At 54.6% G+C, this 138,894-nt stretch overlaps 3 protein-coding genes and 1 long non-coding RNA gene across 14 annotated transcripts in view; 3 read left to right on the forward strand and 1 right to left on the reverse strand.

Moving 5' to 3' along the window:
* The first annotated feature begins 239 nt into the window (after positions 1-239).
* Positions 240-61,880, forward strand: ARHGEF10 (Rho guanine nucleotide exchange factor 10). Of its 4 annotated transcripts, none has more exons than XM_027530218.1 (29): positions 249-336; positions 12,100-12,249; positions 15,918-16,163; positions 16,735-17,001; positions 18,559-18,622; positions 20,062-20,138; positions 21,891-21,947; positions 24,212-24,375; positions 26,637-26,753; positions 29,247-29,361; positions 30,274-30,380; positions 33,212-33,289; positions 33,503-33,682; positions 34,349-34,465; positions 35,301-35,393; positions 36,091-36,261; positions 37,960-38,105; positions 38,289-38,482; positions 43,282-43,397; positions 43,761-43,888; positions 44,047-44,147; positions 44,319-44,440; positions 45,090-45,176; positions 45,822-46,024; positions 46,580-46,737; positions 48,783-48,925; positions 54,672-54,846; positions 57,953-58,075; positions 60,247-61,880. In XM_027530218.1, exons 2-29 carry the CDS (start codon positions 12,213-12,215, stop codon positions 60,756-60,758), a joined length of 4,098 nt encoding a protein of 1,365 aa, XP_027386019.1. In that variant the 5' UTR covers positions 249-336; positions 12,100-12,212; the 3' UTR covers positions 60,759-61,880. The 4 variants fall into 4 exon arrangements, with proteins under 4 accessions (XP_027386021.1, XP_027386019.1, XP_027386020.1 ...); XM_027530219.1 differs by having other exon boundaries at positions 35,304-35,393; XM_027530220.1 differs by lacking the exon at positions 26,637-26,753 and having other exon boundaries at positions 240-336.
* On the reverse strand, positions 33,375-37,953 carry LOC113885071. 3 transcript variants are annotated; one of them, XR_003509126.1, is made up of 3 exons: positions 36,253-37,953; positions 33,863-34,175; positions 33,375-33,764 (listed from the first exon to the last, which is right to left on the reverse strand). It is a non-coding gene; the product is annotated as an uncharacterized LOC113885071 (long non-coding RNA). The 3 variants fall into 3 exon arrangements; XR_003509127.1 differs by adding an exon at positions 35,695-35,816 and having other exon boundaries at positions 33,375-34,175; XR_003509125.1 differs by having other exon boundaries at positions 33,375-34,175.
* Positions 61,881-67,089: 5,209 nt separating the features above from the next.
* On the forward strand, positions 67,090-88,352 carry KBTBD11 (kelch repeat and BTB domain containing 11). Of its 6 annotated transcripts, XM_027529792.1 has the most exons (5): positions 67,090-67,215; positions 73,982-74,181; positions 75,446-75,904; positions 76,390-77,715; positions 81,403-88,352. In XM_027529792.1, exon 5 carries the CDS (start codon positions 82,148-82,150, stop codon positions 84,071-84,073), a length of 1,926 nt encoding a protein of 641 aa, XP_027385593.1. In that variant the 5' UTR covers positions 67,090-67,215; positions 73,982-74,181; positions 75,446-75,904; positions 76,390-77,715; positions 81,403-82,147; the 3' UTR covers positions 84,074-88,352. The 6 variants fall into 6 exon arrangements, with proteins under 6 accessions (XP_027385593.1, XP_027385598.1, XP_027385595.1 ...); XM_027529797.1 differs by lacking the exons at positions 73,982-74,181; positions 75,446-75,904 and having other exon boundaries at positions 67,093-67,215; positions 77,393-77,715; XM_027529794.1 differs by lacking the exons at positions 75,446-75,904; positions 76,390-77,715 and having other exon boundaries at positions 67,094-67,215.
* A 16,691-nt stretch (positions 88,353-105,043) lies between these two features.
* Positions 105,044-138,894, forward strand: part of MYOM2 (myomesin 2) — a 64,299-nt gene continuing 30,448 nt past the window's right edge. The window contains 15 exon segments of the mRNA XM_027529939.1: positions 105,044-105,286; positions 111,199-111,319; positions 112,284-112,502; positions 115,424-115,586; positions 115,680-115,837; positions 117,097-117,189; positions 122,834-122,922; positions 123,009-123,059; positions 123,749-123,913; positions 126,163-126,288; positions 126,291-126,323; positions 129,301-129,442; positions 133,033-133,232; positions 133,821-133,874; positions 138,785-138,894. The exon segment at positions 138,785-138,894 is cut by the window's right edge and continues 18 nt beyond it. Of these exon segments, the coding sequence (XP_027385740.1) occupies positions 105,247-105,286; positions 111,199-111,319; positions 112,284-112,502; positions 115,424-115,586; positions 115,680-115,837; positions 117,097-117,189; positions 122,834-122,922; positions 123,009-123,059; positions 123,749-123,913; positions 126,163-126,288; positions 126,291-126,323; positions 129,301-129,442; positions 133,033-133,232; positions 133,821-133,874; positions 138,785-138,894 (1,764 nt within the window). The 5' untranslated portion in view covers positions 105,044-105,246.

Raw genomic sequence — 138,894 nt, forward strand, 5'->3', positions numbered from 1 at the left:
CGGGGGTCCGGGGGTTCCGGGGGGTCCGGGAAGCCTGCCCGCCCGGCGCCGCGATCCCACGCGTGCGCAGCCGAACCGGGCGTTGGGCAGAAGGAGGGGGCGCGCGGCCACGTGGCTCCGCAGGAATGCGCGGACGCGGGGGCGGGGCACGGCCGAGGAACGGGCAGGCGCGGCAGCCAATGGAGTCCCGGAGCTTCGAAATTAGGCCAATCACGGCGCGCGGGCGGGCCTACCTCCCTGTGGGCGGGGCCGGGGCGCATCCAGGGGCGGCTGACTCGGGGCTAGGAGAGGGGTCGGCGGAGGGACGGCGGGCGGGGGTCCCGTCCCGGCTGCAGGGTGAGTGCGGGTCAGGGAGGACGGGGTCCCGTGGCTTGAGTGCGGGCGGGGCGGGGGGCCGCTGGGGTCCTGCAGGATGAGAGCGGGCAGGGGTGTGGTTGGGGTCCTTGAAGGGCGCCGCCCGCGAGCCGACCTATCGCGGAGCTTCGGAGTTTCCTTTTTTCCTTGGGAAGCTTCCCTTCTGCCCAGGTCCGTCGAACTGGCCGATCCCACCGCACCTTGCAGTCCGGGCTGCCCGCCCACCCCAGATTTTGGGGGACGGTGCGAGGGCCGCTCGGGGCACACGCAGCCCCGGGCGTGGACAGTGCAGGTGGCGGAGCTGAGGCCCTGGAAGCGCCCCACTTATCGCGAGTCCTGGGATAACGGCAACGGATCGAGACCCACCGGCCGTCAGGAGGTGCAGGAGGCATCCGGGCCCGGCCTGGGGTCTGGATGAACCAGGGCCCAGTGAAGTACCCTGAGGAGTGGCCAGTTGGGGTGTTTAGGTCGGAAATAGTCGTTTGTATTTTCCTATAAAGGCAAAAGCCCTTGGCCCACTTTGGTGCTGCTGCTGCTGAGTCGCTTCAGTCGTGTCTGACTCTGTGCGACCCTATAGACGGCAGCCCACCAGGCTCCTCTGTCCCTGGGATTCTCCAGGCAAGAATACTGGAATGGGTTGCCATTTCCTTCTCCAATGCATGCATGCATGCTAAGTTGCTTCAGTTGTGTCCGACTCTGTGCAACCCTATGGACAGCAGCCCACCAGGCTTCTCTGTCCCTGGGATTCTCCAGGCAAGAATACTGGAGTGGGTTGCCATTTCCTTCTCCTTGGCCCACTTTAGGGTGAAGGTAATTGCTACTTTAGAAACCCTCCCTCCCGTCTTCCATGGCTGGGAGATAAACAGGTGCGTTGCCAGCCGGGACAGGTGACTTCTTATCCCTACCTGGCAACACTTCCCCTCTGGAAGAGCCTCAGTTTGAAGGTAGAAATCTGAGTAAATGTTTCAGCCCTTAACAGGACGTGAACATTCTGAGAAAGCAGCAGACATACTTGGTGCAATGTAATATTTACATTTCAATTACTGGAGGTGAAAATTCTCATGAACTCAAAGTGCAGTGGATTTTTAGCTTTTCTTTGGTTGAGCCACAAAGTCAAAATAAAGTAGCTGCCAATGTCCTGGATCTTATGCAAGAGTTACTTAATATCCCTCCAGGTAGAACATTGCAAGGAATAACATTTTTACTGTTCATCGCTTAAAATATATATTTTGAACATGTTTTCAAGGAAATAACTTTTATAATAAAGGAAAGATGAGATATACTCTGTGTAATATTAATATATTGTTATAATGTATCCCATAAGCTCTCACCGTATTTACTTGACTGGCCCTGGGGTATGGTTTGGTTAAGTGACTCCATCTGCAGTCAATATTTCAGTTATTGAAATATCAATCTCAAATATGCAGATAGCACCATCCTTATGGCAGAAAGCAAGAGGAACTAAAGAGCCTCTTGATGAGAGTTGAAAGAGGAGAGTGAAAAAGCTGACTTAAAACTCAACAATCAGAAAAGTAAGATCATGGCATCTGGTCCCATCACTTCATGGCAAATAGATGGGGAAACAATGGAAACAGTGACAGACTTTATTTTTGGGGGGCTCCAAAATCACTGCAGATGGCAGCTGCAGCCATGAAATTAAGACACTTGCTCCTTGGTAGAAAAGCTATGACCAACCTAGACAGCATATTAAAAAGTAGAGACATTACTTTGCCGACAAAGCTCTGTATAGTCAAAACTGTAGTTTTCCAGCAGTTATGTATGGATGTAACAGTCAGACCATAAAGAAGGCTGAGCGTTGAAGAATTGATGCTTTTGAACTGTGGTATTGGAGAAGACTCTTGAGAGTCCCTTGGACAGCAAGGAGAACAAACCAGTCAATCCTAAAGGAAATCAGTCCTAAATATTCATTGGAAGGGCTGATGCTGAAGCTGAAGGTCCAATCCTTTGGCCACTTGATGTGAAGAACTGACTCACTGGAAAAGACCCTGATGCTGGGAAAGATTGAAGGCAGGAGGAGAAGGGGATGACAGAGGATGAGATGGTTGGATGGCATCACCAACTCAATGGACATGAATTTGAGCCAACTCCAGGAGATGGTGAAGGACAGGGAAGTCTGGCGTGCTACAATCCATGGGGTTGCAAAGAGTTGGGCATGACTTAGTGACTGTTGTTATTGTTACAACAACAACATCATCTGCAGTTAGGTGGCTGCATGACTGTTCATAGTCAGGTGTAGACTCCCATGGTTTCCTGAAATAATTAGTCTCTCTCTCTCTCTCTCAGGCCAGGTGTTATCAAAGCAGCTATAGACAGGGATGAGGTAAAATCCAGAGTTATTAAAAATAGTTTTTTTTAATTTGTTACGTTCAAGCTTGACTTTGTTTTATTGAATTTGTTTTCTTGAAATTTTGATGTTCTCTGAAGTTTTTCTGGTGTGGTTAGAAGGTTAGAAACTTCTCTTTGGAGATTCTTGGAGATTGAGGTGTTCTGGTGGCATTCAGACCCTGGGCTGAGTTCTGGAACTGCTCACCCGACCCTGGAAGAGTCACGTCCCCTGTAGAACCTCAGTTTACTGACTTAGGAAATTGCTGGAAGGCAAGTTGTGAAAATGCATTTTAAACCAAGAATGTTCTGCATGAGAGCAAAATGAAAATGCCGTGAGTATGGCTGTGTCACTATAAATTAAAGACCCACATTGAATAATACGGTATTCTTATTGCACGAGGCGTGATAGAAAGGCTGCAATGAAAATCCAGATCTTGAGATACTCATAGCATGTTGGTGTTTATTTCACACATTACTCATAGTTTGCCCGGGTAGAAAGGGAGTGGAGTGAAACGAGACAGAAGCGGATCACAGGCATTAAACATTTATGGAGCAGGATTACTGCTCCCCAGTTAAGCCTTCTGGAAGTGTAGTTTGGGAAGTTCTGGGGCTTAGCAGTACAGAGGGGCACCGGGTCTGGGGGTGTGGGCTGGGGCCAGCAGTGGGGGCTCGGGCCCTCTCTGACCATGATGGCTGTGGGAGTGAGGCCCAGGGGAGCTGGCACGGGACCCCTGACCCACCACCAGCTCCACCCAGCACACACCCCTCACTGGGACTCCTTCCGAACTCAGACTTCAGAGAAGCAGGCCTTGAGGTCGGCTTTTGCTTCTTTACATCTTTGTTTCTGTGTGTGCCTTTTCAAAACTTTGATTATAAAAATGACCAGTCACGGGCACTGCTGTTGTTCTTTCATTTCCTGTTCTTCTTCATGTCGGGAAAGTAATGGGTACCTGCTAGTACAGAGTGCTTTCTGTGGGTTGTTGATGTTTTATGGTTCCCTTAAGCAATGTTCAAAAGATTTTTAAAAAGATTTTTTGGAGTTTTTTGTTTTAGGTTTAAAGTGTTTCTCTTCCAGGAGCCACTTTCTGATACTATAAATTGCTTTTTAAAGTAAATGTGACATCAGAGGTTGCTGCAGCCTCCCTGTGCCCTTGTGAAAGGGAGTGGGGACAAGGCCTGTGGGGGCGGGGGGAGGCCTCAGTGCTCCCAGGAGGACGGCTGAGCCAGCCTTTCCCAGGGGGCCGCTGGCCTGGTGGCCCAAGTGAGGCTCCCAGACCTGACTCAGTAGTTGCCTGGGTTCCCGAACTGGGCATTTTATGAAGAAACGAAAGGAATAGGTAAGGGTGCCCAAACAGTCCACACAATGATAACTACGCGAAGACAAGGACTTCTCCATGCTCGAGGAGGTCCGGGTCCTGAGGGTGGGGGCTTTGCTTCCTGGACTGAGGCTTTGCTCTTAATTCTTGGCCTGGAAGCTGGCAGTTTGCGGGGAACCAGAGCCTGGCAAGTGGACGTCATTTTTTTTTTTTAAAAGAAGGCACTGTGGACATTCAGCCTTCAAAGTCAAACAGATGTGAACTTTGAACTTGAGTCATTTCTCGTCGGTGTGGAGAACAGGATCTGACCATACAGGATAGGCTGAAGAGTTTTAATAGAAGTGTGCCATGCACACTTGGAGAAGGCAATGGCATCCCACTCCAGTACTCTTGCCTGGAAAATCCCATGGATGGAGGAGCCTGGTAGGCTGCAGTCCGTGGGGTCGCTAAGAGTCGCACACGACCGGGACTTCACTTTGACTTTTCACTGTCATGCATCGGAGGAGGAAATGGCAACCCACTCCAATGTTCTTGCCTGGAGAATCCCATGGACAAAGGAGCCTGGTGGGCTGTCGTCTATGGGGTCGCATAGAGTCGGACACTACTGAAGCGACTTAGCAGCAGCAGCAGCAGCCATGCACACTCAATGTTTTATTCTGTTATTCACGTTCTTTCTCTGAAGAGAAGATGGAGTGGTGACTGACTTGAAGGAGCTTGAGAGTGTTGAGCTGAAAGGGTCTCCGCAGAGGCCTGGAAGGCCTTGGTGGGTGTTATTGTTCAGTTGCAAGGTTGTGTCCAGCTGTTTGTGACCCCGTGGACTGTAGCCCACCAGGCTCCTCTGTCCATGGGATTCTTCAGGCAAGAATACTGGAGTGGTTGCCATGCTCTCCTCCAGAGGATCTTCCTGATCAAGAGATTGAACCTGTGTCTCCTGCATTGCAGATGGGTTGTTTACCCACTGAGCCACCGGGGAAGCCCAGGAGGCCTTGGACCCAGGAGGATGTCGGGGTCTCTGGCGCAGGGAGTTGTGCGGGTGCTCTGCCTTGCTTCAGCAGTGGCATGCAAGGGCTTGGAAGTGCAGGGATTTGCCTAGCGGTGGGGATGGGACGCCTGTGTGGGCCAGTGTAGAAACAACCCAGGATTTCCAGAGTTAGATGTGATTCCAAGTCAGGAGCCAGAGTCCGCTTCTGGGCAAGGAGCGCTGAGCTCTGATGGAAGGAATTCGGCGTGTCTTTTCACTCCCTGCGTGTGCAGGTCTGAGCCTGGCTGGGAGATGCCGGGAGGCCAAGTGTGGGGCTGGAGCTTGGGCTGGTGCAACCGTCAGCTCCCCCTGGGGGACGTGGCCTTGGCCCCGGCAGCCCGCTCGCTGTGAAACTGATAAGACATCAATGCACGCTTTGTTCTCAAGCCCTGGACTGGGCAGTGGCCAGTGGGCAGCCCTGATTCCGTCCGTCAGAGAAGCTGAGTCGGATGTTGCTTGCATGGCTGGGGACTCAGCCTGCGGGCCCTTCTGCCAGACAGTGCGGGGGCCAGGCCTGGTGTCAGAGTTCTTGTCCCGGGGGACATGGCCTTGGTCGCTCTTCTGTTGGAACTAAAATCAGACCCAGGCCGATTTTAGACCTCCCAGGGGTCTGCGGAGGACAGAGTCCCGCTTCGGGTCCAGAACTGATTGGGGCCTGGAGGGAACCTGCTGGGCCTGCCGCTGGCCTCTGTTCTGGAAAAGCGTTTAGACACGCGCTGCTCGCAGTGACTTAATAGGAAGGAATGAAAGGTGCAGCGTTTGCCAGACGGCAGGAGTGTTTAGGACGTGAATCGCAGGTAGTCGAGGGGGAGAGAATTGTTTCCAGGGTGTGCGTCCCTGCAGCCCGTCTGGGCCAACAGGAGGGCAGGGGACCCTGGCGCCCATCTCCCCCGTGTGTGGGTTGGGGTGGGGACCCCGGGGAGGCCAGGCGGTCGAGGGCGTCCTGGGCTTCACAGCAAGGTGCTCCCCCCAGTGCCCCCTCGGTCTGCAGGGTGGTCCGAGCCGTTGTCGGGTGGGTGGGCGTCCGTAGGGAGGGACCAGGTGGGGCCAGGCTGCCCTACACTGGGCGGGCCGCTGCGCCGACACGTGATGGAAGGCTCCAGTCTGGGGGGACAGCGGCTTCGCCTGCATCTGCCTGATGTAATCACACGTGCACGCGGCGCCCTTCCTGCTCTGCGGGAGGAGTTACTTGCATTTCCCGTAAATAAGGGGGCACTCCTGCTGCAGCGTGACCCCTCAGATGGGTCCACCAGGCGGGCAGCAGGTGCCCGTGCAAAGAAGGCAGGGGCTTGGATGTCAGCCCAGGGTTTCCCCAAATTCCTTCCGTCCCAAGGCGGGATGCCGTGTCTGTCAGGGTGATTTTTGAGAGCTGGAATTTACTTTATGCAAGAAACTGCTGGGCGTGTGGGTCCCAGGAGGAGGGGCGGGTGGGGGTGCGTCTCTGGCCTCCTCCCCTCCTCCCTGCTCCCCTCCTCCCTGCTCCCCTCCTCCTGGTCCGCGGGGCTCTTGGTCCTTGCACAAGTGCTGAACTGCCCCTGGCGGGTGTGCTTGGGGCCTGTCCTCGGTTGGGCCGTGTGCCGGGGGAGGTGACAGGGAGGCCTGGACAGATGGACGGCCAGCTCCAGCCAGTGACAGGGCCCGGGGTGTCGCCCCCTGTCGGCGCTGCCCCCTTCGCAGGGGTGACTTTCTCCTGTTTGATGACTGTAACACTGGCTTTGTGAAAAGATTTCTCAGACGTGGCCAAGTAAAGGCAGAATTAACTTTGTCCTTGGTGAGTTCTGAAAGGAAGGGGTCGTGTGTCTAGATGGTTCTGAGAGGAGGCTCTCGGGCTGGATTGCGTGACCGTGGACACCCATGTTTGTGTCTGGAGGCAGGAGGGCTTCAGGAGCCCATAGAGGGGGCATTTGGGCTGCAAGTCTGGGCCCCTGGCCCTCGGTGGGGGCGGCAGGGTGGTGGTCCTCCTGACTCTCGACTCTGGCTCAGCACCAGTGTGGGGCAGGGCCCGCTGGGTCTGGGGGGCACCCCGTGTCCAGTCTCGTGCAGGTTGCTGGTTTAGAGGTTTGAGGGGAGGAGAGCTGGACCAGGAGGGGCGAGGAGCATCGCCCAGGGCTGCCCCGCCCTCGGTGTGTCTGAAAGCAGTCTACGCGTCAGCTATGGCTCTGGGCTCCGATCCTTGTTCGGAGGCCCTGATGAGTAGTCAATGCGTTTCCACGCCTGTAAGCCTGCGGATGATGGCGTGGGCGGCAGCCAGAGCTCCACAGGTTGGTTCCTGTGGTCCCGCGTGTCACGGCATGGGGCCTATAGGGACCGCGTCTGGGGAGGTCCAGGTGACTCCCCGGGGAGGGGGCACACCGTGGGTAGAGCTGTCACCGCCCCCCCTCCAGGTCAACAGGAGTGGCAGAGCTCTGTCCTGGAGCCTGCACCCTGAGGGGCTGGGCAGACATGGGGATGGGGTCAGCGCTGCTGTGGAGGCCAGGGCGGCAGTGGGGCTCTATTTCCTGACTTTTGGCCACACCTGTGTCCCCCCAGCCATCTGTCCCCTGCTCCTCCAGCTGTGTCCCCAGCCCCACAGTGTCCACCTCTCCTGTCCCTGCCTCCCCGTCTGGTTCCCTGGGATTGAATCCTGTCACCAGACCCGCCCAGGATGGGCTTCCCAAGGAAGGGGTGTGTCCCTTCCTGCTGGCAGATCAGAGAGCAGGCAGGAAGCGGGAGGGGGAGACACAGAGACATAGAGAGATGGGGCCAAAGACCGAGAGGTACAAGACAGACACAGAGAGGGAGAGATATGGAGAGATACAGAGACACAGGGAGATACAGAGACACAGGGAGACACAGAGATGGGGCCAGAGACACCGAGATACAAGGACAGAGAGGGAGAGACATGGAGAGACACAGGGAGACACAGAGACGTAGAGACAGGGCCAGAGACACAGAGACAAGGCCAGAGATACCGAGATACAGGACAGACACAGAGAGGGAGAGACATGGAGGGACACAGAGACACCACAGCAGGGAGGGAGGATGGGAGCTCAGTCTGCAAGGTGAGGGGATTCGCACCTGGAAGTGTGCACGAGGAAGTTGGTTTGTAAGGATTTGAGGCCAAGGCAGCAGAGCCAGGAGGCTCGGGTGTGGCCAGCAGGGTGTGGGCTATGGTTCCCCGTGAGCGCTCCTCCCAGGAGTTCTCAGGGGTTGATCCCCAGGGCGAAGCACCATTTGGAAAAGACAGTGAACATTTGCCGATTAGCTGCTGTCTCACAGTCTCTGCTGCATGGAATAAATTGCTTCTATTCACTCTTTTTTCTTTTTTTTGGTGGGGAGCGGACTCAGGCCTCATGGAAGTGGCCTCAGTCTGATGTGAGCAGAGAAACAGGCGACCCAAGACACACCACAGCGGGGCCCTGAGGGTGCTCGGCACCCCGTGCCCTCTGTGGTCAGGTTCAATGGTCACCAAGTAGACATCCCCCGGCAGCTGCGTTCCTGGCCTGGCTTATTGGGAGAGCTGCTTTTTCTTCTTTCCCCTTCCTCTCTCCACTCTCCTTCCTTCCTTCATTCTTGTTTCTGTGAGCATCACATTTACTTAAAAATCTACGAAAACATTCAGTGAAAAGGCTTGTTGTGTTTTTGACTTAACTTAGAGTTAAGTTCATGGAGCCTTCCCAACAAGATATGTGAGCTTTTCACTCCCCTCCTGGATCTCCGTGTGGAGGTAGATAGAGCCTTTCTCCCGTGAGCTCGCTCGGAAGTTTGTGGTTTTAGACAGAGACGGGCCTGGCGGCAGTGAGCCCATCAGGATTCCGCATCCAAGCATCCCCAGGCCCTGTCCCCGGGTTTGAGGTGTGTTGGCTCCAACTCATGGCATATGTCCAGTCCTTGTGGGGCACCCTGGGTCCCCCGACAGTCTTCAGCACAGTCTGTGGTGGCTGGACTCTGGGAGCCCGAGCTGGGTGGGTTGGGCACAGGCTCGGCCTATAATCTGTGCCCCACCTCGTGTGACTGGGCGGCACCAACAACCAGGGGGTGAGTGCCGTCGGCCCCCAGCCCCGCAGCCGCTGATGGGCGTCCCTTTATCTTGGTTCACAGTGACGATGCCGGGGCCCTGGGCCAGAGGGGAGCCCTGAACAGGGTCTCCCCAGATATGCTCCCGCATCCCAGGTACTCATGCTGTTTCTCCGCAGGGATGACGTTGGTGGCGACTGCACCCCCTTCCTCACTCTCTGGACCCCGAGCCCCCGGGGGAAATACCCGCTGGAAAGGCAGCAGGTCCCAGACCCTTGGGGCATCCATGGCGCTCTCCCTGCAGATCTGCAGAGATGGCTCAGCTGCTGGAAACCTCACCGGAGCAAAGACTCAGGCTATTTCCATGAAACTCTGACAAAAAAAAAGCTAGTGACGGTGGCACTTCTGTAGCTGCCCAGGCTCTGAGGCGGAGTCCTGGCCGAACTGTGGGCCCACCCCGTGCTCTGCCTGGCTTTCCAGGCAGCCGCTTCCATCACACGTGCTGGCTTTTGTTGGAAACCACAGCCCTAAACTGGAGAAGGACAGTGATAATTCCCAGGGCCTGGCAGCCCAGACCGGTGTTACCTCCTGCTGCTCGTCCGCCGGGGGTGGGGGGGCTTGTGAGAAGGCCAGGCTTGTCCGCTGTCCCTGGGTCAGTCGTGGGCCAAGCGGGCTCCACGCTGTCCCCGAAAGCACTGTCTGCAAACCCAGTGGGCAGCCAGGAGGCAGCAGGCGCCGGCCCGAGGCTGCGGGGAGGCCAGAGAAGGTGGGAGGAGACCCGGCTCTCGTCCGCCCAGCGTCGGGGAGTGAGCTTCCCAGGGTGATGCCTGCACGGAGCACAGCATGGACACGGGCACCCAGGCCCCCAAACCCAGAGGCAGGTCCTGTGTGCGTGAGCTTCCTGAACAGTCTCCTTCTCAGGAAGGTGGTTTCCCGCCAATGCTGGTTTTGGAGTGTCGTGATCTTCTGAATTCCATACACGTCACACACACAGACCAGGGTGCCGGGGCTGGTCCCAGTGCCAGCTGTGCCCCGGGGACAAGCCCCGGGTGTCCTCTCGTCCACAGTTGGAAGACTAGGATGGCTGCGTGGTGCATCTCAGTGTCCTGGGAGCTCAGCAGGTGAACGGTGGTTGTTCTGTAGGATCAGGCTCCAGAGCAAGACAGACACTGGCGTGTTCTTTTGTCTTGTCCCGTGTTAGCAGTGGAAAAGGGGAAATCACTTAGACTATGTATTATGCATTTTAAGTAGGACAAATAGCATTAATGAGATTTGTACAGTGTGGTTTAAGATGAGTAAACGACGCAATAGAGAAACCCAAGGAATCTGTAACACTTGGAAAACCCTGAGATCTGGTGCGCCTGTGCGTCTGGCTTCTCTGAATTAGCCCGGCTGTGGGCCAGTGGTGTCTGCTCGATGGACGACGGGGCTAGGGTCCCACAGAGTGGTGCGCGGGCGCTGCTCTGCCCTGATGCCAGCCCCAGGGCCTGCGCGGGTCCTCAGATTGCTCTGGACTCGGCTGCTTTGCACTGGGAGAGGGAGGCAGTGTCTCCACCCCTGACTGTGGTGAGGGTGTGAAGACAGCAGCGCCTATCGCCCCAGGAGCCCTGAGAACGTCAGGTTCTTCTTTCCTCGATTCCTCCCAGGCATTTTTGAATTTCCTCTTGGGAAATGATATATCAGCTGATGTCACCCCCTTCTGTGTTCTCCTGACTGCAAGTCCTCCTGGCCTTCCTCCTGTTTCCTCCTTGTAGCTTCCTGGGCCTCCATGTGCATGTGTGTGTATGCACACACCTCTGTGTGCACACATGCGAGCACACGTGTATGTGATGTGTGCACACACCTCTGTGTGCATGCATGTAAACACAAGTATATGTATGTGTGTACATCTGTGTGTGCCCATGTGCGAGCACACATGTATGTAATGCTTCCACACACCTCTGCGCACGTGTGTGAGCACACATATATGTATGTGCACACACCTCTGTGCCCGTATGTGAGCACGTCTATGTACGTAGGCACACATCTGTGTGTGCATGCATGCAAACACTCCTGTATGTATGTTTGCACATACCTCTGCGTACGTGTGCGATCACACGAATATGTATGTGCACACCTTTGCATGTGTGAGCACATGTGTATGTATGTGTGCACACACCTCTGTGATGTGTGCTTCCCTGCTGTGACTTTGCAGAGCAGGACATGGCAGGTGTGGGCTGAGGATCTGCTGACTTTATATGGAAGCAGTGGTGTTGCATTCACTGTCGGAAGCCGGTGTCTGCTGGTGAGGGTGAAAGGCTCAGGTTGTCCGCTACTGTCCCAGCTCCCCCAGGCTTCGAGCCCCCTGACCCTTGTGGTCTGCGCATGTTGTCATGATGGTTTGGAGACTGTACTCGGTCCCTCTTCCAGAGGGTGTCTCTAAGTGTTGTGTGGCGTCTGTGGGGGCCTTCCCTGGCACTCATCTGGGACCCTGAGAACCAGGAAGTCACGTCTGTTAAGTTTATCTTCCCATAATGGTTCTGGTGGAGCCCAGGCAGGTGTCTGGGGGTATCAACGCCGTAAACAGTGTCCTTGGTTCACAGGATGCCTCCTTGGGAGCGTGGGACCAGACCTCCCGTGGCCTGCCTGGTGTGGCACGCATCTCAGACCACTTGTGAGGAAATAGGAAGGCAGGAAATAGAAAGGATGAAGCAGGACCTGGGATCCAGCCCAGGCCTGCGGGTTCACCGACGCGCTCGCTCCAAAGGGCTTGAGAAAACAGCTAGCCTCCTCCTCAGTCCTCAGAAACTAACTCTTCACCCCAAACTGGTAAAGATTTAGTTGAAGGAAGAAGAAAAATGCTTGGGCTTTCGCGTCCATTTCCCCCTCAGCACACGTGTGAGGTTCAGCAGGGACTTGGCATCCCGAGCAGGGAGGGGTCCAGCCAGTGCCTCCTGCGTGTGGTTCCAGGTGCCGTCAAGACACCGGGAGTCTCTTCTCCGCCTCGCTTTGCCCTGAGTGTTATTCCCGGGAGGTTACGGTCCTCACTGCAGCCACCAATGAACACCCACTTTTTCCTCCCCTCAGGCTGTCCGTGGGCACCCAGTGGCACCAGGGCCACCACCGCCCGGCCCTGACAGCCGAGCCTCCTCCTGCGGCCCTGCACGCCCCAAAGCCCAGAGCACGGTGGCCGTGGCAGCATGGATCAGCCGGGCCTGCCAGCTCCCGCCCGAGAAGGTAACGGGCTGCGCGTGGGCGGCGGGCAGGTGGGTGGGCACATGTGGGCTCTCTTCCAGGTATGGTCCACCTGGGGGGGTTCCCTGGGGAGCCTGGAAGGTCGTGCAGACATAGGGCGCCAGGTGTGCAGGCTGCTAACCCACACCATCTCCCGCAGCTGGTGGCTGTTTCCTGGCTGGACACTAGGGCTAAGACCAGGGTTGAAGCATGTTGGTGCCACATTTAACATGATAGTACTCTAATCCTTACATGACTTTCTGGGTAATTAACATCTGTAACAGTTAGCAATGGGGTTAATAGACTGGCTGTGCCGCATGGCATGCAGGGTCTAGTTCCCTGACCAGGGATCAGACCTCCACCTCCTGCATGGGCAGCGTGGAGTCTGAGCCACTGGGCCACCAGGGAAGTCCCCTTCTTAATGATTCAGCGATACTTTAGGTATGATTTGCCCCATTATAAAAGTGAAATTGTCCTCCTAAAAATTCCCTTGAATGTGAAGAGGGAGCTAAAAAATCATCGAGGTCATGCTTCCCTCACCGCTACGACACCTGTATTTTGATCAGGTTTCTGTCTTTTCATTCGTATTTCTTTTCTACATGATAGTAACTGTTGAATATCCATTGTTAAAACTGTTGACTGTACGTTTTTACATTATTCTTAAGACTTTATTATTTCCCATGTCAGTCCGAGGCTCTCACAGCTGTCGTTTCCAGTGGCGGCATGGCGTTCTGTACATAGTGTCCTTCTGTGTTCAGGTGGGAAAGCTCCATCCATGTCCAGCCTGCCATCAGGGACCTGGGCCTTTTCTAGAAGCTTCCTAGGCACCAAGTCAAATCGCCTGGATGCAGCAGGATTTGGGAAGAAGTGGTGCGGCAGAGAAGTGTGTGGCTTTGAGGGTTTCCCAAACAGCTGCTCGGGTTTGAACGTCATCCTCAGGACACACGAGCTGATGACTGAGAACATGTGTGCATCTCTCCTGGCATCAGTTTGCCTCCTCCTTGGGATGACAGAACTGGAGTAGCCCTGACCTCAGGAGGTAACATTCCTAAAACTCTTAGAGGTGGGGCCCCTAGAGGCGCTCAGAGAATCAAATTAGAAGATGCAAGTCCCAGATGCAAACACCATTACAAGGTGGTCCAGGGGTCTCAGGATGCAGATCTCAACATTTAATGATTGTAAATGCTTCTGAACTGTGGTGCTGCAGAAGACTTTGAGAGTCCCTTGGACAGCAAGATCAAACCAGTCCATCCTAACAGAGATCAACCCTGAATACGCATTGGAAGGACTGATGCTGAACCTGAAGCTCCAGTACTCTGGCCAGCTGATGCGAAGAGCTGACTTAATAGAAAAAACCCTGATGCTGGGAAAGATAGAAGGCAGGAGAAGAAGGGGCCAACAGAGGATGAGATGGTTGGATGGCATCACTGACTCAGGGGACATGAATTTGAGCAAACCCCAGGAGATAGTAAAGGATAGGGAAGCCTGGCATGCTGCAGTCCATGGGGTCACACAGAGTTGGACACAACTTAGGGACTGAACAGCAACAATAAGCCACCAGAAACTAAAACCTTTCTGTAATTAGTAACAAAAAAAAGTGAGTCCTGGCAGGGAAAGGAAGTCATCAGTGGCACCATATCCATGCTGATTCAGGACAGTCCTCGTCCACTGCCTGGTGATGTGCAATGAGCTCACGCAGAGGCAAGGACAGCGGGCAGCGTCCAGCGGGGGAGGGGCCTGGCCTTCAGAGGGGGGGCTTTGTTCTGCAGACCCTGCTGCCCCCAGGGACCTGCTCCCAGCTGTGACACGCAGAGCCTGGAGGTGGCGGGGGGGCCCGCTATGAATAGCCCCTTGTTGGTTGGTCTGTTTGCAGCCTGGTCCTTCTTAAAGCTCTTCTTCTTCATAACAGTAAAAGGAATTAAAAACAAATAGCCTTCATCTGAAACAGGAGAAACATCATATGTTGGGTTAAGCTTGCAGATTTAATCAGCTGTGGTCTGAGAACCCAGGAACAATATATATAGCTTTGATCTCTGGCCTTAAAAATGAGTATTCTTTTAGTCTTTTCTCTTAATGTGTTAATTTGTAACAAGTCTTTAAAAACCATTAATGGGTCAGCGGTGCTGGGGTTATCTCCTCAGAGGATGGACAGCCTACCTGGCTTCCTCCCTGCCAGCCAGCACTCCCGACTCCAGGCCTCCGTCACTGTGTGGGCTGACTGCGGCATTCATTCGGTCCTCGTCTGCCAGGAGCTGTGGGCAGCTGGGATAGGCTGGGCCTGACAGAGTTCTCCTTCCCATCTCTCTCTGCAGCTGCCTGCCTGCCTCCTTGCCTTTTTTTTTTTGCTAAATCATTAAGTATTCAGTTTATTCACTGAAATAAACTGGTGAACACATCTTAGAGCAAGAAGTCTCTTCAAGAGAAAAATAAAATTTTCCAGAACATTTTCCAAGTATAGTTGTCATCATTTCCTTAAATCCACACTTGCCAAATGAATGTGACAGGGACATAATGCCAATTAAATACCCTGACAAAAGCGATGTTTCAACTTAGCGATGTCACGGGTCATGCTGGACAGTGTGGAGGTTCATGACGGTGCGAGTCAGAACCACGGGCTGGCCTTTCGTCACCCTTCTCCTTTGGGGTTACACCATGCAGCCCCTGGACTTCGAGAATTAGGTGAAGCACACCTAAAATCAAATTGATGAAAACTGTTACAAAGAGAAGAGTTTTATAATTTATTGAACTACATGGGCGCTAAGATAACCTGGGAGGGGTCAGAACAAAACATGATCTGTGGGACCTGAGACACAGGGTCTCCCGGGACCACCGTCACTCATTTCTTTTTAGAACAACGTATTTTTAAGTACAATTTATTTAGTATTTTTATACTTAATGTATAGAAAACTCAGGTAGACACAGATGGTTTTAATGCCATTTCACATTTTAATTCCAGCATATACTATTTTTTCTTTTTTCTTAAAAATTTTTAGAGGTCTTCTAGTGATCTGAGATTACAGCAGATACAGTGAGTGTTCTGGTCCTTTAGATTCAGCTGATTTTTTTTTTCCTTTTAAAAGTCTGCGTGAGGGATCTTATTGTTTGTAAGAGTCATGTAAGAGTCATGTGAAAACTCTTGTATCAGCAAATCTTTGCATCTCCTCTCTTTCCCTCCAAAAGAGCGTAACCCAGCTGACACAGGTAACTCACAGCTTTACCCTGAAGATGGTATGCGCAGCTGCCAGAATGCACAGAACAGGTGAAGTCATTGCACTGATTGCATAGGAACCGCTGAAGTGAACTTGATCCTTGCCTGGTGGCTTATTTAGTGTTACTCCAAGTTGATTTTTACTCGTGCGGTTCTAAGACCAGAGTGTAAAACGTAGCAAGGGCTTTTTCTCTTCCTTTCTGTCTCGCCTGCTTTTTCTTCCCAGCCTGTGAGTTGAGGTTCCTTCCAAGAGGAAACACAGATGTATGCCCCAAGCCTGGTGGCACCGACTTTTCCCAGTAGAAAGGTGGGGGCCTGGAGGGGGCGGGGAGCGCTATCACACCTCTGGTGCCCACCTGGGTGCCCACTGCTGGCTGACTGCCTGTCGTGTGTTCAGGAGAGAGGAAGTCGTTCTCCTGGTAATAAACACTAACAGTGTGATTTGCGTGACCTTCAACTTCAGAGAATGAAGTCAAGTATGACACTAATAACAACGAGGAGGAGGAGGAGGGGGAACAGCTCGATCTGGACAGCGGAGACGAAGCTCCAGAGGCCGACAGGCAGGCTCCGGGCTCTGCCGAGGCAGGGGACGCTGGGGCAGATGCTCCTGCCACCGCTGCCACTGCCGCCACCGCGGGACCCTGTGCATCCTCCGGCCACCACCCAGGGACCAGCCAGCCCACCTGCGGGTTAGACCGTCCAGGGGAAGGTAGGGTCCAGGAGCCCAAAATCTATCATATGTCTGTGATGTGCTGTGGACAGAAATGACTTGATTCAAGTTTGGCCAAGATTTCTCTTCTTTGTTCTGTTTTCTGTGGTTTTCAATCTTGTCCATGTTTTTTTCTGTTTATGTTCTGGAAGAAACAGGTATGTTTTTTCCTAATAAAAATGGCCTCATCATAGTTTGTCACTATCTTACATGAAACGTTATTTCAAAATAATTCTATTTGATATGAAATGTACAAGTTTAATTTGTGTTTTAAAGTCTGGAGGTGGAGTTGGTCACTTTTATTCGGTCCAATGGTCTGGTTGGTACCTTCACCAGCTCTCCATGTGGTTAATGATGCCCCACTTCTGGCAGCTTCTAACCTACTCGTCTCAGTGGAGGAGCTGCCCTGGGCTCAGCCAGGCTGTGTGCCCCTGGTTCCCAAGGTCACGCTCACCCCTCGGATGCCCCAAAGCACCGTGCTCCCAGGCCTGGGGTCTCCCGGGCCAGCAGGGCGTGTCAGCCAAGTCTTGCACAGCTGGGCGTGTCTTCCACAGTCTCCTTTCATCCTCAGGATGTGAAAAAGGACCTGGAGTGGAACCACTGAAACCCGGGGTCCCGTCAAGAGTCAACCCCTACTCCGTCATTGACATCACGCCCCTCCAGGAAGACCAGCCGCCACCCCCAGACCCGGATGCCGAGGGGGAGGGTGGGGGCCTGCACGTGCCCAGTGGGTACTTGGTGCCAGTGCCCTGCGGTTATGCCGTGCCCTCCAGCCTGCCACTGCTGCTGCCAGCCTACACCAGCCCCGTGCTGCCTGCCCCACCCGCTGACCCCGCAGGTAGGGGGCCCTGAGACTGTGCCCCGGCTGCTCAGTGGGGACTGGTCAAGGAGAGGCTTGGAGTGTTGTCTGCAGTGTCGTGGAGCAGCCTGGGCTCTGTCCCCACCCCTGGCCTCCTTCCCCCAGACGCCCCCACACCTTGTGCCTGTGGGCGGCACTGTCCACGTCGTGTGTCTCTGTGCCCTCGTGTCATCCCTTCATGGGTGACAGGCTCTCTGCCATCAGACTGTCCAGCTGGAGCCCCAGTTCATGGCTGGGGGGAGGGATCCGGGAGTGCAGGTTGGTGTCCAGGAGAATCAAGAGGCTCCTTGAGAAGCGGCGGCATGGTGGGCAGGTGCAGGGAGACTGAGCCCGCGCCTGTGACAGGGCCGTCGGGGGCCCGGGTCCCAACGGGTCCCAGGTCTGTGAGGCTGTCAGAGGCACAGCGGCACCTCTGCTTAGCGGGAAGGAGCTGGCAAGTAGCTTCGAGGACGTGGCTCATGAAGCCGGTGTCAGTCATCTCTACAGACCCGCCCTGGCTGTGTTGCTTCAGCCTCAGCTGGTTGTGCAGAGCTTGGGTTTTCAGGTTTAAAAGGAGACTGTGTGTCTGCCTCAGAGTTGCATGTTGAGACCTGGCCCCCAAGGTGATGGTGTCAGGAGGTGACGAGGTTCTGAGGGTGCAGCCCTGCGCGTAGGTTTAGCGCCCGATGACACAGCCCACTGAGCCCCCAGCTCTCCTCATGGGAGGACATGGTGGGAAGGCGGTCTGTGAGACGGAAGGGGCCCGAGCAGATGCTGGCGCCTTGACCTTGGATGTCCAGGCTTCAGGCCGTTGTCCGTGAACCTTCAGGCTACGGGGTTCTATGGGGGCAGCACCCCGCTGTCCCAGCCGAGGCCCTCGGGCAGCGGCTGCATCTCCCCCGGCGCCCGCCCGGTCACACGTCCGGGTTCGAGCGCAGCGGGTTCTGTCCAGGATGGGCCGGTGTCGGCGTCTCTGCTGAGCTGTCCCGCTCTCACCGGGTCTGTTTCCCTGTTCCGTGTCAGGACATGCGTGAGGACCGCCCCGGGCTAGACGTCCTGACGGCAGGAGCACGCCTGGGGGACGGTGGCCTCTCAGACGTGCTGTCAGGACAGACGTGTGAAGTCTGAGGAAAGTGGTTTTTTCCTGCCAAGTTAAGACAGCTGAGGGGAACATGCAGTTTGGTTATCAACTTTCACCAACTTCAGAATCTTTCACGCTTGAGAATCTTTAGAGCTTGTCCTGTGGACACATTTTCAAGTGGATCATAATTGCAGATTCCCATGGTGTTAGTTTTCGATTCTGGCTTGATTCGTTTGGGCACCACTTTGTTGCAGCCTGGCTCATGAGGCCTTTGGGTGTCACTCTTTATCGGCGTCCTGTTGGAGTACATTTTATCTAAAAGTTGAAGAGTTTAAATCTGCCAGTAGATCCTCTTTACGATAAGATAAGCCTCTCATTGATGAGAAAGGAAAGTACGAAACCATTTAAAGGGTAAAAAGCAAGTCCCTAGACGTGTCTTTCAAGCGTGAACAGTGTGAACTTTCCTCTCCTGGCAGAGACACAGGAAGCGGCAGAAGACAGCCAGCTGAATTCCTTGAGTTCTGAGGATCCAGCGAACAGGTATCTTGCTCGTGTTCCAGGTGTTCTGAGGCCTGGACCTTCCCTGACGTGCCGAGTGCTGTGAATCCGAGCTCACTGCCAAGGCCCCTCCCCACCCCTTGGTCCCTCTGTCCTGTGTTCCCTCTGCCTTCTCACCCGGGGACCCCGAGATCAGGTCTTCCTGAACCCCAGGATTCTTTCAGACGTTAATATGACACTTTGTGGATAAAGAGAAACTGGGTTCACGACCAGATAGAGCTGGACAACATGCTTGACCTTGTTAAGTTTCTCAAGAGTCCCAACGGGGAGAAAGGATTTTTAATTTTGTCTGACCCAGCTTTCATCTGAAATCCTTGAAACTGATTTGATTACGGGTGTTTCTTCCATGCTGCTTGCCTTCACAAATGCTGCTTCATCTGCTTGAAATTCCCAGGAGAATCCCCGCCTCCAGGCAAACTCCTACTCACCCTCCAAAACTCTAGCTTAAGTGTCTCGTTTCATGAAACCGTCCCCCTCTGTGCTTCCAGAGCCGTGTGCACACACCTGCATTGTGATTGACTGCTTTGTGCTCTCACGTTATCTCCTGTGTCCCTTTCTTCTACCAGACTGAATACTTCAAATACAAAGACCAGGTTTTACCACGTTCTAGAGCACCTACCGCCTAGCATGGCAGCGTGCTCGCTGCATGGTAGGTGTGTTTGCTTTTAAGCGACTCTATCGAGTTATAATTCATATACCATACTACATTTCACCTATTTAAAGTGGACCATCCTGTAGTTTTCAGTATATGGCATTATTCATTTTAAAAGTGCAATAAAAATACATACCATAAAGTTTGCCATTTTTAACCATTTTTAAGTGTAAAATCCAGTGGCATTAAATTCATTCACAGAGTCGTACAGCCATCACCACTCTCTGCCTTTGAAACATTTTCATCGTCCTGATCAGAAGCCTCGCCCTTCATACCATAACCCAGGTGCCCCCCTCCCAGCTCCCAAGGCCTCTGTTCTACGTTCTGTGAACTTGCCTGTCCTAGGTGCTCATATGATCTGAATCGTGCCGTGCTTGTCCTTCCGTGTCTGGCTCATTGGCTTGGCATCATGTGTCGAGGGTGATCCATACTGCAGTGTGTGTTGGAATCTCCTTCCTGTTGAAGGCCTGGTACCGTTCCATTGTGCACACACACCACATTTTGTTTATCTCCTCCTCTCCTGACGGCCACCTCCCAGCGGCCGTGCTGACACTGCTGTGGACGTTGCGGCCAGGTGCCTGGCAGGCCCCTGCCCTCACGTCCTCTGGCTGCACACCTAGGAGCGGAGGCGCCGGGTCACACGGTGATCCTGTGTCTAACTTTCTGAGGAAGAGCCAAACTGTTTTCCACCACAGCTGCACCATTCTTCATCCCACCAGACACGTGTGAGGGGTTCTCAACATCCCGATGTTCTTGTGTGTTCTTTAAGTGAGGATCCAGATCAGAAGGAGGACAGCGCCCTGGCCCGCTGGGTCGCGGATCCGGCCAACACAGCCTGGATGGAGAGTGAGTACCACGCCAGGGCCCCAGGGGCCGTGCGTGTTTGTCCGGCTCTGCTGCTGTTCTCCTGTCCTATGTCCGTTCATCTGAAGCCCCGACCACCGCTGACTGCAGTTGCTTCCCCGGGCCCCACGAAGCCATGGCTTTGTCTCCCATCAGATCATCTGCTCTCTGCGTCTCAGCACCCCCCTCGTCCTGGCTGATGGATTTATTCCAGTACTGATCTTATCTTTTGTCATAACAGCCAGAGATTTGGGGACAGAGGCACTAACAAGGCATTCTTTCTCGTGAGCCCCAGTCAGATGCTTTCTTACGGTACCATTTTGAAGAGGGGTGGTGGGTGTTTAAGCCAGCCCACAGACCAGATGGCGTGGCCTGGCAGACCTTTTATTCCACGTGTGGTGCAGAAAGCAGAACTAATTTTAGCTAGGCTTGTTTTTTAATATTTTTAAAGTAACCTTGCTTTTCTAATTAGCCCTTTTACCATCCACTGGCTCACTAATGTCTGTGTAATTGTCTTATACGATTGACTCACAAGGTACGACCATCTAAACATTATCCTAATTATTAAATTCTCCCCTGGAATGTTTCATTTCTGTTTTAATTATGACACTGTCAAAACAAAGAACTCTGCAAACGTAGATTCTTCTGCGAGCGGCTATTAAATATGGATCATTACAGGATTAAATTATCATCTCGCTGTCCTCAAGCAATTTTATTTACAAAGTAGAATCTGTCTGACTTTTTCTCCCATGACTCATTTTCATTAGTGGAATAACTGTATTCGAACGTGAGGTCTGTACACCAGTAGCCGCTCACGTGCTCTAATAGGGGTGGAAATACTGTGGCCGCAGTTGAAACATATTATTTCGGGACAGCAAGCGTCTCTGACTTGGGCTTTGACAGCAACCCAAGAATACGCCGGGCCGTGGCCGTGCGTTCACCCCGGGAACGTGGGAAGGGACAGTGGCTGCATGTCAGAGGAGAGGGAGGCTGTATTTACCTGGTTTTGTCTCCTGTTGCTTAGTAACCATCACTTTTGTGGGTTCCTGGATGGAGCGCACTGTAATTTCGTTGGGCTACCTGCAGAGCATGGAGCTCTCACAAATACGTACATGAGTTTCAAACTCTGTTCTCCTGTGGGACCCCTGAGTCAGGCACATGGAACGTCAACCGTGGAGGATCCCTACTTTTTTAAAAAAAGAAACACCTTAAACAATTTCCTAGGCTACTAGTGGTTCATGTAGTACAGCTTTAGAGGTTTTTGTCCTAAAAGTTGCACATCTTCATACGTGCACGTGGCTGCCTTTCATCTGCAGTCGCGGGAAACGAGATGACGCTGTCAGCCGAGTCCTACTCAGAGCAGCAGTGAATCTATCCCTCTGTTTCTGAGACCACACGCCACCTTTGTGTGTTTTGCCCGTCAGAAAACATTAATTGCAGTAACTTAAAAATGCTTATAAAGATGTGTAATTGAACGCAAAACAAACGAAAAAAAGGAATACTTTGACCAGGAGGCCATAAACCTCTTCCTGGAGATGTTTCACAGCCGCTCCATGTAGAGCCGTCGTTCCTTCCCCAGGAAGTGTTCCGCCCTAAGAACAATGCCTGCGCTCCGGTGGGGCCCCGTCAGTTACCATCCCCGTAAAACAAGCTTCCGAGTGGCTGAAGCCTCGCTGGAGGCCGTGGGCCCCGCGAGTGCAGACTGCTCTCTCTGCGTCTGGGTCAGTTTTAAAGTCTCCTTTCCTTTCCTTCCAGATCCGGAAGAAGCCATTTATGACGACGTGCCAAGAGAAAATTCAGACTCTGAGCCAGGTTTGGTTTCGTCTGGAACTGAGTTTAACGGGTTGCAGTTTAGATGGAAGCGGGCAGGCGAAGCCCCTAGGCGCACAGCCCCTGCGCGTCTGTGGTCACGTTTTGTAAGGTTTCAGTGTCTTGTTGATGCCGTGGGGTAGAACGCTGTGTGTGCACACCTGTGCGCGTGTTCACACCCGACCCTGGAGGTTGGATGACTATCTCGATTACCTAAAAGAAGCAGGAGGAGTTAAAGATGTGAAAATACAAATGGAAAGATAAGGCGTGGAGGCCGGGAGGTAGCAGGTGACACACAGGAGGTCATGGAAGAAGGGATTACTAAGAATTTTCCGGGATTACAGACGTAAGCTCCCAGATTATACAAATACAGAGCCAAAGCAGGCTCACGTGTGAATGCACACAGAGGCACCTACAGCTGAGCCGCTGAGCACAGCCCCACCATGACCAACCTAACAGCAGCGGGAGAGGAGCCGCCGCCACCCGGGAGGAGCCACAGTTCGGGAAGAACAGCATACTTCCTGACAGGCAGATAATGTTCCCAAACTGCTAAAGAAAATGCAGTGTTCTGACCCAGATTTCCACATCCGGCCAGAGTATTGTCCTTTTAGAGAGACACAGGCAGCATCAGACACAGGTTGGGGAGCTGGACCGCCTGTAGAGCCCGGAGGAATGGTCCGTGTTGCATTTCATGGGAAAGGGGTGCTGAACCCACAGAAGGCACCAGAGAGCTGTGACAGGTGAGTGGACCGCCTCTGACCCTCGGAGGTTGTTAGCTCAGACTTAGAGCCCCTGCACTCAGAAAGCCTGATGCCGAACGACCCAGATGAAAGGTCAGGCCTTCACGCCCAGCAAGCAAGCTGAAGCCCATCCTAGCCTTGGAGGTGTGTCTCCAGAGTTCAGGTGTCTTCCAACATTGGCTGGTTCAGTGTCATTTCCCAGGGGACCAGGTGAATGACAGAAATCATATGCTTAGAAGGCAGTTGGTGCCATGCAGTGGCCTTCTGGTGTTAAAACTCCTGACAGAACCTTCCCAGCCTCATGGAGGACATATTCTTAAAATTGACAGCAAACTTCATATTTAAAAGCATGGACTCATTTATTCATCCCAAAAGTGTTCTGGAGGCGACCAGGTCCCCGGAGCTGCTACAGCCTCAGCTAACGGAGGCTGCCTCCCAAGACCCAGCAGGACGGGAGACCCTCTAGCCTCTTTATAAACCAACCTACTGGATCTTTAGAGTAAGTGTGCTCCTGGGTAGTATTTAAGTACCTGCTACAAGCAACATGGGGACTAAAGGCTAGTTTCTGTAAAGCCAGGTTTGAACTGCATTTTGGGATAATTGATCCTCCCTGGTAGGGCTCTCCCGGCACAAACAGGATGATCTGGGGTCTCAAAAACCAAACGCCAGTGGCAGGTGGGCCAGTAGTGCCCCTGCTGGAGATGTCGGCCGTTCTGTTAGGCCAGGTGCCCCTGTGCGGGCAGCGCCTTTGTCGTGATCTGGAGGCGTGAACAGACATGCTCATCACTAATTTTGAAATGACTGATATGATAAAGACATTTAAATGCAGTAACAGTTTATGGGCTTCCCCAGTTGTTCAGCGGTAAAGAATCTGCCTGCAAAGCAGGAGACCCAGGTTCGATCCCTGGTTCAGAAAGAGTCCCTTAGAGGAGGGCATGGCTACCAACTCCATTATTCTTGCCTGGAGAATCCCATGGATAGAGGATCCTGGTGGGCTACAGTCGATGGGATTGCAGAATCAGACACGACTGAAGTGACTGAGCATGCATGCATGCATGCAACAGGTTATAGGTTTTATGGGCTAATTTTAGCACAAAAGAATTTACAGTTGTTTGTAATATGCTTTACTTTCGTTCATATTTGATTATCTTTATCATCTATCGGTGATCTGTCAGTCTGTGTAATCTCTTTATATTCCACGTATCTATCTAAAGAATATCTTTCCTTCATCAAAAGTTCTCTACGGGCAAGAAATCATTTGGTATAATTGTGGTGGCTTCTCATAGACCAGTGGTCCTCTGGATGTGGATGGGGCTGGGGGTTTGTCAGAGTTTTGTTGCCCCCACCCATCACTGCCAGGGGTCTCCCCCCGAGGCCCCTCCACTGCTCCTCCAAGCTCTTCCCAGGTGTCTCCTCCCCAGCTCTCAGTGACGCTCTCACACGACAGACATGCACAGAGTAGCCAGGAGTTTTGCATTTTAATTGAGCTCTGCAGTTTATTTCTTCATTTGGTGTTTTTGCACTCAGATGAAATGATTTATGACGACGTGGAGAATGGAGATGAAGGCGGCCACAGCTCTTTGGAGTACGGGTGGAGCTCCAGCGAGTTCGAGAGCTACGAGGAGCAGAGCGACTCGGAGAGCAGGAGCGGGGTCCCCCGCTCCTTCCTGCGCGGCGACCACAGGAAGCAGGCAGGTGTCCCGGCTATGTGCTGGGGGACAGCGTGCTCACACGGGCGTGTGGCCAGGACCAGAAGGGGTTGCCTCGTTCACATAGTCTTTACATGATTGTTTTCTAAGATGTTGATGTGTAGTTTGAAGAAAGCATCTGATGTTAGCAAAAGAGAAGAGGCCCTTTATCTCATACAGTACAGTCCTGGCAGGATGAGAAAATGAAATTTACATAAATGGAATCCCTCAACAGGCCCCGAACGAGCTCCCTGTCCTGAGCATTCAGGAAGTAAGGAGGCATTCCCTGGCTATCTGTGCTGTGTACACACAGCGCTGCTAGTGCGAAGCCGGCTGCATGGAGAGCCTGGCCAGTGGACACGGCGCAGCCCACTGTCCTTTACAGAATGTCGTGGTCCTCGGCGTTCTGAGCACAAACAGGAAGAGGTAAAAATAGAAGGTGTTACAGAGGATGTTACAGGACAAAGGCCCCACCCCGCTGGGCACTCTCCTCCCTCAGCGGGACAGTCCTGAGACCAGGGTCCGGGTTGAAGGAGTGGATTCCGGGCTGACGCCAGGGCCAGCGGGTGTAAGTGGGGACCGGAGCGCTGCTCACTGAGGGGCCTGGTGGCTGGTGGTGACTGGCCGCCCCCACTGCTCGTGTTGGCGTTTGGGCTGTTGGTGAAAGAGGGATTTGTACAGCCGTCCACGGTCACGTCCAAGGGGGCTCTGTGTTCTGTGTGAGGTTGACATGCAGGCCTCACGTGGACAGAGGCTGCAGCCAGTGCCTCACAACGCAATCAATAAATCACCATGAGTCACGGCAGCCTGAGCCCCTGTAACCAATCTGGTGGGCTCCTTGCATGGCCTCCATGTATGTGTGGCTTATAGGTCATTCTGGGCACTGGGGTTCACGTGTTCTGTAATCTCATCCTGAAACTTAAGAAGGCTCTACCAACTGCTGGTGGTCAACCCAACTACCCGATACTTATGTATGTATGTATTTTTTGGCCACATGGCTTGCAGGATCTTTAGTTCCCCCGACCAGGGATCAAGCCCATGCCCCCTGCATTAGAAGTATGCTGTCTTAACCGCTGGACTGCCAGGGAAGTCCCCCAACTATTCAGCATTACTAACAAGCTTTTCCAGGAACCTGGCTCTCGTCTGTCACCAGAGTCATTACAGCGGAGACTTAGCCAGGAAGTGAAGTTACAGCTATAGTTTCAATCGCAGCTGGTGACTAAGGTGACACTTGGCTTGTTATAGCTGAGCCCAGCGTTCCAGATTTAAATGGAGGTTTTCAGTATGGTGCTGGGACCTGATTTCAGCAGGATGGCACACCCAGTGGGGGCCTTGGAGAGGGGTTAAGAAACTCCTAACTAAATTTCATCTTCAGTGGGCCGGGGGGTTAGTGCAAACCGGCTTGGTCCAGCGATGGCCCGTGAGCTGTGAGCACGATTTCTGGGCAGAGACTCTGCCCTCCTGGCTGTCCGGGCGAACCCGTGCTCCCAGATGCACCACAGTAACATGCCGGAGGGGGTCGGGCGGCCGCGAGCGCAGAGCCCTCACGGGGGCCAGCAGGCAGCGTCCTGGGACAGGACAGGCGATGCTGTAACAAGTCCCTAGTTCCCTGGTTTAAAGAGTCATGTTTCAAAAACTGCCAAAGAAGACTGATCTCCCACACAGTCTTAGATTGGATCAGAAATTGCCCAGATGTCCTTGTCTGGGGAACATGGGCCACACTCTCTAAGGCGCAGGCCTTGGGTTGCACGTTGGAGACGTCTGTCATGATGCGAGGACAGAGTTTTGAGACCTCACCCCGCCCCAGGAGCTGCAGAGGAAGTCACGTCAGTCTGGAGACTTAAAAGTTGACATGGCTGTTACCAAACCATGCCCCTCTCAGTGCTGAACTCAAGTTTCTTCTGCTTTGGTGCTGACATACAGGAATAATTTTATATGTATTTCTACATTTTGGGTCACTTTAAATCCACTAAAATGTAGACGCATGCTGGTGCCCAGATTTTTCTGTGCGTTTACTTGCTCTGGTTCAGCACAGAGGAGTCTCCATCCTGGCTCACCTGGAGTCTGCCCTCTGCTGACATGTTTTACTCACTCGTGTGTTTATTTCCCGAAAGCCGGAGGGCTAGGACGGGGGGCCTGGGGCAGGAGGACGTTGGTGCGTGAATGTCACCCACCAGATGCGGCTCAAGTCCTCTCAATGTAAGACTGCCTGAAAGCGCCGGGAAGAGCGTGTTGTGAAAAGCTTGTGTCTCTTTGTGCTGTAGCTCTCCCATGACCTAACCCGCTTAAAGGAGCACTATGAGAGAAAGATGAGAGAGTTGATGGCAAACACGGTGGGCGCGGTAGAGATTCAGCAGCTAAAGCACAAACATGAACTGAAGGTGTGTGGTTCCCGCTGGAAATGCTTCTGCAGAAGCAGACTGTTGTTTAATGAGCAAGCTCACATCTGAGCTGCGGCGGTTCTCAGGGTGCGGTCCAGGGAACCCCAGGGCCATCCAGGCAGTGGATGGTTCCTGTCATTTCCGGGACCTCCTTTGCCTCTGTCCTGCCTGGCTTGTGCCACACCTGCTGGGACGCGGGATCCTCTGACTCCACGCCAGACTCGAGGCAGGTTCCCCCATGTGCAAACCAATGCACTTTTTTTGTTGTTTTGGAAAACATAGTAATTTATCATCAAATGTTACTAGCTAAGATAAAGTTAAATAGTTTTGTTGTTTATAAAATTAATATTTAAAAAATATTCAACATTTTTTCTCAATTTCAACTCCTTAGACAATAAATACAGACAAATGCACCAGGTGAGCCGAAGCCCTTGGGGCTGCTTGGTGACTTTGTAAGCGTGAAGGGCTCCTGAGACCGCAGAGCTGAGAACTGCCGGCTTGAATGTCGTGGCGTCTGCTGTCTGAGATGGTTTTTAAAAGAGCACTGTCAAGTAACTTCACTTCAGCTGGATTTGCCATCCTTCTGATGTCTGTCGTTTGTTCAGGTGTTGAAGGGCACTTGCCTGAGGCAGGTGTTCATTCAGAAACATCCCTGTAAATGCCACCGCTGTGCTCCACAACTTTCAACTCAGGAGCAAAGCCCCCAGAATCATAGCATCTCCTTCGGCTCGGCATCAGGCTGGTCCCTGGGCAGGAAACAGGTGGCAGCCCCGGGGATAGTCGGAGGCCGTTGGGGGTTTCTGGGCAGCACAGGGCAGTGTGTGAGGGAGACTGGCTCAGCAAAGAGATGGACACACTCAGGAAAGGACAGTGGGAAGTGCCGTGAGCGGCAGAGTGGGGCGACTTGTCCTATGCAGGGGAGCGGGGCCCGGCGTGTGGCTGGTGGCCATGGGGCCCCAGTCAGCTGTTCCCTCCCCACGGACCCCGGCATCTGTGTGGCTTCACTCGGAGGGAGTGTGGATGGAGCCGGGCTGTAGGCCGCGTCTGGCAGGAGGAGGGAGGATCCAGGGAGACTGTGGGGAAGGAGCTAAGGGGAGGCGCCTGGCAGCTGAGCAGTCGGGTGCACCTGCAGGGTGTGGGCACTGTGGAGAAGGGGGTGGCCGGATGCTGTCCACGGTGGTCTCCGGACGCGGCCAAGTTTGGTTAAAGGGGTGCAGGAGCGGAGGCAGAAGTGGCTTGGCCGTGTTTGACCTGGCGAAGGTGGGTGGTGGTGGGGTACAGGACATTGGGGTTGGGGTTGGCCAGACAGCGTGACCTGGGCTTGGTTTCCGTCGAGTTGGCTGGGAGGCCAGGTGCGCATCAGGGAGGCCGGCTAAGGCGCAGGGACAGAGGGGAACTGTAGAGTCACTTTGGGCTGCAGTTACGCGTGTCCAGCGCCAGACTGGCGGCCCCACGAGTGGGTAACCTGCAGGGGCATGGCTCTTGCATCTGGGATGCACACTTGGGCTGAACTGCTGGGTCAGCCGAGCCTCAGCCCCCAAGAGCCCCTTGGCCGGCGGCACTTTGGACAAATGCACAACCAGGCGGTGGCCCTGGAGGCCTGGCACTGGGAGGCCCTGGCCACAGCCACAGGGGGTGAGCTGGCAGGTGTTGAACAGCTGCCGCCCCCCGGGGAGGATCACAGGAGGACGGGTAGGGAGGCACCGTAGACGGACTAAAGGGGTTTGTGTCGTAAGAGGCCATCTGGATTTTCTCTAAACAATCAATCACTTGGTGCCGGATGGCCAGTACCATCAAGGTTAGCTTCTAAAGGGCAAGAAAAGTGGATAAAACGCAAGGCACATGGCTGGGCGCTTTGGACACTGGTGGCCAGTCTAAGTACTGTGCCGGGACCTGCCCCCGGGAACCAGAGTGAGCATGCTCCCCTGTGGTGGGAGGTGGGCTCTGCCGGTCCTTCCTGTGGGCTGGCCGTCTCTCTGTCCACATCCTGGCAGGTATTCCCGCAGGCATAGTGGGTCCTGGGAGTGGTCAGTATAAAGAGCCTGTGAGCCACTGGGCCGGCCGGGGGTGGTCTCCAGCTGGCGGCTCCCCTGTATCCTGCGATCTGCCCTTTAACCTCGGGCAAACCCCCTGACGTCCGTGCCCTCTGTTTCTCCACACCCAGGCTTCTCCAAGGCTCTTGGCAAGTGTTTGTAATAAAAACGAAGGTCAACTTTTAAACACAGAAGGACACATTTTAAAAACTATGCTAAGAAAGGGCTCTTTTTTAAAGTCTCTTTTTCCTTTTTTTTTTTTTAACCAGTGAAACCAAAACAGCCCCAAACTACCTCCCCATCCCCCCCACACAACAGCCAAGAAAGCTCTCCCAGATCAAAAAGCCAATTTCAGATGTTTCAAGACCAGACTACTTGACAGTATTCTTTTAAAATGGATTAAGAGCAACAAGGAGTTTTTACCGAGCTGCTCCCCTCACCCAGACCCCCTTCCCTGCAGATGCAGAAACTGGTGCGGGCCGCGAGAGAGGGCACCAAGGATGGGCTGGAGAAGACAAAGGCCGCCGTGAAGCGGGGACGCTCCTTCATCAGGACCAAATCCTTCATCTCTGCGGGTGCGTTTCCTTACTGGGTCCCCTCCGGGTGGGCAAGGGGTGGGGGAACTCTCTCCCCGCAGCAGAAAGTGGGGGCATTCTCCCAGGTGGTAGATTTCGCCACCTCCCAACCGGCTCCTCCCAGCAGTCGGGTGATGGGGGTCCCTCACTCTCACTCCCGGAGCCCCTGGGTTCTCAGCATGGTCATTCATCACAGAACATGATCACAGGGATTCCTTCACTGTGCTGGGACCCCTGGGCGTGTTTCCTGCCCCTTCCGGACTGCGGCGGAGCAGAGAGGCTCGGATCAGGATCCTGTGTGCTGTTTTTTTTAAAGCTCCTCACAGTTTTCTGAATTAGATAATCTCAATATTACCTGAAAATTCCCATGCTTTTCTGGTTTCTAGCCATTCTGTGGATTCTTTAGCTTACTTAGCTGCATCTAAGTTCTTAGAAATTAGTTTTGGTCTAAAATTTTTGATCTGGGGGGAGTTGTGCTTTTTCAGAGTTCTAATGAGAAAGGCAGAAAGTCAGGAGGTTACTGAGTCTCCCTTCGTTTTTGTCTGTGGAGTGTTGGTTCTGAGTAACTCAGAACTGCCTTTATTTGCTTCTGATTTTGGTTATGTTATAGATTCAGAAACTGAAATATGTGTTTCTACTCTGCCTTCTAGGTGTTCAAATGACACCTCTGCCTTTTTGAAGTTAGATTTCAAGTACCAAAAACTTCAAATATCAACAAACTCTGTGTTCCCCTTGTAGGAGGGGCTATTTTCTGGGTTTGTTAAAGCTTCACTTGACTCATCGCTGGGTGGGAAGGCCGCTTGGGGCTGAGGTGTCTGCCAAGGGCACCCCTCTGACGGCAGCTTTACTGCCCTGCAGTGTTATAAACGCCCCATTTCAACATCAGACTAGCACGCTCTGTCTTCCTTTAAGACCACAGATCCTGTCTTGAAGAGGAGCAGAACGTGTTCATCGACGTGGACTGCAAGCACCCCGAAGCCATCCTCACCCCGATGCCGGAAGGCTTGTCTCAGCAGCAGGTAGGGCGTGGGGCGGGGCTGGCACGGCAGGGCTGCGCTGACCTCTCCGTCCGCCTGGCCTCTGGCCTCGCTGTCCTTAAATACGTTAGGTATCCCCGCTGTGTGATTGTGAGCACGCGTGGAAGATCTGCTTCTTTGTGAGAGTCACTTATGCTCGTTCATGTTGACGGCCAAGAGACCAGGTGTGAGTGTGTGAAGCGTCTATGCAATGGTGGTTAGAATACAGATTTCCAGTAACTCATGAACTTAGCCAAATGTAAACGAATTCTTAATCTCTGAATATCGGTAGCAGAGGGGGAAAAACTCAGTGGTTTCCATTTGACTATGTTTGGGTGAAAGGGGAGGAAGGCATGGAGGGCGAGGGCATACCCGAGAGCCAGGGGCCTTCGGGAGAAGGGTTGCTGGTCCTGGGGGGATGTAATTTGAGTCTTCCCACGTGGGCTGCATGTTGCAGTTCATGGACGCTGAGAGAGATGACCGACAACGTAGGTAGATGACAAAGCTGGACAGACGTAAGTGGGCAGGTAGGTGATGGTCGATATAGATGCACGCATCGTACACATGACACGCACGCATGCGTGTGGCATGCAGACCATGAAAACCCTCTGCGGTCAGTTCAGAGTCCGACAGGAAAGATGGCGAGCTGCCGCGAGGAGACCGTCAGCGACCGTCAGGGTGAGGGCGGGGCCGAGGCGAACGGGCTTGCGCTCGGGAGGCCGTGTGTGAGTGCGTGGGGAGGCCGTGCGTGAGTGCGTGAGGAGGCCGTGCGTGAGTGCATGAGGAGGCCGTGCGTGAGGAGGCTGTGTGCAGGAAGGCGCGTAGGGAAGGCATTCGTGAGGAGGGCTTGCGTGAAAAGGGGAGGGCTAGGAGGCCGTGCGTGAGGAAGGCAGCCCCGGGACAACGCCCCGTCAGCCGTGCATGGATCTTGGGAAGCCTGAAGTCTGGGGACAGGCCCCGGGCGTGCTGTCCACATGCCAGGGTTGACTGAGGGGTGTCCTAACCTGCGGGGGCCCTGCAATCGGGGCAGATTTGGGGTTTTATCTTTATTTTCCAGTTGTTTTGATACCAATTCCAGGCCCTTTGACCTGATACATCAGAGTCATCTCAGCACTTAAGCAGAGTATTTAACACCTGGGTTCAGTTCAGTTCAGTCACTCAGTCATGTCTGACTCTGTGACCCTATGAACCACAGCACGCCAGGCTTCCCTGTCCACCAACTCCCGGACCACCCAAACCCATGTCCATTGAGTCGGTGATGCCATCCAACCATCTCATCCTCTGTCGTCCCCTTCCCCTCCTGCCCTCAATCTTTCCCAGCATCAGGGTCTTTTCAAATGAGTCAGCTCTTCACATCAGGTGGCCAAAGTATTGGAGTTTCAGCTTCAACATCAGTCCTTCCAATGAACACCCAGGACTGATCTCCTTTAGGATGGCCTGGTTGGATCTCCTTGCAGTCCAAGGGACTCTCAAGAGTCTTCTCCAGCACCACAGTTCAAAAGCATCAATTCTTCGGCACTCAGCTTTCTTTATAGTCCAACTCGCACATCCATACATGACCACTGGAAAAACCATAGCCTTGACTAGACGGACCTTTGTTGACAAAATAACGTCTCTGCTTTTGAATATGCTGTCTAGGTTGGTTATAACTTTCCTTCCAAGAAGTAAGTGCCTTTTAATTTCATGGCTGCAGTCACCATCTGCTGTGTTAGATCCCCCCAAATTCCCAGATATTCTGACTCCAGACTTGAGACATTGTCTGGAACTCTGAATCTGACCCTCTATAGTTTGGGGGGAGGATCCAGAGCGAGGGGTCTGTGGGCTCATAGACACATCTGTATGTACTTTGAAGCATCCGCCCTTTAAACATGTCACTTTGTTCCTCAGGTGTCCCTCAGGGTTGATTTTTGCCTCCATCTCGTGAAGGAGCAGCCCCTCCTGTGAGGAAAGCAGTCACGCTGACGCAGCCAGGGGCGGCTCCTGCCACCAGGTGGCGCCGCGGTTCCTGGGACGAGCCTCCCACTGCGCCGCTGGGGGCGGGGAAGAGCAACCTTGCTGTGCTTTTTACCCTCTATTTCCCGTTTACTGGCAAAACCAACTTTCCAAACTGGGTGTCAGCTGGACAGAAGTGCCAAGTGTCGTCCTGGTCTCCAGCAGGCACCTTGGGGCCAGAAGCTTGTGCTTGCGTGCCCTCGGGTCGTGGGAACAAACCCCAAAGTGATGTCACTACTTCAAGTGCAGGCCTCAGATCTGAGGGAGTGGGGGCTGCTCCTGAAACGACCTTGGTGATTCACTCCTTGTGCTTCTAGCCTTGGAGGCTTTGAATGGCCTCAGAACAAAACAGATCTATACTTCCACCTTCCAAGGGCTTTTAAAAAAAACTTTGGAATAATGATTTTAGATAAGTGTTGCTAATACCATTTTTGGGGGGAAGACTGGAAAGTTTTTTTTTTTTTCTGAACTTAATATGTACACGAAGTATACATTAACCCCGTGTAGCTCCATGCTGGGCATGCAGAACACACACAGTCAGTTTATTCTTGTTGTATGAGTGAATGAAATTGTTATTAAAGCCATGATTTTGCTGTGTTGCTCCAGTTGTGGTTTATAATCTGTTGTTTTTAAAAAACAACAGAATTGTAGTGATGGGAAAGTATGTCTTATGCCATCATGGTAGATTGTTAACATAATATATTTTAAGGCCTTGGGAGGTTTCACTTACGTACTGTTTTGAACACAGAGAAACTTCATCAATAAGCCTCAACAGAAGTTAAATCTGTTTGCTGTGTTTTCCGAGGCAGTTTTTAACCATTGTGTTTTCAAACTCCCAACAGGTCGTAAGAAGGTACATTCTGGGCTCGATCGTTGACAGCGAGAAAAACTATGTGGATGCTCTTAAGAGGATATTGGAGGTACCCAAATATCACGCTGTTTTGTCTTTTATGAATTATAAAATACTCAAATTTGCAAAGTTCTTAAAAGACTCTGAGAGTTGTGTCTATGCATTGACATTCAAGAGTCATGCGGTTTATTTGGACACACATGTAATTATAAGGGCGAGCTTCTCTGTGTTCCTTGTTGAACCTGAGAAAAGCCTGGGCCGTGCTTGTTGGTCTCTGCCTCAGCAATATGAGAAGCCGCTGTGGGAGATGGAGCCCAAGGTGCTGAGCGAGAGGAAGCTGAGGACCGTCTTCTTCCGGGTCAAGGAGGTGCTGCAGTGCCACTGCCTGCTCCAGATCGCGCTGGCTGGCCGCGTGGCTGAGTGGGACTCAGTGGAGATGATCGGAGACGTCTTCGTGGCCTCGGTAACGGGGCTGGTGCACTCGGAGGGTCTGCAGGGCTCCCTTGGGCTCCAGGGCCCCCTCCCTTCTTCCTCGGGTGGGTCTCCTGTTGGTGCGAGCCCGGCTGACCCTGGCTGACCCCGGACGGACACCGCAGACCTCCCGTTGAAGCCCGTCTGCGGTCAGGAGGCTCTGTGCACCTACCTGTGTGCACCTGGGGAAGGATGTGGAGACATCCAGAGGCTCAGGTGCCCCGATCTGTCTCAGACCACACAGTGGCATCTCCATGGGACGGTCAGGTCAGGAACCCAGGACATCCGCACACTGAGGCACCCAACCTTCTGTCCACAGAGTGCCGGTCAGCAGCAGTTTAAAGGAGGATGTCTGTACTTGTCATCATTATATGACTGTAGTCAGGAACTTTCTTAACTGACAGCCAAACTGCCATGGCTTTGAGCTAGGAAGCACTGAAGTGCCCTGGGGTCAGCAGAGTAAGAACCACAGGCTCCTGACAAGTCTGCTTAAAGAAAAAAAAAATCACACTTAGTCATAATGAAGTTTAGTCCCTGAAAAGAGCACAGTGACAGAGAGGTTGTTGTTCGTGCAGGTTTCGGTCTTTCATCCTAAGCTTGGCAGGGAGGCAGTGAACCCTCCATTATTTTCATTTCTCGATTTTCTCTTGTATTACAGTTTTCTAAATCCATGGTGCTGGATGCTTATAGTGAATATGTGAATAATTTCAGCACAGCTGTGGCAATCCTTAAGAAAACGTGTGCTACAAAACCTGCTTTCCTTGAATTTTTAAAGGTAAACACTTGAAAATTTTTTTGTGTTTTTTAACATCCTTTTGGCCACCTGATGCAAAGAGCTGACTCACTGGAAAAGACCCTGATGCTGGGAAAGATTGAGGGCAGGAGGAGAAGGGGACGACAGAGGATGAGATGGTTGGATGGCATCACCGACTCGATGGACATGGGTTTGGGTGGACTCCGGGAGTTGGTGATGGACAGGGAGGCCTGGTGTGCTGCGGTTCATGGGGTCGCAAAAAGTCGGAAACCACTGAGTGACTGGACTGAACTGAACTGATAACAGGTTCAATGCCTAGTACTTTGTAGTGAGATTTTACCAAATTTCCCCTCTAAACGTATAATGTTATTTATTGTAATGATTTTAGCACCAATGGGGCCCTCGGTATTGGATCAGTACCAGAAATAAAGATGAATTTTTAGTGGTAAAGTAGCTTCTTGAAAACCAACTTTGTTTGGACATCCTTAGAAGGATGTAGCCAGATGGGTCTAGGCAGAGAGTGGACACCAGACCCCAGACCCAGGGGCCGGCTGCCTGCTGCTGGTGACCTCAGGGTCAGGCTCTGGGATCTGGTTGGAGGGCCCCTTGGTCTCCAGGGCAGGCAGGGAGCAGATCCTCTGAAGATGAGCCCCACAGTGCTGGAGGGGCTCCGGGGTCTGCCCCTCCTCTGACCCCGGGGTGCACCCCACCCTGCTGGGAGTGGCTGTGGGAAGCCATGGAGGTCCCTGGTGGGCGCTGCGGGTGGTGTGCGCTCCTCCCTGGGGCTGCGTCCTGCAGGCGGGTGGGTAGGGGGGCGGCGTGGTCTGAGCCGGGGTGACGGGCCTTGTCCCCGCAGCAGTGTCAGGAGTCCAGCCCTGACCGCGTCACACTGCACAGCCTGATGACGAAGCCCATCCAGAGGTTCCCGCAGTTCATCCTGCTGCTCCAGGTGAGGCTCCCGCTGCCCCTCTGGGTCCTCGTGTGCATGGCAGGCTCCCAGCCCCGGTCCATCCTCCCGGGTGGCTTATGTCAGGGCGGGCCTGGGGCGGGGCGGTGGGACGGGGTAGGGAGGGCAGTCTGCGAGGTCGCCAAGGTGACAGCGCCCGGCTCGTACATGGCCCTCTCCGAACCTGACTCAGAGTCTGGAGCTGGGCACCTAGGTGCAGGAGGTGACCGCACTGTGCCCCCACAGGGCCCTCCCTGTGCCCCCGAGGCAGACGGCACTCAAAGCCCAGTACTAGGACACACACCTGGGAAGGAGATCCCGAGCGTCTGTGGGTCCCCTTGCCACGCTCTCGCTGAGACCTGCAGCCTGACCGTTACCAGGGCAGAAGTTTCTGAGGTCCCGGCGAGCCGGCCATGGGGTCCTTCCCTGGAAACGCAATCTTGTTTCCCTTCCCACCCCCGATTAATGAGTCAATTTTGTGTTTGCAAAAGGAGCTTCGAATGTTCAGCCAAAGCATGATTCACTGAGTTGGTTGTCCTTTCCCAGGGCTTATTTTATTCCCCAGAAGCAGCAGTGCCAGAACCCTCCTCCCCCCAGCCCATGCTGGAGCCGCGCGATGAGGGGGCGGGTGTGCCTGGTGACCATCTGCCCCCAACCCGGCCTCACGTGTCAGCTTCCCCCTGCCTTGTGTTTCCTGAAGGACATGCTGAAGAACACACCCCGGGGACACCCCGACCGGCTGCCCCTCCAGATGGCGCTGACGGAGCTCGAGACGCTAGCGGAGAAGCTGAACGAGAGGAAGAGAGACGCAGACCAGCGCTGTGAAATCAAACAGATAGCAAAAGCCATCAACGAGCGGTACCTGAACAAGGTGGACGCTTTTCCTCTCTGTAGGCTGTTTCCGCTTGTGCTAATGAGCTGTGGCTCTCTGAGCCACTTATTATTAATCCCCCGGGACCTTGGTGGCGAGTCTCTCTGGGCCCAGAGCTGCTGACCAAGGTCCAAGGAGAGCCTCTAGGTCACAGACCCTGGAAAGTGTACACAAGGCCCATGTGGTCCGAGCACTTTTCCTGGAAAGCGGCTCCTAGGCTGACCAGGTCCTCAGATGGACCCAGGGCCCAGGGAGGGTTAAGAGTCACTCTTCTAGCTGAATTTTACTTTCAAAATGCAGCGTTCCCTCTTAGTCCTGCTTGAAGCATGGACGTTCACAGACGCATAGGCAGTCACACGTGGTCTTACCTGTCCCGTCCATGCAGGACCAAGCTACATATGTCACGAAGAAGGGACGCAGAACAGCTTCGTGTTTACAAGGTCGTGTTCCTGCCACGATAATCCGGTTTCACGTAGGCTGTGCCATTTTTATTTGAAGCTCTTGTTCACAGGAAGCAGTTACTGGATACGAGCCGTGTTGAAGAATTATGTATAACAGTCTCTGTTGCTGAAAGTCACCTTTGTTTCTGTCAGCAGGGGTCCTTTCCTACCGGATACTGACACCTAATAATTTAACTGAAAGCACTTTATGATCATACATTTTAAGCTCAGGTTTTCTCTGAGTCTCCAAAGGGTTTGTATAGGAATTTTTATAAGCAGAAAGTAGCATTCACAGATGTTCTCAGGAGGGTTCGTGTTGTTTAAAGTCCTGCTTCCCCATGGTACCAGAATGTGTGGGAACCCAGGGCAGCCGGCGTGCTCTGAGGGCGGTGTCACTGATGGATGGGTCAGTGACATGCAGCTTCATCCCCGTGAGGTTGGCTAGCCGGGGTGGGTGTCTGGCCCAGGGATTCCTGGTTTCCTGCCAGGCTAAAGCGCTAAAATAAGTCTGCCTCTGGCATGAGTTAAGTCATTTTACCAGTGAATATTAAGCACCTTTCCTTTGGAAACCAAGAGTGTCTTATTTGGCTCAGACAAGTAAAACATGGCCAACCACGAGCAGTCAGGATGTTACGTCACTACGATATCCTTTGGGAGAAATAAAAGCAGAGAATAAAGACTCCCACAGACTTTCCAGGTCGAGACGGTGTCTTGAGTAAAGGAAAGGTGGGGGTGACCGTCCCTGAAGACGAGTGTGTATTCTGAGGAGTCATTGGAAGAGAAGGGTTGCAGTGAATGACACGGGAAAATAAGTGAGCCTTCTGTGGCTGAGTCAGCATATCTTAGCTGGAGAAACTGCTCGAGGAAGGAAGTTAGATTCCTGCCACTGTTTAGATTCATTTTAAAAAATTGCAAGACTTCTCTGGTGGTCCAGTGGTTGAGATTCCGCCTTCTAATGTGGGTGGAGTGGGTTCAATCCCTGGTCAGGGAGAGAAGATCCCACATGCCGCAGGGTACAGCCAAACGTTAAATAAATCAGTTAAAAAACAGAATAGCATGGTTTTAAGGGAAAAGAAAAATGTTTTTTAAAAGAGCCACTTTCTGAGCTCTGTGCTATACATGCACAAAGTGTGGTTGGAAACAGGGTTTCTCTGTAAAGAAAAGAGGATCTATAAAACTTGGACACTATCTGCTCATGTCTCTCATGAGGCTTCTTTCTCATCTTTTCTCTTTTCCTTGATGGACTGTGAATACCTAGCTCCTAAGCAGCGGCAGTCGCTACCTCATCCGCTCTGACGACGTGATAGAGACCGTCTACAACGACCGGGGGGAGATCATGAAAACCAAGGAGCGCCGGCTCTTCATGCTGAACGACGTGCTCATGTGCGCCACGGTCAGCACCCGGTGAGTGGACGGCCAGGGTCAGCCCGTGCGAGCTCTGTGGGCACAGGTGGAGTGGGTGGCGTGTCCCCTTCCCACAGACACTGTGTACAGAGCTCACCTGGTGAGCATGTCGGGGGGCTCTCCGTGGCGTCTCCCGGGAAGAGAAGCCTGGAGACATGTCCCCGTGGTTTTTGCTGAAAACAGGGCTCCCAGTTCTCGCAGCGCCTCGCACGACGGCGGCGCGGTGACGTCGGGCCAGAGGTACCTACTAAAGTGGAGTGTCCCGCTTGGGCAGGCGGAGGTGGTCGAGTACGGTGGCGGCGACGGTGCGGCAGAGGGCGGCCGCTGTCCCACGGGCCCAGCGCCCGAGAGCCTGCTGGCAGCCAGCACCAAGCCCCGTGAGTGACGCTTCCAGGGCTGAGGCGGGAGGTGTGGGTGGCGCGGTTCTTACGGGGGACGTGGGGGGAGCGTGGACACACGCCAGTTGGCGGCTCTTCTCTGAGTGGTCCCCTTTCGGGGTTGAGAGTGGGGGCCTGCCCTTGGGATGTCATCACATCCTGAACTGTGCCCCCCACCAGAAGCCAGGATAGGGCCCTGCTCTCTGCAGAGGGCATGTCGTGTGGCTGCAGAGAGTCCCAGCGGGCGTGGGCTGGGCTGTGGGCTCAGGTCTCTGCCCCGTGTCTTTCCGTCTCCATGGGGGTCATGCCTGCCTGTGCCCCTCACAGAGGACTCGGGGAAGGGCCCGGCACTGGGTGGTGCTCAGCAGTCCTGCACACGGTGACTGTTAGGAAAGGGTCTGCGGACCCTAGAATTTGAACTTGGTGTCATAGTGGTAGTCATTACTTTCATCTTCTGCTTTTTTTTTTTTTTTTAGTCTAAGTTAAAACCCGGCTAAATTGTACTCACTGGCCTCAGCCCCTGAATTGTGGAGTACTTAAAGTACAGTGAAGGGGGACGTCCCATCAATTGTTTTGAAAGGTGTAGCTTTTCCGAGTGAGCACACACGTTCACTTGGGCCTAGGGGGACAGGAAACAGTGCCTGCTGGGTCCCCACTGACGTGGGGCCTGCTCACTGCTTGCTCTTCTTCGCCTGATGCTAAGAGTCACGCGTCTGGTGACCTCCTTGAGGAGCGAGCTCCGTGAGCATGTGCTCCTAGACTCCTGAATTGCTGATGAAAACTCATGGTGCTGTTTAAACAGTGTGCGTACCGTCTCAAGTAATAGCCAGAATACCAGACTTTATCACAGGTTTTCCTAAGAGGGACCAGCTGAGGAGTAGGGGGGAGCGAGGGAGAAATAGTCTCCAAATTGACTCGATTACTAACATTTTCACTTAATAAAGAGCAACATGAAGATGTGAAAGTTCTTAAAACTTTAGTTAAATGACTTGGAAGGATAGCAGATCCTATTACGTCTTGTTTTTGTGAACAAAAATAACGTTTCCGTGCCTATTACCATGGAAGCAAGCCCAAGATGTGTTTGTGATCACGATCACCTCATTGTGTTAGATCTCCAGGGATGCCTTCGATCCATGAAATAGATGGTGTTTTCCTGGGAACACTGCGTTCTCTTGTTCATCTTCTAATTTATGGTTCACATTGAGCCAGCTTAGAATAGGAGTCAAGTCAGCAGGTTAAAAAGCAAAACGCAGGATGACTTGATTTTTTAAGTATTACAAGCAAAAACCCAGGCTAGGTTCACTGCTGCACTTGAGCCCTCGATGATACCAGGAACTTCCCACCTGCCCCAGCAAATCAGGCACGCAGTTCTCACTGTCCATCAGGAGACGGTGCGTCACTTTGCAGACAACACCTTTGCTTTCATTCTGAATTTAGGGTTGTCCAGCTGCTCAGCTCTGGCCTTACAACGGCAGTCCTGCCAAGTCTTTAATAGGACCGAGACCACTGAGTGGCCCCCAGATAGACCCTGGGACCGAGAAGTTGCCATGGAGATGGGCCCCTAGATCCATCCCCATCCAATGGGCCTCTTCCTCTTACGGTTTCAATTACACACATGGTTGGACGCTGGAGAACAAAGCCTAAGGTCGGAAAAGGAAAACACCTTTTCGTTGCTGATAAGGTAGTAAAATACTTCCTCTTGGAACAGAGGCGAGCAGGGTGACCCTGACTGCTGATGCTGAGGGAATGCCGGCCTCTCGGGGAGAAAGGTTAACCCGCGTGTCCTCAGCGGGCCTGTGTGACGCGTGGGTGGTGACGGCGGGCCTCTGACTGCAGGAGAAAGGTTAACCCATGTGTCCTCAGCGGGTCCGAGTCACGTGTGGGTGGTGGCGGCGGGCCCCTGACTGCAGGAGAAAGGTTAACCCGCGTGTCCTCAGCAGGCTTGTGTGACACGTGGGGGGTGGTGGAGGGCCCCTGACTGCAGGAGAAAGGTTAACCCATGTGTCCTCAGCGGGTCCGAGTCACGCGTGGGTGGTGGCGGCGGGCCCCTGACTGCAGGAGAAAGGTTAACCCGCGTGTCCTCAGCAGGCTTGTGTGACACGTGGGGGGTGGTGGAGGGCCCCTGACTGCAGGAGAAAGGTTAACCCGCGTGTCCTCAGCAGGCCCGTGTCACGCGCCGGTGGTGACAGCAGGCCTCTGTCTGCGGTTTCTGGGTGGGGAGACTCCAGGTTGGGGGGCAGGCATGGTCTCGACCCAGGTGTCCCAGGGATGGGAGACAGAGCTGCCACCCATTTAATAGTCTTGGTTCTGTGTTAGATGTGCTACTTTTTTAAGCATTTATTAATTTTTAAGATTATGGTACTCTCACACAGCACAGTTCACCCATTTTAAGTGCACGGTGAACAGACGGTGAGGGGGTCAGGGTGTGCCGGGTGCCGAGCCTGGAGTCGGGGTCCATGTTGACTTGGGGTCCTCCGCACACAGATGCAGTCAGCACTGTGGGCCCGGATATTCACCTGGGATTAGTGTGGGAACCTCTGTGGTTTCCCCAACTGTGGAGTGGGTCTAATTTTTAGCTCTGAGCTATGAAAGGTGAGTGGGGGAGTAAATGGTCTTTAAAAGGCCTTCTCGGTTACAACTAAAGTCTGCTGATTCTGTAAGTGTGGGCAGACGGAACTCAGGTCAGGGCCCTCCGGGGCTTTTCCCAGCTCCGGGACAGAGCATGATGCTGTCCGGCGCTTACGAGACGCTGAAGATGGTCCAGGTGTTTGTCCCACGGCAGCACTGATGAGGGATTTGCCAGGTGAACCTGGAGAGAGGGCGGGTCCTGTGGGGCGGACAGTGAGCTGCCCCTGTGGACGGGGTCTGCCCCTCGACCCCAGCGCCAGGCTGAGTGCTGGGGTCCCTCCGGCGGGTCTGGGCAGCTGGGAGCCTCCCGTCCGCGAGCCGCTCGCTGGCCGGCCTGCCTCGGTCGTGCCGGAGTTTTCACAGAACAGCTGCAGCGCCCTCGCTGATGTCTCTCCTGATGCTCCCGCGCTTCTCATCCCAAGTTATTTTGAGAAGCTGAGTTAGAAACCCTGCTCCCCGATGTTCACGTGACTGTTGTGCTGTTTGAATGACTCTTTTCTGAAGTTGAGCGCTGCAGGCTGGGCTGCTGTCGAGTGGTGGGGACAGCGTAGGCCTCCCTGCCTGGCAACCACAGCTGTGGGAGGAGGGCCCTGCAGAGCCGGGATGGAAGGCGCCTCCGCCCCGCGCCCTGCCTGTCCTCGGGGGGTGCCACGTGAGGCCTCAAGCTTTCTGCTAGGTGTGGAGCCTTGCAAGCCAGAAGCTCTCGGTTGGTTTAAGTTCAGGAACTTATTTTGCAAAATTCTGTGCCCACCATGTCTTAGTTTTACTCTGCTCCATGCTATCGCAGGAGGCGGGTTTATAAGGAAATAAATTTCCCTTATGGCAAAAATAAGGTGACATTGGATTTTTCATCTAGGATTCTCGTAACCTCAGTTCAGTTTCCACAAGTGGCCCCTAGACCACCCTCAATTTGCAAGAAATTGTGCCAGGTGGGCACCGTGGCAGGTGTTGAGGGGCTGGTCCACAACATGGGCGCTTGGGGGGCCTTTGGGGCAGGGGGTGAGCTGTCAGGCCCTCAGAGACGTGTACACAAGAGGGGGAAGGCATTGCCACCCGGCCGCTGGCCCATCCTGAGGACAGGTTCCTGAAACTTTTCAGCAGGCGGGAGCAGTTGTGCAAATTCTGATGCATGTCATTTTGGGAAAATCACTCCCATTGATTTCTATGTAGTTACTTAATGCTCACGATTGGCAGTGAAAACCAGAGGCATGGCTGGGCCTCTGTCCCAAGGGGAGATGCGCTTGGGCTCGGGTGCGGCCGTGGCTGTGGGCAGAGGGGCTCTTGTGGGGCACCGGCAGCCACGTGCGGTGCCCCCGTCCGGGAGCAGGCACAGACCATGGAGACCTGCGGTGGATTGGGGTGATGTGCACGTCAGGAGCCGGGGGCGCCCCCACCATCCCTGCTGGCGTCTGTCTGCGACTTCCTTGTTGCCCGGTTCCCCCCACCTGGAGAGCCCTGGTCCTGGAGGCCCCTGGCACCCGGTGTGTGCTGGGAGCCTGGGGTGATGTAGGACCCTCGGGCACAGAGCTGCCGTCAGCCATGTCCGCTGGGCCCCGGCCCACGCTCCTGGGGGTTTCTGGGCACAGTCACTGCGTCCTTGGCCACAGGGACTCCACTTGGCTTTCCAACCCTGAGATTTCAAGCCTGTTGCAGTTTCCATGGAGACAGGCCTGGTGAGAAGCTGTTGGTTTCCCAGGAGCCCTGAGGTCTGGGTGGGGCCACGCTGGTCAGTGTTGCTGCATCCACGTGATTTCCTGCTTTGTGAGGATGCTCTTGTGGTTCTGACCCGTCACCATCCAGCACCAGGTACAGGGAACTTTATGCTGTTAGAGCTTTTCTGGAAAGTCTCAGATTACTTCAAAATGAAAGGTCAGAAACAGAAAGCATCTCCTTACATAGAAACATTCACCTTTAAAAAATTCTGGGTGAGCCTGACTCTGTTCTCGAGTCTCCTTCCTCGAGCCTTGGCAGGAACATGCTGAGATTTGTGCACTTTAATTTTTTAGTATCATTTGGCTGCGCCGAGTCTTAGCTGCCGCACTTGGGATCTTCCGTTGCAGCCTGTGGGATCTAGTTCCCTGACCAGGGGTGGGACCAGGGCCCCCTGCCTCCAGAGCCGCTGGAGCACCAGGGCAGTCCTCAGCGTGCGCCTTTTGTCGCCTGTGTTGCAGACCGAGTCTACGTGGGGCCGGGGCAGCTGTATCAAGACCTGCAAAACTTGCTGCATGACCTCAGCGTCATCGGTCACATCACTCAGCTGGTTGGAAACCTCAAAGGAAACTATCAGGTGACAGCCGAACCTTGGGTTCAAATTCTGTTTTAGTCTCTAAACCATCGTCAGCATGGCTGCCACCACCCACAAGGGAGGACTGGAGTTACTCCAAGCTTTGATCTGACTGTCGGTGTCTCCTGTTTCTGAGGAGCTGAAGCCTTCCAGTGTAACCATCTTCGCCTTGAGGCTGACTCGAGCCTCAGTTCTCTTAGAAACGTCCTGGCACCATGTGACCCTCCTCCCAAGGGGCCTTTTTCCTGACGTGAGAAGTGTCACTGGTCTCCCTGGGTCTTTCACTTCACGGCATCGCTTTTTTCCTCTCCCTCGGTTTGGTGCTGTCTTACTAACACTTTTGTGCGCTTGTGCGTCTCCTCCTAGAACCTGAACCCGTTGGTGGCCCAGGACTGGATGTCTGGCTTACAGAGGCTGATTCTGAAGAAGGAAGAAGAGATCCGTGCGGCCGACTGCTGTCGCGTGCAGTTGCAGCTCCCGGGGAAGCAGGACAAGTTAGTGGGCCTCAGCGGGCAGCCTGCAAGCTCGGGCCTCTGTCCCAACCTGCTCGTCTTCGCGGTTCAGGGACCGTATCCTACAGGCAGGCCCCGGGACTGGATTTCACGTGTTGGAGCCCACTTGCGGAGTGAACGGCCTTCCCTTCTCCCTGCAGGTCCGGCCGGCCGACTTTCTTCACTGCCGTGTTCAACACCTTCACTCCCGCCATCAAGGAGTCCTGGATCAACAGCCTGCAGATGGCCAAGCTCGCCCTGGGTAAGACGGGTTGAGGTCAGCTGATGAAACGAGGGGTGGCATGCGTTCCTCTTATGATGGGTGCACGCCCGGGAGGGTAAGCCCGCAGCTGGGAAGGAAGCTTGAGAAGGGGTTTGTCCGGTCACCCGCAAGAACGTCCTCACCTCTGTCCGTTCTCTCCGGCGGCTGCAGAGGAGGAGAACCACCTGGGCTGGTTTTGCGTGGAGGACGACGGGAACCAGATCAGGAAGGAGAGACACCCACTCCTCCTGGGACACATGCCCGTGACAGTGGCCAAGCAGCAGGAGTTCAAGGTGGGGCCTGGGCAGCCTTGGGTGTGGCCTCTGGTCTGGCGTGTGTAGAGATCCTGCAGAATTGGGGTGCTTCAGGCCAGAGCCTGCTCGTCTCGGCCGCTGCCCTGCCCTCCTCCCAGGCCCCTCGCACGGCAGCTGGGCTCCCACGTGGGTCATAGTTGGGGCCCTCTGCCGGCCTGGGGTGTGGGGCCCACTCTTTACTGAAGCAAACCCATCTCCAGGTGGCCTTGTACTGGTGTGCCTGTGCTGGGCACTCAGGCACTATGACCAGTGACTGCTGTGAGCTCTGAGACACGTGGTTGTATCTTTCTTTAAGAGACATGTTACTATTTCCCATGTGGTCTCTGGCCGACACTCAGACCTGGAGCTTCCTCGGTTTACGGGGACTCCTGCAGTGGCAGAGCCCGCTCCCTAGGAGAGGCGTGGGCCTGTCGATGTGGCCTCCCCCGTGGGGATGCAGCCCCCGGGCACACTGAGGTGTTTGCTTCTAAAAACGAAATCTCTACAACTCATACATCCATCTTTTCCTCTCTTAGTCTTTGTCATTTCCGTGGCTTATGTCAGACACTGTTATCTGTTAAAAGACTTGCCTTCCAGCCTCCTCTGTGTCCCATTTTAAATTTGAGTCTTTGATTGTATTCCCCTTTAGATTGAATGTGCTGTTTATAATCCTGAGCCGTACCTGAATAACGAGAATCAGTCAGACTCATTTTCCGTGGCTCACGGTTTCCTGTGGGTAAGACGCCTTTGTTTGTTTTTAATTCAGGTTTGTGAAGAATCCATATCCACAATTAATGAGATGAAAAAATGGCAGGGCCGTCCCGTAGATTGCTGTTACTGGTCAGTGCGCGATAAACATGGAAGTCCCGGATGAGAAAAGGACAATCCTAGAGTGAAATGTTTCTCTTTTTTCTTTTTCCAGTAAAACTTTTCCAGATTAATTTCAGTCCAAAGACAACTAACTTAAATAATAGAAGTATTTAAATGTTTTTTTTTTCCTTTCAACTGGGGCAGTTCTCACCCCTTTTCTCCTCTTTTTATATCCTTGTTTTCTTAGGTAAGGCCTGGTTTAAGATTGATTCTAGTCTGTATTTCCAGACTTTGAATTACATATCGATGGGCCTCTACTGTGGTGCTAGGTGTTCAGGTTTAAAGGATGTAAATGTGACTTTTACAAGAGCAAAACTTCTCTCGTTGCTTAAGTAAAGGAAAAGGTTAACTAACAACACAGAGGGTGGCAGAGGGAGCATACGTGGAAGGTCATTCAACACTGTTGGGAGCTGGTTCCACTCCAGAGCTGGGTCTCGTTGTGGCCTTGGGGGGTCCGCTGTGCAGGTACCGTGGGAGCCCCCCCCTGCTCACTTCTGCCCCCGACCCCCAGATTGGCAGCTGTACCAGTCAGATGGGCCAGATCGCCATCGTCTCCTTCCACAACTCCAGCCCCAAGGTCATCGAGTGCTTCAACGTGGAGTCCCGCGTGCTGTGCATGGTGTACGTGCCCGCCGAGGACAGGCCCCGTGAGCCCGAGGGCGGCGGCCGGGTGCTGGGCGTGCCCGCCGTCTGCCTGGGGACGGAGGAGGGCAGGTGAGCGCCTCCCCCCGCCCTGGGCCTTGCCACTGCCCCTCCCTGGCGGCCCTGCTGGGGTCTGTGCAGTGAGGGTGGAGCAGGCTGGGACTCGGACTCTGAAGGAGCCCGTGTGTGGGACGTTCCCGGGGAACCCCAGGGAGCGGCAGCACCTGACAGGGAGAGTTCTAGTTCCTGCTGCCCTTTGCCACGGACGCGCTTGCTGCTGATTCATGCTTCTAAGTGCACATCACTCTTAGACTTCAGGATGAAACAGTTGTGCTCTGTGTTAACCTCACACTGAGCATCGTTCAGAGTTTAAAGGGAAGTTGCGTTGACTTTCCTAGTGTGAAGTCTCTAGATCTGTAGGAAGAACTAGGCTTAAAAAAGAACCCAGAACTTGTCTTTTAAAAGAGAAGAGAGAGATCAGAGGGTCAGCAGCCTTTTCACTGCAACCAGGTGTTTGCAGAAGGAGCGGGAGGTGGGGAAGGGCAGGCTGGGGTGGACAGGGTTCTCCTGCTTGGTGGTCGCGCCCTTCCATGTGAGCAAGCGCCCACCGGGTGATGCATCTCTCAGCATCTCCATCTACAAGAGCAGCCAGGGCTGCAAGAAGGTGCGGCTGCAGCACTTCTTCACCCCGGAGAAGTCCACGGTCATGAGCCTGGCCTGCACAGCCCAGAGCCTATACGCCGGCCTGGTCAACGGCGCCGTGGCCGTCTACGCCAGAGCGGATGGTGAGTGTCCCGGGGCGCGCCTGCGCAGAGGATGGTGAGTGTCCCGGGGCGCGCCTGTGCAGAGGTGTCACTGCTGCATCTGGGGTGGGGGTGGTTCACTCCGGGCCAAACGGCAGTCCCATCAGTACCTGCCACCCCGCATCCCGAGGCTCCCGTGACTCAGTCGGTCCTGAAGGGAGGACGTAGACAGAAGCCGGCCGCCCGGCACAGCGCTCGCTGTTGGGTTAGGGTCAGGGTTAGGCCGCCCGGCACAGCGCCCGCTGTTGGGTTAGGGTCAGGGTTAGGCCGCCCGGCACAGCGCCAGCTGTTGCACACACTTCACTGCGTCCCAGAGCAGAAGCCCGCGGCCCCGGGTAGGGGTGGGTTAAGGCCCGCGCTGAACTCCTGCAGAGGATGAGCGGTGCAGCAGGATCCGGGGCCCCTCATTGAGGTTTCACTCTGCAGAGGACCCATTGTTTCGCTCCTGCTTGGTGTGATTTTGTGTTTAAATACACATGTATTTAGAATCACATGAGTGCTTATCATGGGATTCTCTCTGCTTTTCTTCTCTGCAACCTTTGTTCAGCATTACTCAAGTTGTTTTTTCTGCTGCTCCAGTAGAGTTTAAATTTCATGGGAACTATCGACTATTTGAAAGTTTGAAATGACTATGATATATCTGGTCTCCAATTTGATTTGGGGTGTCTGTGTCCATTTCTTCTAGTGTTACGAATTTATTCAGGCTTTATTTTTGTTTATTGGGTGAACTTAAACCTACCCCCCTCCCCCCGCCCCCACAAAGTTTACTGAGATATGACTGACATATAACACTGTGTAAGTTTTAGGTACCGGAGAAGGCAATGGCACCCCACTCCAGTACTCTTGCCTGGAAAATCCCATGGATGGAGGAGCCTGGTAGGCTGCAGTCCATGGGGTCGCTGAGAGTCAGACATGACTGAGCGACTTCACTTTCACTTTTCACTTTCATGCATTAGAGAAGGAAATGGCAACCCCACTCCAGTGTTCTTGCCTGGAGAATCCCGGGGACGGGGGAGCCTGGTGGGCTGCTGTCCATGGGGTCACACAGAGTCGGAAATGACTGAAGTGACTTAGCAGCAGCAACAGCAAGTTTGAGGTACACCGTGTCTCGACTTGATACACGTACATGTTACGAAGTGGTCACCACCACCTCCTAGCTCCCACCCCCATCACATCACATGCTAGCCATTGCTCTTTTTGTTCTGAGAACATTTAAGGTCCTTTCTCTTAACAAATTTTAACTGTAACCATAATGCTGCACATTGGGTCCTCAGAACCTTTCGTCTTATAACTGCAGTCTGTGCCCTTTGGCCGTCATCGCCCTGTCTCTGCCACCCCCAGCCCCTGGCAGCCCCCCTTCTGCTCTGTTTCTGAGTTTGGCTTTTTTAGATTCCTCATATAAGTGAGACCATAACAGTGTTTCCTTTTCTCTGACTCATTTCACTTAGCATTGAGTCCTGCTGGTCCATCCACGTTCTCACAAATGGCACGATTTCATTCTTTCTTATGGCTGAGTAATATTCCATTGTGTGTATACGTATCATGTTTTCTGTGTCTGTTCATCCATCAGCAGCTCTAGGCTGCTTCTGTGTCTTGGCTGTTGTAAATGCTGCAGTGAACATTGAAGGGTGTGTATCATTTCAAAGTAGTGTTTCTGTTCTGTGTGGATTGATATGTGCCCAGCAGTGGTGTTGCTGGAGCGTGTGGTAGTTCTTTTCAGCTTTCTGAGGAACCTCCATACTGTTCTCCAAGGTGGCTGCACCAGCTTACATTCCCAGCAGCAGTGCACAAGGCTTGTCTTTTCTCTGCATCCTCACCAGTACTTGTTATTTGTTGTCTTTTTGTGATGGCCATTCTGACAGGTGTGAGGTGGTATCTCACTGTGGGTTTGGCTTATATTTCCCTGATGATGCGTGATGCTGAGCATCTTTTTATGTACCTGTTGGCCATCTGTGTGTCGTCTTTGAAGAAATGTCAGTTTGAGAAACTGAATTTGAATGAAATTGAAAGAAATATTTTCTTTCAAGATGGATCCTGGAATTCCGAGCCTCAAACGGTGATTAAGTTAGGCGTCCTCCCAGTTCGAAGTCTGCTCTTGATGGAAGACACACTGTGGGCGGCGTCTGGAGGTCAAGTTTTCATCATCAGTGTGGAGACTCTTGCCGTGGAGGTAAGTTGTTTTAAGTGGCGACATCGTGTGGGAAAGATACCATGCACCAGTGCACTGACTTCCCAGGCATGGCTGAAGCGTGCCCCTCACCTGTAGAAAGCTCAGGCAGCGTCTTGCCTGCGGCCACTGCGCTAAAGGGAGAGCCCTCCTAGTTTGGCGTGGGAAGAAGGATTAACTTGAGGATCCCACAGCCCTTTTCCAGCCACACCCAGGGGATAATTATGCATTGCGTACCCGCTGATTAGTATTAATGTTACTTTAAAAAATGTACTCGGTAGGAACATAGTGGGTAGTCTTCAGGGACATATGGAAGCTTAGTGTTTGATTGAAGAGATGTTTCGCGTCAGTGCGATAAACAGATTTGTTCAGTAGAGATGACAGCTGTTGGAGAAATCAGAGCTCGGTCTCAGACCCCGACTCTTTACCCTGGAGGCATTGTGGACGGAGGGACGTGAGAGCCCAAACAAAGCCACAGACACGAGGTGCCGACAGTGGGGTGTGCTGGCCGTTGGACCACAAGCCGCTCCTCCGTGTTTCTGAGGTGACCTCCCCGGGGCCCTCAGGACAGAGCCTCCTCAGGTGACAAAGGGTCAGCGCTCAGCAGGAGAGGAGACGGGGCTGATGGCAAGAGCAGAGGCAGGAGAGGAACCTGGCTTTGCCCGGTATTTCCTGTTTGTTCTTTATTTGGCTGTGCCGCATGGCTTGCAGGATTGCGGTTCCTCCACCAGGGATTGAACCCAGGGTCCTGGCAGTGAAGGCGCTGAGTCCCAGCCATTGGCCCTCCAGGGAGTCCCTGTCAGTGTTTGTGTAGTAACTTGTTTCTGCTTCTATGCATCTGCTCCTTCTCACTTCACGTACCTCAGGGTAGTAAGACACCCTCAGTGGGGCGTGAAGAAGTCACTGACCACAGCGCCTGCACAGGAGGCTCATCAGCGTGGAAACCACTTGCTGGAACCACGTTTCTCTGCCGTGCACCGCAGCAGCATCCCCTTATCAGTCAGCTTGTGAGAGTCAGAGTTCACATCCCAGCTCAGCCCCACAGTGCACGGTGGTCGTATTTCGATTTCTTTTCACACAGAAGGAATAATAATATAACAACCCTTCATTAGGAGAGGGTCCCCAAGCTCCAGGGTCTAGTGCCTGCTGACCTGAGGTGCAGCTGATGTGATACTAGAGTAGCAGGCACAGTAAATGGAATGCACTTGTCTCATTCCGAAACTACCCCCCTCCACCCGAGGAAAAATTGTCTTCCATGAAATCGCTCCTGGCGCCAACATGCTGGGCACCGCTGCTTTAGGACACTTCTCCAAAACCAGTGCATTAATTTTGTCATACGTTCATACCAAAAGCCGGAAAGATGGTTTCTGTAGCCACCACCAGGGCAATTCCAGGGTAGCGTAACAGTACGACCTTATAATCCTCAGAATATATTCCATTCAAAAATTCCAAAGAGTGTATGCTGTAAATCTCGGATACTCAGAAATAGTATGTTTGGATTTAAGTAAGAGCCTCCTTTCTGTGCATTTTTAGTACCAAAATGAGTAGATGTGTTTATATATAGAGAAGCTGTTATGAAAAGATGTAATTTGTCCTGTGGTTCCGTCGTGCAGGGAGACCACAGTGGGCTGCTGGTGTAGCCCTAGAGATCTGAATCACGGTGGTCTCCACCCTCTTTGGTCGGGGGTGAGGGTGTAGGGTAAATGTGGGCAGCTGCTGCTGGGAGAGTTCCCGGAGGTGCCATGGGCAGTCACGGCGTGCTGCTGTGACGTTCACGAGGCTGCACTCTTTCTGGATTGGGTCAATCAGAAGGTGAGATACGATGTACATTCAGAAGGAAAGGGTGTCTGAGGTTCAGCAGCATACGAGTGTGCTTGCAGTGACCTTTGCTCGGCAGTGGTTGGCCCAGTTCCAGGTGGTGGCAGGTCTGCAGGGCCAGCTCAGTGTCATGGTGCTGCCGTGGGCAGGCCGTGTGCCCAGTGCTGTGGGAATAGAATTCCTCACCTGCCCGCCATTGGGTCAGGGAGAGCAGACGGGGAACCATGAATGCTCAGTATACGAAATGGAGCTGCATTGCATGGATTTGGGGGTCAGGCTTCTTCCTCCTTCCCAGCTACAAGAGCCTCCTTTCTGGGACTCATTTCATGCCTTTTAGGAAAACGTCAAGCTTTGGGAACACGGCCGCAGCTCGGAAGGTAGCCTGACGCTTGGGAGCACGCGGAATGTTCCGGGCTCTGCGGGTACTAACGACGCAGCTTTGTGTCTGGGAGCCATGGTTTAATTTCAGTCTCAGTTTTCTTACTGGAGCTGTTTCCATTAAGGCCTGTTCTTCCTTACTCTTGATTTTCTGCAATGTGCAGTACTACTGACTGCAGACAGACAGAAGGAAAGAAGGACAAAAAGCTTTCCTTCTACCCCACCCCTGATGCTGAAGGGGAAAATGGGAAGAATGAAACGGAAAAGTTATAAAGGTAGCAGAGTGTTGCCTGAGTTGATGTGTCTCTTTTGAGTTAATTCCTGTCACTCTGTAGAAAGACGAAACGCAGGGCACAGCGGGGACAGTGCTGAGTCCATGGGTGGGCCGGTTCTGAGACACCCACTGAGGGTCGGGACCCTGCCCCTCCAGAGGCCTTTGGTGTCGGGAGCCTCATGATATCATGGTAGAAGGGGACTTAAGTGCCCTGTTGCCGAAACTTCCCGTTTTCAAACAGAAGACCTAGCTTCTGAGACAGCGGGAGGCAAGCCGAGCGTCCTGAGATGAGCTCTTACTCGCACTGTCCGTCATGCAGGGAGCCGTGTCCTGTGCTCACCGCGTGCAGGTGCCGTGCAGAGCGCCGGCACACAGGGAGAACTCAGGGGTGGGTCACGGTGCCCAGGGTGGGTGAGGGCGATGCTGGCCGCCGGCCCTGGGGGGCATGTCCGGGTGAGGACAGCTGTGGGTCTGCCAGGCCCCACGTCCTGCCTCTTAAGAAGCCAGCTGTCAGGCATTGCACCAGGCAGGGGCCCTCTGAGTGGGGACCTGACCCCCAAAGCGGCCCTGTCTGGAGGAGGAGGCGGGCTTCCCCAGAAGGAAGGACACACAGCGTCCCAGGGCAGGGCTGATAGGGACGTGAGCAGGCGGTTCTGGGCCTTTCGGCCCAGAAACAGGCTGAGCGTGGGCATGGGGGTGTGAGGGGCACAGGCTGGGCTGGGGCTCAGAGTCCTCGCCTGGGTTCAGGGGCTGTCAGCCTCTGGCCCATCCAGGGCTTGGGGGCACGGCCTGCCTGGGCAGGGCTGGCAAGGCAGAGGCTGCGGCCACGAGGCGGTGCGCTGGGCTCTGTTTCTGGAACCAGCTGCCACGTGACCCTGAGCCCCGTGCTGTGCTCCGGAGGCCGTGGGCGGGCAGGGATTTAAACACCGACCAGAAGTGAGGAAATCTGTCTTCCCGGAGGATTTTCTGAGAGGCGTTGAGGGGAGGGGCGTGAGGTTGGCCACGGAAGAGGCACTGAGAGCGTTACCGCAGAGCTCCGTGGGAAAGTTCCCGTGCCTGCGGGTGGAGGGCAGCGGGGTGGGGACTGAGGCCCTTCTGGAGGGAACGAGGTGGCGTGGGCCCGCGGGGCCCAGTCGGGGGGGCACCAGGACCGGCCTGTGAGTTCCTCCTGGGAGACATGTGACCGGAGGACCCGCAGGACGGTGGTTCTGGAGAAGCAGCGGGCCTGCCCCAGGCTGGGCGGGGGTGGGACCGGCCGCCTCCCCAGACTGCGGCCTCCGGGCTCCCTGCAGAAGCTCAGCACTGACGCTGAGACAGTCGGCCGCCAGAGGGCCGCAGGCATGGTGCTCCGTCAAGCTCTGGGAGCGTGGGGACGGCCTCGTGGCGCCCTGTTCCTCTCTGGGGGGCCCCCTGGCCCTGCCTCCCGGGGTGGCCCCGCTGTCCTGAGCTCTCCCTCGGAGGTGACTGGACACGGGAGGTCAGTGTCTGCACGCGGTCCGCAGGCCGGCCGCCCACTCTCTCGGCGGTGCGCAGGGTGTGGGGTGACACCAGGCGCCCACTTCCTGCAGCCCCGTCTGGGCAGTGGGCTTCCCGAGGGGTCTGCGCCGGTTCTCAGAAGACGAGGACCAAGACCGTCCACTGGGAGGCCCGTCAGGAGAGAACCGCTGTGTCTGTCACGTGACGACGCAGGTGGGGCAGCCCAGCCCCTCCACAGGCTGCCAACAGAGTGCAAAGCCGACCCTCGGGAGGCAGGACACATTGACAGACCAGTCATGGACCTGCCAAGGATGTACATTAAACGGCTCAAGAGTCAGAGCAGGAATAAGTTCACAAGTGGACCAAGGCTCTGCATGGACCATTCCACAGGGAAGATACCCAGTAGGCCCACGCACTCAGGGAAGGGCACACCACATCGTTAGTCTTCAAGGAAACGCAGACTGAAGCGCCCATGAGACACCATGTCACCCCCACGGAGACAGCAGTGACAGCAGAGGAGCGCTGACGCGTGCCGCAGACGGCGTTGGGGAGCTGAGGCCCGAGTGCTGCTGGAGCGCAGGCTGTCCTTCCCTAGAAAGCGGACCGTGGGGTTCCGCGTGCGCTCAGGAGGGCCTCTCCCTGAGGACTCAGGACGCCTTCCTGACTGAGACGCCGGCCCAGCCCGCTGGCACGTTTAAATTGCACTTGCGATTATCGGGAGACTCTGTGGGAGGCGCACATGCATGTTGGAGGGGCCTGCCTTCCGAGGGAACGCGCAGCTGTGGCTCGTGGTGGCGACAGAACTGTGTGCTCCAGCCACTGAGCGCCGCGGCTCCAGAATCTCGGTGGTGCCGGAGTTCTGGCTTTGGGGTGACCCCTGGCCATTCCTCCCCAGGCTCTGCAGCCCCTGTGCAGCGGCCTCAGAAACCCCCCAAGGCGTTCAGGGCCACCTTCACTTAAGACGGGGTGTGACGCCTAGGGACTGGAATCCCCACCCTACTAAAAGCGCACTCGCAGGTCCAGCTCGGGTGTGCCCGGCGGTGTGGGTGTGGCGGGAAGGTTTGCCAGCAGACCCTTCCCGTGTGCATGTGAGGACGGTGCGCAGCCTGCGTCGCGGGTGGTGAACGCTCGTGCTCTCAGCACTTGAGGAGCAGCCCCAGGACAGGGGTGAACCTGCTGTCTACCCTTAGGGGGTCTTCAGTGACCTCTTTCCAGGGCAGGGAGTGGGGCAGGATTGTGATCCACTCTGGGCTAAGAGGGCTTCTGTGGGCATGCTGTTCCTTCGCTCCGAGTCTCTGGGCTTCACCCCACCTGCCGCTCAGTCCTTGGCAGTGACCGCAGCTGCCCAGCACCAGCTGTCCACTGTGGGCACAGGGTGCAGGGGTCCTCCTGGGGTTCTCCCAGAGCAGGGCAGTCAGGGTGGAGGTGGGGACACGCTCAGCCCAGAGGCTCGGGGGGACCCGGTCAGCCAGAGCAGCAGCAGGTGGCCGTGCAGGGACCGGAGTGGGGGACGTGGAGGGGCGCTGAGAGCGGGCAAGCATCCTGCTGCCTCCCGGGTCTCCCCATGGGCAGTGCGGCCCCTCGCTCCCTTCAGGTTGGGGCTGATGGGTCCACACGCGTCCAGGGCCTGCTGCTCAGCGCCCCTGGGTCTGGGGTGACAGTGCCCTCATGGCAGGTGGTTGATGGGAGGTGAGGTCTAGGGTGCTGGCTGGACACCGCACACAGATGGGGGGATGACAGGCCGCCCGAGACTCAGTGCGCAGCACCCGACGCCACACCGTGTCTGTTCCCTTGTCTCCGCAGGGCCAGCTGGAGGCCCACCAGGAGGAGGGCATGGTGGTCTCGCACATGGCCATCGCCGGCGTGGGCATCTGGGTCGCCTTCACCTCGGGATCCACGCTCCGCCTGTTCCACACGGAGACGCTCAAGCACCTGCAGGATGTCAACATTGCCACCCCCGTCCACCACATGCTGCCAGGTGGGGCCTCCCCAGGGCTGGGGCGCGGGGCCCAGCGGGGCACCCTCCTCAGAGCCGAGGGTCGCGGACTGTTCCTTGTGGTCAGCAGGCCCCGGGGTCGGGGGTGGGCAGGACCTGAAGTAGAGGAGCGGAGGATGGGGGAGACTGGCCGGAGGCTGTGGGGGCCCTGGGGAGTCACAGGGCGGGCCCACTGGGCTCCACCAGCCCCAGGAAGGGAGGTGCTCCCACAGCGGGACTCAGAGCAGCCAGCATGCAGAGCAGGGGGGTGTGGGCTGCGTGTGTCGCGCGTGCGTGCTTGTGTATGTAGGCATGTGGCTATTATGTATGCACATGTGCTTGTCATGTATTAGCACGTGGCCCGTGTGTATGAGTATGTACATGCATGTAGCTAGTATGTACGTGAGTTGCCTGGCACGTGTGCATGTCTCAGCAGGCCTTCTGGAAGCATGCTCACACCTCAGGTGCGTCCTGTCCTTCTCCACATTGGCCGCCTCTCCTGGCTGCCGGCAGAGCAAAGGCCGCCCTGCGTGGTGTGAACGGATCTGTGTGGGCCCCCAGGCGCCGCAGCCCCCAGTCCCCGTGGGTCAGAACCCAGCAGGCCCGTGGCCCATGTGCGCTGGGCTGCGGGCGGGCCCCATCTCCCTCTCTTCCCATCCCCGCCTCTGGTTAATGCCCTGTGTCTTACCCACCAGCGTGGCTCCTGCTATCAGGCTCAGGACCCACATGGCCTTGCCCACTGTCACGGGCCCGTGCCTGCCCCACCTGCCCGCTCTGCCCCGCGTGCTCCAGGCCTGGGTCCTTTCCTCCTGAGCTGTGGCCCATCGAGGCGGAGTCTCTGGTTGGCGTGGGCTCCGTGTCAGTGTGTCGTGTGAGACATCCTCAGAAGCTCGGTGGTACCCGGGGGTTTGTGCTCTGTCTGCATCTCGTATTTTACTTCTGGATTTGGAGCCACCAGGTGTGGCAGGCCGTGAGGAAAGTGGAAGTTAGAGCAGAACTCGGGTACACTGGCGTGAGGCCGCGGCCTCACCGACAGCGTTGCCAGGATGTTCAGATAGCTGTCTGCCGCGGGTCTGGTTCTCGGTGCACTGGTGATCTGGGAGCAGGGAACCCCTCTCGCGTGTCTTCTTGAATCATCTTACCCTCGGGCCAGTGGTGCACAGTGAGTGCCTCGTGGTATTCTGCCTGACACTCAGGCCTTCAGTCAGTGCACCACGGGTCTGTGGCATTGCAGCCACTGGGCTCCCGTCACCCTGGACACGCGTGTGTGGGCCTCATTCTACAGCTGTGTTCCTGAGGCCACTGAGTGGGCTTTGCTTTTTATGCAGAAACGGCAGTAACACGTAACCTGTCCCTTTGTGCTCTCTCGGAATGTGCAATCCCAGTAGGTTCTAGAAATGAAGACTTTCCAGGCGAGGAGGAATAAGAGTTGGAAAAAAATATATACTGTAACTCATGCCTGTTTTTGTCACAGTGTTGATGACCTGTTTAGTTTACGGGGGCTTGGCCGGCGCTCCTGTGGGCCGGGTCTGCGTGATGAGCCACCTCTTTCTGTCCTCTCTGGAGCTCACTCTGAGCACCGTTAGTGCCACACGTTTGCCATAAGCCATGTCGGATTCAGCAGACAGTGGTGGCGCCTTGGGTCAGCACGCACGTTTGCAAGGGCAGCCGATCAGCCTTCCCAGCTCCCCTCTGGGGGTGGGGGGTTCTGGCCAAGGTTCAGAGGGTGGCGTGTCCTCTGGGTCACGAGGGACACCAGGATGCAGCTGTTTCCTGCTGTGTCCAGGGCGGCAGGGCGGGTGGAGCATGCTGAGTGCGCGTCAGATCGGCCTTCGCAGGGCCCGGGCAGCGAACGCAGTGCCTTCCAGGGGTGACGCCACCAAATGAAACAGCCACGTTTTCTATCTAATCAAAAAGTCAGTGTAGCTTTTCTAAGTCCCATCAATCACATCAGAAGGGAATTCAGCAACTTAAACCAGACTCGAGAGTAACTGTTTTTGAGCCAGGGAGCAGACTGAGATGCAGGCAGACATGCAGGTCCTAGTCATTGCCAGAGCCCCAGCCGCCCCCACAGGCACACGTTCAGGATCCTGGGAACTTTGTACACTAGCTTTTTAAAAACCACATGCCTGTGTTTAGAAGTAAAACCAACGCTTTGGCTTCCGTAGCTGCTCTTTTCGTTTGGTGGTGGTTGTTGCTGCAAAAGTAATCATAAAGGGACTTCTGTAGATATGCTGACCTGCCTTTGGCTTTTGCGTTTAGACCATTCATTTTCACACTGTTTATCTAAGGGGAACTTCAGGTCAAATGCAGAAAAGCTGGAAATGACTCGTTTCTGGGGAACAGAAGGGTCCAGCTGTTCTTAAGCGTCCTCCTGGCTTCCTGGGAGCAGCCTGGACGGCTGGTCTCGCGCTCGAGTGCAGCGCTGAAGGGAGCCGCTGGATGGCGCCTGGCTGAGCTCCTGCTGGAGGCGCTGCTGCTGGGGGCAGGGTCGCAGAGGGGTGGCCGTGAGCCCAGAGTCAGCCCTCCCTGGGACTCCAGAGTCTCGTCTCTGTGTTTCCCAGAGCTGCCCAGACCTCAGGCATCTCCTGCCCACAGACCTCTGTGCAGCGTTCAGTTGTGTCTCTTCCCTGAGAGGCTTGGGGTGGGCTGCCCTGGGAGCCCGACCCACAGTGGGGTCTCTTCTGTGCAAGTGGGCCCTGGCTCACGGTGGCCGCTGTCTGACGTGTGTGTGTGTGTGTGTGCATGCGTGTGTGTGTGCGCGTGTGGCTCTGCCTGGAAGTAGATGGTATTCCTGCACGGCTCTGGGGGATGTGCTCGGCTCTGGAAGCGCCGGCCCAGTGGTGCCTAGAGTGTCATGCCTGGATTGTCCCTTGGCCGCGGCTGTGTGGTCCTGAGTGCAGCCGGGACGCACCCACCCCTCAGAGTCTTCCTCATCTGGCTGCAGCATCGCAGTGTGAGCTTAGGGCTCTGGCAACACCCGCCTTCCTGGGAGATGTGGCTTGGGGAGCACTCGGGGTGGGGGTCTGCAGTGTTTCTGGGCAGTTCCCGGGACTGCTGCCCCGGAGCTTGGGCTGCGGGCAGAAGCTCTCTTGTCCCCTCCGTCCAGGGCACCAGCGGCTGTCTGTGACCAGCCTGCTCGTCTGCCACGGCCTGCTGATGGTGGGCACCAGCCTGGGTGTCGTGGTGGCCCTGCCCGTCCCGCGTCTGCAGGGCATCCCCAAGGTGACCGGTGAGTGCACCCCGCGCGTCTGCGTCTCTGGGGCCTCTTCTTGTCCCGGACGCTTACTGAGCCACGGGTCTGTGTCCAGCTGTGTCTTCACTTAGTATGAATTATCTCGGTGGCTTCTCGCTCTCCTTTCCTCCCACCCTTCTTTCCTTCATTTCGTCCTGTAAAGACTGTTTATCAACTTGAATCATCAGGTCATGCTTTTATTTTCCTGTTTCTGTCATCAGTGGTCCAGGGAGACCCTCCTCCTGAAAACATGTTTTCATGTTACCTTTTTCTCCATCTGTTAGTCTCTGTCTTGCTATATGCCTTTACTCAGTGAAGACGGATGCTGGTATGCTTTGCAGCAGAAGAGACCAGCAGCTGAGCAGGCTCGGTTGTGCTTTTGTGCAGTGTTGGGAGGAGCTCCAATAGGCACGGCCTTTTGGAAAGCACCTGGGTGTCAAGGACCTGAAGACACTCTAGCGTCAGCAGTCAGGTTTCCCCTTCAGGAGCCTGTCTCGGGAAGCAGCCAGATGGAGGAGCAGGCCTGATGCGGAAAGAGCAGGAAACGACCTGCGTGTCCAAGCTCAGGGCTGGGAGACGTGTCTCACCTTACTCGAGTACAGAGGGAGCAACAGCAACAGCAGAGAATGCTCTGAAGGGAATACACTTCTAAACAGAAATTGGAAGGACACCCTGTTTTTTTCCATTCAGTTCAGTTACTCAGTCGTGTCTGACTCTTTGCGACCTCATGGACTGGGCACGCCAGGCCTCCCTGTCCATCACCAGCTCACAGAGTTTACTCAAACTCATGTCCATTGAGTTGGTGATGCCATCCAACCATCTCAACCTATGTCGTCCCCTTCTCCTCCCGCCTTCAATCTTTCCCAGCATCAGGGTCTTTTCAAATGAGTCTGCTCTTCGCATCAGGTGGCCAAAGTAATGGAGTTTCAGCTTCAACGTCAGTCCTTCCAATGAACACTCAGGACTGATCTCCTTTAGGATGGACTGGTTGGATCTCCTTGCAGTCCAAAAAATTCTCAAGAGTCTTCTCCCTAACACCACAATTCTAAAGCATCAATTCTTTGGTGCTCACCTTTCTTTACAGTTCAGCTCTCACATCCATAGGGGACTACTAGAAAACCATAGTTTTGACTAGGTGGACCTTTGTAGGCAAAATAATGTCTCTGCTTGTTAATATGCTGTCTAGGTTGGTCATAACTTTTCTTCCAAGGAGTAAGCATCGTTGAATTTCATGGCTGCAGTCACCATCTGCAGTGATTTTGGAGCCCCCAAAAATAATCTATCACTGTTTCCATTGTTTCCCCATCTATTTGCCATTAAGTGATGGAACCGGATGCCATGATCTTAGTTTTCTGACTGTTGAGCTTTAAGCCAACTTTTTGACTCTCTTCTTTCACTTTCATCAAGAGATTCTTTAGTTCTTCGCTTTCTGCTGTAAGGGTGGTGTCATCTGCATGTCTGAGATTATTGATATTTTTCCTGGCAATCTTGATTCTAGCTTGTACTTCATCTAGCCTTATTCTTTTACCCAAATGAAACTTTACCTTCTCCATTTGTTATATGAGATGTCTCTTTACTACAGGATGGTGGACAGGTAGTGGGAGAGGATGGAGTAAAATGAACTGAGTGACCATATTAGGTGCCAGTTTGTAAGGAAGAGGTGGAAGTCATATTAGACATGGGCTTCCCAGGTGGCGCTAGTGGTAAGGAACCCAGCTGCCAACGCAGGAGATGTAAGAGACTCAGGTTTAGATCCCTGGGTTGGGAAGATCCCGTAGAGGAGGGCATGGCAACCCACTCCAGTATTCTTGCCGGGAGAATCCCATGGACAGAGGAGCCTGGCGGGCTCCATGGGGTCTCACAGGTTCAGACATGACTGAATTGATTTAGCACATAGAGCAGGTGAGAAAGCTCTGAAGCAAAGAACAAAATACCTGTTTTATCACTTTAACCATTCTAAGCAAGTACCAGACTGAGATACCGTTGACAAAAGCCGTGGGTGTACTTTTTTAGACCATGGTTCTGAGGGTGTTCTCAGAGTAGCTGGAAGCGCAAGGGAACGTGGCCTGGGCGCTGTTTTCCTTCTGAGCCGCCGCATATGGGGAGTCCTGAGTGGCGGGGTGGCTGGGGAGTGCAGGGAGGGCCGAACTCACCCTGTGCCCTTGCAGGACGGGGCCTGGTCTCCCACCACGCGCACCACGGGCCTGTCAAGTTCCTGGTCGTGGCTGCGGCCGCCCTCAAGGCTGACAAGGACAGGCCCAGGGACAGCCCGCCACCCGGTGCTGACCCCCAGGATGACGAGCAGCGGGATGTGCCCTCCAGCGAGGGGCCAGGGCTCTGCATGGGCCGGGGCGGCCCCGACGCGGTCTGGCTGGGTACTTCGCCGGGCTCCATCACCCAGGGCAGCGACGTCTCCTCCTCGTCTGGGTCCCCGACCCCTTCCCAGGGCTCTGGCTCCCTGGAGCCCCGGCCGGAGGAGAGCCTCGCCCAGGACCTCCTGCGCCTACCCTGCACGTCCCCCAGCCGAGGCCGGCGGGCCCGAAGGCCCAGGGCCAGCTCCGTGCTGGTGGCCTGTGGGGGCCAGGGCCACCGGCGCGTGAGCAGGAAGGCCAGGCCACAGCGGCCGGAGGAGCTGGCCTCATCCCTCATGGTCTGGCAGATCCCCCTGCTGCACGTGTGAGCCAGGGGCCCGCTGAGGCCGATGCCCTGTGCGGGCTCACCGCTGTCGAGCTGCTTGGGGACGGATCCCTGACCGTCTCTGGGGCCGAAATGTGCAATACCGTCCTGGGGGCATCTCTGGGCAGCCCCCCGCTGCTCCTCCCGCAGCAGAGCCCCGGGTGAACGCTCGTGGAGCTGAGGGTGCTCCGTGTCTGCCCCGTTACCTGCAGAGCTCGCAGACTCGGAACTCACAGGAAGTCCCACATGTGCAGTAGTGGAGGGGTTTATTAACAGTCTCAGAGCAATTTTACTTGATTCAGATTCACTACTTTTATTTATGTTGTATATCCTTTAACGCCAAAGTAGACTTTGTAACAATGAAGAAAGCTGGTTAAAATATACCAGTCCAAGTGGTGGTATTTGCTTTCTGAGTTGAGCTGGGTTTTCCAAAGTGCTATAATGCATGTATTGTATATTTTTAACAAAGTAGTATTTTTATATCGCAATTTTCTATTAAACAAATTAACAAAGTTTTAGTCAATATATTATGTGTAACATTTCACAAATAATGTTTCCGTTGAACCAAAATGCTCAATTCCTATCAATATTTAGAGTCAGGCCTCGACACCAAAACACCCACGTCAGAAATGCTTGTGTCTTTGTGTTGCCGGAGCTGGGCAGGCGGCGTTTCGGTCCATCCTTTCCTGCTGTGTTTGCACCTGTCGACCAGGAGTGCTGTCTGGCTTTGAACGTGTCCTGGAGCATGCGTGGTGCAGGTCGGGGGTGTGGCCTTGCTGGCAGTGAACACAGGACACAGGTGGGGGGGCCCTTGGTCAGCACAGCCCTGGCACACAGGCCGCCTGCCTCGGTCACCGTGAGCGAGTGACCTGGGTTCCCTGTGCTCCATGTGTATCTGTCTCCCGATGTTCTACTCACTGGGTGGTTAAGAAAAGACAGTGCAGGCATTTACCTGAGTGAATTCAGCACTTTAAAGCTGACTAAAAATGCTAATTTTGTGACTTAGCCAAATATTTTCCAAGGTGCATATGTGCCCCCATGTGAAGTAATATCTCCCCAGGTTTCCTTAAACTGCTAGCTGCTATCTTATTTCATAAATAAAGTCTTTTTATTTAAAAATACAACATCCAACAGCGTGAGTTGCCTTTTGTTCCCGTAAAACGCAGAGGGGACCCTTATGTTGGCAGGACTGCCCACTGGTCCCTTCCCAGAGGCGGCACCAGGCCCTTGTGGAAGGATACTTTCAATCACCAGTCGCTGCTGAGAGACTCCAGGGATGCAGTCGAGAACCCCCCAGTCTTATTTTTAGTGACGTCGTGTGGACATGTGCTCCCGGGGCCCGCGTGCCAGCAGGAAGTCAGGCCAGGGCCGCGGGGTGCAGGGAGGCGGGCGGGCGGGCGCCCTGGGGCTGCAGGCAACGCCGGTGGAAAGTCAGGCTGGGGCCAGCTTTCCTGTGCTCCCCAGGTCTGGGACAACAGGGCTGGACTCACAGGAGGAGTGAGGGGAGGGCCGGGACCTCTGCTGGAAGCGGCCGCCTGGAGTGCAGCCAGGGCACGGAACCAGCAGACAAGGCTGGGGGCACGGACCTCAGAGCCGCCCGCGGAGCTGATCCCAGAGCCCTGCCCTCTGTGTCCTCTGGCCTCGCCAGCAGTGACTGAGTACTGGTTAGCCTGACCGTCCAGCTGGGAACTCCGTCCCCCAGAGCGTCCACTTGGATCCAGAGGACCTTGGTACGTCAGGCTCACACGGACCCCTTGTCAGCTGTGCACAGCCCAGCGTGTAGGCTGCCATTTGAGACGTGACCTTCCCGAGCGGCTGGGGTGTATTTGCTGCCGGACAGCACGGCCAAGCCTGCAGGCAGCATGAGTGGAAGGGTCGGGGGTGCGCAGAGCAGAGGCCTGCCCTGCCACGGTGGGTGCACAGCCGGGGCCCCCCCCGGGAGGGAACGCGGCAACCGCCTGGAAGAGGCAGGAAGGCTTCCTCCCCTGTGCCCACAGGTGCAGTGTCAGGGCGACACCTCTAGGTGAGGCAGGCAACAGAGAATGTGATGCTCTCGTCAGTACGTTATGGGGCTTATTTCTTCTGCTCATCCAAAGTAATTGTTGGTGTCCTTCCTTGCTGCTAACCTACAGGATTCCTGTTGTGGCTTCGGTGGTTCTCGTTCAGGGCAAGTGCTCCCTCCACCCGGGGGCCGGGGGCAGTCTGCTCACCACCTGCGGGGGCAAGGGTGCCGCTGGCGTCCTGAGTGTGGGGCCAGGGATGCTGGCAGACCCCGCGGGGCACAGGGCGCCCTGAGTTCTCCCGGCCAAGGCAGGTCTCGGCGGCTCCTCCTCCTCTCCTCGCGGCCCCAGCAAACATCGCACAGTGTGGTGTCAAAATTTTCTGGTATGAACATCCGGGATTCCTGTTCTGTTCTCAGATGTCCTCAACTTCTCACTGGTCTGTTTCATTTTAGCACTGCTTTTCCAACTGGACTACAAAAACACCCTGTTTAGGTCCTGAAATGGAACTTCTCATGTAGACTGACAGATGCGAACAGAGGCAAAGGGCCCACGTTCAAACACCATCGCTTACATTGGTGTTTAAGTAAGATGTACGATAGTGGTAAGTCTATAGCCTAAAGAAGATTGGGATTCACACTCAGCCAAGAGAAAGAGGAACCTGCCCTGGCAGGAGACCCCTAAGTGTTCTGTATTTTAAGCAAGTTCGACACGCGCATTCAGATTTACGAACAGGTCAGGCGTGGACTCTGGCTTCTGCATAAACTCAGCCCGGCGTCCCTCATGCACAGACCGTCGGGAGATGAGGGCTCTCCATCCAGATTTTGTGGCTCCATAGGGTCCTCGGCTGACATCAGTCTGACTGCTGTGCCCTGGGCTCTGCTCCCAACCCCAGCCCCGGGAGAAACCCCATCCCTCGTCCAGACTCGCAGGCAGACAACTCTGGAAAGCCGCTTTGCTGGTGCGTGAAGTCTGTGCCAGCGTCTGAATCCCATTGCAGTGAGTTTTCCAGAAACACAAACCAGGGCTGAGAGCACCTGCCGTGCTCACCAGACGTCCGGCTGGGGGCTCATTACTTCTAGAGCCTCCGTTTCCTCATCTGGATACCGTAGGAGCTTCTGCACGAGGTTGCCAGGAGATTCAGATGAATGATGGGTGGAGGGTTTCACTCAGTGCCTGGATACATTTGTGTCTAATAGGTAAGTCTCCTTATTTAGTTTATGCTCTAGAGGTTTACTCGTTAGGCCTTCATGTAGAGATGAGTTGACAAATTAAACACTGTTCTGCAGTCACTGTATGACCAGCGGGGAGGCCAGCAACACAGAGGGTACCTTTCAATTTGGATTTCTGTCCTGTTTAACCCTGCAGGTCATCAAAGCCATTGTTCATACTGCTTCCTCGGGGATGACAGGGCTTCTCCGGGTCCCGGGACCCCCTTGCAGGCAGGATGTCCTGGGTCCCTCCGGCTGTGCGGTGCCAGCACCAGGTTTGCGGGCTGGCCTGGCCCCCTGGCCGCAGCATCCTTGTCCCACTCTGTCTCCTTCTAGAGTCACAGGCAAGCCTCCTGACAGTCCTATGTGGAATCATGCATCATAAACCAGGAGTCATGAGCTGGATGACAACTTGGGGAAGACCCCTCTCAAGATGCACAACCAGCCCCCTCCCCAAGGGCGTGCATGCCCCAAGGTTGGTCTCTGCTCACAGCATGAAGCTTCTCTGGGGTAGGCAGAGTCAGTGCAGTGAAAGGAAGCAGGACTGATTTCATTTCTCACACACGATTCCTGTTACACCGACTGTGGCTTTGTGCTCTAGTAAGCCTTCCTGACACTACCCTTACGGCAGAAAGTGAAGAAGAACTAAAGAGCTTCTGATGAAAGTGAAAGAGGAGCATGAAAAAGTTGGCTTAAAGCTCAACATTAAGAAAACTAAGATCATGGCATCTGGTCCCATCACTTCATGGCATATAGATGGAGTAACAGTGGAAACAGTGACAGACTTTATTTTTGGGGGCTCCAAAATCAGTGCAGATGGTGATTGCAGCCATGAAATTAAAAGATGCTTACTCCTTGGAAGGAAAGTTATGACCAACCTAGACAGCATATTAAAAAGCAGAGACATTACTTTGCCTACAAAGGTCTGTCTAGTCAAGGCTATGGTTTTTCCAGTAGTCATGTATGGATGTGAGAGTTGGACTATAAAGAAAGCTGAGTGCCGAAGAATTCATGCTTTTGAACTGTGGTGTTGGAGAAGACTCTTGAGAGCGCCTTGGACTGCAAGGAGATCCTATCAGTCCATCCTAAAGGAAATCAGTCCTGAATAGTCATTGGAAGGATTGATGCTGAAGCTGAAACTCTAATACTTTGGCCACCTGATGCGACGAGCTGACTCATTTGAAAAGACCCTGATGCTGGGAAAGATTGAAGGCGGGAGGAGAAGGGGACAACAGAGGATGAGATGGTTGGATGGCATCACCAACTCAATGGACATGAGTTTGGGTAAACTCGGGGAGTTGATGATGGACAGGGAGGCCAGGTGTGCTGCAGTCCGTGGGGTCGCAAAGAGTAGAACACGACTGAGCGACTGAACTGAATTGAACTGAAGCCTTCCTGATTTGCTCTCTGAAGCATGGATTCATTCAGTCATTTGGAAGGATGGTGTTTCACTGTGAACATAAACCAGGGCTTTGGGGCTGAACTACAATTCCTGCTCCACCTTACACAGAATGAAAAAGATGATGAAAACCTCTGAGAGTTAAATTTCCTCAGCTGTAAAATGGAAGGAGTCTCCACCTCCTGGGGCCCTACATGTGTGTGTGTGCACGCGTGCACATGCGAGTGTGTGTCTCTACACCTAGTATTTTGCAGAATTGTACCTGTGCTTACATATAGACATACTACATAGATTTATGTGAAGTCATACTTAATTGCAGATAACTTGCTCGAACATTATGAACTCATACCTTGAAAATACTTCAACTAAAATTTTTATTTCTTTTCCAAAAGAACATTTGCTAGGATTGATACTAATAAACGTATTGGCCATTTAGTGATGGTAATATTTACTTGCTTGACAAGGATTTATCGCCTCCTCCTGGTAGCTTGCAGTCTGCTGAGAAAAAGTGTGTGCACAACAGCTGACATGGTCCACGCAGACGAGGGTGCAGGGCGATGAGAGAGAGGCCCAGTGAGGTCACTGGATCACTGACTCAGCAATGACTGAGGATCACAGTGCTGACCGTTACATGAGGCCACAAAGACAGGCTCTGCTGTCATACTGACGTCAGAACAGCGAGGGCATGAGCGTGGGCCAGGCACTGTGTATGGTGTGAAATGACTGCACTGGCACGACCAGGGCACCGTCCATGTGTGTGCCCTGTTCAGTCAGGAGTCAGCAGTGCTTCAGAGAGCTTGGCAGCATACTCTGTTCTGCACACAAGGCTCTAGGCACCAGAAACACTCAGACATGAAGAAAGGAGCCTCCACTGTTCATGGAGTAGCTCATGAAAGGATGGAGATGCACCCAGAGTGCAACAGAGCTGAAGAGAGTAGTCAGGCTGGGCTTGGGGGAATACAGGGGAGCAACCAGGAGCAGGGCTTGCCTTTTGTACAATGTGCACAGAACTCTTAAATGAACCAGGGAATGCGGTTTCCACGCCAACACACAGATATTCTAATTAATTTTTCATGCCAAGAGACTCAAAGTACTTTGTAGTGATTGGATCAATTCCTGACAGCTACTGGAATTTAATTGCTTTTTTTTCCCTTGTGGAAGGCTGGGGGAGCGTGTGAACTCAGGGCTGTTAAAAGGAAAATGCTCAGGGCTATTCAAGGGAAAATGCCCTGCTCTCTGATACTAGCACTCAGGGCTCAGAACCAGTGGAGGTGGGGGGCCACGTTTCTAGATACAAGAACGAGTTTCAGCGTTTCCTCTACTTGAGTGTTCTCAGTGTTGCCTTTTTACTCCGAAGTCTGTACGGATGTAGGCAGTTTTTTAACCACTAAATGTTTCAACAACGCATCGTCCCTAATTTTCCAAAAACTTAAACTCTAAATTCCATTATTTTATTTTATATATATTATTTTTTCTGGGGGGATGGGGGGACTAGGACACAAAAGAGCCTGGTCTTTGGCGGGCATTGCGCCAGCGGGAACCTGTTTCTCGCTCGCTGGTGGCGGAGCTGTTGGATTCAAACTCAGTATATACGCAGTGCGAGGGGTCCGGGCCGCAGCCCGCGCCTCCCGCGCCTCCCGCGCCTCCAGCCGGCTGGCCGCGGGCCCTCCCAGCCCTGGAAAGGGTTAAGCGAGCGGCGAGGGCTCGGGGCGGGCGGCCGGGGGCCGGGACGCGCCGGCGCGCTCCCGAGCACGCGCTCCCGGCCACGGGCTGCGGCCGCTCTCCCGCCCGCGTCCCCGCCTCGGCGCGCTTCTCAGATCCGCCAGCGCCTGGCGAGGCCTCCAGGACGCGGTGAGTGCCGGGCCCCGCCGCCGCGGCGGCCGAGACCGCGCTGCCCGGGCCGGGAGCGCGGGGGGCACTCGCTGGGAGGACTGGAAAGACGGGCCCCGGAAAGACCCGCGGACTCCCGCGGGCGCTCGCGCAGGTGCGCGGGAGGCAGCCCGCCCGCCCCCGGCGTTCTTACAGGTGCGCGGGAGAGGCCGGCGCGCGCGCGTCGGGGACCCCGGCGAGGGCTCCGCACCCCCGGCGCGGGCAGGCGCCGAGTGGAGGGCGCGGAGAGGACCTACGAGGTAGGGGTGGGCCCCGAGGGGCAGGCAGCGGCTAGACGGCCCAGGAGGCGGAGGGTAATTGGGCCCGGGGTCCGAGAGTGGGCACTGCCCGGGACAGGGGTGGCCGCCCGGGCGGAGATGGTGGGCAGCGCGGGGAGACGGCCCGGTGGGGTGTGGGGTCCCGCCCGGCTCCGGGGCGCCTAGTGGAGCGGGCGGCACGGAGACTCTCCGGGCGCTGCAGCCGGAAGCGGGGGGCGACTAGCCCCTGCTCCGTGCCCGTGGCGACCGCCTCCGAGGACACAGCCCCAGGGGTGCCGTGGTCTCCGTCGTTCCCGCCGCGGATCGCGCTTCGGCGAGCGCAGCCTAGCCAGAGCCATCTCGGGGGCGGAGCGGCCTGAACCGGCGGGGAGGAGCCAGGCCCGCGCCCCGCGCCCCGCGCCCCAGGCCGGACGCTCCTTGGGGAGGCGGTCCCGGTCCAGTGGCCACGTTTGCGGCCAGCGGGGCCGGCCACTTCCCGCTCCCAAAGAGTGCCTTGGCCTGTGCTCAGCGCCGCGCGGGCCTGGCTCGCGGGCGGCCATGGCCGGGCCGCGCTGCCTCCGGAGCATCCGTCTCTGGGCGCCACAGGAAGCGGGTGGGAGGGCCCTCCCAGACCTGGGACCGCGGGGGGGAGGGACGTGCCGGAGTGTGTGCGGAGGCTCCTTGCCGGTTCGCCCCCATCACCTCCTCTGACTGCCCTGCGGACCCCCGGGGCCCTCTGCGACCCCCCGGGGACCCCCTCCTTGTGCAGCCGGCATTGCTGGGGGCTCGCGGGGTGCTGGGGTGGTGCACAGCGAGCGCTTTCTTTTCTCGGAGTCTTTGCCCCACTGACCGACCAGACGGGCCACCAGCGGTGCTTGTCGCTTGGGTTGGAACGTGCCTGACATCACGATGGCCGGGGGCGGGGCGCGAGAAGAAACCGCATTTCAATAAAGACAGCGTGTGGCCGGCTGGAGGGGAGGTTAAATGCATTTCCAAGGAAAGCCTCCCGCCGGCTCCCCCAACCCCATTCATGCGGGGGGACCCCAGCCTCCCGGTCAGGGCCGGCAGGGTCCGCCACTCTGGCGTGGTTGCTCCTGTAGCCTTAAGTAAATATAAAAAAATTTCCACCAATTCTTAGGTTCCTACAAAACCACATCTTCTATCTCCACCCACCCCCACATCTATTCTAAGGGCAAGGAAAAGAACAAATCAATGTAATAAGTTTTATTTCTGCTCCAAGTACTGAAGGCGCCTTGCAGGCAGATTTTAAATCCCTGTGCAGCCCCTCAGTGGGGGTGGGGTGGGTGGCGAGTTCACTCTTCCCAGCCTGTGATCAGGCCGCCTCCCTCCTTTTCGCATCAACCATCAGGTACTCAGCTTCCAATTAGGACTCTTAATGGACCGCCAGTGTTCCCCTGGCTTCTTACCCTGAGCTAATGGTGCCCTATTATTAAGAGTCCTCCATGCCTACCCGGGAAATGCAGAAGGGAGCACTCCATCCCTCAGATTTGCCCAGGGACAGTCCCCTGAATGCACTGTAACTGGAGGTTCCAGCTCTCCCTTTGGGGCCTAACAAAGCAAATGTTTAAAGAAATAAAGTCTTTCCACCTTTTAATGTCAATTGCACAGGATACTGCTGATGATATAATTTTAGAACACAATGAAAAGAGTTCAGAGATTTTGCTTACAGGCCATAAGGCCCTCTTGGGTTTGGGAAGAGGGGAGAAGACAGTGAAGTGTCCGTGGTTCATCAGGATGAGCTGTTGGGGCAGCTTGGCTTTGTGCGGTCCCCTGTGGTCCCAGTGTCTGGGTGTTCCTGGGGCGGGACCGTGCCGGCTGCTGGCTCCAGCGCTGAGAGAACAGAGGGTCTGGGAATGCGGCGAGGCCGTCCCTTCATCCCCGAGCATCTTCCTGGCAGCCCCATCGCTCCGTTTCTGCATGCGCTCACACAAGCTGCCACGCTGGCACCGGGGAAGCACGAGGCCTCCTTTTAGCTCCAAGTCCACTCTCGTCCCTGAGCTGAAACCAGGCGGCGCTCCATGCTGTGGGGCCTCCATCTGGGATCCTGTTTCAGTTTTTTTCTAAATACCAGCAGCATAAATTGTCTGTAATCACAGCTCTGCGGTGAATCTGGAACTACTTAGGCAGCTGTAATGCCCCTCAGCCTCCCTAGTTGGGGGCGCGGTGAACCCAGGAGGATGGCTACGGGGCCACCCCAGAGGTGCCCGCGGGGCTGTCGGGGTGCAGACCAGAACCCGCCCTGTCCCGGCGCGTCCTCCCCTGGTGGCCCTTGGTGGATCTGTTCTGGGGAGTTCAGGGATCACTGTCTCCACTGGGGCCTTGACTCGGGTTTCTCTCTTGGAATTATTGTAATTACTCTAAAATGACAGTGTTGGCACCCGCAGCTCTTTGTGAAATAGTTCACAATGAGCACTGGCTTTTGGGGTAAACCAAGATTTTCCAGGAGTTTGCCTTTGGCCAGCAAGCCAGTTCCTGCTAGAAAGAATATTAAAATAAACAGCACTTTGGAAATGAAGCTGCTGCAAGTCTTATACAATATCTGATGGATTAAAAACCAATTTCTTCCTTTCACAAACATCTATCGAGTGTCTGTCCCACCCAGGTCAGGCTCAGTTCTAGGTGCTGGGAATACAACGGCATTTAAAACTGACACAGCCTTCGCTTCCCCCAAACTGTCTCCCTGCAGCTTAGGTTCTGATACGGTGAAAGTGATGTTAATTCGTGTGTGGTAACAAGCAGGCAGGCAGTGTCTCTGAAGGAAAGGAACAAACCCCTATGAAAGCACCTGACGCAGGGATTGTGAGTTGGGCTCTGAAGGATGAAGCCCAGCAATGGAGGACGGTAGGGGACACCCCGCGGAGACAGCGGTCAGAGACGCTGGCGCGTCGGAGGAGGAAGGCAGGCCAACAGGCACCCCGGCCGTGTCAGAGATTTGTGACTTAATACACGTTTATCCCTCATTAACTGTGGCATTTCCTCTGTAAATTGACAGAGCTTTACACACTAGGCCTTGATGGAGCAGGACGTGGATTAACTTTGGAGAGCTGAGACTGCGTGGCTCACAGAGCGAGACCGTCCGGGGGGGAGGACATGGCCGAGCGTGGCGTTAGCAGGGGTCCCTGTGCTGGGGGGGGTGCCCTCAGCGCTGGCCCTGAGAACCCTTTGTCGTGGGGCCACAGTGCAGACGTGGAGTTGCTGCCTCTGTCCGAGCCAGGGTCGCCTCCTGCTCCCATTGCGGGCACCCCCCCTGGCCCCCATGACCGGTTCCTCAGATAGCCGTCAGAATGGTCACTGAAAGGCATGAGCCTTGTTCCGAGGCTGGGTGGCCAGTAGTTTCCCATGGGCTGCAGTCCACAGCACAGATAACAGGAAGCTCACTCCAGCCGGCGGGGTCGTCTGATGGCCAACCCACAAACTTAGTGGCTGCTGCAGACTGAGTACCTGTGTGTTCCCCAAATTCACATGCTGCGCCTAACCCCCAGATGATGGTATTAGGAAGTGGGGGGCTTTGGGAGGTGATGAGGTTGTGAGGGTGCAGCCCCCATGATGGGGTAAGTACCCTGATGACAGAGACCCCGTGGAGACCCCAGCTCTTCCTCCAGCTGAGGACACAGAAGACGCCGTCTATGAACCAGGGAGCAGGTCTCAGACACTGTGAAGAGTAGTCAGCTTTCCTCCAATCTGCTGGTCTAAATATTAGTCTCAACTAAAAATACCTTCACAGAAATACCTTCTAGACTGGCATTTGAGCAAACACCTGGGTGCCGTGGCCCAGCCAGGCTGACGCATCGCCACTGTCCTGTTCAGACAGGAAGAGCGACACGCAGCGGCCGCTCTGTGGGCAGCCCTGCAGGGCCATCGGACACAAGCGGGCTCAGTTCCAGCTCCGGGAGTGATTCTCAGATGCTCCTGCCTTCTTGATCCTCCAAGTCCTCCTCCCTTTTTCATAAAAAGTGCCTGGTGCTTGCAGCTGAGTGATTTTCTCAGCCTGCCTCCTGGTTTCTTTGAGCTGATTTGGCCCATTGACTCCAAGCTGGCAGAATCTCTTCCTGTGCAATTATCTTAAAAACGTTGTGGGCTTTCTATGGATCTGCTGGGATTGAAGCCATTAGACAGAGGTGTCATCCACAAATCCACTCAGTCCTTTCTCCACCTTGGACTCCCTGCAAGGCCGCTGTGAAAAGCATCCTTAAAATTCCTAGAAGCCTTGTGTTGTTTACCACAAGACCCTTCCAGGGCCTCTGCCTGGTGCCCCTCAGATACCAGGAGGTCTTAAAAGAGATCTGATTGTGCTGCCTAGACTGATCTTGGCTCTGAAGCCCCGTCTGAATTCGACAGTCTTGGAGGCGCTGGGAAGGAGAAGAGCTTCGTCTGTGAACCCAGTAAGCCTGCTTCCTCTTTGTTTCCTCCAAATTGCACTTGAAAACGGAACCCTTCCTTCTCCAGCTCCCCTCTTCTCTCAAGTCACAGAGACAGCGCTCAGCAGGGCCCCCCCGGCCCCCCCGGAAGTCTTCTCCGGCATCATCCGGCCGACTGGAGCACCCTCCGTCTCTGGCATCGTGGGGCCGCGGTGCTGCTGAGCCCTGCCGTCCAGGAGCCCCGCTCGTCTGTCCTCGGAGCCCTGATGTGTCTGCCCACTGCCTGCCCCACTGGCTCTATAACTGACCACTCCAGACCTGCCAGCTCAGAACAGCAGGGCTGCCATGCCCTTCGACTTACAGGCTGGGCAATCTGGTGGGGAAGCTCGATGGATGCCCTTAAGGCCACCCACATCTGCTGCCAGCTGGGGCGCCTGGCAGCACTGTCTCTGTGGGCTCCAGCTGGGTCCCCAGAGGCTCTGGATTTCTCACAGGTCAGCACCGGGCCCCAAGTGTCGGTCCTAAGAGCGGAAGCTGTGTGATTGCCATTTTCAGCACAGCCTCCATCACCACAGTGACCAGCATTTAGGATCTGGGGGCCGGAGCATACCCGTGGGGGGGCCGCCGTCACCCGGGGGATGACCGCCCCTCCTCTCTCATCTCGTCCACGTGGCCGGGCTGCACTGAGGGGCCCCAGGGACCATGAGCCGCGTCCTGCGCCATCCTGCCGCGCCCCCTCCAGCTCCTTCTGCCAGCCGGCGGGGCTGAGCTCCCAGGCCCGAGCTGCCCGCCCTGCGGTGCCTGAGTGCAGCCCTCCGCCCGCCCTCCTGCGGCCCGGCTCCCTAGCCCTTGAGGTCCGTGTCCCGCGGAGGCTGGGTGTCCCGGTCCGAGTGCAGGGGCCTCGTGTGTGAAGAAGGTTCAGCCTCGCTGGCCCTTTGGTCTCCGAGGGCGGGGCCGTGCGGGGCAGGGCTGCCCGGCAGAGGTCCAAGGAGAGCACGGCCAGCCGACCCCGCGGGAGGCCTGGGAGAGGGGCCCACCCCCGGGTGCACGGCCGTGGCCTGGGAGAGAGGCCCACCCCCGGGTGCACGGCCGTGGCCTGGGAGAGGGGCCCACCCCCGGGTGCACGGCCGTGGCCTGGGAGAGGGGCCCACCCCCGGGTGCACGGCCGTGGCCTGGGAGAGGGGCCCACCCCCGGGTGCACGGCCGTGGCCTGGGAGAGGCCCCACCCCCGGGTGCACGGCCGTGGCCTGGGAGAGAGGGCCCACCCCCGGGTGCACGGCCGTGGCCTGCGCCCTTGGCGCGGTGGAGCCCATGCCTGCCCGGTGAGGGCCCGCTGTGCGAGGGGCTTCCGGGGTCGGCTGCGCTGGGACTGGGCCTGCAGATGCCCCCACCCAGCCGGGCTGTGAAGCATCAGCTGCCCCGTGCACGGGATGTGGCCACCTCCTTGTGGACTTCCAGACCCCAGAAGACGGCAGGAAGGGGCCGTGTGTGTGTGTGTGTGTGTGTGTGTGGGCGTGTCACACCCTCCCCAGTCACTACTGCCTGACCTCCTGTGGTGTCTGCCCCAGTGGGAGTGCTGTTTCCCAAAATAGCTTCTTCCTGAGACTGAAGTGATCCCCTCACCCTGACCCCACCACAGCCCGGACTCCACACCCACATGTGGGGGAAATCCGGTGGAAACCAGTATGTTGGCAGCCTTCACCTATAAACTCTGTTTAGGCAGATGTTGGGCTTCCCAGGTGGCTCAGTGGTAAAGAATCTGCCTGCGATGCAGCAGACGCGGGTTCGATCCCTGGGTTGGGAAGATCCCTTGGAGGAGGACATGGCAGCCTACCCCTGGAGAATCCCATGGACAGAGGAGCCTGGAGGGCCACAGTCCATGGGGTCAGAAAGGGTGGGACATGACTGAGCAACTAACACACTGACTTTAAAAGAGTTTGCAAAGACAGCAGGTTAATAATATATTGGGCTGGCCAAAATGTTTGGGTTTTTCCATATAATGTAACAAAAACCTTAGCCAATTTTTTGGCCAGCCCAATAGTTTCCTTGGATTGAGTCTCAAGATCATTTAAATATTTCGTTTTTGCATCCACTTATTCCTGGCTGTCTCAGGACTGTCCTGATGGGAGAGGCCTCTTTGACGCTCACATGGAGGAATTCCCACTGACAGAACGTGTCTGGATTTCTGCTTCCGAAGCCAGGTGTCAACAGTGAGAGACGAGCTGGCATTTCATCTGCCTCCGCATCCCGTCCGCCACCCTCGTTGCTTAGATGACAGAGATCACATGTTGAATTTGGATGAATTCCTCCCTGTAAGCTCTCCACCAGGTTCCTTGTCTCCTGACAGCCAAACAAAAGGCAGTGCTGCTCTGCAGCGGTTTCCAGGCAAGACTCAGGCCCTTTCCCAGGACCTGCTAAGCCGGAGGGGGCGGGCCTAGGTCAAGAGCATCGCTTCTGGGGACCGGCAGGATACCTGAGGACATAGGTCGGGGTGGGGCTCTATTGTTACGTCTTAACCACAGCAAAGCAGGAGAGAGGTCAGAGACAGGGCTTCCTAGCTTGTGATCCATTCATGCCAACAGCGATAAGTGCGCGAGTGCGATTAGTAGGCGAGGGAGCTGGGCTCCAACTTGCCAGTAATGGTGTGTGATCTTGGACAAGTCTCTCTGTATAAAACCAAGAAAATTATAAAGTGTGAGTTTTTATTTAACTTCCCCACATTTCAGTTTGACCTTGACTTTACTCACATACTCGTAGCACTAAGAATATGGCAACTTAGGAGTCTTGTTACCTAGTGAGTGACTTCGTTATGTTTCAGACTGTGTGGCTTCCACGAGAGTCAGTCGCAGTCCAGATTGATTATTTAATTGATGAATACTGATACACATATGGGATAACATTTTTAAGTTGTAAGTTATAATCAAACGCCATTAACAATGTGATTAAAATACCCATGGTATCCCAGTGAGCTTTAATACACGTTATCATCTTGCCGTTTACACTTCAAATCCTTAGGAAACCAGGTGTTAATACAGCAGGTAGACAACACCCCCCCCACCCCCACCCCCCACCAAGCCCGTCCCTTTCACACTTCCATGAGTGATACAGAGTTTTTGTTTTCATGTTTAAATGTATGTAAATAGTATTACGGCGCTTCCCAGGTGGCTCAGTGGTAAGGAATCCACCTGCCAATGCGGGAGACACAGGAGACGGGTTCAGTCCCTGGGTCAGGAAGATCCCCTGGGAGAGGAAATGGCAACCCACTCCAGTATTCTTGCCTGGAGAATCCCAGGGACAGAGGAGCCTGGCGGGGTGCAGTCCATGGGCTTCCACAGAGTCAGATACGACTGAGCACAAGCATAAGCAGAAAATCGGATTATACGGCATCTTTCTGCAAATGGCAAACCTTCAAAAATTCAAAATTATGTGTTTGGAATTTATTCACACCGATACATGTAGGTTTAGTTCATCCATTTTAATGTGTGTGGCCCTTTTGGCAGTGATGGAAAATCAGTCTGAAAGAAGTTTAATCAATCTTTTTGTACAAAAGGACACAAAGCTCTCTTTCTGAAACAGGAGATGGATTGCGTGGCTGCCCTGTCACCTCCCTCCACTTCTTCGAAGCCATCAGAGGATTCCTGTTGTCATTCGGACGTGAGGGTGGGGCCTGGCCCTGCTCACCCTGGGGCTCCTGGCCGCGCCAGGCTCTCCAGTTTCTGAACTGGTCAAGCTTGTTTCCAACCCAAGGAGTCTGTTCTCGCTTCCCCTGGCCCTGTGTCTGGCTCCCTCCTGCTCTCAGGAATCTTCCCCGATGCCAGTAGAAACCAGGTCCATCAGGCCTCTCACACCCTTGTTTATGTGGTTTGTAATTCACTAGAGTTCGTATAATGATGGCTTAGGCTTGTTTTCTCCCTAGACTGGGAGCTCCGTGGGGGCCGAGGTCAAGTTTTTTTGGTTCCTGCTCCCATCTAGGACCCAGGGCACTTCCTGAAACATTGTGGGTGTTCAGCTATATCCACTCAGTATGTGAACCAAGTAAGTGACAGAATACTATTAATTATTTATCACCGCTGATGGGACTTTAACAGATTGAAGATCTGGGGGGAAGTGTGAATTTGTTCAGCCCAGGCAAGTCTCTCACTTCTGACACCAGCTTTCCATCCCTGGTGGAGAGCTCACCTCTGATTTCAGAGGATGCCCAAGACAGCCTTATCTTACTCAACTGTTGCTCAAAACTGGGTCTCATGGCGACAGGTTTCCTGGTGGGACTGTGGCCCATGCACCTCCTTCCAGCCCCGGTGGTTCCTTGTGGGATCGCAGTGTTCGCAGTCCGTGTCTGCCTAGGTCAACACCTCCCAAACCCGAGCCGCAAACAGAGGCACGTGCTTCTCTTGCAGCGAGTTCTGGGCTTGTTCCCTGGAGGTGCATCTGGAAATCAAAGGTGTTGTTTGTGCTCATATAACTTGGGAGTCCTCCACGTGATGAGTGCACACGTTTATCTCCACCTGTTCTCCTTTCAGTCCCTCGGGGTGTGTGACTCCGCGGAGCACAGGACCGTGTTGTAACGGCACCCAGTTTGGCCCTGTCTGTGATGTCACGTTTGGTGGTGACTGAAGGTACAGGCTCCCTTGAGCCCGCAGCAGCAATGCCTCCGAGTGCCCCCGCTCTAGTGTGCTGACTTCAGGAGTGAGAGTTCATGTCCTGCCAAGGGCTGTCTCTTGAGTCACGACGCTCTGACACCGTGTGTGTCTCTCAGATTAAAAACAAAGACTGGCGATCTGACGAGGGAGGCGGAATGGTGAAGCTCTCCTACAGATCTTCATGACCTGGTTGTCCTGTTGGATTAACATACATCTCATCCCTTCACCCTGGGCATCATCTTACCCAGATGGCTCATTACTGGCAACAGCCAAGGGCACAGAGACGCTTCCCTGATTTTGGCTCTCTGACCCGCGGGGCTTTTCTCCCACATAAACCGAGGCAGTGCTGCTGCAGCAGGAGGACCGTGGGCCATGCCTTTGACAGCACCCTGAGGGGGCAGGGCACAGGGTCTGCACGCACAGGCACACCTGTGTGGGGTGTGCACGCACACACAGCCTTGTGGGGCTCACCAAGGTGTGGGGTCTGCATGCACAGGCACACCTGTGTGGGGTGTGCATGCACACACAGCCTCGCGGGGCTCACCAAGGCGTGGGGTCTGCACGCACAGGCACACCTGTGTGGGGTGTGCACGCACACACAGCCTCGCGGGGCTCACCAGGGCGTGGGGTCTGCATGAACAGGCACATGTGCGTGGGGTATGCATGCACACACAACCTCGCGGGGCTCACCAGGGCACGGCGGCAGTTCTGCGCTCGCCCCACAGGTGGAGAGGCCTTTCTGGCCCAGGATGAGGGTCGAGCTCGGGGCAGACCTGGGAGCAGACAGCTCAATGCCTTGTTTTCCAGCCTAAGGAGTTTGGACTTTGCGAACAGCTATTACGTAAAGGCTTTTCTTGACATTCTCTGATTTTACTTCCTCCAGTGCAGCTGTGCCAGAGAGTCAGCCGGCTGTTATTCCCCTAAATCACACCCACACAGACAGCCCCAGCGGGCCCGTTCCTGCCAGACCTGCCCGCGTCTCCATCTGCTTCCCTCTCAGGGCTGGGACAGCCCCCTCCACCAGCATCCTGCCCCCCAGCTGCGCTGGGCAGCGGACCAGACCCACCAGCGTTTTGTAGGCGTCCCTCAGCCCACCGCGCGGATGCGGCAAAGTCCCGGGCTTCACCTTCAAAACTGGAACAGACAGGAAGGACCTCCCTGGTGGCTCAGTGGTAAAGAATCTGCCCGCCAACGCAGGAGCCTCAGGTTTGTTTCCTAGTCCAGGAAGATCCCACGTGCCTAGGAGCAACTGTGCTCCACAACTGCCGAGCCTGTGCTCGAGAGCGGGGGAACCGCTGCTACTGAAGACTGCAGGCCCGGGGGCTTGTGCCCCACAACAGGAGAAGCCATCGCCACAGCTAGAGAGCAGTCCCCGTGCACTGCAACCAGAGGACGCTGGCACCCTGCAATGGAGACCCAGCACAGCCAAAATACATAATAAAATTAAAAAAAAACAAAACAAAACACTACTAGCAGCAGACAGAAGGACCCAGAGCATCGGGCGGGCGCTGGGTGGCATGGATGCTGGAGCCAGCCTGTGGGCCCCGTCTGGCTCAGCCACTTGCCGGGCGCAGGGCTAGTTAATTGTATGAAGTTGGTGAGACTGCTTCACATCTCATTTCCTCTGGTAAAACAGGGCTAAAAGCTACAGCCCCGCAGAAGGGTTCTTGCAAGGGTCACGTATGTAACACACACAGCAGCAGTGCCTGCAAGATAGACGAGACAGGCGTGAGCTGGGTCATGATCACTCCTGCACTGAGGTTGCCTTACAGTCTGGCGAGTCCTAGAAACGTCCTTCGTGAAAAGCAAATTAAAAATTACAGTGCTGAAGCCTGGCAGTGTAGACTCAGGTTAACGTCATCCCAGGATTCACTGGCTGCTCACTGTCTGAGTGGGGTCGCCCTGGTGTGTGGGGGTCAGTGGCGGGCAGGGCTCAGGGAGTGGTCCTGGGACCCTACTGTGACAAGCAGGTGGCTGGACACTCGGATCGGACACATGGTGGGCCTGACTCAGAGGACCCCCAGAAGGAATTGGCTACAACAACAGGCGCTGCAGGTGTTTAGATAAACTTCATAAGTCTGTTCACTAATGTTTTTTAAAAAATTGACTTTATTTGAAAGGGAGATTCTCTTTAGCAACCTATATCATGATAATGAAACAAACTTAATTTTAAATGATCTGATGTCCACATTAAGTGCATAAATAATGTCCACATTTGGAAATCATACACAATCTTTTTTTAAAAATTCATATTGAGAGAAAAATTCATAGGAAGAGACTAAAAACTTCTGCTTGGGTATTTACACTGTGGAGAAGAGGTGTATATCCTTCACAGGTAGTGCTACCTAAGTTATATTTAAAGCAGACATGTTCCTATTAAAATATTTTCTCACCAGTAGTCAGGAAGGATTCTGTTACTACCGCACACCCGAACCTCTGCTGACACATCCCTTCCCGTCAGTCACGACGATAGGCGGAGAGGCAGTTGTTCATCTAACAGCCCCCAGAAAGGTGCTTGGGGGAGAGGCCCTTCCCGTGCTACGGTCAGTGGGGAGTCTGGTGGTTTCCTTGCTGTCAGGGCCGGTGCCAGGCTCAGAATCCTCCCAGAGCCTCCGAGGGGGGACTCTGATTCCAGAGCCAAGTGCAACATGGGGAAAAGTCCCTTTGGAAATCCCGGACTTCCAATCAAAGAAACCTGACCTGAGCATCTTGGCAAACCCGCCAATGCCTGTTAAACACAGGACTGTTAAACACAAAATGGGCTGATTCCTTCCCATCCATTTAATGGGTCATTCTGGGGGAGAGGGTTTTGCTCTGAAAGTTGAGTTTCTTGAACATCATTTGGAAAAGGAAGTGGTCCTCTGCTTTCTCCTGGGGATGCTGACTATTTGTCCTTCATGGTGTGTGTGTGTCGGGGGGCGGGCAGGACCTGTCGACCTGCAGAACCTTCCTTCAGACAGTGGGCTGCACACGGGGAGCTGGCATGGACGGGCCTGCTGAGGCTGCTGACCGCCTAGATTGTGTCTGTTTCATCACGCAGCTCTTGCTTAGTGCGGCTATGACAAAATTTCTGCTTTGCCTGATTCTTTCAGGCTTTAAGTGGACTCTGAAGAGCTTTTAAAACACGAGAGTTCCGAACTCAGGCCTTTCAAGTGAGTCCCGTGCCCTGCCTTGGCTTTGAGTCTGTGATGCCTTCCAAGAGGAGAGCCCTCAGGGGTTGGGCCTGTGCACATTCTGATGAGAGTCAGGCCAGAGGAGTAACTAGGAAGTTCTGAAACTCTTTTCCTGGCTTAAAACTAGTTAGTTTTCTGAGGTCCAAGATTGGCCATACCATACAAAGAAAGTGTGAAAAGAAAGAAGCAAGTCAGAGAGCCAGTTCTCTGGTTCTACTTCAGGCATGGATGTGTATACATATATTTGGGTAAGATATGTAAGTATGTGTTACTTTTTATCTAACTTTCCCTGAATGACTCAGCTGACTAAGAAAACACCTCTGGCACTTTGGGAAAAAGCCAGAACTTTTGCTTATAAAATCTGCTGGTTTCCAGTTTGTCATCACATTCCGGTCACCGGGGGCCGGAGTTCATTTCCATCTCAGTGGACACAGCACCTCCCCAGCAGCTCCGCAGGCTGGTGAACAGCTGAGTAAACATGCAGCTCCCCCGTGACCCTCACGCCTGTGGTCAGAGTTTCAGCCCGTCCCCACGCTGCCTTTCCACACTGGACAGCGCCCTGCACGTGGGAATATGCCCCATGGGGTACTGGTAACAGTTTCTGGGCAATAGGGAGGGAGGGAGGTGAAGAGAGAGGAAGGGAGAGGGAACTGAACGTCTAGAATTTCCAACTCTGAGACACTTGTATTTCCTAACACGGCAGCAGGAAAGAGCCAGGTAAACGTGTTTATACACATACATACACTCAGCCCTGCACATTTATAGGGATCAGGTAACAGTATTAAGTACAATTAGCAGAGAATCAGAAGCAGCTGAGGGTAGGTGGTTAGGTGTCACTATATCTGGTCTAAGAAGTGAACACAGCCTGGAAAGATGGCGGGCCTGGCTGTGTGTATCTGGTGGATTTCTCTCGTCCACAGCCTCTTTGTAGGAAAACCAGAGCACAGCTGCCCCACCCCTTATGCCAAGACCCCCTTCCAGGCTGCTGAGTCTCAGTGAAGATTTGGCCAATTTAGGAAAGATAGTTTATTCTTCTGATTCATCTGCAGGTGCTCACCTCTGCCTTCCAAGGAGTTACGTGGGTTTTGTTTTCTGTTTCGTTTCGTCTTGGCTTTCTCTTTGGGGGCACGTGTGCTCTTTGGAGCGTCCTTTCTTGGAGGTTTTCGGAGGTGCAGTGCAGAGAAGGAGCAATTCAAACGGGTTTCAGGTTGGAGCCTCGGAGGCCAAGCCCACACCAGAGCCCTCGCTCAGCACCTTTCTTCAAATACTGGCTCTAACCGAATTTGAGATAGCTGACTGGATCAGGTTTCAGGAAAACTGTCCCACGGCAGAACTGAGGAGGTATCATAGGCTAACTATGCTTTCTCACTGAGAGTTCTTAATTTCACACATAACATCTCATTAGGTTGGAGTTCGGGAATGGTTGATACTGTCACTGATCCTCCAAACCAGCAGTTTTATGGTTCAACCCAATGAATTAATATTTAAGGCCCTTGGCTGAACTGGGTCCTTCCTTACAGGCCTCAAAAATCAGGGGAGGACAAGTCTTTTAATTCCTAAATAGTATTCACTGAAATCTCTCTCCAGCACTGAAAAGCCAAAATCCCCTTCCCACCAAATCTGAAGCCTACAGCTTGTGGGGTTGCTGGGGGCAGATGTTATCATGAAATCGCCTATGGAAAATGCAAACTCAAACATCCTCTCTTTCCCCTGTAAACAGGAACACGAAGAGCTGGTGACATGACATGGAAACACCTGATGTTCCGACAAAGGAAGTCGCAGAGGAAGGCCCCCGGTGGATGAGTGAGGAAGACGGGTCTAGTGTGTGCACTGACTTGTCCTAACGCCCACCTGGAGAGTGAATTACGCACCCCCGCCTGCCCCCAGGTGAACACCGCCGAGCCAGGCCCGCACTCAGCCCTAATGGCGAACGGGGGTCACACACGAGGAGAAAGCTCCCCGGGCGGCTGCCTGTAAAGCAGGACTGAAAGTCAGGGTTGGGAAGCGTGGACCGCAGCCCGGCGCCGAGCGCAGACGCGATGGGATGCGGACGGATGGACGGTGACTCGGGGAGACAGGGCGGGCCAGGTGCTTAGTACCCGACAGCTGGGCCCGCAGAGCGGGACCCGTGCCCAGAGCGGCGGCAGCGGCTGCCCGACCGTTCCGTCCGCCCGCGCGGAGCCCCGACTACACAGACCCGGGCAGACGGCCGCCCGCCCGCGGGGACCGCGCTGGGGTCACAAGTTCAGCCGGGAGCGGGAGCGCGCTCCCGCAGACACACCCCTTTCTCGGGATAGCGGGCGGGCGGGTGCGAGCCGAGCGGCGCAAGAGCGAAAGCCGCTGTGGACACAAGGGAGGTCTGATCGCACACCCGGAGCCCGGAGGAGCCATCGACCTTGGGCAGCCCGAGTCCGGGCGGAGTGATGCGGAGCTGCTGAGGGGGACAGCTGCCCGAGCGAGCGCGCATGGAGAACCCGGTGGTCCCCTGCGTCCTCTACCCGGGCGACGGGGCGTGCGGCCAGGCCGGAGGCCGGGGCGGCGCTCCCGAGGCTCCGGGAGAGGGCAGCCTGCAGCCGCCGGACGCGGCCGAGGGGGAGGGCGCGGCGTCCCCGGCGCAGACACCCTGCAGCCTCAGCGCGTCCCTGTGCTTCAGCTCCGGGGACGACTCCCCGCCGCAGTCTCGCGCCTCCTCCGCGGCGGAGGACGCAGCGGCCTCGCCGCCCTCGTGTTGCAGCGGCCGGCGGGTGGTGGAGAGGCAGTGGGGCGTCGGCAGCTCGGGCGCCGCGTCCCCGGAAGACTCCGCGTCCCCCGAGGAGCCCGCGTTCCCCGGGGAGCGCCCGCCGACCGAGGAACCCACATCCCCGGAGGAGCACGCGGACCCCGCGCCCGTGCCGCCCGGCGTCGGCCCAGAGCACGGAGAGCCCGACCTGCTCATCGAGGTCTCGGGCCGCCGGCTGCGGGCGCACAAGGCTGTGCTGGCGGCGCGCAGCGACTACTTCCGCGCGCGCGCGTCCCGGGACGTGCTGCGGGTGCAGGGCGTGGGCTGGGCGGCGCTGCGGCTGCTGCTGGCCTACGCGTATAGCGGGCGCATGGCGGGCGTGCGCCCAGACAACGTGGCCGACGTGGTGGCCGGCGCGCGCCGCCTGCAGCTACCCTGCGCCGCGCAGCGCGCCACCGACGCTGTGGCGCCGCAGCTGAGCCTGGCCAACTGCTTCGAGGTGCTGAGCGCGGCGAAGCGGCAGCGGCTGGCAGAGCTGCGCGAGGCCGCCTACCGCTTCATGAGCGATCACTACCTGGAGGTGCTGCGCGAGCCCGCCGTCTTCGGGCGCCTGTCTGGAGCCGAGCGCGACCTGCTGCTGCGCCGCCGCCTACGCGCCGGCCGCACCCGCCTGCTGGCTGCCGCTCTCGGGCCGGCCGGGGAGCGCGCGGGCAGCCGGCCACAGAGCCCGTCAGGGGACGCGGAGGGCCGCGGCGAGGCCGCCGTCTACTGTTTCCACGAGGCGGCTGGCGAGTGGCGCGAGCTGACACGGCTGCCAGAGGGCGCGCCGGCGCGGGGCTGCGGCCTCTGCGTGCTCTACAACTACCTCTTCGTGGCCGGAGGCGTGGGGCCCGCGGGCCCCGACGGCCGCGCCAGGCCCTCCGACCGGGTCTTCTGCTACAACCCGGCCACTGATCGCTGGAGCACTGTGCGGCCGCTGCGCCAGGCGCGCTCCCAGCTGCAACTGCTGGCCCTGGACGGCCACCTGTACGCCGTGGGCGGCGAGTGCCTGCTCAGCGTGGAGCGCTACGACCCGCGCGCCGACCGCTGGGCCGCCGTGGCCCCGCTGCCCCGGGGCGCCTTCGCCGTGGCCCATGAGGCCACCACGTGCAACGGCGAGATCTACGTGTCCGGGGGCTCACTTTTCTACCGCCTGCTCAAGTATGACCCGCGGCGTGACGAGTGGCAGGAGTGCCCGTGCAGCAGCAGCCGCGAGCGCTCGGCCGACATGGTGGCCCTGGACGGCTTCATCTACCGCTTCGACCTGTGTGGGGCCCGCGGCGACGCGCCGGCGGCCGTGCCGGCCGGGGGGGTCAGCGTGCTCCGCTACCACTGCCTGGCCAAGCAGTGGAGCCGCTGCGCCTCGCACCTGCGGCCCCCGGGTGCGCCCTCGGGCCTGCAGCCCTTCCGCTGCGCCGCGCTGGAGGGCACCATCTACTGCGTGAGCCGCGCGGGCACCTGGCGCTTCGTGCCGCCCGGGGAGGGCGAGCCTGGCGCCGGCGACGCGGGCCTCGAAGGCAGCTTTGAGCTCCAGTCGCTCCAAACCCCGGCGGACGCCCGGGGCCTGCTCTTCCCCTTCGTGCTCAACTTGCCGGAGGAGAAGCCGGACCGAGGGGAGGAGGGCGCTGTGTAGAATGAGCCAGGTGGTCACCCGGCGTGTCCCTCCGTGGCCCGAGACAGGGAATGCGCCGTGGGCCGAGGTCCCAACTGGGAACCCGGAAGGGCGCAAGGGGAGCGGAGGCCGGGGGAGAGGGTCGGGGGTGGGCGCTGCCCACGGGGATCACTTAGGAGGTAGTGCTTGTCACTACCGGGCCTGGCAAACCGTGTGCAACGCTGCCTTAAGGCCCCCTTTCTACTCTGCATTCCTTCTGCTTTGTTTTGCTTTGCTTAAGGGGGGGGTGGGGTGTCGATGGCTTAAGAAGCAGGATATGAGCAAATAACTTTGCAAATAAGATACAACATACCTGAGAAAGAAGGAAACAGAATCAGAGACTGCGCTTCCGGGTGCAGTGGGTGGGCCCTGTGTACCCCGGACGCTGTGGCTCGTCGGAGAGGCAGGCTTGAGTGCTGCGGGGTGCCAGCCCCCTTGTTAACTGCGTGCTGAGAAGGCCCTGGGAAACGCGGGGGGCTCCCAGACTGGAGTCCTAAATGAGGCCAGTGTGAACCATATTCCTGGAAACCCCTGAAAGAAGGTCGTGCTTTTTTTCAGCTTGGAGTTTAAAATCATAACCGATAAATCAAGCTCTTAAAGCTTTTCTAATTTAGTTTAAAAGTTCCTGCCCTATGTGTCAACTCCGAATGTAAGAAGTACTAAAGATGAAATCTTTGATTCCCAATAAGGTCTCCTGTCCAGTGAGCACGGGAGATCCCAGGGGCCCCGGACAGGGGCAAAGGTCCACACACCTGAGAGCAGGTCCCTCTCATCACCTAACTGAGGTGGGCTTAATACTTTCAATTTCAAGGATGCTCATCATTATGTTCAATGTGTAGCAATGATTGACTGTTACTCGGGCTTTAGATCTTTGGTGATTGTTGGCCAAAGAGCGTATCATCAGTAGGCGAGGCTGACAGCGGCCAGGTGCTCGCCTGCTTTGAAAGCAGGGCCGGGGTGCCCAGCCGCTGTGATATTTTATAGTGGGCTTGAAGAGAGTAGTATTCCCCCGGAAAGAGGACTAAAATCCTTTCTTTTTTTGAGAGTTCTAAAGAAAAACATACAGGCATAGTTTGAACCCACCAATTGTGATGTTTTAAATATTAATTCTGTAACTCTGAGGGAAATTCATTTTTACAACCATTATTCTAAGAAAGTGCGGCAGAGTGACAGTGAGCATGTAGACACGAGGGGGAGCATATGTTTATAAGGGAGTGTGGGGCTTTCCTGGTGGCTCTGCGGTAAAGAATCTGCCTGCCAATGTGGGAGACTCGGGTGAGGAAGATCCCCTGGAGAAGGAAATGGCAACCCACTCTAGTATTCTTGCCTGGGAAATCCCATGGACCGAGGAGCCTGAAGTCTATGGGGTTGCAAAAGAGTGGGACATGAATTAGCAAGTAAACAACAGTAACAATGTAGTTTAGCAAATGAACTACTTTTGTCTAATTGTGAGCTCCAAAATACCATTAATAAAACTAACATGAAATTTCACTACTGTAATAGGGCACAAGGATTAAAAGGCAGGGTTTACTATCTATTAAACATTTAAGGATAAAATGTATGTTCATAAAGAGAGGCCAACTGACTTGGATTCTGAATCCAATCCACTTTTTTTTTATGACAGGAAAAGTGCCCATTGAAGGTTACTGGCACAGAAGTCAATGAAGTCATGTGTAGCTTACTGTGATTTCCTCATGAATCAGTGATGGGAGGGAGCCTCCCTGTGCGATCTGTGGGTGTGCGGGGAATAGGTTATGCTTCCTAAAGAGGCAGTGGTCGTTAAAGTGGTCAGTTAAGCATGCTTAGAAATTCAGCATGACTCATGCATGTCCTGAGGACAGGGCTCTGCCGTCTTAGCTGGTGTGTTCTGGGAACTTGTGTGCCTGCCCGTGACCACTCCTGACACCACAGGATGTCTTGGCAACTCGGGTCAGCATCTTAGGAAAAACCAGGCTCCAGATTGCCTGACTTTGTAGGAGCAGACTGGAGACATGGCAGGAGAAGAAGAAGTGAGGTTCAAAAGAAACAAACTGTGCTTGTAAAGACACGAGCGTTTCACATGACAGTACATTTTTCTCCAGACTTGCATTACTTATGCTCAATTTTTATTTGAAATGGAACCGAGGTGATATTTTCATTCCTTCAGTATCAAACTCATGAGATATGATCACTGTGATTTTACTTGAGAAATCATTCCTAGGATGCTTACCATTGAAAAACACAGATCCTAAAGTGGGCTTCCAAAGTCAACTCTCCCCATTGGAGATGGGAGACATACTAGCTGTCAGACATGGACAGCCAGACGATGACACACCCCTCGGGAGTGTTTGGATATTATTTCATCCTTGAGTTGAATGAAGGGACGCTTGGCTGAGATGCAGCACCGCTTCCTGTGGGAGCTGGCCCTGAGCCCCAGGGAGTTGTCAAGACAAGATCCCGGAGGATGCCTAAGGAGGGTGGTGGGCTTAGAACCTTGTAGACCACGTTTCTCAAGGCAGTATCACCTAGAACAGGTGCCAGAGGACCTGTGTGCTGCGAAGACCAGTTCATTTTGTTTGGGGGCCAGTACCTGGGGTGTGGGGCCAGTTGGGCCGTGTGCCGAGTACACAAATGGAAAAGCCCCAGGCCCAGGATCCTTCTGTGCAGGAGGGCTGGGCGAGGGGCAGGCCTCCAGGGCTGACGTTCCAGGGCCGGGGCTTGTCCTATTGCTGAGCCTGTGTCCAGCTCTCTGTAGAGAACCAGTTGGTGTAAAAGGATCCCTGCTCTTCTATCGCTTGAATCAAATGAAGGCAGAGCATTTACAACATCTGTAATTCTCATGAAATTAAGAAACCCCCAAACACTGACATTTCCAGACATTTGAAAGAGCGGTGGGGCATTTTCAGGGGAAATGTAATTCGCAGAAGCTTAATCTTTCGGTTAGTTCACAGCAATGACTTTTGTGTTGTGAATCAAGGTTCGTTTGGAACCTGAAGGATTGGGGTGAAGTCATCTTCATTTCCTTTCTGTTTTTCCTGCTGGTTGGGGAGAGCCCTGGTGCCAGCGCCAGCGTGGACTCTGGCAGCTTTATGGGGCTGGCCTGGGACTGCAGTGACTTTATTTCTGCACCAGTTTATTTTCCTTTCAGAGAATGAATGCTGCAGAAATTCTTTGGCTACTTAGTGACAACAACTCCCGGTATCACTTTTGCTGCTGCTGCTGCTGCTAAGTCGCTTCAGTCGTGTCCAACTCTGTGCGACCCCATAGACGGCAGCCCACCCGGCTCCTCCGTCCCTGGGATTCTCCAGGCAAGAACACTGGAGTGGGTTGCCATTTCCTTCTCCAATGCATGAAAGTGAAAAGTGAAAGTGAAGTCGCTCAGTCGTGTCCGACTCTTAGTGAGCCCATGGACTGTAGCCTACCAGGCTCCTCCATCCATGGGATTTTCCAGGCAAGAGTACTGGAGTGGGGTGCCATTGCCTTCTCCAATCACTTTTGCTACAGATACTTAAAATAAATCACCTGGTCCATTTTTGTTACTTTCTGGTGTCAATTTAGTAATTCTGGTAGCCACTGTTCAATTTTTTTGGTCTCTTGGGTAACTCCCTCTGAAATGTTTTGAAATGAAATGTGTTTTTAAGTCTTTGCCTTTTCCTGAAGTTAAGGTGGTTTCAGGATATTATCTGTTGTGACACCTTCCTGGGTCGAAATGTAAACAAAAGTGCTCTTTTGCATTCTGTCTTATTGTAGATGATTTCCTAGCTTACAAAATGATTTATTTTTGGTGTCTTTAAAAAAAATAAGTGTTCTCCTTTTCCCCTTTCCTCTGCGACATCATTATTCACGGGAAGATAACAGGAACTAAGGATGGGAAGGGGTCGTGTTCTGGTTGCATCTGAGTGTGCATCAGAGCCACGTTCTGTTTGCTTCCCCGCGTCCTGGAGGGCACCACGAGGCTCCGGCTCCTAGTGTGGGAACTGGCATGGGTGAGGGCCTCCTACCTGCTTGGTGAACTGGTGTGAAATGAAACAAAAGACCAGATTTGTCCTCCTGCGAGACGCCAGCTCCTCTGAGGCTTTTGACAGCGCTAAGCAGTGCTGTGATGTTGCTGGGTCTTGAAGACAAACAGCCGTCTTGAAGACACAGCTTTGCCCAGCTGATGCTGTACCGATCAGCGCTCATGTTTCGAGTCCTGAGTGCCAACTCCGTAAAACCCTGTCCATCTGCCTGTTTATGCCGAGATGAAATAAATCACTGGGGTTGCTAGTGCTCCTGCAGTCTGCGAGGCTGTCCTTGTGTCTTCTCTCCGGAGCAGAGCCTTGGTGGAGGGCCTCTCTGGGAATGAGCTGGGAGATTCCGGCCTGACCTGCGAGGGGTGGGGGCGGGGGGCGAGCCCTCTGTGAATGAGGCGTGTGGAGTGTGGAGGGGCTTCCAGCGACCAGATCCAGGCATGGGGTCTCTTCATACTCCTCAGGCACCTGTGGGCGCCTCTGCCACCCTCCCCACCGCAGGCCTTCCAGCTCACTGCTCCCGGGGGGCAGCGTCTATGCCGGGACATTGCCCGTGGGCCACGGGCGGACCCAGGGCGGGCCGGGGGGCTCATCACACTCATGGCCCCGACAGGGGTCGGCACACATCTGGACAGGGATGCAGTGTGAGGGGAGCGCTTTACTGGGGTTCCCGTGGGAGGGGCAGGTAGGGGTGAACAGCAGGGCACTGGGTGCTCTGAGCAGTCTCAGGGGCTGTCGGGGGTCCCTGGGGTGCCAGGCAGGGGGAATGAGTGAGGTGGGCTGGGGAGGCTGGTTTGAGGGTGACTGAGGCTGGGAGTGTTGGGGGCCAATGGCCGTGGGGCTGGGGGCGGCCTGGGTGGGGGCTGTGGGGCTGGGGTGTGGATGAGAGATGGGCAGGGGCCTCGGTGGGTGGAGAGGAAGCCTGCGCCCTGGAGGGAGGCCCTCCCAGGTCAAAACCTCCCGAGAAAGCAAGAAGCCAGGTGGGCACAGCTGTGGTCCGCGGCTCAGCCCTGCCAAGGGTCTGTGGCCCAGGGACATTGGGCGAAGCTCAGGGCACAGTCCCTGCTCCCTGGGATCCTCCTCCTTCCCTGAGAGGCACCTGATGCCACTCAAATCCAGAGGACACAGAGTCCCCAGGGTGTGCCCCCCGCTCCCCTCTCTGCCCAGCAAAGTCACCCCAAAATAAGAAAGGCTCAGGGATCAGAGCACACTTTCACCAGCACAGGAGGGGAGGAGAAGTGGGGCTTGGGTTACTTGGCCAAGAGTGGCTGGTACCCGCCCCCTGAATCACTACCCAGGATGCAGGCCTGCAGACCCACGGGAGTGGGTGGGCTGTATCCATTTAAAGTTGTCTGACAGCTGAAATCCCGCCTGGCAGGCAGATACCCCCATATCGCTGAGACCTGTTGTGGGCAATGGGTGCAGACGGAAGCCGGCCCTGGCAGGGGCAGGACCCACAGAGGGAACCCAGGGTGTGACAGGCAGGGCCTGCTGTAGGGTGGGCCCCGCCAGGCCCGGGGAGGCCCAGCGAGGCGGGCCCAGTGCCTGAGAAGCATGGTGGGGCGGCGGGGCTGGCACGTGGGGTGAGGGACAGCCTGTGCAGTGCGGGGCCGGGCTGTGGTTGGGGCACTTTGGGGTGTGTTGGAGATTTCGAGCATTCGGGTCAGAGCCAAGAGAGATGGAGACCTCGTCCACCCAGCCCGTGTCTGGTGCACCCATCCGACTCCAGCCCGAAACCAGGCGGAGCACCGTGGACAACCTCTGAAAGGCTCCTCCTCCCAGCACACCCGGGAGATGGCTGCGGGTGGACGGGCCTCTCCACACCTCTTCTGTGCAGAGGGAGTCTCCAGGGGCACGCCTGGGGTCTGTCTGCACCTTGCCCCCTTCACCCAGGACATCACGGGGGCCGCTGTCCCTCCTCCACATCAAGGCTCAGGCGTGAGCGCAAGTTTCCTGGCCTTTGGAGCCAGTCGAAGACAAACGGACAAACGTCCATTAAAGCAGATTCTGCTCAGCGCCACCCACGGCGAGAGGAGCCAGCGTGGGGCTCAGCCAGGTCATGGTGCCTTCCAGGGGGTGGGAGAGGGCAGCAGACAGCGCCGGGGCCGGTCCCTGGACTGCGATGGGGCTGCGTCTGAAGCTGGCAGCTGCTGAGTTAGGGTTCCGCCTCCCTCAGGGCCGGAGGCCCAGCCAGCCTTCCTCAAGCTTCTCTGGAAGGCGTGGCTCGCAGGCCCCTGAGAAGGATGCCCCGAGTGGTGGGAGCACGCAGGTGTCTTGGAGGAACAGAGGACGGGCCCATGCACGTCAGCCCTTCTTAGTGAAAGCTTTGGAAGGTCAGGGCCCAGCTGGGCACGGTGGGAGCAGACAGCGCACCCTTCGCTGCAGCCTGGAGCTTCCCAGGAGGCGCTTCCGCGGGGCTGGTGCCCGCAGGACTTCCTGGTGGGCAGGAGGCCCTGCTTGGGTTAGACTCGGGTCCTGGTGCTGAGCTCGGACGGAGCGGTGGGTACTGGGAGCCCCGGCCTTCAGACAGACGGGGCCACACAGCAACACCTGCCCGCGGTGAGAGTTGAGTCCAAGCCACTGCTGTCTCTGCGGGTTTCTGATGCACTCTGGAGACATTCTCTTCTGCTTCCGGAGCTTAATTTGAGAACTCACTGAAATTGAGCAGGAGTGGTGTAACTGGGGCTGCACACTCGATGGAAGGAAGAGTCTGATGTATCAGAAGTATACATCCTGCCCATGCCCGCGGTTGCAGGGGTGTGTAATGCTCTAAACAGACCACACGTGCCAAGCCAGGCTGCCCGGTTTCCACTGAGGTTTGGAGTACAGGCCCCTGCGGAGCCCCTACGAGTAACCCGATTACCGAGGCTGCTGCTCCAGGGGATTGGGGGACTGGAGTCCGGCCCCCTCCCCTGCTCCAGCCCCGTCTGCCCCACAGCTGCTGCGCCTTACAGCCCAGCGTGTCTGCCCTTCAGATGAGCTGTGACTCTGCGGTGACTCACACACGGCTGTGGGCAAACCTCCCTACAGGCCGCACAGGCAGGGCAGCGGTCGGGGGATGCGTGGCTGAGAATCTGGGGCTGGCCTGGGGCCCCCGGGGCTCACCGTCCTGGAGGGAGGTCGGGGGACAGGCAGGCCGGGAACCTGCAACCAGCTGGGGCCTCGGGGTGGCCAGGGGAGCTCTGTCCACCTCCAGGATGGTGGCCGGACGCCTCACCAGCTTTCTGGGTGCTTCTGTGCACTTTTCCCTGCAGGCTCTATGCCACCCTGGTGCCCGCTGAGCCCGCCCCGCCCCTCTGTAAACAGCATAGCAGTGTCCATGGCCCTTTGTGACACAGCGGCTATGGGAACCGGCCCTCGGGCAGACAAAGACTCTTTCTCTCCGCTGCTTGCTCTGAATCTCCTCCTGTCCCCAGGCCGGCGGGTTGGCGTCCCTGCGGTGTCCTCGGCAGTTAAAAGCTCTGCGTTCTTTTCAGAAGGTCGTGGCCGGGGGGTCTGTGTCCCGGTCAGGGAGGCCACTCTCTGACCTTGGCCCTGAGGAATGGACGGGCCCCCCTAGCCCCCGCCCACCCCGTCCAGTTACTAATCATTTACTTGGCACAATTCAGATGCATTAAACCTGAACAGAGTTCAGGTTCTAGGGAAGGATGGATAATAGAGATGTGTAAGTAGGAAGGGATGGATCATAGGAGATCCTAAGTGGTAGCTGTGACTGGGGCAGCAGATGGAGTGAGGGCAGCTGGGGGGCGGCGGGGGGCGGACCACCCCCTCTGTCTTTTCAGCCACCACCAGCCCGTCACAGCCCAGTTCTGGAATGCTAACTCAGTAAACTGACTTGGGCCATTGTTTCCCCATCTATTTGCCATGAAGTGATGGGACCGGATGCCATGATCTTCGTTTTCTGAATCTTGAGTTTTAAGCCAGCTTTTTCACTCTCTCACTTTCATCAAGAGGCTCTTTAGTTCCTCTTTGCTTTCTGCCATAAAGGTGGTGTCATCTGCATATCTGAGGTTATTGATATTTCTCCCTGCAATCACCTCATGGTAAATAGATGGGGAAACAGTGGAAACAGTGAGAGACTTTATTTTTTTGGGGGGGCTCCAAAATCACTGCAGATAGTGACTGCAGCCATGAAATTAAAAGACGCTTGCTTCTTGGAAGAGCAGTTACTATCAATTTACACAGCACATTAAAAAGCAGAGACATTACTTTGTAAGCAAAGGTCCGTCTAGTCAAGGCTATGGTTTTTCCAGTGGTCATGTATGGATGTGAGAGTTGGACTATAAAGAAAGCTGAGCACTGAAGAATTGATGCTTTTGAACTGTGGTGTTGAGAAGACTCTTGAGAGTCCCTTGTACAGCAAGGAAATCCAACCAGTCCATTCTGAAGGAGATCAGTCCTGAATATTCATTGGAAGGACTAATGCTGAAGCTGAAACTCCAGTACTTTGGCCACCTGATAGAAAGAGCTGACTCATTTGAAAAGACCCTGATGCTGGGAAAGATTGAAGGTGGGAGGAGAAGGGGACGACAGAGGATGAGATGGCTGGATGGCATCACCCACTCAATGGACATGAGTTTGGGTGAACTCCGGGAGTTGGTGATGGACAGGGAGGCCTGGCATGCTGTGGTTCATGGGGTCGCAAAGGATCGGACACGACTGAGCGACTGAACTGAACTGAACTGACTTGGTCACCCCTTCCTTTTCCTCCTGCTCTTTGCCCAGGGCCCCGCCCCCCACACCCTCTTCGCCTTCACTGGGGCCCTGGCATCCACCCTGGTTCCTCACTTCCCTCTGGCTTCTGTGGGCACCTTCCCCTCTCAGCACAGCCTCGACTTTCCCACACTCTCCCCACCTCCTGTCAGTCCAAAGCAGTGCCCACCAGAGCCGACGTTAAATTCACTAATGTCAAGAGGGGGGTGACCTTCTTTTCCCCTCTGTCCTGTTCTGAGTCTGTTTGTAAAGGTGACTGCATGATGGCAGGAAGTTGGTCACATGTTACTCACAGTCCCCAGGAGAAAGGGGAACTCCTGGATGTGTGGACGCGCGGGGGATGGCCTGGGGTCGGGGGCAGAGACACGACGGAGGCAGGACGGAGGCCACGGGCTTCCCTGGGTTCCAGGATGGAGGGCAGGTGTCCGTCCTCGAAGGACACAAGGGGACTCAGTCTCAGGGCTGCAACCCGCAGGGGGCCCACGGTCTGCGGAGGAAGGTTCAGAGCCGCTGCAGGACACTGGGGGTGGGAGGGGCTGCCAGGACGCCCCCGCCCACCTGCAGCTGCTGCTTCATTTTGTGTTTCTCAGTTCTGACAGTGAGTCCCTGGTCCCACCCCACACAGTCCTAACGCCGGCAGGAATCAGCTGTCTTTGGGATCAGTGTTCTCAAACCTCAGGCTGTGACTCACTTGTCAGGAAGTCCATGTGCTTGGGTGCAACTGCACACGCGAGTTGAAATAGAGCTGGATAACCAAAGTCAGAGCTCCTCTTTCCCCCTGCACCCACACACGTGCTCACACGTGTCCTCCAAGACGATGGGCAGGGGCGTTTGATTTCACATGTTCTCTCCCCTCCTGTTTGGTGTCACACCCCCAGTGATCTTTGCATCATCCATCATTCGTAGTTCGAGGACAAGGAGGCTGAATCAGAGAAACAGGGGCAGTAGGAGGTATAGAGATAGGTAGGTAGATACTTGACAGATGAATGGATGGATAGACAATGTTGATATCAATACAGACACATAGATGCACATTTGTGTCTGGGTCACAATAAACTGTGGAAAATTCTTCAAGAGATGGGAATACCAGACCACCTGACCTGCCTCTTGAGAAACCTGTATGCAGGTCAGGAAGCAACAGTTAGAACTGGACATGGAACAACAGACTGGTTCCAAATAGGAAAAGGAGTACATCAAGGCTGTATATTGTCACCCTGCTTATTTAACTTATATGCAGAGTACATCATGAGAAACGCTGGGCTGGAAGAAGCACAGGCTGGAATCAAGATTGCTGGGAGAAATATTAATAACCTCAGATATGCAGATGACACCACCCTTATGGCAGAAAGTGAAGAGGGACTAAAAAGCCTCTTGATGAAAGTGAAAGAGGAGAGTGAAAAAGTTGGCTTAAAGCTCAACATTCAGGAAACGAAGATCATGGCATCTGGCTCCATCACTTCATGGGAAATAGATGGGGAAACAGTGGAAACAGTGTCAGACTTTATTTTTTTGGGCTCCAAAATCACTACAGATGGTGACTGCAGTCATGAAATTAAAAGACGCTTACTCCTTGGAAGGAAAGTTATAGATAGCATATTGAACTTAGCATATTGAACTCAGATAGCATATTGAAAAGCAGAGACATTACTTTGCTAACAAAGGTCCATCTAGTCAAGGCTATGGTTTTTCCAGTGGTCATGTATGGATGTGAGAGTTGGACTGTGAAGAAGGCTGAGCGCCAAAGAATTGATGCTTTTGAACTGTGGTGTTGGAGAAGACTCTTGAGAGTCCCTTGGACTTCAAGGAGATCCAACCAGTCCATTGTGAAGGAGATCAGCCCTGGGATTTCTTTGGAAGGAATAATGCTAAAGCTGAAACTCCAGTACTTTGGCCACCTTATGCAACGAGTTGACTCATTGTAAAAGACTCTGATGCTGGGAGGGATTGGGGGCAGGAGGAGAAGGGGATGACAGAGGATGAGATGGCTGGATGGCATCACTGACTCGATGGATGTGAGTCTGAGTGAACTCCAGGAGTTGGTGATGGACAGGGAGGCCTGGCGTGCAGTGATTCATGGGGTCGCAAAGAGTCGGACACGACTGAGCAACTGAACTGAACTGAACTGATACATACATACCTGGGGCTCCCCTGGTGGCTCAGTGGTAAAGAAACTGCCTGTGGTGCAGGAGCTGCAGGAGGACGGGCAACCTGCTCCAGTATCTTTGCCTGGAGAATCCCAGGGACAGAGGAGCCTGGTGGGCTACAGTCCATGGGGTCCCAAAGAGTTGGACACGACGGAAACTACTTAGCATACACATATCTATATCTATTTCTAGAAAGATCCATCATAAGGTGTTTGCTCACGTGAGGCTGGAAGCTTAGGAGCTGGCGACGAGCCCTCTGGGAGCTGGTGGCCAGCGTAGCCGATGGTGCAGCCTGGGGCCTGAGTGGGGAGCTGCCGGGCAGACCCCGGTCTGAGTGCAAGGCCAGGAACCTGGGGAGCCCAGGACAGAGGCTGGGCACGGGCAGAAAGGCAGAGAGACACATCCACCCTGCTCTGTCCACACGGGGGGTGGGATGATGCCTCCCAGACACACCCGAAAACACTGCTTAATCTTACATCAGGGTGGTCCTGAGACCCACGGAGGTGACACTTGAAACCACCTGTCACAGAGGCAAGTACATTTAACACGAGGGATGCAGCCCTGGAGGCAGAGAACCCGGGCAGGGTCACTGGCAGATGGGGCCATCATGGGGCGGCTGGCCTGCTGCTGCTGCTCTGTTTAGGAAGATGATTTATACCCATTCCCGTGTGGGTCTCTACAAACCTGCACGTCTTTGGAGCCTCACTTGGTTAACTCTCAAGGGGGTGACAGTTTTGTTCGGTTTCTTCCGGTTTGGGCCGTGGTTTACAGCACCGCGAGTCCACTGCACCCCCTGAATTTCTGGACCTGGACTCTCGCGGTGGACCGAGCCGGGGTCAACGCCCAGGCCTCCTCTCAAACCTGCGACTGGACGATTCCAGGACATACGGGTCTGCCTCGGATCCCGGGCCTGATCCCAGACTGTGATGGGCCGCGCTGCCGCCATCTGGTGGAAAACTGCAGACATTACACCTTAGCCCAGCGTGAACTAAATACTCGGTACATTGAATTGGGGAAAGATCAGAAAGTTCTAAATTATACAGCTACTATAACATAGACCAGGGCACATAAGATACTTGCGAAGCCCTTTTATGTACATCCAATATTATTTAAAGTGAATTCATACAATAGATGGTTGCTAATTAAAGGACTGACATGCATCTCTACTTTCAAAGGTGACGCACACCCCAGGACAAATTAAATCCTCCAGCGACATGCATTTCTGATCGTAACGTGACACACGATTGGCCCCTTCATGCATGTGCACTGTGGTGTGTGAAAGCCACCCTAAGGGGTGAACAAACGAGGATTCCTGCTGTAGTAGGCACCTTTAGGAAAATCCCAAATAACAGCCCAGAGTTATTAAAGAGGCCAGTAGAATATAAGAAATCAGGAACCTTAAGTGGAAGGCTCTTGGAAATGCTAACGTTTGCAACCTCAAGTTCGTGTAACATTGAGAAAGGATGTCTAATTTCTTCTGACCTGGTCCTTCCCTCCTCCAACACCGTGTCCAAGACAGCAGCCCAGCCCAGCTCCAGCCTCTCCCTGCTCAGCCCTTAGAGTGCAGCCAGCACCAGTGTGTTCCCGTGGGCCCGCTGGTCCCGGCCTAGTGTGGCCTCTGTGGGTCGGGGCTCTGGCATTTGAATACAAGCATGCACAGCGCCTGCCCAGGGGAGGTGCATGGTGCAAGGGCTGGGGGCGGGTGTGGGCTTTGAAAGGTCCCTGTGGCTCCCAGGGCCGGTCAGCAGAACCAACAGGATGTAACACAGAAAATCCCCATAAGAGCCAAGCTAGGGTAGGAACCCGGCTGACACCACTGCAGGCCGGCAAGCCCCAGATCTGCAGGTGGGCGGTGGCGGAACCCAGGCGAGGGCTGTAGTTTGGGTCTGAAGGTGGTCTGCTGACAGAATTCTCTTTCTGGGACCTCAGTCTTTCCCTATGGAGGCCATCAACTGATCGGGCAATGCCCACCCACACTGTGGATAATCCACTTCCCTCGGATCCCACGGATTTAAGTCTGAATCCTTTCCAGAAAGGACCTTCATAGGAACAGCTGCGTGGGTGTTTGACCAAATATCTAGGTGCCATGGCTTAGCTGAGTTGACACATGAAATTAACTGTCCCAGTGTGTGTACACACACATGCACACACATCTTCAGATTTTTTAAAAACATATTTTCAGTCTAAGAGTTACTATAAATAACTAACCTGACGTTACTCAACTTGGAGATTTTTTTTACACTGATATGCTTTTGGTTAGATAAAATTACTGTGACTAGCTGGAACCATGTTAGGATTACTATAATTTATTTCCACAGTGAAAAAGATGATTGGTAATACAATTATTTAAATTTGCATTTAGTGTTTTTCCTCTTAGAAAACGCTTTCAAATTTCTTGATGGAACTGGTAATTTTTGGATGGTTCTGCCGGTTTGGTGCGCCCTCCAGTGGATGTAAGTTGAATATGCACTTGGTCAAGATTTCAATGGATGGTTCGCGGCTTTAGCACTTCTGAGCGTGGTCCGGAGTCACCTGGAGGTTTCTGATGCCGCTTACAGAGCCTGGGCATCAAGAGTCATTCTCATAACACTGATGAGATTGTTGGGTGTATCAACAGTGTGAGCTTTTGCTCCTGTATGATGGAATTTGGAAGGTCTGTGTAAATTCAGGGAACTCATGTTTTCTGAATGGCCAACACAGGATGTCACAAACTGTGGGGTGCAGATGGTGCGTCAAAGCTGCAAGAGAGATCACAGGATGTAACAGGCGTGGAAGGTGGTGGCTGTGGTTCCAGGTTCCCTGTTGTAAAGAAGCTTTAAGAAATTACCAGAGAGCATCTGACTGCAGTAAAAGAAAAAACTATTCGCTTCTGAAAAGGCTGTGAAGATTGCCTCTCCTGCACTGTGTCTACGAGAGCCTGGATCTTCTCCACATATTCCAGGCAAGAACCAGACTGCAACAAACTGAACGGAGGAACGCCCCAGGTGACTTTTCTTAAACCAAACGTCAGAGAGAGTCTTAAAAATATAAAGAAGTGCCACTCTATTTTTTTTGTTTTAAAAATATATTTATTTTATGTAAATACGTTATTTGTGTTAACATAAAATGGGTTAGATTTCGTTACCTTAAAGTTAACTAAATTTCTCATGTGGTAAATATTGGTAGACATAACCCATGTAAGTAAGAACTGTTTGGGATATTTTTAAGGGCACATGGGGGTCCAAAAAGTTTGATTAAAATGTTCAAGAAATCTTGGGCTCAAGGAGTACTTGATAGTCTGCAGATAATCAAGAGTCAAACATAATGTTGAATTTATAAACTGCAATGGAGTAATGAATGATGTCTATATGTTGACACATATAGTAATGATGTCTATATGTTGTTACTTTTTTATACTTTAACATTATTTCATTTGTACCTCTAACAAATCAAGAGTTGATACTTGTATCTTTACTTTTCACAGGATTAAAGCAGGTTCCACTCCTGCCTTGACTACATCTCTTAACTCAGTTCATTTAATTTTCTTCTAAACAACCAAATCAAGGAATATTTATCAAGCATCTGTTCTTGCCAGCCCCAGGAATAGTTGTTTAAGAAAAAAGAGAATGAGACATGGTTTATGCCTCTCCTGGAGTAGAATAGCAATAGCTTTATTTATGTACACTTTTGAAAATAATTTGCTCAAATTTCTAAAATCATTGCCAAATTAGACTTCGGACGGTTGTCTTTTAATTTATGAGTAATTGAGTACTCTTAGATCCTAGGCACTGTGGTCTGCAGTTTCATTCCCAATTGGCCAAAGTTAGAATTTTATGTAAATAGCCGTTGCATGAACTTGGGCTATTTCAGCAGCGGGGCATTATCTGCACCCTGTTTCTCAGCGTCTTCTCTGTACAATAGTCTGTGATGATGAAAGGAACCTTCTCAGGAAGAGCACCATGGGAAGTTCAAGTTGAACGAGGTAATCCTGTGACAGCTCTTCACAGGCATGAAAAATAAAGTGCAGGAGCTCACGGGAGAGACAGTAAAGCTCCGTGAGCTCAGCTTTATATTCGGCTGGAAGGGAAAATGAGAGTCTTTTGGAGAAAAAGTCATCCTCACGGAGTGTGCCTCTCAGGGGTTTCATTTTCATGGGGCAGGTCTGGGCCCCCATTCATGGGGTGAGCGTATGCTGGTTGTAATTAGGGTGCTGTGGTCAGCGTGCTCCAGAGAGATGGTGGGACAGACAGATGGACAGACGGACACAAAGGGAGGTTTAGAACAGGAAGTGGCCCACAGACTCACAGAGGCCCAGAGGTCCCACCGTCAGCCTTCGGCCTGTCTGGACCTGTTTATGCATTTGTAGGAAGCTAAGGGCTGGCCGGCGACAGCCGGTGCTGTCCAGCCCTGGGGGTCCTCTGAGGCTGGCCCTGGCCTGTCTGTGCCCCCTGCAATCCACCCTGGAGCCAGGGCACACGGCCAGCTTCCGCCGCGCACAGGACACGCGGCCCTGCCAGCTGAGCGCTCTTCCCACCCTCTCTGTTTTGTGACAACCGCTTTTTTAGAAGCACGCGCTCGCGGTGAGCTTGGTGAGCTCCAGGCCATGATGCGCTTACGGAGTGGAATCCTCTTGGCAGGCGCGTCCTGGGCTCTGTTCCTGTTTCCTGGATCCTGTTCCGGGCCTGGCCGCGGGGGACCCTGCTCGCGGGGGCCGTGCTCTCTTCCCCGGGTGCTGTCGTTCAGGACTGAAGTCACAGCAAATCGGGGCTTACACAAGGACCATCTAATCCGAGTCTCGCTCTCCTACCGGGAAGCCAAGTCCCGGGCAGCGGAGCCTGTGCCCAGGGCACGCAGCTTCAGCTGCAGATTAACAGACAGGAAAACCAGGCCGGCGGCCAGTGCCCTTGACAACGGGCTCAGGGTGCCCTGGGTAGCTCTCACCTCCTCTGGCCCTGCTGTGATTATTTAGTGACAGGGTGGAGATAAACTTCCCATTAATTGAGGGCCATATCTGTAAACAGAAGCCTGTAAATAGAATCTACAGGACGAAGGCCATGCTCTCCCGGTTAGTAAACACGTCTTTATTGAGCTGGGACGAGGCGGAGGCCCAATTCGGTCACAGGGAGGGTGCAGGTGCCAACCAGCTCCCGTCCCGGGGGTGGTCCTTGGGTGTGGGGGACAGTGGGCTAGGAGAAATGCCCACAGGGTACAGTTCTGCTGGTCAGACGGCAGTCCTCAGCTTAAAAACACAGCCATGAATACTGCATTCAGGATTGAGTTATAACTTCGAGCTTTACCAAGACATAGAAGTCTGTGGTTGCCTTGACAACCATAACCCACTTCAGGGCAGCCCTTCCCCTCCCACGTGGGTCTGTGGGGGCTCTCTGGGTTTCCCACCTGCCGAGACAACTTTTATTCTCTAGCTGATTGGGAAGAACCTCCCGAGTTAGGAAACGTCAGCTCCCTGGGGAAGCTGGGCTGCAGGCCACCTGAGGCCCTGGGGGCTCTGACACCCCCATCTCGGGGAGGGACGTGGTAGAGGTCACGCTGAACAGAATGTACACATGACCCTGAAAGAGATGCAGCCGGGAGCTGGTGCCAGGTTTCCTAGGATTAGTTCTGATTTACAAAATATGGAAAAACTCCGGGCTCCATTACAGACGCACTGAGGAATGCTCCAGGCACCCGCTCTTTGATGTCAGGGAGAGCGCGGGTCAGGTCACCCCTCCGTGTCTTGCTAATGTTGAAGGAGGCCTGTTAGCTAGTTTGGTGTGTTCATCAGGAAGCACCTCTCTGTTGAGCGTGTTTTCCCTGCGGGCCTGGAGCTGTTTTCACGGCCAGCTGGGTACACGGTGCTCAGAGGCTAGAGGGTAGATGGACGGGCCAGACCATCGCCCTGGTTACTGCACATGTACGTTTACAAACCACGGTGAGGGCTCTCAGGGGACATGACAGAGGAACCTGACTTAGACGGCGTCAGGGAGAGGCGCCCGAAAACTGGAGCTTGAGGTGGAGACTGGACTGGGTTAGCTGAGCGGAAGTAGGGGGCAGCCTGGGGCCTTCCAGCTGGGACGCCATGGCCAGGTGGACATCGGCACGCTAGTCTTTAAGGCGTGACGGGCTCTCGGAGGTTGGGGTGGCGGCTCAGGTTTGCACCCCGAGGCTGTTGCCTGGGACGGGGCCTGGGGAAGCCAGGGCACGTGTGGGTGCAGACAGTGGTGGTTCTGGCGGAAGGGCCCAGCTCTGCCCTGGAGGGGGACAGAGGCGTGGAGGGGCGTGTCAAGGAGGACTGTGCATGGCCAGGTGGGCCTGGGGGAGGCGCCCAGGGTCCCTGCCTTGTGCGGCTCGTGGAGCGGGAGCAGAGGGGCCTGGGCTCAGCCTTCACCTCATGGAGGTTATGACTGCATCCACTCTGCCGAGGAGAATGGGCGTCCATGTCGGGTACCTGCCCCCCGAGGCGGGGAGTCCGTGGGGTAAAGCGGGCAGAGATGGGGAGAAAGGGGCTGTGGCCATGCCCCAGGGCAGCCGCGCCGTCTCTTCATGGTGGTCCCTGGGGTTAGACGGTGGCAGAGGTGGCGGGTCACAGCCCCTGGAGGTGGTGACATGGGGTCGGGGGACTGAGGGCTATTCTGGTGAGTGACGTGACGGCCGTGGAAGGTGGACAGAGAGGCCCAAGGGCGGTGGAAAGTGGATAAACGGGGAATGTGGCCACGTGCAGCCAGGAGCGGGGGGAGGGCAAGGCTGGCAGAGCATGTGGGGGCTGGGGGGGGCACCGCAAGGACGCCGGGGCCGTGGGGGCAGGCCGGGGGGTGAGGAGGGGCATCAGTGGGCTGAGGGGGCACTGCAGGGATGGCGGGGCCATGGGGGCAGGCCGGGGGGTGAGGAGGGGCAGTGGTGGGCTGGGGGGGCACTGCAAGGACGTCTGAGCCATGCTGGGGCCGGGGGTCGGGAGGGGCAGCAATGGGCTGGGGTGGTACCGCAAGGACACTGGGGCCATGGGGGCAGGCTGGGGGGTGAGGAGGGGCAGCAGTGGGGCTGCAGGGGCACCTGCACCCTTTGAGCACCTGGGAAGGGGCTGGGTTCCGGGAGGGAGGTGGGGGAGCAGGGTAGGGGGCAGCCCTCTGTGCAGACCTAGCTGGCTCGGTGGAGAAGGAGGTGGCGGGGTCTGTGTGGGCTGTGTTTAGATCAGGCCCCTCGGGCCCCAGCCTGGTGGGGTGGGGGGTGGCTTATGCTGCCTGGTTACTGGTGAGACCAGGGCCCCCGGGCTCCGCCGACACCCTGGGTCTGAGGCAGGGGCACCCCACTCATAGCGCCCCAGCTGTGTGTGTGCGCGGGGGAGCCACCTGCATTTCTGAAAGTTGTTTGCTTTTGGCTGAGACCCCCCTTCCCACTGTCTCCATGAAAAGCTCTTCTCGTCTTCACCCCTCTGTGCAGAGCGGGTCCTGTCTGAAGCCGTCCTGGTGATCGTGACTGCTGGCCTTGAGTGCCTGGATCACCATGTGGCCCTGTCTGAAGCCGTTCTCGTGGATCACCACGTGGCTGGCTGGAGCTTCGTTCACGTTTCTTGACCTTCACGTCTGCTGAATTTCTTACATCCGTGGGTTCAGAGTTTTAGCAAATTTAAAAACATTGTGCTGGTTATTTCTTCAGGTATTTTCTTCCGTCCAGCCCCCTCCCTTGGGGACCCTAATGACTCCTGTGGGACCACATGTATTACCTGCCTCAAGTCATCCTGCAGCCTCGGAGGCTCTTATTTTTCCCCATCTTTTCCCTCTCTGTATTTTGCTACATCTTGCTATGTTCTATTGTTGTATCTCCAATATTCAGTGAGGTTTCGATTCTGAAGTAACGTGCTGTCAATCCCATCAGTACTTTTGTTGCTGTTTTTCAGCTGTTCGGTTGTGTCCGACTCTTTGCAACCCCATGGACCGCAGCACATCAGGCTTCCCTGTCCTTCACCATCTCCCGGAGCTTGCTCAAACTCATGTGCATTGAGTCGGTGATGCCACCCCGCTTCTCCTCCTGCCCTCAATCTTTCCCAGCGTCAGGTTCTTTTCCAAAGAGTCGGCTCTTTGCATCAGGTGGCCAAAGGATTGGAGCTTCAGCTTTAGCATCAGTCCTTCCAATGAATATTCAGGGTTGATTTCCTTTAGGATTGACTGGTTTGATCTCTTTGCTGTCCAAGGGACTCTTAAGAGTCTTCTCCAGCACCACATTTCAAAAGCATCAATTCTTCTGCACTCAGCCTTCTTTATGGTCCAACTCTCATATCCTTACATGACTACTAGAAAAACCGTAGCTTTGACTAGATGGACCTTTGTTGGCAAAATGATGTCTCTGCTTTTTAATATGCTGTCTAGGTGACTAGATGGTAAAGCATCTGCCTACTATGTTGGAGACCCAGGTTTGATCCCTGGGTGGGGAAGATCCTCTGGAGAAAGAAATGGCAACCTATTCCAGTACTCTTGCCTGGAAAATCCCATGGACAGAGGAGCCTGGTAGGCTACAGTCCATGGGAGCACAAAGAATCAGACACGACTGAGCAACTTCACTTTCACTTTAGGCTTTTCATAGCTTTTCTTCCAAGGAGCAGGCATCTTTTAATTTCATGGCTGCAGTCACTGTCTGCAGTGATTTTGGGGCCCAAGAAAATAATGTCTGTCACTGTTTCCATTGTTTCCCCATCAATTTGCCATGAAGTGATGGGACCAGGTACCATGATCTTAGTTTTTTGAATATTAAGCTGGTGTTTTCACTCCCAGTGGTAATTAGGTGTATGTATGCACTGCTGGAAGCAATGTCGATGGAGTCATTCCGTTTGGATCATTGATTAAAGTTTTTCATCAAATTGGGGAGGTTTTTGGCCATGATTTCTTCAGAAACCAAGTTTTGCTGTCAGAGGAAGCAAATTTATGGCTTGTGCCTTTATAAGCTCAGTGTGATGAGCAAAGTATAAAATGGAATGGGGAAGCCCTCAGCTTTGCTGGCCTGAGGGAGTAGACCCAGCGAGGGTGAGCAGAGGACCCCTGCACTGGACCAGCAGAGGGTCCCTGGGTAAGGTATTTGTGGAGCTCTTCTAGGACACGCCTGCATCAGCGGAGCAGTGGCCTCGTGGGATGGTTGTGTCCCGAGGACAAGGTCCAGGGGGCAGAGTCCAGGAGGCAGAGCCCAAGGGGAAAGCCTGCAGCCCCCATGCAGGCTGGCCAGCAACGTGAAGGGAACGGGATGCACAGGGGGTGTGATGGGCACAGATCCCTGTCCCCCATCGTGTAGCCTGTCAGGTGGCATCTGCAGGGCATGCACCCAGTCTCCAGGCTCAGGACGGGCCCAGCAGGGGTCAGCTCTGGTGAGCTGCGGTAAGAATGTCAGGATCACATTCTTCAGTGAGAAGCGAAGCCTTCAGCAGGAGAGGGGTGACCCGCCTGGGGGAAGAGTTGGGTTCTGGGCTTGGGGCCGGCTCTCCAGGGCCCCTGCTGGCAGCATCTGCTGGTGGGGACCCTCTGCAGAGGTGAAGGCTAACACGCGTGCCCGGTGCCACTGCGCCCGGCCCTGGGCCTCCTGCTCTCGCCAAAGCCTGGAGCTTCCTTTCAGTGGGCCTTCGTCCTCTGCAACGTAAGACAGTCACCAACGTCTGGCCAGCTGGACACCTGTTCTCTAAACTGTGTTGAAACATTTCTTTTGCTGCTTTCTGAGACAGAATATGTGGAAATTAACAAAAACCCTTAGAATATTATGTTACTTTTTTCAAGCATTCAAACAGCTTTCTCTGAACTGAGCATCAGTGTTGGCCCTGTGTTATAACTTTGAGAAATCCTTACCACTCAACAGATGGGGACATGGCCCCCCCTGGCCCAGCAGCCTGGGGGCTGGTGCTGCGGCTGGGTGGGGCCTCGGAGACGGGGGTCCCCCGCTGCCCCTCCTCTCGGCGCCAGGCGCCAGGTGGCAGCCGGGGCTCGATCGTGCCAGTCGTGTGTTATTTATATTTGGACTTGGGCCGCAAGAAACGACGGGCACCCTGCAGTCATCTGGGCGGATGAGATGCCACGCACGCCTGTGGTAATAACTATAAATAAGACGTAACTTGCCGACTAGGCATGGGTCTTCTTTTAGGTGGAAGTTCTGGGTAAATTAACCCCAGGATGAAACCTGGGGTGAAACCCCCAGCTGGAGTCGTCTCTGAAATAAAAACCCAGCCAGAACCTCCCCTCTCTCCACCAAGGCCACCTCCCTGCACCCACGGCTCAGAGCCTTCTCGGGGTTTGGAGCCCAAACGGTTCAGTGTTTGCTGCAGTCCACTCTCCACAAGAGAGCTGTCTCGGGGTGTCTGCTCATGAACCAGGGAGACTTTAGCTCAGAAGTGCTGGAAATAGGTCTGTGGACCCCTGTGCAGAGGGAAGCTGTGGGGGAGGGAGGGAGGATGGGCGGGTAGGGGGTCGGGCCCATGCTCCTTTTCTGGGTCAGTTGCCTCGGTTTCCTGGGTGTGAAAGGTACACCTGTTGAGTGTGGGCGGATGCTCTTAGCGTTTCCATTTTTCCAACTTGAATTGGACTTTTTCCCTCCTGAGATCAGGCTAATGATTTAGGACACAGGTAGCCCCATGGGGCCAGGCGTCCCGGGGTTTATAAATAGCATCTCCTCGGCCATAAATGGACCGCGGCCGGGCCTCGGGAGGCAGCCGCGCTTAGCTGCCCCAGCAGATCCTGCGGCCCTGTGAACCCTCTCCCCTTGGCCAGCCCCTCCTGCGGTGAGTCTCCTCTTCTCTCCTTTGCTCGTGGGAGGCTGGGCAGGGAGGACTGAGGCGTGGGTAGGAGCTGACCGCATTCAAACTCCCAGTGGGTGTCGGGGGAAGAAACGTGAACCAGAGCAGTCCACTCGTCGCAGACAAACATCAGCCAAGAGTTGGAGTCAAACTTTGAGTTTCTGTGCCAGGATTTGAAACTTTCTGTGCTGTTAGGCACTTCTGAGCCCGTTCCAGCCCTCGCACCTTAGCCTGGATTTTGCAGCATCTCCAGGTTCCCCAGTCGGTTGATGGATGTCTGCAATTTTCTGGAGCCTCAGAAATGAGAGCCTCTGGCAAGAGAGGGCAGGTTTGAAGTGGTGTGAAATAAAGCTGGATATTTTCTTAAGAGAAAAAGAGAACCCAGGGCCATTGCACTCTGATCCGGACTGCAGCGTCTCAGGGAGGGGACAGCTCCGTGCTTCTCGTCACTGTTTCCAAGAGCTCCCGTCACAGCAGCAGGCTGCTCCCCCAGCTCTTCCGTGCGTTATGAGCCTGCACAATTCCCCCTCAGTTCCCCTGAGAGAGCCAGAGTGCTGGTCATGCTTTTGAAACGCTGCCCCAGAGGACAGCAGTGGGGTTGGAAGCCTACACCCGGGAGGTCCAGGGTGCGGGGGGAGCAGCGAGGCAGGAAGGTGGGGGCTCAGTGGTTGGAATCCCATGGGAGGACACAGGCTCGAGCCCTGGTCCTGGCCGGGGAGGATCCTCCATGCCACACGGTGCCACCAAAGAAACCCAGAAATGCTGATCTCTCCCCACCTCCTGATCTAAGGTCCTGCCCTGATGAATACAGCAGTAACACAGGCTTCCAAGAGCACTCGGGGCAAAGCTGATTTAGAGTTCTGTCCTAGAGTAAGGCTGGGCCGTACGTGTAGGGCATCTGTGTGAGGCTCACGCTGAACTAGGGAACTTGGCCCACGTGTTCTTATGGAGACAAGGAAACCAGTGGGTAAAGTTTGTGGGGTGAAATCTCCGGATAATCTCCTTTGTTGCTAGTTCTCTCCATTTGTGAAAACTGCGGCAGGCCGCTGGGCTGCTGGAGAGGGCAGTGCTCCTGTCCAGGAAGCAGCGCCTTATCCTGTTTCTCTGTCTAATTTGATCCTGCTTAAGCGCCGGGGCGGTGTGGACCAGCTCCCGGGGACTGCAGCAGCAAGGAGGGAACTGCTAAGACATTCAGTCCTGGGGCTCAGAGGCTATTTGGGGAACACTTGAAAAACTGGCTACCAGACGTTAGGCGTCAGGCCGCGTCAGGGGGTGAGGATTTGAAGGGCTACTCTGTGCTCTGTTGTTACACTGACTTCTGGGCTGAGTAGCTTGGAAAGCCTCAGGGAAAGCAGTCCGTCTTGGGAACCGGGATGGGGGCCGGCTCCTTGGGGTGGGGGGTGGGGGCCGGCTCCACGGGGTGGGGGCGGGGCGGCTCCTTGGGCTGAGGGGTGGGGGCCGGCTCCTTGGGGTAGGGGGAGGTGGCCGGCTCCTTGGGGTGGGGGGTGGGGCGGGCCGGCTCCACGGGGTGGGGGCGGCTGTGTGCTCTGTTCTCTGGAGGCGCTCGCACCTGCTGTGCTCGTGGACTCTGAGCGCGTTAGCTGCACAAACCACACTTTCTTTTACTGCATGGAAGTAAATGGACATGTTTCCACGGATTAAAGTCCTTCTGGGGACATGGGTGATGACTCCGGTCCATCCTCATGGGACGGGACCAGGGCGGAGCCTGCCACGGAGGCACGTCCAGCTCGTGTTTCATTTCGGGCTCACGATCCCCAAACGTGTCAGGAGCACCCGTGGATGGAGAGCAGTGGCTCCGGGTCAGACGGACGCTCAGCTCTGCTGCCGGGAGCCCGGGAGCAGGCGGCTTATTTTCATCACCTGAGGTGGCTTCCTCGCAGGAAAGGTCGAGACTCAAACCGGGACAGGAGACCACGCAGCTTGAGTTGTGTAAATTCACTCACAGTTGTAAACAGCGAACCCCGTGTGCTTTGACCACGGTTGACTGGTTGACTGTGTACCTTTGGTATGGAGGACGGTCAGTGGTCAGAGTGGGGTGTTGTCTCTGGAGGTCACAGAGCCTGGCCACCGGTGTGCCCAGTGTGCCCTGCCCCGTCCCCCAGCCCCTCTGTTCTCCGTGAAAGACGCTGACCCGGGTGGGCGGTGGGGTTAGAGCTGGGCTCTGGCCCCAATGCCTCCTCCCCTGGGACTCACTCCCTTAGGCTGTGCTGGGGGCAGCTGAGGGGTCAGTGAGGGGATTGTTTTCCTAAAGAGGAGAAAGCGGAGGGAGGTCTGTGCAAACATGCTGTCACCCCTTCCTCTTGGAGGATCCCCAGAGGGCAGCTGGCTGTGTCCCCATGGTCCCCTGAGACCCAGGGGCTACAACTCTGGAGCAGGGGCTGGGCCTGCAGGGCTCGTTTCCACGGGCATCCTCCCCGCATCTACAGGCCCCGGGCAGGCAGGGACGGGCACAGCTGGGCAGGTTCTAGAACCCGAGGTCCACCGAGCAGCGCCTGCACGGGGCCTGGCGTGGGCTCTGGCTGTGTGGCAGTCCCGCTGGCATGGGTCTCATGCACAAAGGTAGGAGTTTGCTGTCAGCCTGGAGCAGGCACCCCCAAGGCCTCTCCATCCTTGAGACGCAACCAGCCGGGGTCCATGCTTGGCTGGCACGGACAGGTGCGCCCGTTGTGGGCGGGGTGGATGTGGGGGAGCCTCCTGGATCTCTGGGCAGGATGTCTACTCAGTGAGTGGAGAAGCGTGTGGGCTGGGGGCTAGGTACCGCCGGGCCCCTGATGTCCTGGGGGACGCATCTCCGGCAAGTCCACAGTCAAAGCAGGGGAAGGGCAAGCACTCGACTCCAGCCCTGCGTCCCCATCACCACAGAGGTCTCGCCCGCAGCAGGAGAGGGTGGGTTCGCCAGCCACCCATCAGCCCAGCACAAGCTGGGCGCCTACTGCACGTAGAGCCCGCGGGGCGCTGGCTCTGAACAGGACCGGGGTCCTGCCAAGGGGCGGCTGCCTCTTTGGGGCGCTAGCTGCTACACTCTGAACACATCCTGACAGCTTATTCTCCCCTGTCACCTTGGCCATTTTTGGACTCTTCCCTCTGCCAAGAAAGGCGACAGATTTGACGGGTGGCTCAGCAGAGACATGTACATATCATGATGGGCCAGGACACCGGTGCAGCCGCAGCTGCAAGGCGTCCTGGGCTTCTCTGCCGTAGGACTCCTCCCCACGAGCGCACGGCCGGTGGGAGAAGGCGTCTCGGAGATGAAACTGGCTCCGAGTGGTGACCCCTGGCCCCCAACACATGGACTCAGCGACCCGTTTCCAGAGATGGAATGTGTGCCTTCTTAGAGGGGAAACTTTCCTTGAAGATTCGCTCTGAGTCACTCCCTGGAAAATCCCAGGGATGAAGTTGAGGGACTGCAGATATTAAAATGATAAGCGTGTGCTTTCAGATGCCCCGTCCTGCCTACACAATTAAGCTCGATAACAACAGACACTAGTGTGCCAGGCACAGACGGCCACTGGTGTCAGTGTGCGTTCCTCCCTGCGGAGCGTGCACGTTCAGCCGGAGGTCCGGGTTAGAGACAGAACAAGAGCATCAAAGCCACGCAGAGCGCTGGAGGGTCGAGTCCCTCCCAGAGCTGCAGGTGTCCGAACCTGCGCACTTGACCTCAGAGTCACAGCACCTCTTTCAGAGCTGGGTGGGATGGAGGGGCTGCGTCTGCATCGGCTCCCTTAGGCGGAAGTTTCCGTTGTGTGTTTACAGTCAGATGTACACCACGTGCCACACGCCGGACCCCAGGGATCCATGGTGGTTGGTTGACTAGCTGGCTTTTAGGAGGGAATTTGGAGATGAGTTAGTGCAGAAAAGTATAAAAGGCCCAGGAAGAGCAGTCTGGTGGTGTCTGGACCTGGTCTTCTGTATGCTTCTGTGTGCACACAGGGCATTTCTGTTTGCTTTTGGGAAATCACTCCCCTCTCTGGCCACGGGGGCACCTGCCCATCCTCCCCCAAGGGCAGGAGCTTGGCTAACCCCCAAGGACCTTGCCAAGCTCTGCAGTTCTGCGATTCTGGGAGATCACAGACTAAAGGGACCTGATTGTGAGTCACAGACGAGGAACAAACCCTGTGTTTGGAAGGCTTCCTAGCCTCCGCTCAGGAGTGTGGGTAGCGGTGTGGAGTGGGGGGCTCGCCGCAGGCAGGATCCTATGCTTGCCCCTCAGCTTTCACCCTGTCCTGTGGGCTGTACTCTGGGCCAGATCACTCCAGTTTGAACACAGAAGATGAGAATGGACTGGGGTTTGGGGGGTCCTTGAGCCCCTCTGTCTGGAGGTCAGCAGCCACAGGGCCTGGGGGACGCTGTCTGCTCCCCTCAGAGAGGCAGGCAGCTGGGAAGCTGGTGGGCTACTGGCTTGGCGGGCACGTGCAGCACATGCTGCTAACACGCCCTGCCTCAGACCCCCACATTCCCGCCGCAGGGGGCCCCCTGTCTCTGGGATCTAATGCTTGGTAATCTGAAGAGCTGATCATAGGTATAAAGTGCATGATAAATCTAATGCACTTGAATCATTCCAACCCTGCCCCCTCCAGTCTGTGGGAAAACTGTCCTCTTCAAAACTGGTCCCTGGTGTCAAAAAGGTTGGGACCACTGTTCTAGCAGAGAGAAGCTTGGGGAGAATTTAGCCAAAACACACTCACTTTCCTGCACCCCGCAGGCTTTGAGCTGGGCTCCGTCCCCAGGCCTGCTCCCCCAATGAAGTAAGCTGACAGGTCGCCCGTGAGTGGGCCAGGCTGTTAGACGGGTGGGCCTGGGTGTGTCCTGGAGACACCATCCTTTCTCAAGGCCCCTTCAATCAGGAGTGGCTTCAGCCTCTGCACAGATGCTGAATGCTCCACATGTGGCTGTGGTCTTTGCAGAGTGAAAGCTCTCCTGTTGGGACCCTGCGACCTTGTGTCCTGCCTCGCCTTGCTCCAGGGATGCCCTCACCCGCCCTGCGGCCGCCGTCACCTCCCCACCCAGAGAGGCTCCTCTCAAACGGCGCCTTCTTCGGGGCTGCTGGCTGCCGCACTCCAGGGCCATGTGCCCCCCTCCCGCAACCACTCCATTTCCCAGAGGGTTTCGTGCCTCTCTCTGCTTTGTCTCCTCCTCGCTTGGGTTCTAAGTGTTTGTGTACTTCTTTGACCTGTGCTTCAGTTATTTTTATCCTTATCACTCACATTGCTTTCCACATTGCCTGAACAGACTAGGTCGTCTGTAGACACTGGGTGAGTTTATTAATTAAGTGGAAAGTGTAGCTCAGTCTTCTAATTTTTTATGGACTCAAGAAAGGCAGTCAGGTGCCGAGGGACCTAATAGGTGTCCAACACTATTTCCTCTTAGAGAGTCTTCCTTTTGTCCCCTTCTTTTCTTTTAGGAAGGGTTTAGTTAGCTGGAGTTGATTCTCGTGTAGGAATTGCAGCAGCCTGGTCAGTGGAAATGCAGGGCCTCAGCTCTGCCTGTTGCTCTTTCCTGCAGGAGTTGCCAAGATGTCGCTCGTTGCTGTGCCCTTCTACCAAAAGAGACACAAGCACTTTGACCAGTCGTACCGCAATATCCAGACAAGGTACCTTCTGGATGAATACTCAGCGAAAAAGAAGTAAGTCAAAAGTCACTGATGAGGCGGCTGATCTCGAGTATGAGCTGTGTCTGACCTTGGAGGCTTCCTAAAGCCCAGAGATGAACTGGTTTGGGGGTTCAGGGAGGGCTGTGATCCCCGATGCTTGTGTCCAGAGCAGAGAGGGAGCTGGGAGCCCCAGCTGCACAGAAAGCTTTGGGGCTACTGCATGACATCCTGGCAGGTCCCAGCAGGTCCTCTTAGATCAGCTCTGAGCCCCGGGTTTAGCTCATGAGGCAGGGATCTTCCTTCACATGCCTTCAGAACTAGAATTTAAAAGCTCACCCAGAAGCAAGGACCATGAGAAGGAACTCCGTGGAAGGGAATGCTGGTGGGACTGAGGGGTGTAGGGGCAAAGTGATGACTGGATGGAAGCTGATCTCAGAATACTGCTACGTTAATGACAAAGGTAGCAGAAGGTAGATTGCTCTCTGTCTGATGGGCTGGTGTCAAGCTGCAGCTTCATCAGTGAGCTCCTGCGGCGATAATTTAGGAGACGGACACTGGCACTGGCTCTGGCCTCAGCTCCGCGGCCTCTATATTTAGAGCTGCCCGTGGCCCTTGTGGTCGGCTGCCATCCCAGGAACAAACAGAGCCAAACATTCGCCGCCCCTCCCCACAGCCTTGGGGAGCTTCAAATCTCTTAAGATAGACATCACTGCGGCCTCAGGCCAGAAGGGCCTGGTGGGCACCTGCTGGCCCCAGAGGGCGGGCGGGGGTGGCAGGGAGCTGAGTCTGGGGAGAGGGGGCGCCCCTGGGGGTGGACACGGGCAGATGGGGAGGAGGTCACACACGGGGTTGAGTGTGTGCACGCGCGAGCAGGTAGGTGTGTACACACAGGCGCGCCCACAGGCGTGGGTGCCCGTGCATTCCGAGGAGAGGCTGGGGGGATGGAAAGAGTGATGCTGTTTGTAACTACACGTTTGCGCTTCTCCCCTGCACCAAGGCGCGCTTCCGCCCAGTCGTCTTTGCAGAGATCGGTCACTCGGAAGTCGTCCTCGCAGAGGGAGTCCAGCCGGGCGGCGTTGGGAGAGTCCACCCTGGGGGAGACCACCCTGGGGGAGACCAGCCTGGGGGACACCACCTTGGGGAGGACCACCTGCCGGCTGTGCGCCAAGAGGATGAGCAGTGCGCTGGAAGAGGAGGCGCAGGAGAGGAAGCGCAGGTAACTCCCAACCCCCGCCACACTCAGCGCCCCAGCCCGGGACCGGGGGCTGTGTGGCCAGAGAGCGGGGGCAGAGCTGGAGGGGCCTGGGACCCCCGCCACCACCACACTCGGCGCCCCCGCCCAGGACTGGGGGCTGTGTGGCCACAGAGCGGGGGCAGAGCTGGAGGGGCCTGGGAGATGCGGGGGCGCTCCTGCTGCAGCAAAAGCCACGAGCGGCTGCTTTCGGCCCGTCTTGCTCTGCACCCCCGTCGTCTCCACTGGTCCCTGCAAGGAAGCAAGCGGGGTGGCTTTTCTGCACCCTCGGGCAGAGAGGAGCGCCATGGTCCAGGGGACCCACGTCTACTTCCCCACGACAGAGTTGGGCTGGCCTCAGGCCTCTGTCCCCTCCCCGCTAAATGCACTTCCCCACCCAGGGAACATGACTGCCATACTTGGAAACATCGAGACCTAAAGGTGTGAATTGGAGTTTTCAAATTTCCATCAACAACCTCTCGGGCTACCAATGGCCAGCTGTGAGGCCTGCGCTCAAGCAGGGGACCTTCCAGAGAGGGGCCAGGGTGCCAGCCGTCTGTCCTTGTGGACATGGAGCTGCAGGGAGTGGTCTGTGGACCCTCGTGCTTCACATTTCTACTGGCTCAGCTCATGGGGAGAAGCTGCCGGAATGGGGCGGGTGACTGAGCATGCCGGGCTTAAAATTAACCCAGATCACAAGAAGCTGGTGGTCAGCTTACTTGAATCTTCTAAGAACAGAGTGCTTACGCATCTTGAGAATGCTTTGTATCTGCTCTATTTTTCCTCCTCACCTTCTACTTATTTCTAGAAATTTCTCTCTATATCTCTAAAACACTCAAAATTCAAGAGGAAAAAAGGGATTTAGGTCAACATGTTTTAGTCTGAAAGTTGCACTATGACTAAGGAATCTGTTTAATGAAAATATTGTATAGCTGAAAAGATTAGCCTTTATTTTTGAAAATTTGAATTATCTTTAAATGCCTTATGGGAATGTTGTCCTGTAAATTAATTTTATTGTCAAGTGAAGACTTATTTTGCCAAAGAATCAATTCAAAATGTGTACATTAAGAAATTGGGTTTTTATGTGTTGGATTATAGCAGAAAGAGTTCTACTCTACTTAAGTTGTGGCACAGCAAATGACAAGACCCGAGCCTTATCACTTTATCTTTATTTGAACCATCAGTTTTACTAATAACTTGGCGTGATCTTGTCCCATAAGTTCCCATTCCTCAGTTTCCTGAGGTGAAGTGGATGAGGAAAGTAAACTTGTGTTGATTTGAACAGTTAGGGAGTCATTACTGTGACTCGTGTGGTTTCAGCAAAAAATGACTTTTGTGACAGTTCTGGCTGTTGGAAGTTTGCCTAAAACCTTTGAAGCTGCTCTCTTGCAGTAGCAAATCTGACTCAAGAATGTATTTTGATTCTCGGTGACTGGTTATAATCTTACTGTGTCCCTGGAGCTCAGGGTGAAAGTCAGTCCGTCTGAGCAGGTGCAGCGTGGACAGGGCTCGGCTGTGCCCGCCCTCCACGGAGCCCAGCACCCAGGCTTTGGGCGCTGCTTTTAGGACCCTCACAGGGTTTTACTCTCACACCCCGTGTGCACATCTCCCGTGCAAAAGATCCTACAAGGTCCTTCCTCCCTTCAGAGTGAGCCTGAGTACAGCTGGAGGTTTTGGTGAGCTGAGCCAGAATTGGTGGAGATTTTGTAGCAATTCCCGCTCTGTCCTGGCCACAGAGGGGAGCGGGTGTAGGGGGATTTGAGGAGTTAGATGAATTCCAGTCCTGGTGATGATTTACTACTCTTGCTGGCCAAAAGCGTTTCTGAAAGCACATATTTATTCCTTACGTCCTGTGGCAGATACGAGTTTAATCTACAGGACAAATGTGTCTTTGGTGAAAGACAAAATTGTGGCTCGATCAGTGTGAGTTAAGCTGTGAGCTCTTCATGTGAGATAAAAGCCAAGGCGGCACCAGTGTGCTCTGAAGGGTCTGGGTGTGTCCTCCCGAAAGATACAGCCGATTAGCAGTGTCCCTTTGATGCCTGTCTGTCTGTCCTGGGCAAAGTGGGCCCCCCAGTCTCACGCAGCTGTCCAAGGGTTGTGTCGTTAGGGCAGAAGCTCGGACACTGACATTACTCGGCACAGGAGGATGGGGTCCTGGCCTCCTGGACAGGTACCAGCAGGGACACTTTGTCAGTGTCCTGAGTGAGGGTGTTTGGGGCGAGGGGCAATTCCAGTTCGATTATAAATCACTAGGGGCTGGTGGTGCCATCAACAAGCCCCATGCTCGTAGTTTGTACACAGGTCAAGGTGGGACTTCTGATCCTTCGGTCTTGCTAGGACAGTCTGCGGCACATGCAGAGATCCATCACTGCTGTGTCTGTCACTTCGTGGGATCCCTGCAGACAAGAAGGCTCCATTTCTGGGAGCCCGCTTAGCAGGCCCCCGCTGTCTCCAGCACAGACCCGCAGAGCCACTTGCGTGGGCGAGTCTCCTGGAGTGAATGGGAGCCCGGCAGCCAGGATCAGGGTGTCTGGAGCTGGCCTGGAGCCTGGATGCCTGCTGGGCAGGGGTGTCGGGGGTCATCTGTGGGCCCACGGAGGCAGCCCTCGGCAGAAGGAGTGGGCCCCTCACTTCTCCGCCCCTATAGACCGAGAAGCTGCCGACTGTGTGCTCTGGAATACAGACTATTTCACTCTGAATTTGCTAGTTCAGAAGGCTTTACCTGGGTCTTTAATTCACTCAGACATGGCAGCCTCAGGTGGAGACGAGTGGGTTTTGTGTGACGCAGGGCTTGCGGAACAAGCGAGCAGAGGGGAACAAGCTCTCCTCCCCAGGAGATCCTGGGGAGGCGGGGTCTGGCCCCGCCCATGGTAAGCGCGGCCCCTTCTCCGCGGCTCATGCAGGTACCAGTCGATGGTGGCTGCCTACGGGGAGGCCAAGCGGGAGCGCTACCTGAGCGAGCTGGCCCAGCTGGAGGAGGATGTGCACGTGGCCCGCACCCACGCTCGGGACCAGCTGGACAGGCTGGCCCTGCAGCACGCGGGCAGACACGGCCTGCACCATGCGGTAGGCGTGCGCACTGGGGGCGTCCGGGGGCGGTGGGGTGCTCCGGGGCCCGGGGCGCCCCCCAGCGCCCTGACCGTGCCGGGCCCTGGACAGGTGGACGACAGGCTGGCCTGGGAGCGGCACTCGTTTGAGGAGCGAATAAGCCGGGCGCCCGAGATCCTGGTGCGGCTGCGCTCGCACACCGTCTGGGAGCGGATGTCAGTCAAGCTGTGCTTCACGGTGCAGGGGTTCCCCACCCCCGTGGTGCAGTGGTGAGTGGGCGCCCTTCGGGTGGCCCGGCTGCTCCCCTCTGAAGGCTCTGCGGCCTTCTGCTTACCTGGGTGGATGGAGAAGGTCCGTGTGCAGGGAGCCTGGCACCCACTCCAGGGAACAACACACACAAGAAAGGCAGCGGTAAACGCGCCCGGGGTCCTGGGCAGGCGGTTTCATTTCACTGCAATTGAGCCAACTGATTGTCCAGAGGACTGTTATGTAAAACCCAGGAATTCCCTGGAGGCCCCTGGTCAGGACTCTGAGCTCTCGCTGCGGTGGCCTGGGGTTCCAGTCCGAGTCGAGGAACTAAGGTCCTGCAAGCAGCACAATGCAGCTGGGAAACACAATAAAGTAAAATAGAACCAGGTTCCCTGAAATGACCAGCGTTGACACCCACGGTTCTGCTTTCACTCGTGTGAGTGGAGACACTAAACTCCAAGGCTTTGGAACCACAGGGCAGGGTTTCTGGAGCCTTTAGATACTGACAGATGAAGTCTCTAAGCCCATCGACACTTGGTTTTGATGTGCATTGCTAAGCTGACATATCTGTCCATTTCCTTCCTACTTGCTCATGCCGGGTCCCTGGGGTCTGTCTGGCCACAGAAGACATTTTGCTCGTGTCCCAGGTTGGGTCTCTTGGCAGCAGAGGAGACAAGTGTCTACCTGGCTCCTCTGGCTGCTTGATAGGCAGGGAGACTGGGAGCTGCCTGCCCTTGGTCTTGGGGAGCCGTGGTTCTGCTGTCCTGGGGGACCACTGGTCCAGCCTCCTCCCGGTGAGACCAGAGTAGCTGGGTCTCTCCATGTGAGTCCTGGTGACCCTGTAGCTTCCAGAGGCTATACCAGGGCCTGACCAACCTTGGCTACATTTTTTTCTTGGAATGACGTATCCTGAATTTCTAGCAAGTTCCAGGGGACCTTGGCCCATGCTCTGTTGCAGGTTGAGGGTTGCCCAGGTCGTCAGAGTCTAGTGAGAGCTGACCCCTCTTAAACAGTTGAGGGGGGTTCTGGACCCTTCCTGAAGCTGCTCCCCTTGTTCATCCACCTGAGATGTGAGCAGTGACTCAGGCAGAAGCAGGGCGATGATGCGTGTGTGTGTGCATGCGTGTGTGCACGTGTGTGTGTGTGTGTGCACGCATGTGTGCGTGTGCATGTGTGTGTGAGTGTGGGGCCAGGCGGAGGCAGGGATGGAAAACGAGCAAGGTCGGGACACGCACCAGACTTCCACCTGCCTTCACACTCAGGTGCTTTCCTTGTTCAGGTATAAGGACGGCAGCTTGATCTGCCAGGCCGGGGAGCCGGGCAAGTACAGAATCGACAGCAAGTATGGTGTGCACACGCTGGAGATCAACAGGTAAGCACCCAGATGCCTGCCCAGGTGGCCAGGCCCCAAACACAGGAGCACAGGGCAGCTCACTCCACATTCCGCACAGCGGTCCTGGAGCTTCTGAGTTAACTCTTGGCAGGAGACACAAGTGTCCCTCCGTCTCCCTGGTGGCATCTGAGGGGTGTGGACCCGAGCTCTGCCCAGGCTTCTGCTTTGGACACAAAGGGAGTAGGTGGTTTAGACAGTTTATCGAAGGACAACGGCGGTCAGTCCAGGTATGAGGCCACAGGGAAAGCTGAGACACCCTCATGCCCGCCCACCAGCCGGGCTGAATCTTCTCCCAGGTTTGTGCCACAATCCCTAAGTTCCACTCTTCAAGGAAACGTGTCTTTTTTTTTTTTTTTTCCTCACAACAAATTGGAAACATGTGATAAATACAGGTGAGCTTCCCAGGCGGTGCTGGTGGTGAAGAATCCACCTGCCAATGCAGGAGACCTAACAGACTCAGGTTCGATCCCTGGGTTGGGAAGATCCGCTGGAGGAGCACACGGCGGCCCGCCCTGGTGCTCTTGCTGGAGAATCCGTGGGCAGAGGAGCCCGGCAGGCTACAGTCCCTGGGGTCGCAAAGTCAGACACGACTGAAGCGACTAAGCATGCACACATGTGCAGTAAATACAGATAAGTAAAAGATAATGACGTTCACCCCTGTTTCCAGCGACTGGGGTCAGTATTCTGGCGCACTTACAGCACTGCTGTTTCTCTTAAACAACATTCACCCTCTATGCATACTTCAATTTTTTTAACAAAAAGTGAAATTCTGCTGTTCATTTTCTTTCTGCTTTTCTGAATACATAGCTTTCATTTTTTACAAAAAGATCATAACATTATGCAGGTTAATGAGGACAGAGGCTAACAGGCTACAGTTAAGATTAAAGTCTGTGTTGAGTCATGACTTTGTTTCTCTAAAGTAAAGCTGAGGCTGCTTAGAACAGCTGGAGGCCCCACTGGCACTGTTGGCTAAGAACCTACTGTGTGCCCCACACTGTCCGGGAGCTTGGGATAAAGCAGCCAGAAGCTGGCTTCCTGACTTGGAGGTCTAGCACACGGAGGTGAGCTGTGCACGTCAGGAATGGAGAATCAGGCCAGGGTGATGGTGCTGGGCACCCAGATCCAGACACGCAGCCCGGCCATGGGGTGGGTGTAAGCTGAAGGGGCACGTCTTTGGGGAGAAGCTAAGGGCGAGGCCTGCAGGTGACGGCAGAGGGACGGGGCCTCCCAGGAGGGGCACTGCCCCGGGGCTGCAACGATCGGCAGGCATCTCAGAGCAGGAGAGCAGAGACGACCCCCCCTACCCTGAAGCCATCCGCTGGGACCATGGCTGTTGTCAGGTACAGGGTGGAGGGCAGGTCTGACAGGTCCCCAAGAGTCACCACTGTGAGTGGCAGGAGGGCAGGTGGGCAGTTTGGCCGGAATGTAGGCAAGGTGGCGGCGTGTGGGCGGGTGGACGGGGTGAGGACAGGTTTCGAGAGTGGAGCACGAGGGTTTGTGATGGAGTGGCCAGGCAGTCCCGTGTCCGCTGGGGTGTGGGTGGCTGGGGGACGGTGGGGGCCGGGCATCCATGCTCCTTCGAGTCCTAGAGTTTCCGGAAGTGTCCACAGGCAGTGAGCCATGCAGTTTATGAACAGGGAGAGGGGCCAGCTGCTGTTTAGGAGAGTGCTTTAATTTGAGGTGGCTTTCTCACCTGGGGTGCCCTGGGAGTGCTCGGGGTGAGCTTGAGGGAGCAATTGCTTCATTTTAAAGCTATATTTTAATCATTATTTTGAAAAGAGAAACAAATTCCCTTTCTCAAGTATGTGTGTGTTAGTTAATCAGTTGTGTCCGACTCTGTGCGACTGTAGCCCACCAGGTTCCTCTGTCCATGGGATTCTCCAGCAAGAATACTGGAGTGGGTGGCCTTTCCCTCCTCCAGAGGATCTTCCCGACCCAGGGATGACACCTGGGTCTCCTGCATTGCAGGCGGATTCTTTATCATCTGAGTCCCTGGGGAAGCTCTTCTTAAGTATGGAAAGATCCTACTCACCCTCACGCGGCAACTTTTCATGGTGTATTGAGAATAAGAGAAGCTTTGAACCAGGGGAGCTAAATCAGTGAGGCCCCAGTATACCCAGGGATCCTCAGATAGACTTGGTGTTGGCGTCAGCTTGCAAGTAGCCAAGGAACTGGGGACAAGGACATTCCCAAGACTAACGTTTTTCTCAGTATTCTTACTCGTGTGGGGACATTCTTAGCAGCTGAAATGAGCATATTCTCCAGAAGAAGTGCCGGGAGGTCCCACACACGACAGCTGCGTTCAGCTGTTCATTCCAAACTGCTGAGCTGCCATCATCTGATCCGCGCCCTGTAGGTGTGGGAGAATGTGCCTGCTCCTTGCCGCCCCGCTGGGAGCCAGCCCCACCTTCTCTTACCCAGTGACATTTGCTCCTATGAATATTTTTTGGCTGCTGCTGCCAGATTCTTGAAGTGCCGAAAAGAAGCTTCGTCCCCTTCGGTACTGTTCGAATTGAAGCTGTAATTGACACGGTTTTACATGCTCATAAGACTTTCTCTTGGGACTCACAGGGTGAGTTCTGTTTCTTCAAAGAATTTTTATGCTGGTGCCGTTTTGGTAAAGGCGCTCAGAACATCACGTATTGTGTTTCAGTCTGACCCCAACGCGCCCCACTCCTTGTAGGGTGACTCCAGGGCTGGCCTCTTCTCGCGCTTTATTTTTAGACTTTGATATTCAAATTCTACTTTGAGTGAAAATTTAAATCCCGTGTCAACACCGCTTTGAGTTTGAGGACATGGGCCCCGATGACCCAGAAGAAATTCATGTCCTGCTTAAATGTTCATCTGTCCCTTTTTTAAAATAGACAAGGGACTTCCCTGGTCGTCCAGTGGCTGAGACCCCATGCTCCGAATGCTGCGAGCCTGGGTTCCATCCCTGGTCAGGAAAATAGATCCCAGGTGCCGCAACTAGGAGTTCGAATGCCACAACCAAAGATCCCACATGCCGCAGCTGAGACCTGGCGCAGCCAAGTGAATAAGTAAATATTCAAGTAAAACAAAATGGACCACGTTGGCCTTCCTGGTGATCCAGTGATTAAGACTTTGTGCTTCCACCGCAGGGGGCACGGCTTTGGTCTCTGACTGCGGAAGTTCCACATGCCACTTGGAGTGACCCCCCTCAAAAAAAAAATAGATAAGGTTTCTCGCCTGGGGTGGCTTTGGGAACACTTCAGATCGAGGCTTTGGGAAGCAAAAGTGCCCCACGACGTTTGAAACAACTGAGACAGAAGGAATGCCCCTCTGTGTGCCCTGGGATGTCATCCAGATAGAAAGGAAGCTTCTCTGCCCCTCATCACTTGTGTGTGGCTTCTGACAGTCTCGAATTAAGACTCTGGGCTTCCCCTGGTGCGGCCTTGGGAGGGAGAGAGAGACTGGAGGCCCCTAGCTGTGGTCAGGCATGCGGGTCTCCAGGTGACCTGTGAACGAAATTTCACGTGGGGCGTGGTCCCCTCTGAACACTCTGTCCTGCATGCCCTGGCCCTGCTGTCTGCCCTTTCGTGCGGTGCCGCCGTGTACGAGGCTTCCTGCAGCCCACCCCTGCACCAGAGCCAACCAATACACATGGGCAGCCCCGCACACCCGTGTGCTTATTTATCATCTGTATACGTTCCACTGTGTCTCATAGGAGGCGAAGCGTTTACAGAGACATGTCCAAGAAGAAATAGATGAGAGTAACCCGAGTTCCGCCCTGCGCTGTGTGCTCCCTTAGGGGGCGTGCCTTCCCGGGGTCCTCTGCATGGAGTCAGCAGGTCTGGGCACTTGTAGGGGCCGTGGGCTTCTGTCCACATCACACGGTCCGTGGAGCCTCTGTACTGGATAGGTGCGTGTGAGTGGGTGCACAGGCCTTCTGCGCACCAGGACCCTGGGTCCCAGGTGCCCTTTCCCTGGCCCGGTCCCTCCTGCTAAGCGGCAAGTGCTGGCGGGTTACTTGACCTGCGTTTGCGCTAATGCGTTAGGGAGCTCTGCCCCGGGTCCTAATTCTGTGAATCAACCGAGGAAGAGCTCAGACTCCAGCAGGAGACGCTGTTGTCCAGGTGGGCTTGGCATCTGGGGCCGGACTGGAACCTCGAAGGGGTGGGCCAGGGTTCCTCCGAATGTTCTGAAATATGCTCTCCTTTTGTTGGTAAAGAATCTACCTGCAGTGCAGGAGACCCAGGTTCAATCGCTGGGTTGGGAAGATCCCCTGGAAAAGGAAATGGCAACCCACTCCAGTATCCTTGCTTGGTAAATCTCATGGACAGAGGAGCCTGGTGGGCTGCAGTCCACGGGGGTCGCAAAGAGTCAGGCACGACTGGGCGACTAACACTTATTTACTGTTGGAGACACTGTGTATTTTTTGGTCAAAGAAACTATTTTCAGCCCCAGGTGGAATAGAACATGCAATAAAATTAAAGGACTTCTGAAGAACCGGTTCGTCTCTGGGTCACTGGATGCTTGAAGCATCTAAATGTGACATTTGAGTAAATGTTCTCCGTGTTTTTGTCACTGTGCGTGTGATGCGCACGCTTGGAGAGGCGGCAGAAGGCAGAAAGCTGCGGATTTCAGGATTTTGTGTGTGTTTACCCAGCTTCTTAGAGACTCTGCTTTCTCTTTGTATTAATAGGGTAACAGGACTCTTTTGCCTGGCACTTAAGACTTGTATACAAAATAGCTGATGAAAAATGACCAGCAGAGTGTGTATATGCTAAGTTGCTTCAGTCGTGTCCAACTCTTTGTGACCCCATGGACTGTAGCCACCAGGTTCCTCTGTCCATGGGATTCTTTAGGCAAGAATACTGGAGTGGGTTGCCATGCCTTCCTCTAGGGGATCTTCCCGACCCAGAGGTTGAACCTGTGTCTCTGGTGTCTCCTGCATTGGCAGGTGGGTTCTTTACCACTGGCGCCACCTGGGAATCCCAACCAGCAGAGAGTCTGCATTTAGTTTAAGTCCTCCCCTCCTCTCAACTCTGACGTTTCTGGGGGAAGCTGGTGGGAAGACAGTGCAGATCCAGAAAACAAGCTTCAACTTGTGTGAGATAGACGTGGGGTGAGGAGCCCCTCCCCGATAAACTGGGGTCTGTGGTGCCCGGGTCACTGTCCTTCCTGGGGCTGAGCACATGTTCCCGTGATTCTTCGGACCCCAAGGCCTCGGGCAGGTCCAGTTCAGGCACCCTGGTTACACCCGCCAGTGGGTGCTTGGGGTCTGCACAGGGGCCCCCTGGTGGGGAGGGAGTAGGGGTGATTCTCCCAGAGGCTGAGGCCATTGGAGCTGCCCCATGACAAGACAAAACCACGGACGTAGCAGGTAGGAAAACAGAACCAGAGGGAACACAGGCTCCTCCTCGAGGGTGAAACTCGGGGTTTTAGGAAGGGCCAGTACATATTTTTCCCTGCAAAGCCAAGGCATAGTGTGTGTAATTAATACCTCATTCCGAGGACAAGCTGGCATTGTTCTTAAACAAATTGCTCAAGGACGAGGGATCCAGGTCACCCGAGCCGCTTTCGAGGAAGGCTGTTCTTGCATCCGGGGCCGAGCAGGGCAGTCCCAGGGCACCATCAGGACTGCGTCTGGCTTTTCCCCCAGGGCCGACTTTGACGACACCGCAACCTACTCGGCGGTGGCCACAAACGTGCATGGGCAGGTGTCCACCAATGCGGCAGTGGTGGTGAGAAGTGAGTGTGCCCTCGGGGTGGGTGGGGGCTGCTCCCGCCTTCTCTCCCCTTTCTCCACCCGCCGTGACCGCCCGGCTGTCTTGCAGGGTTCCGGGGTGACGAGGAGCCGTTCCATTCGGTGGGGCTCCCGATTGGATGTAAGTTGATTATTTTCCTGTTTGTGCAGAAAAATGTGTCCAAATATTTTCTAAGCATCAGATGTTTTCTAAAACCATGTTCCAAAAGGCCCTTTCTCCCGGCTGGTGTCCGTGTGCTGACGGTTGCTGCAGGGACTCGGGGCTCAGGGTGCTACGACTTGATGGGAGCCGCACGTCTTGGGGCTGGTGCAGGGTTTAGACCCCTTATTCTTACACGGTGCTCAGAGCACACACACCCTGCACACTCTGATTCTCCAGAGTCCAGATGTGACTCCACGCTGGTTTTCTGGTTCTTCAGAGGTGGCTGAGTCCACGCAGGCATTGTAATGAACATCACACATGGGCTTGAACATCAGACTCTTCCTTCCCCCGGTGCTTGAGGGCTGGAGGTCCCAGGTCGAGGTGCCCACCACCGAGTGGGTGAGGGATGCTGCATCCTCTCTGAGAGGAGAGAGGGCTCTGGTCTTGTCCTCTTCTTATGAGGGCATGGATCCTGTCCCAGGCCCCACCCTCATGACCTGATCACCCACAGACCCCCAATATCGTCACACAGGAGCTCCCCCACATGAGACCTGGGGGACACAGACGTTCCGTCCACGGCTGTCTGTTAGAGGCAGAGGGCACAGGGGTGGGGGGGGACCCGCTCTACCTGCTGGCCTGGCCATGACTGTGCCCGCTGCTCTGTGCAGTGCCCCTGTCGTCCGTGATCCCGTACACGCACTTTGACGTCCAGTTCATTGAGAAATTCGGAGTCACCTTCCGGCGGGAGGGCGAGACCCTGACTCTCAAGTGCACACTGCTGGTGACGCCGGACCTGAAGCGCGTGCAGCCCAGAGCCGAGTGGTACCGAGACGGTGAGTGGCCGTGGGCTCTTCCTGGGTCTCTCGGGTGGACGTGAGCTCCGAACCTGCCGCTGACGTGGTGCTGTCTCTGCCTCCATGACAGCTGTAGGGGGCAGAGCGGGCGAGCCTGGGCGGAGCCTGGGCCTGCCGTGACCTTGACCTTCCCTGGAATGCGGTTCATGGGCCTGGAAGAGATGAGACATCAGAGCTGTTCTCGGTCCACAGAGAGGGTCTGGTGTGATTAGGGGGAGAGAGCGAGGCGTCTGTTTCCGTATGTTTTTCCTCGGCTACAACAGTTGTGAACAGTCACCAGAGCTGACTGTGTGTCCGACTCTTCTGAGGTTGATGGCCCAGTTCATTTCATCAGGAATTTTGGAGTGACTGTGCTCAGCCCCTTATGGGTGGATAGCTGAGGCAAGGAACCACTGACCTCCCCTCCCTGCCTCTGGGAGCCAGCAGGATAGGGAGTGGGACCCAGGAAGCCTGGCCCAAGTCTCCACGGCCCCAGGGCCCTGCCCCATGCTGCCGCCAGCACGGGCTGCCCTGTGCAGCTGTGTGTGAGTGTGTGTGTGTATGTGAGTTTGCATATATGTATGTGCAAACTCGTGTGTGTGTGTATGTGTGTGACTATGTTTGAGCTCCTGTGTATGTGTGTATGTGCAAGCTCACACATGTGTGTGTATGTGTGTGACTATATGTGAGCTCTTATGTGCGTGTGTGAGCTCCCATGTGTGTATGTGTGTGTGTGTGTGTGTGTGTATGAGCAGAGTGTGTGACTATGTGTGAACTCATGTGTGTGAGTGAGCTCCCGTGTATGTCTGTGTGTGAGAGAGCTCCTGTGTGCATGCGTGTGTGTTAGCAGAGTGTGTGACTATGTGAGAGCTCTTGTGTGCATGTGTGTGTATGAGCAGACTGCAGGAGGAACCTTCTTCACCTCTGGCGGCTGCTTGTTTCCTACGGATTCGGTCACAGAGCCTCCTGCTTTTATCTGTCCAGGACCTAACGCAATGGGAAATACCACAAAGGATCCTATGCCATTCCTGTCTGTAAGGTAGTTTATAACCCTGGGGAAATACACAAGATGGTAAATCGAGGTATCTGTGAAATATAAGGAGTACCCCAGAAGAGCCTGTGACAACTTGCCAGATGCCTGGTACTGGCCCCTGGTGCTGTCAAATGTAGCCAGGAAACCAGGCTCGCGGTGATGACGGAGAGCTTGATGGAAAAAAGCTGCTGACAGACAATGCAGCCCTGGGGGGGTGGGGCGCAGAGGAGCTGCCGCTGACCTTGTGGCCACTGCGAGGGTGCTTTAGGTTTGAGGGCGTTGACAGTGGTGATCTTGGTTCGAAAAGGACAGTGTGTCTTATCTTCACTGCCCAGGAGGGCAAGGGGTGGGGAGAGACATGCTTTGTGGTGGCAGAGGAGATTAATCTATGCTTTGTAGTTCTGAGTTAGGATTTAAGGTCTCATGTAAATCCTAAGGTTCTAATTTACCCTTTCTGGAGAGAAGTGACAGGGACGTGAGGAGGGGTCTCCTGATATTTCCAGAGGATGTTGGCCTGGATGCTAGAAGGTGTTCCCGTGCCTAGGTCTTAAGTTCCGGGATCCCCAGACCATGTGGTGTCACAGTCTTGGCTGATTAGGGCGGAGCAGGCAGGCCCGCTCTGCACTTTCTGGTTGTGGACGTTACGGAGTCAGTGGATGAAAAATAATAGCTAATTTCTCATTATTTTATCCTGTGTCTCCTTGATGCCCAGTGTCGATTTTTTTTTTATCATTTATATTTCTTCTCCTGAAATTCACCTTTTTAGTTCTGTACCCTTTAGGCTGTGGTTTGTTGGCACGTTATTATTACTGTCTAAGGAACACTATGAGGGCCTCGTGGTACGTTTCCAAGGCTCAGGAGGGCCGTGTGGGACCGTCCCGCCTTCCACACGCTGCGAGCCGCCCTCTACTCCGCCCTGGGCGGGGCCCCGCGCACCGCTCGTCCTGCCGTGCGCGCTGTCTTCCGCTCGCCCTGTAGTGCGCGCTGTCCTCCCCTCGCCCTGCCGTGCGCGCTGTCTTCCGCTCGCCCTGCAGTGCGCGCTGTCCTCCGCTCGCCCTGCAGTGCGCGCTGTCCTCCCCTCGCCCTGCCGTGCGCGCTGTCCTCCCCTCGCCCTGCCGTGCGCGCTGTCCTCCACACGTCCTGGTATGCACACTGTCCTCTGGATGCACCTGGGCCCTGCGTGTCCCTGAGGCCCGTCTCCTTGCCCGTCTTGCAGACGTGCTGCTGAAGGAGTCCAAGTGGACCAAGATGTTCTTCGGAGAAGGCCAGGCCTCGCTGTCCTTCAGCCACCTTAACAAGGATGACGAGGGGCTCTACACCCTGAGGATCGTGTCCAGAGGGGGATCACCGACCACAGCGCCTTCCTGTTTGTCCGAGGTGCGTGGGCTCCCGGGGGTGGGGACCAGCGTGATACTCGGTGTGAGTGGCGCTGGGGCGGAGGCAGGGCTCGCTGCCTGGGTGACGACAAGCCACTGGAATCCAGGGGATAAGTCCTGGGGTGAGCACCTGCGGTTCAGGGGCCACGCCCGGCCGGGGTCTTGGGGGGAGGCCGGTTCCAGGCACCTCCCTCCTTCCCCTCTGCCACCCTTGAGGTTTGTGACAGCTGAGGATGGTCGCAGGAAGAACCAGCCTCAGCACAGGGCAGCCGCATCCTGGAGTGTTCACACAGGACACACTTGTGTTGTCTCCTTTCATCCTCTCCTTTCAGCTCGCGGGACGGCCTCACCCACCCAGGTGTGGAAGGCGGGACAGAGCTCAGGACACCGCAGGCACAGTGGGCGAGGCTGTGTATAAGAGCATTTACCTTTAGACACAAGTGTAACATATGCATTTATATATCATATACACATGCCTATCCTTATAGGCTTATAGGTATACATTCATGTATGCATGAAGTACAGGTCATATATACATATTTTATATACATTTACATGTAAAATGGATAAAGGGATATACAAAATGGATAAAATTGTATATATAATGTACACATATATGTATACATACATATATATGTATTAATATATATATACACACATATATTCATATACCATATGTAATCTAAACTTAGTAACAGTTTTGTAAGGAATGTTCTTCCGTTTTGTGTGGCAGGCAGAGGCCTGGGCCCTTCTCCAGGGAGGGGGCCCTGGGTGTCTAAGCTGGGGAGGGTCCCCTGGGCTGTGATGGGGGCCTTGCTCCCCCCGCCGAGCCCTCACCCTGCATGGCCTCTGGGCGCACAGGGACCTCAGGCACAGAGCCCCACCTGGCCAAGGCACAACTGACCACCCTCACCCAGGACACCAACATGGTCTATTCTGGGTGGCCGGTGGCCACTGTCCTAACCCGGTCCCCCACTCCCTGTGGCCCTGGACGCTGAGCCCCCACCCCCCATCCTGTGCTCCTGTCTCCTGCACCTTTATGCCCACTCGGGCTCCCCTCCCGCTGTGGCCCTGGACGCTCAGCCCCCACCCCCCATCCTGTGCTCCTGTCTCCTGCACCTTTATGCCCACTCGGGCTCCCCTCCCGCCATGGCCCTGGACGCTCAGCCCCCACCCCCCCATCCTGTGCTCCTGTCTCCTGCTGCGCCTTTATGCCCACTCGGGCTCCAGGTTCTGGGGGCCTGGAGTGACCCTCTCCTTACATTATGTTTCCAAACCAGATCAGTTAGATCCATGCATGAAGGAAGGGCTGTACCATCAGCGAATATTTTAGCTTAAAAAAAAATGCAAAACAAGTACAGACACCCACCTTCCCCACCCCCTCAAGACAATGAGGCTGGGGTTTCAGACACTTCCACAGAGTTTTGCCATGTTTATGAGGATGCCATTAAAATGTCCTTTGCACTCTCTGGGCAGACCTTCTAGCAAGATGTTTCACCTCATCAACGTGAGATACATACACTGGAGTTGCAATTTCTAGCTTATGCAGCACTGCCAGCAGAAAGAAAACGACGCGCGTGCGGTGGGGGCAGGGCTGGGGGCTTAACTGTTCTGATGACTCTCTGAGGAGTTTGAATGTGAGAGAGAATATTTGGTTTAGTGTCAAGAAATCCTTAGATTTCAATGTGCTGAGGGGACAGAACAAGAAACTGTATACACCTGGCACTGATGGGAGGTCCAGTGGCCACAGGTCCCAAGTAACTATGCACGCCACACCAGGAGATTAAATGCTCAGTGTATTAATACTTCTGAACAGCTCTGTTGGCCTTCACAGCTGCAGTAATTAACATTTGGAAACAAACGCAATTGCACTCTGGTCGTAAACGGCTGAGGAAGGGACACGTGGGTACAGACTCAAATGTGGTCACAACTCACAGGAAAAAATATAAGTCTTCAGATCTTGTGAGGACTCTGAAACACACGAGTGTTAAGGTACTGTGTCTCCAGTGTGCAAAATGCCTCCTGATAACAGTAATATTTCATCGGTCAGTTTTTGACATCCCGACATTATGTGACAACAGGCCATCAGGAGAAGGCGAACTTCAACTTTGGAGTCAGTTATGGAAAATCAGACTGAATGTGTGATAGAGGACAGAACGTTTTGAGTTTAAAAGTCACACATACGGGCACCTCTCTGGTTACCAGCGGTCACAGTTGAGTCATCTGGGCCTCAGGGTTAAGCTGGGGAGAGGAGTGAGCAGGGGGGCCTCTAGGTTTGAGGGGCTGTCAGAGCTTCAGCTGCCCCCAGGCCCTGGCCACGTTCCTCTCCCCTCCCCCCAGAGGCCGACCCTCTGGTCCCTGTCCCCTCCCCTCCCCCCAGATGCTGATCCCTGGTCCCTGTCCTCTCCCTCTGAGACGCTGACCCTGGTCCCTGTCCCCTCCCCCCCCAGATGCTGACCCCTGGCCACTGTCCTCTCCCCCCCAGATGCTGACCCCTGGCCACTGTCCTCTCCCCTCCAGATGCTGACCCCCTGGTCCCTGTCCCACCCCCAGACGCTGACCCCCTGGTCCCTGTCCCACCCCCAGACGCTGACCCCCTGGTCCCTGTCCCCTCCCCCCAGATGCTGACCCCTGGCCACTGTCCTCTCCCCTCCCCCCCCCCAGACGCTGACCCCCTGGTGTCCCTGTCACACCCCCAGACACTGACCCCCCTGGCCACTGACCCCTCCCCCCAGATGCTGACCCCTGGCCCCTGTCCCTCCCCCCCGAGATCCCTGGCCACTGTCCTCTCCCCCCCAGACTCTGACCCCTGGTCCCTGTCCCCTTCTCCCCTAGATGCTGACCCCTGGTCCCTGTCCCCTCCCCCCAGACGCTGACCCCTGGCCCCTGGCCCCTCCCCCCAGATGCTGACCCCTGGCCACTGTCCTCTGACCCCCCAGACACTGACCATTGGCCACTGTCCTCTTCCCTCCCCACAGACGCTGACCCCCTGGTCACCGGGGCCCCGGGTGCACCCATGGACGTGCATTGCCACGACGCGAACCGGGACTACGTCATCGTGACCTGGAAGCCCCCCAATACAACCAAGGAGAGCCCCGTCATTGGCTACTTCATCGATCGGTGAGTGTCCTGCTCCTCCGGGGCCAGATCGTGCCCGAGGCGAGTCTCCTCCTGGACAGCGGGCATGGGTATCTTTCTCATCTGAAGGGTGTGATGGCCTCTGTGGGTGTAGGTGCTTCACGATGCGGTTGCTTATGGCTCCTGGCTGGGTGGTTGGAAAGCATCGCCTCCTTGGCAGGGCCTGGTGAGCCCTTGATTCCTCTGGGTGCTGAAGGGGCTCCGTGTGCCTGACCAACACTAATCCCAGCCTGCCCCAGGCCATTTGGAGCCACCTCAGGCTCTGCTCAGGTCCAGCCGGGGACGCCGAAGGTCCAGCTGGAGGTCCCTGCTCAGCCCTGTCTCTTCCTCTGGGGCTAGAGCCCAGCACGGTACGTGTAGACATGGATGCCAGCTCATTCACACCCGAAGGCCCATCTTCTTTTTGGTTAAATAGTATTTTCTTCTTGTTTCCAAGTAGAAAATATTGATGTTATAATGCACAAAATATTGGGATTTGTCTTTGAGTAATAACGTGATGGTAGGTCATCTCTGATGCGAAAGGAGTTTTAACTTTCTTGTTCCTTTACCTGGAATGGAGTTCTGATCCTGGGAGGGAGACCAAGGGGAGCTGTGAAATTACTGGAAATGCAATTTATCATCCATTCTCATCAGTTCAGTTCAGTTGCTCAGTCGTGTCTGACTCTTTGCGACCCCATGAATCGCAGCACGCCAGGCCTCCCTGTCCATCACCAACTCCTGGAGTTCACTCAGACTCACGTCCATCGAGTCAGTGATGCCATCCAGCCATCTCATCCCCTGTCGTCCCCTTCTCCTCCTGCCCCCAATCCCTGCCAGCATCAGAGTCTTTTCCAATGAGTCAACTCTTCGCATGAGGTGGCCAAAGTACTGGAGTTTCAGCTTTAGCATCATTCCTTCCAAAGAAATCCCAGGGCTGATCTCCTTCAGAATGGACTGGTTGGATCTCCTTGAGTCCAAGGGACTCTCAAGAGTCTTCTCCAACACCACAGTTCAAAAGCATCAATTCTTCGGCGTTCAGCCTTCTTCACAGTCCAACTCTCACATCCATACATGACCACAGGAAAAACCATAGCCTTGACTAGATGAACCTTTGTTGGCAAAGTAATGTCTCTGCTTTTGAATATGCTATCTAGGTTGGTCATAACTTTCCTTCCAAGGAGTAAGCGTCTTTTAATTTCATGGCTGCAGTCACCATCTGTAGTGATTTTGGAGCCCAAAAAAATAAAGTCTGACACTGTTTCCCCATCTATTTCCCGTGAAGTGATGGGACCAGATGCCATGATCTTAGTTTTCTGAATGTTGAGCTTTAAGCCAACTTTTTCACTCTCCACTTTCACTTTCATCAAGAGGCTTTTGAGTTCCTCTTCACTTTCTGCCATAAGGGTGGTGTCATCTGCATATCTGAGGTTATTGATATTTCTCCCGGCTATCTTGATTCCAGCTTGTGTTTCTTCCAGTCCAGCGTTTCTCATGATGTACTCTGCATATAAGTTAAATAAACAGGGTGACAATATACAGCCTTGACGTATTCCTTTTCCTATTTGGAACCAGTCTGTTGTTCCATGTCCAGTTCTAACTATTGCTTCCTGACCTGCATACAAATTTCTTAAGAGGCAGATCAGGTGGTCTGGTATTCCCATCTCTTTCAGAATTTTCCACGGTTTATTGTGATCCACACAGTCAAAGGCTTTGGCATAGTCAATAAAGCAGAAATAGATGTCCTTCTGGAACTCTCTTGGTTTTTCCATGATCCAGTGGATGTTGGCAATTTGATCTCTGGTTCCTCTGCCTTTTCTAAAACCAGCTTGAACATCAGGAAGTTCATGGTTCACGTATTGCTGAAGCCTGGCTTGGAGGATTTTGAGCATTACTTTACTAGCCTGTGAGATGACTGCAATTGTGTGGTAGTTTGAGCATTCTTTGGCATTGCCCTTCTTAGGGATTGGAATGAAAACTGACCTTTTCCAGTTCTGTAGCCACTGCTGAGTTTTCCAAATTTGCTGACATATGGAGTGCAGCACTTTCACAGCATCATCTTTCAGGATTTGAAAGAGCTCAACTGGAATTCCATCACCTCCACTAGCTTTGTTCGTAGTGATGCTTTCTAAGGCCCACTTGACTTCACATTCCAGGATGTCTGGCTCTAGGTGAGTGATCACACCATCGTGATTATCTGGGTCGTGGAGATCTTTTTTGTACAGTTCTTCTGTGCATTCTTGCCACCTCTTCTTAATATCTTCTGCTTCTGTTAGGTCCATACCATTTCTGTCCTTTATTGAGCCCATCTTTGCATGAAATGTCCCCTTGGTATCTCTAATTTTCTTGAAGAGATCTCTAGTCTTTCCCATTCTGTTGTTTTCCTCTATTTCTTTGCATTGATTGCTGCAGAAGGCTTTCTTATCTCTTCTTGCTATTCTTTGGAACTCTGCATTCAGATGCTTATATATTTCCTTTTCTTTGCTTTTTGCTTCCCTTCTTGGATGAAATTACAGTCAAAGATCATGAGTTCAGAAGTAAGAGAGAAGGGTATAAGCTATTTGGTTATAAGAGGATGGTTCTGGGTAGGAATTTAAGGTTTTGTATGTGATAAATGCATTGGCATAGGGGGTTATTTCAGAAAAGAACAAGCAGCTCTTTTTTTTTTTCGCTTAATATTGGTTAAGTTCTCTTCCTCATCCAACACGTATGTTTTGGTCCTTGTGTCTTGGTTCCATCCTTTGACTTGTTTTCTACATGAAAGCAAAATGGATACAGGCATGCCAGGTCTTTATCCACATAATACACACCCTAGAGCAAAAGAGATTGTCACTAGTTAGTCAGGCCATGGGGTTTCGAAGAGTCGGACACGGCTGAGCAACTTCACTTTCACTTTTTACTTGCCTGCATTGGAGAAGGAAATGGCAACCCACTCCAGTTTTCTTGCCTGGAGAATCCCAGGGATGGGGGAGCCTGGTGGGCTGCCATCTCTGGGGTCGCACAGAGTCGGACACGACTGAAGCGACTTAGCAGCAGCAGCGGCATCAAACAAAGCTATGTGTTTAGGTAAAACATGCACCATCAGGGCGATAATTTGATGCTATGCTAGGGTCAGACTTGCATTGTTCAGGGTTTACGTTGGATTAATAACAGAAACCAAAACAAATTGGGAGATGCTCTCCCACTGTAACCGTTATACGTGTGTATAATGAATGCTGCTGTTGTTATTCAGTTGCCAAGTCATGTCTGGCTCTCTGCGACCCCATGAACTCCAGCACACCAGCCTTCCCTGTCCTTCACCATCTCCCTAAGTTTGCTCAAACTCATGTGCCTTGAGCCAGTGATGCCATCCAACCGTCTCATCCTCTGTCGTCCCCTTCTCTTCCTGCCCTCAATCTTTCCCAGCACCAAGGTCTTTTCCAGTGAATCGGTTCTTCACATCAAGTGGCCAAAGTATTGAAGCTTCAGCTTCAGCGTCAGTCCTTCCCATGAATGTTCAGGGTTGATTTCCTTTAGGATTGACGAGTCTGATCTCCTTGCATACACGTATTAGACTGCTGCAGTTGTTACTCTCTGCTCTTTTTTGTGCTCTGAAGATGCGAGGTGGGAACCGACAACTGGATACAGTGCAATGACGCCCCCGTGAAGATCTGTAAATACCCCGTGACTGGGCTCTTTGAGGGAAGGTCTTACATATTCCGCGTGCGGGCTGTCAACAGCGCGGGGATCAGCCGGCCTTCCAGAGTCTCCGAGGCCGTGGCTGCCCTCGACCCTGTTGACCTCAGAAGGTTACAAGGTAGGTCCTTTGGAGTTCAAGGTCCGGCAGGTTTGTGTGGCTTGTTCTTTCTCTTTCCCCCAACTTGGCTCTGAGCCTTGAGTGAATCCTCAGGGCTGAGCGCGGCAAGACTGTGGCCCAGGGGCTTCGGGCAACCCTCGAGGTCACGTTAGGAGTGTGGACACCAGACTGACGTTTACACTTCGGAAGGCAGGTTTTTCATCGTCCTAAGGCTCTTCACTGAAATCATTAAACTGGTTCAGAATTAGACTTTTCTTTATCCACTGGTTCTGTCAGTTCGGTGCATAATGAGAGCTGGAAGGCGTTGAAGCCAAGCCCCTCTCTTTCTAAATTTTAATTTCATGTGACTCAGATTCCTCAGCAAGATTGTGTCCTTAATGATGCTCTTTAATGACATTTGAAGTGGTCACTGCATTGTCCTGAGCTGCGTGGTCTCTTGAATCCAGTACAAAGAGCTGAGAAACACTGGCTGTCCTTAAGCCCACTTCCAAAACACCAACTCAGACCACCTCAGCGTAGTGCAGATGCTGTCATCGTAATGCAGAGGCTTTCTGGATTCAGATTCAGCACCGACCTTTCTCTCTGCAGCCGTTCACTTGGAGGGAGAGAAAGACATCGTGATCTACCAGGAGGAACTTGAAGGTGAGGCGCTTGGCACCACTTCCTTTTGGCTGTTTTTGCTCGAGGGGTTTAGGGCTGTGATTAGAGAGTGGAGGGTATGCTCTTCACATGTAAAAATAAAGCCTTTGGGCCCAGCTTAAGGTCATTGAATCAGGAAGATGAGCAGGCAGAGGGTAGGGCTGAAAGAGGAGGTCAGCAGAGTCCTGGCTTCATGTGGGTCATTCCAGCATCTGCAGGGGCCATGGAGCAGTGACCAGCCCAGCCTGAGCCCTGATTCCTGGCCAAGGAGGCAGTCCTTTACCCAGGACTACATGCATGAACAGTATTCCATTTTTTTTTCTTTTAAATCACAAATTTTATTTCTAGCATTGTAACTAAGAGGGACTAGTTTTCCCATCAGATAACGTCCCTGTGATTTGAAAGTTTGCATTTCCCTTTGTATACTGGGTTTTCTGAACACTTCTGGATATTTCTCCCTGCTGTAGCAAGATCGATTCACTGAGGAGGAGAATCCTGCACTGTTAACCGGGATCCAAACATTTTGATTGCAGTTATGATTACCATCCACAGAGGACAATGAATGAAAATTTAAACATGCAAAAACTAGCTTAATTTGGAGCTTCTGTCCAGGGAGATGTACTTCTGAGCTCTTTTTAAAAACAGCCCAGGTTCTTTCCCTGGAGAGCTGCAGAGTCAGAAAGTCAGAGGTTGATTTTCATATTTGCTCCTCAATCTGCTCCCCAAACACTGTATCTTCTACCCTGTAAAAATTTTCCTTTAGTGTCTCAAAACAAACATGTGTCTCTCAGAGGAACTCTTTGACGAATTTTGGTTAATCCCATGGTAATATTAACATCTCCATTAAAACCTCTGCTTCCAGAAAAATGCAGAAACTGAGAAGCAAGCCCAACAAATAAATAACAAAAGAAAATAGTTTAGGAGAGGCTGAGAAAATGACCCCCTGTACAACTGAGAGGGGTTTCCCTGGTGGCTCAGTGGTAGAGAATCTGCCTGCCAGTGGGGTCGCAGAGTCGGACACGACATGACAGTAAAGCACCACCATCAAACAACTGATGAAAACATAGGTGTTTCAATGAATAAAAATGACCCTGATGACATTAGAACAGGTGTTTCGTAGGACACCAGCCTGTACAAAATACGCGTTTTTGACCTGAGAGGGGAAAAAGAAGCTCTTTTTCTTCTAAAGGTAGCAGTGAAGGGAGGAGTATCTCAGTTACCCTGAGTGGACACATCAGAGTTCAAATACGGTAAAAATAACTGAAAATGAAGGGTTGTAACTTGTTATATAAAGTGAAAGTGAAAGTCACTCAGTCGTGTCCAACTCTTTGCAATTCCATGGACCATACAGTCCATGGGATTCTCCAATATTCTAATACTGGAGTGGTAGCCTTTCCCTTCTCCAGGGGATCTTCCCAATCCAGGGATCCAACCCAGGTCTCCCGCATTGCAGGCGGATTCTTTACCAGCTGAGGCACCAAGGAATCCCCATGTAAGTTGCTACATAGATGCTGAATATCCAGGACGGAATCTGCACTGTGTAAAGGTCACTGTGAAAAGCGTGTGTGTGTGTGTGAAGTAATATTTCCTGACACACTTTCCAAGGCAGGACTGTGCCCCTCTGGGCAGAACAGCTATCTCTTGAAACATAGATATGGGTGTTCTTGGGTTGAAACAGCCAGTGATTCACTAAGCACCAAATGAAGAGATGACCCATTTCCAAAGACTTGCTTTTCCAGCTGATTCCAAGGGAGTGTGTCTTACAGACACAGTAGGTCTTCTTTCTAGGTCTTCTAAAGTTACAGAAAACACCTTTCATGTTTTGTCTCCTGTTTCCTCGTAAGAAGGCAGCGTTTCATACCAACTGGAGGGCTGAGGCTCAGACGCTCAGAGAATTGCTGGAGTCGGTTTGTTGATACGGCCTGGAGTTCAACCTCACGGGCCTCAGTTGCTATGTGAGGCTTTGCCTGTGGGGCACAGGCAGTGTCCATGGTCTAGAACAAACCAAATCTGAAACAAAGACCTGTGTACTTACACAGGGATCGGAGAGTTCATTTGCTTACCTTTCTCGTTTTAAACAACGACTACCTCTTCCAATCTATAAGTCTTTGGCGAGAGAAAGAAACGCCATGATGTTTTCAAGGAAACCATTTCTGGGTTCAAAATGGGCTATGAGGAATTTCTTCCTTTCCTACCCGTATCTCTTTTCTTCATCTAAGCTGAACTTTCTTGGCATTGCTCTTACTAGAAAAGTGCTGGCAAATGCCATTTGTTTTAATGAAAAAAAAAAGTTATTTTTGTTGGCTAACAAAGTGCTCTTCTGTTAGTTCAGGGTATTTTTTATGTTTATTGTTTTGCTAATTTTTTTCTAATCATTTTAATGTTGGTTAATGTCTTCCTGCAAACATTTAAATTAATATCTATGCTCTTCTCTCAATATCATCTAGCTTTTGCAACCTTTCTTGAGTGGTTCCCTGGAAGAATAGATACTTCATTCTTAGAAAGACGAGAAGAGGCTCTTGGAGAAATAATGAGATTGTTTCCATCCTGCTAATTATACATCCAAGCATTCACTGCACTGTCCCGGGCCAGGTCATCTGTAGCCAACTCACTGAGCTCATCCTTTTCTCTGAATGCTGCAGACTCATTTACAGTCGTTCATTCCTGAATCCTGTCTTCTTGGCTGTTCTAAAACTTCCCAATAAACTTTATGTTTCACTGACAGCTGAGAGTCTCCTGGGCGGGCTGTGGAGGCTGGGGCTTCCTTGAGTCTACAGAACAGAAAACCAGAGTTGAAGTTGGGAGACCCAGGCTGGGCCACTGGCGGGCTGTGTGATCCCAGGAAGGTGCTGCGTTTTCCTGCATCCCTTCCTGGGCCGCCTTTGCACGTCACGTGTCTGCTTTCACCGGTGCTCACGTGGCTCCTCAGAACAGCCCGCGAACAGGCCGTGATGCTGAGGCGGGGCTGCGGGTGGTGCTCACCACCATCACCACTGTGAGCACATCCCCTTTTCTGTTTTGCCTCCATCTGCTTCTCTCTCTCTGAGGCGCCTCTCCACAGTCAGAGGGTCAGTAACAGACCTCAGCTTCTGTCCATGGTCCCCGCCTTGGCTTCTGGGGCCATGTAGAGACCCTCCTCTTCTGCTGGGCTCAGGGGCTCAGGCTGGAGCCAGGGGTCTGGATGACAAAGTATGCTGCCCCGATCGGGGGTTCCCAGCTGACAGGGAGGGTTCTTCCTTCTTGCCTGGGCTCAGATCGAGTGCTTCTCACTGCAGTTTGCTCTGGGCCCTCAGGTCTGACCGTGCGGGAGAGGCCAGTCTGCACTGTCTTCCATGCTCCCACTGCTGCGTCATCTGCGTGGCTTCCATCCATCCTGCGGTTTGTCCCTGTGTTGTCAAGTGCCTCTGAGACAAGCTGGGACTCAGTTTGGAAGCGAGGTTGCATTGCTGGGTTCGGGTGATCCGAGCCCTCCCTCTGTCTGGGTCTCTCTGGGTGAGGATGCGGCAGGTGGGCCCGGGGGCCCTGCTCTGCCTGCATACTTGGCATCTTTCTGGATACACTCTGGTTCCTTGTCTGAAACCCAGCCCACTTGCCAGATGCTGCTGGGTGAAACCAGGTTGTGCTTCAGTGTCCTGTAAAATGTGATGAGCTCGGTCTCAGGCCTCTTGATGAAACAAACCCAGGCTTGTGTGTGCTGTTTCCATGCAGCCGGGCAGCTCCTCGCCAGCGGCAGAGTCCGGAGGGAGCAACTGGATACTGAGCAGGGTTCTGAGATGTCCCCGGGGATGTCTGAACCTCTTTAATCATGTGCTAATCTAATCAGAAGCTCGTAATATTTTGTATCGCAGTGACTGGGACTGTGGGTCTGGAGAGCCTCCACTCCTTACGAGAAGGTCTCACGTCCAAACATAACACCGCTGACATGTAACGTTTTATTAGAGAGAGACATGTGGCAGAACAGAGGTGGCAGGCTACTCTGATGCAATGTTCTGTTATGGCTGCTTGCTAGTGGATATCACGTGGGAATGTCAAGTATACAGACCTGGAAGGCAGTGCCTGTGGTGTGGGCCAGACCTACCTGGGGAGGTGGGGGGAAACCACGTGCTTTGCTAGTTGATGTGTAGTCTCAGTGCTTTGAGGGCGTCATGAAAGGAAACCAGCAGGAGGCCCCCACTCCCTGCTGCAGAGCACGGTTGCTCATACCTTCTCTCCATAGACTCCCCCTCCCAGTTAGAGCTGCATGTCTGGTTAAATGCCCTATTTCTTGGGCTTCTCAGGTGGTGCTAATGGTAAAGAACCTACCTGCCAATGCAGGAGACATAAGAGACACAGTTTCGATCCCTGGGTTGGGAAGATCCCCTGGAGGAGGGCATGGCAACCAGTATTCTCCAGTATTCTTGCCTGGAGAATCCCATAGACAGAGGAGCCTGGTGGGCTGCAGTCCACGGGTTACAAAGAGTTGGACTTGACTGAGCGACTGAGCACACATGCACGCCCTGTTTCTTCTGGGTGAACCCTCCCCTCCCACGTCCAGTTGAAATTCTGGATGAGCTTTGGATTAGATTCTATTCTTACAAACTGGCTTATACTGGGAACAAAAGTACTTGGATGATCTTCACCCGTTCATTACACTTTGGCTCTGGAGAAACAGTTCTTGCCATTTACTGACTTTCCCAAAATAGAAATGGAGCAAAAGCTGACACTGACACTGGAGTCCTTCAGGGCCTGTGAAGCAGCTGAGGGGCCTGCTCTGGGATGTGCCGGGGGAGTGGGGCGCCTGCTCCAGGATGGGCTGGGGGAGTGGGGCGCCTGCTCCGGGATGGGCCGGGGGAGTGGGGCGCCTGCTCCGGGATGGGCCGGGGTAGCGGGGGATGGGCTTCGGCCAGCGCTCATGGTGTGGATTCCTCCTCCAGGTGAAGTCCAGATCCCAGGACCTCCCACCAACGTTCATGCCTCGGAAACCAGCAGGACATACGTGGTCCTCAGCTGGGACCCCCCCGAGCCCCGGGGCAAGGAGCCGCTG

The sequence above is a fragment of the Bos indicus x Bos taurus genome, chromosome 27 (genome assembly GCF_003369695.1).
Source record: "Bos indicus x Bos taurus breed Angus x Brahman F1 hybrid chromosome 27, Bos_hybrid_MaternalHap_v2.0, whole genome shotgun sequence".
NCBI classification, from domain to species: Eukaryota; Metazoa; Chordata; class Mammalia; order Artiodactyla; family Bovidae; genus Bos; species Bos indicus x Bos taurus.

Excerpts from the sequence above, each read along its gene's own strand:
- ARHGEF10 (XM_027530218.1), top strand. The coding sequence starts at position 12,213 with ATGGATCAGCCGGGCCTGCCAGCTCCCGCCCGAGAAG. Across the intron at positions 43,889-44,046 it reads CTCCCGGGGAAGCAGGACAA|GTCCGGCCGGCCGACTTTCT; the intron begins GTTAGTGGGCCT and ends TTCTCCCTGCAG. Across the intron at positions 48,926-54,671 it reads TGGAGACTCTTGCCGTGGAG|GGCCAGCTGGAGGCCCACCA; the intron begins GTAAGTTGTTTT and ends TTGTCTCCGCAG.
- KBTBD11 (XM_027529792.1), top strand. The coding sequence starts at position 82,148 with ATGGAGAACCCGGTGGTCCCCTGCGTCCTCTACCCGGGCGACGGGGCG.